The sequence below is a fragment of the Capsicum annuum genome, chromosome 10 (genome assembly GCF_002878395.1).
Source record: "Capsicum annuum cultivar UCD-10X-F1 chromosome 10, UCD10Xv1.1, whole genome shotgun sequence".
Lineage (NCBI taxonomy): Eukaryota > Viridiplantae > Streptophyta > Magnoliopsida > Solanales > Solanaceae > Capsicum > Capsicum annuum.
The window spans coordinates 38,704,980-38,849,158 of NC_061120.1; positions in this window are offsets into that span (position 1 = coordinate 38,704,980).

Genomic DNA, 144,179 nt, shown 5'->3' on the forward strand with positions numbered 1-144,179 from the left:
AGCCTGAGATTGGGCACCATGTGCCCTGATGTTGTCACCATCTTGGAAATGCCTACCACCCAATGACTTTGGGTAGGGAGAACTAGCCATCAAGTAAGACCCAAAATTGCCCTAATTCTTCTTAGGAAAATTCTCACCATCCCTGCCACTTTGTTGTTGTCAAACATCCTATTTAGAGAACCTAAACTTCTTGCCCTGACTCACTCTTATCTCTGCCTGCTTTTTTTTCTTTCTTCACCTATTATATGTACACAACCAAACTAGGGATATCCATGTCTTTATTCAAAAAGGAAACCTTATTCTCCAATGTCAAATCTCTGGACAACTCAGAAGTAAACTTCCTCATTCTAGGTCTTATAATAGAAATAAACTCTGAAGTATACCGAGACAGTTGGAGAAACTTCAAAGAATACTTCTTGACTGACATCTTACCTTGCCTTAGATCAACAAACTCTTTTGCCTTAGCTTCCCTCAACTCCTGAGGAAATAAATGTTCTAGAAAAGCATTAGAGAAATCTTTCCATAGAGCTGACTAATTACCATCACCCCTGGACTGATCCCATTCCTCATACCACTAGTAAACCATATTTTTCAACTAGTAGGTGGCAAACTCTATGCATTCCACATTAGTAGCATGTATAACACAAAATATCTTTTCCATCTCATTAAAAAAACCTTAAGGATCTACCTCTACCTTAACACCATTAAAGGTCAAAGGATTCAACCTCATGAATTGACCAACCCTTGAGGCCTCAGATGATGGAGTAATGAAAACACCATGCTCATCCTAAGAAGCTATCAATTGAGCCAACATATGGATAGACTGATAAAACTCAATATTCATCACATCAACCTAAAAGCGAAAGGAGGACTAGAGGGAACCAATGGAACTTTAAAAGGGCAATTAGAAATTGGACCCCTTGACTAGTTTTAGATCCTATAAGTGGAACAAGTCCTGTCAACATTGTCCTCAGGTAGGATAGAAGAATTTTTGTGAGCTTTAGATCATCGAGAAGGCATAATCTAAAAAAAATAAATAAATAAGAATTAGAGGAGAATTCAGTACCTTAGACTCTACAGCTTAAAAATAAAATACAAGAAAGATAAACATTCCTAAATGCCTCGTAGCCTCTCCTTTATGAGTGTGGTGCTATACACCCTTAAAATAGACTCTAGTCAACATGAATTTGTAGACTCCCAAGTGACCATGCACCTTTGGCTCTGATACTAATCTGACAAAACCCAAACTAGGGCCTAGTTATGTCTTGCATCTCAAGTCTAATCGGGATTAGAGAACTCCCCCAACACCTCACCATAACTTCTCCATGCCCTATGTTGGATGAATTTAGAATATATAACAAAATTTATTAGAAGTCATTTAAAGAAGTTCATAACCATAACCAACCAAATATCCAACCAAACATCCAACTGATGTCAACCCCAATACCAATACTAGTATGAAGGTTGACATCAATTTCGATACCGCCCATGCCTATAGTAGTCACATAAAGACTGTAACTAAAATCCAAGAATATTCAGTTGGGAAATAACCCTGACCATAGCGAAAACTAAAGTCTAAGAAATAAAAAATTATACAAAGAAGTCCACTGCATGAAATAGCATCTTTCAGAGTATAGAAGCTCTCAACTTTAGTATGATATGACTATTGTCTCTAAATCTAAGTCACTAAGTAGGAGGAGGAGTATGGTCAGTTCTTTTATTGCATAGAGATACATCATCCGAAGGTGATTAGTTGGTGAATTCTAGTATGTACTCAGGATAAGGATAAAACAATGCCATTATTTAAAACAAAGCAAATAACCATATACTATTACATATATACATATATATACCATACTGGAAAAGGGGGTTGGGTTTAGTATGCACTTAAAACTTTAATCTAGATTATGTAGCTTTACCATCATAAATCAACTAATGGGCTATATGGGTATAGTGTTACCCCCTGAACTGGCCCCAATGCCTATAGCCATTTGAACCAGAGATATCATAGGAGATGGGGATTCCCGTGTACCCTTTGTTGAAATACTTAGACTTAGAAACATTTGAAAACTTCATCTTTAGTGTCATACCCCTTATATATAAGTTGTATCTTTTTTTTCCTCCCCTCTCATATCTAAGGAAGTATGGTGAGGGTTACTAACTATTCTAGGTAGACCTCCTCTCAATAATATATAAGGGTACGATTCTTACCTAGGTAAGTTATATTGCGTGAGGTCTTAGCTTGGAGTGGACTGATTTTATTACAAGTAGAGCATATGAGTTAGGGTTGAGTTGTACCCTTTGAACATGACTCATGGTTTTATGGTTGTATACTTAATAGTATGTGTGACCTAGGATTAGACTAGGGTATGAGTCAGGGTACCACTCATACCCTAGGGTAGAACTTCTTAAGTAACTCGTATGGTGAGTCGTACTCCTAAATGGAATTTTTACCTTTTAACTAAGGGCCTTGTGGTTATTTCCTATGTCAAAAACCTAATACCTCTCATTATATAAGTGTGTTTAGCCTCATAAGCATCCATTTTGATGGATCAAACACCCAAAATACTGTCTTAAACTCATATTTAAAGAATTGGGGGATAAGGTTTCAAGAGTGGTCTTCAAGAGGTAAAGGGGAATCAATACTCTTGGTGATTCATCTTCTTTAAGGAATTTACCTTTTCCCCTTGCAAAATAAATCTAAACCATGTATTTCACACTTGGATTAGTAAGTGTACATAGTGGTTTTGAAATCAAATAAAAAGGGTTTTATTGCCTAATGAAAAATAATGATGATTCTTGATTAGACTTATATTTATACATGTTATTGATGGTATTTTGCAATCGTGAATTCTTTTTTTATATGGTATAATATGTTGGTCTTGAGTAACCTTAGTCTTGATGGTTTCTACCATAAAATTAGCCTTGGTAGAGGCATGTACACAAGGTATTTGTGAAAATATCTAAGTGAGATATATAGTTACATGGCGATAATGCTTTGAACTAGGGAAATGGCCCAATATGTAAGAATTCTTGATAAACGATATTGTGAAAGTAAAATTAGCCATGTATTGTATAAATGATGACCTTGATGTCTTGATGAATGAGAAGGGGGTTAAAATCCCAAACATGAAAATAAACTTAAATTATATGTTGAACTAAATTGTGGTATAGAATTGCTAATGAAGTGTGCATGGCTTTTAAGGGTCTTGAGGACCATAGTTTGAATTGTTTAATGAGTTAAATTAACGCATTTTCCCATTGAAATAGTTTAGTAATAAAGGCTTTTATGAATACCATGTGGTCACGTATGCTGTTGAATTTGCTAAATAGGTTAAAGTCCTTATGTGTAGAATTGATTGTATGTGGATGCATGGACAAAGGATTAGAGTCCTAATGTTGACTACTGAAATTCGTGATGTCTTGAGTTTAAAGTCCCTTTCCTAATGGAATAGCTTGTGGTTAAAGTCCCTTGTATAATGAGGTCTCATGAGGTTGAGGTACCTCTCCAAATGAATTAGCTTAAGGTTAGGGTCCCCTATCTGATATGGCATAAGGTTAGAGTCCCTTGCCTAATATATGAGCATGTGGTTAGAGTACCTTGCTTGCATGAATGTTTGTGAGTGGTTAGAGTCCCTCACCTAAATAGATATTATGTGGTTTTAATCCCTTAATTGATGATATGTGAATATGGTTAAATTCCTGTACCTAATAAGAAATTCTTAAATCTATGAGTATGGAAGGTTGGAGTCCTCTTTTCCATGCATGATAAATGGGTGCTTCCTAAATGTTGATAAGACTTGTCCCCTTGGTTAGCATGTGATATGCCTATATGCATGGATAAGGTTATGAATATGATTGAATATGATATATATTGACTTGTTATTGAATGATTATGCTATTTTATCCTTATTCTTGAGTTACCTACTAGCCTTTCAACCTTAAATTGTCTCCAGATTCTATGTCCCCGTGCGACATAGTAGACGAAGCATCATCTTCTTTTCATGCACAATGATTAAGTGATTGAAGTGTTTTATCCATTGACTATGGAGTGGTAAGCTTCCTTATTTAGGAAGACATTCCTTATTGGTCCCTTATATTTAAACTTAGTCAATTGAATTAGTTTGGCTATTGTCAGGGTCTTGTCTCTAAGTATACATTTTTAAACTTCGTTTTGTATATAGGTAATATGGATGACTGTGGACTTGGGTATATTGGCTAGTGTGTTGATATATATGAAATGGTTAGACATTGTTTAAGTTATGACTTGTAGTATTTTTTTGCTATATTATTATATGCTCGGGATTTACTCGACCAATGCGATTGATGTGATAATTATGATGGGTTATCTGGAGACTTTCTATTCATATGGGCTTAAGGTGCCCATTCGAAATGGACCATTTTCAGGTTGTGCCAAGTTGGTATTAGAGCCTAGGTTCATGGTAAGTTGGGTGTCCATAATAATATGTCGAGAAGAGTTTCTTTTATGGGTATGAAGCACGCCACACTAATAAAGGAGGAGCTATGAGACATCTTAGGAAATATTTCCTTCTTTGTGTTTCTATCTCAAGCTATAGTGTCTAAGGTCTTGGATTCCTCTGATTTCTATTTACTATCTTTTATATCATGCCTCTAAGGAGATATAAAACCCAAGCAAACCATTCTTAGGGCCCTATGGATGAATCTTATCCAACTTCTGGAGTTCAGACCTAGGGTAGGGCTGCGGTATCCAACCATGTTCATGGGGTTCCACCTATCCCCACTAACCCCAACTATGAGAATGAACCTCCTATTTTGTCACCTTAGAGCGATGCTACTAATGTCAAGTTTCATCGCTCTATCAACCTCTTGACTCAATTGGTAGCTTCTTAAGTGGAGTGTGGTGCTCCAGCTACCATTTCTTATGAGGCCACAAGAATTGGACACTTTATGAGGTTGAGCCCTTCTATGTTCTTTTGTATAAAGTTTGAGGAAGATCCTCAAGGCTTTGTTGATGAAATAAAGAAGATCTTCTAAATCATGCATGCTTTGGAGATTGAGGTCGTTGAGTTTGCTTCCTATCAATTTAAAGATGTAGCGTACCAATGGTACGATGGGTGGAAGTTGTCTAGTTGTGTTGATGATAGTCTTGCCATGGGGGAGGACTTTTTCGAGGCTTTATTATACCGTTTCTTTCCACAAAAGTTGAGGGAGGGAAAGGTACAATATTTTATGAACTTGAAGTAAGGGAGGATGTCCGTTCAAGAGTATGCCTTGAAATTCCATTACTTTTCAAGGTATGCTCCTGAGATGGTTTCTAGCATGAGGGCTAGAATGCGAAAGTTTGTCTTGGGATTGTCCTATGAGTTAGTCCTTGAGAGAAAGGCGGCCTTGTTGATTGAGAAGATGGATATTTCTAGGTTGATTGGGTATTTACAACAAGTGGAAGAAGAGAAAAAGAAGCAATTTGACTTAGCGAGAGTAAAGGAAAGAAATTTATGCCTTCTTAGTATAGTAGTAGTGATGGTGGCAAGTGGTCATGGAAGAAGTGGGGGAGTTCAAGTTCTTTCTCCAGGCTAGTGTTCGCTCTCCTTACTCAAAGTTTTCAAGTAATTGTCTGACTTAGTTTAATGGTGGTTCTCGAGCACAGAGTGCCTAATTCTAGGCTAGTGATGCCTAATCGACTCTACCTTACCTTTCTTACAAATTTTGTGGTCAGAGTCATCATGGTCAGTTTGAGAAAGCGATAAACAAATGATTCTATTATGGTCAGATTGGGCACATGTAGCATGAGTTCCCCTCCCTAGCATCATCTTAGGCCTAAATGCCCCTATTGCTACTCTATTTAACCCCACACTAAAAGGTGCTATGTTTGCATCTGCTTCTGTTTCTGGCACCGTCACTGGCTAGAACTTCTTGTATGCACTTGCTACTCACTAAGATTCTTAGGCATTTCTCGATGTTGTCATAAGTATGTTGAGACTTTTCTCCCATGATGTGTATTGTTTGCTTGATCCAGGGTATACTGTTTTTTATGTGACCCCATATTTGGTTGTGCATCTTAATTATGGTCTCGAGACTTTGTCGGTTCTTTTTTCCGTTTCTACCCTAGTTAGAGACCTTGTAGTTGGTCTATAAGGGGTGTGTGGTATCAGTTAGCGGTAGGGATACTCTTATAGACTTGATAAAGTTGGACATGGTTGATTTTAATGTTATTTTGGGGATGGATTAGTTGTACTCTTGCTATGCTTCCTTAGATTATTGGACCTGTAGTGTTATGTTTGGATTCCCTAATGAGTCAGTTATTATATGGGAAGATGGTTCCCTAGTGCCTAAGGAAAGATTCATTTCTTATCCAAAAGCCCAAAAGTTGATTTCAAAGGTTTGTTTGTATCATTTGGTCCAAGTTAAAGACTCTAAAGTGCAAAAGCCTTCTCTAGAATCCATTCCCATGGTTAATGAGTTTCTCGAGGTATTTTTGGATGATCTTCTAGATGTTCCTCCCAATAGGGAAATTGATTTTGGAATTGATCTTACTCTGGACACCCATCCAATTTCTATCCCTCCTTATATAATTTCTTTGGTAGAACTAAAAGAGCTTAAGAAGCAATTAAATGACATCTTAGATAAAGGTTTTATCTACCCTAATGTGTCTCCATAGGGTTCTCCCGTGTTATTAGTGCACAAGAAGGATAGTTCCCTTTATATGTGCATTAATTATCATCAGTTGAACAAAGTGATCGCGAAGAATGAATATCCTCTTCCTAGGATCGATGAATTGTTTGATCAACTACAGGGTGCAAAGTGTTTCTCTAAGATTGATCTTAGATTGGGTTATCATTATCTTAAGATTAGGAATTCAGATATCTTTAAGATGGCCTTTAAAACCTGGTATAGTCACTATGAGTTTCTTATCATGACTTTTGGGTTGACCAATACCCCGACGACATTTACGGTCTTGATGAATAGGGTCTTTCATCTATTGTTGGACATATTTTTCATTGTCTGTATTGATGATATCTTAGTCTATTCTAAGAGTGAGGCGGAGCATGTAGATCACCTTCGTGATATGTTGGAAACTTTAAAGGATCATCATTTGTATGACAAGTTCTCCAAGTATGAGTTTTGGTTAAAAGTCGTAGCCTTTTTTGGTCATGTCATCTCTAGTGAAGGGATCATGGTGGATCCCATAAAGTTCATGATGGTTAAGAACTGGCCTAGACTTATGACTCCATCTGATATTTGGAGCTTCTTGGGTCTAGCGGTTACTATATAAGATTTGTGGGGAGTTTCTCTACTAGAGCTGCCCCATTGACTAAATCTGCCCAAAAAAAATATCAAGTTTATGTAGTCTGATGCATGTGAGTGTAGTTTTGAAAAGTTGAAAGGTAAATTAACTTCAACTCCAATTTTAACCTTGCCCATGGGTAGTGATGGTTTTGTGTTTATTGTGATGATTCGTGGTTGTGTGTTAATGAAACATGGTAGGGTGGTGGCCTATGCTTCTAGACAATTGAAAGTTCATAAGAAGAACTACCCTACTCATGAATTAGAGTTGTTAGTCACGGTCTTTGCGTTAAAGATATGTAGACATTATCTATTTGGGTTTTACATTGATATCTTTTTTTATCATAAAAGTCTCCAATATGTTTTACTAAAAGAGAGTTGAATCTATGGCAAAGAAGGTGGCTCGTGTTACTGAAAGACTATGATACGAGTCTTCATTACCATCTCGATAAGGCAAATATAGTTGCTGATGCTCTTAGTAGATTGTCCATAAGAAGTTTGGCCTATGTAGATTAGGATAAGGGATGATTGGTAAAAGACATTCATCGTTTGGATAATCTTGGAGTTTGACTTGCAGACTAACGATGGTGGTGTACTAGTGCTTATGGTATCTTATTCATCTCTTGTTGTTGAGATAAAGGAAAAGCAAGCATTGGACTCCGACTTGATGAAGATTAAGAGTGAAGTGGTTCAACACAAGGTTACGGACTTGGTGATTTGTGGGGATGGTATTTTGAGATACTGAGGTATGTTATATGTTCCTGATGTCGATGGATTCAGGGAAAGGGTCATGGCCAAGGCTCATGGATCCCGTTATGCCATTCATCCTAGTTCCACCAAGATGTATCATGATCTTAGAGAGTTTTATTAGTAGGGTAATAGGAAATATGATGTAGCTAGTTATGTGACCAAGTGTATGGTGTGTCAACAAGTGAAAGTCCAGCACATGAGGCCCGGGGGATTGTATCAAGAAATCTCATTACCCAAGTGGAAGTGGGAGGAAATTAATATGGATTTTGTTACCAGTCTTCCTAGATCCCAGAATCAATATGATTCTATTTGGTTCATAATTGATAGAATGAGCAAGTCCGATCACTTTTTGCCGTGAGGACAAATTTCTCGGTGGAAGATTATACTAAGTTGTATCTTGCGGAGATCGTAAATTTGCATGATGGTCTAGTTTCTATCATTTTGGATCATGGTCCTCCATTTTTATATCACTTTTGGAAGTCATTCCAAAAGAGTTTGGGTACTAGAGTGTGCCTTAGTACCGCGTTCCACCTGCAAATGGATGGGCAAGCAGAAAGGACCATCCAAACATTAGAGGATATTTTGTGGGATTGTGTGATTGATTATGGTGGAAATTGGTATGACCATTTTCTTTGATTGAATTCGCCTATAATAATAATTGCCACTCTAGAACTGGCATGGCGCCTTTTGAGGCATTGTATAGTAGGAGATGTCGATCTCCTATTCGGTGGTATGAGGTTAGCGAGGGTAAGTTGTTTGGCCCCAATCTAGTTCACCAAGCCTTAGAGAAGGTGAAGGTTATTCATGATAGGTTAAAAACCGTTCAAAGTTGCCAAAAGTCTTATGCGTATATAAGGTGTAGGGACTTAGTGTAATACCCCAAAGATTTCTAGAAAATTTTGTCCCAATAATAGCTAGTATTATCTTCTAAAGTGAAGGATAATTATTCCATGAGGAATTTTCAAAATTTTCACTTTTTGTCATATGGAAAATTCAATAAGCTTTCCATCGATATATGATTCGCATAAAATCGATAACTGGGTAAGAAGTTATGACTATTTCAAGTTTCCATTGTAAAACAACCCCATATTAGTCAGTGGTACGCCGCGCCACAAGAGGAAATGGTATTTGTCAATTTCCATTAGGTGTCCGAGATTATGGCATGTTGCGCCAACACTCAAAATCAGAATTATCCTTTTCCAGTGTCTTAGCGTGATTTTCTCCGCGTCGTATCAAAGTTCCAGGTCACGAAGGAAGGGGAAATGCGATGGCTCCACATCGCGCCATCCCTCAATTTCCTAATTGTCAATTTCCAGTGACATGGCGCGATAACGCCGCGTCGCGCCAGGGGCCCAATTCAGGAAAATTTTACTGAAATTAAATGACGCATCCTGGGTTAAAAGGGTCAATTTCCTGCCCCTATTTAAACCCAATAACACGTGATTTAGCCATTATTCACCCAAAATACACTCTCTTCTCTCAAATTTCTCTTAAGAACAAGCTAGGGTTTTCAGAGAAGATCCAATTTCAAGAAAGTTTCAACATCAATCTTCAAAAAACCATGAACAAAGGTATGCATAGTGTTCATTCATGGACTCCTTTCATCCATAAAGCCCAAGAATCTCTTTTCTAAGTTTAATTTTATGGATTTCTTTATGAATTTCATGTTGGTTTATTTTTTTTTATGTTGAGAATGATCAATTGAATTTAAATCCATGTTGGGTGATCAACTTTATGTGGAATTGATTTGTATAAATGTATATTCATGTGAACCTATGAATAAACCCTAGGATGATGAAATTAGATATGAATCGTGACGATTAATCATTGTATAAAGTTGTCTACATGAGCTATGCCTACCATGTGTTTGATTAAATGCCTAGATGAAGGAACAATGCCCAACTAGCATGATATCATGAAATCCCCATGTATGTACAAGTTATGCCTATCATATGTTTTGATGGAATGCTTCTATAAATGTATTATGGATTATGATGTTAGTTATATATTAAAGAAAGTTATGCTTGGTCAGTTACCTTCCATCGAGTCCTGGGGGTACTTGTACCCAAAACATTAGCTGTGTGCTTAGAGCCATGTCATGTTTTCATGATACTCTAAGTTAAGCCATGATCCATAGACTTCAAATAGTTTTATGACTCAGGAAATCTCCATGATCTCAGGAACTCAGTCATTTGTCAGATATTAGTAATATTCCGTCAGTCAACAGAATTCAGTAACTCAGTCCATGTTTAGTTCAGTAAATCATGTTCAGTTTCCATTAATAAGGGAGTAAAAATTAGCACCGAGTGAACCCAAGGATGGGGACACACACTATCAGATAAGCACGTGATCCTTAGCAGTCATCCTTGCATTCCTTAACTTTGTAGCCAGCATAGGTTGAGACATCAACTCTATCGATGAGGGTTGATGAGGTGGATAAGCACTTTCAGATAATGGCCCCACCATTATCGTACAAGGGACACTATCAGATGAGGGTCACCCATAGCTTGTCCTTACTAGTGGCGCGGTATTGACACCCTTCCAATTACGGTTACATATTGGACCCCAACTCAGCTATAATGGCGTATTAGGGGCATGTCAATTAGATAACTACTTCCCATAGTTTCATGTTACAAAATTAGGACTGTCAGATACAGTCCACTCAGATACAGTATGGAACTCAGATAGTTCCATCAGATGTAGGATTGTCAGACACAGTCACTCATGTTATCAGTTATATTCAGATTCAGTAATTATGTTATCCCAGTATTAGTGTCAGTTATTATGTCACATACATGTATTCTCACACTCATAATAGTTAGTCAATTATTATCACTGTTCATGTATATGAACCCCATGCATTCATCCTACCTCACATGCATATCAGTACATTCAAAGTACTAACACATTTGCGATATGGTGTCTTATACTATAGGTTCAGAGAGACGAGCTTCAGATCAGCAGTAGATTTAAGTTTCAGCAGTCAGAGTTAGAAGTGAGTCCTCATCATTTGAGGACATAACTATTCCCTATTATCTCATTAATTAGTTTATTAGTTGGATTTAGTCGGGGACATGTCCCATCAGCTCCTTACTCAGGCAGTCCAGCCAGTTAGAGGCTTTCTAGACTATCATGTTTCAGACTTTAGTATTTTCAGTTTTGTTTTGGGTATTTTATTACCCCACACAGATGTTATATCATTCAGATTATGTTCATTATTTAACCTTATGTCCTTTTAGTGCATATTTCCATATTATTGTGTCATATAATGCATTGTATAGGTACAGATATCAGTCATGGGTTAGCTTGTGGTCTTTCAGGGTCATGAGCACCGTGTAGCATTCCAGTTTAGCAAATTGGGGCATTACAAACTTGGTATCATAGCCTAAAGTTCAATAGATACCTAGGAAGTCTAAAAACCGCATCTAGTAGAGTCGTGTACATGGGTGTGTTGTGCGCCACATTTATGTACAGGAGGCTATAAGATATTTTAGGAATAGTTTCCCCTCTTTCAGTATTCATGTCATGCCAGTGAGTATAATCATAAGTCAATTCCTCAGTCCAATCCATTTTTCTTTTTATTTCAGAATATGCCTCCTAAGAGAAGAAATTAGTCAGCCCCTCAGCTCATAGAACCTTTGGGAGATCATGTTTTTTATGCAGAATTTAAGACCGTATTTACCACTCTTGCTCAGTCAGTAGCTGCCCATAATGACCGACCAGCTATTGTTCTGGCCAACCCAGTGGCCAACTCAGCTACAGCTAGGATTCAGGACTTCACCCGAATGAATCCTCCGTCCTTTCATGGGTCTAAAGTAGATGAAGACCCTTAATAATTCATTGATCAAGTTCAGAAAGTGATAAACCTCATGGGGGTGACTACTATTGAGATTTTTAAGTTAGCCGCATATCAATTGCAGGATGTGGCTCATAATTGGTTCAAACAGTGAAAGTCAAAAAGGTCAGATGATGCAGGTCCTATTGAGTGGGAGGAGTTTGTCACTGCATTCTTAGACAGATTATTTTCCCAAGATCTTAGAGAGGCTAAGGTGCTAGAATTTATTACCCTCAGGCAGGGCAATATGATGGTGAAAGAGTATTCTCTAAAGTTTACTTATTTAGCCAGATATACCTTTCATATGGTTGCAAACGACAGAGCCAAGATGAATAAGTTTGCTTCAGAGGTAAATGATAGTGTGGTTAATAAAGGCAGATCTGCCATGCTAAATAGTGACACAACTTTAGCCATACTTATGACCCATGCTCAGCAGATAGAGGAGCAGAAGATTAAGCATAATGGAAAGCAGAATAAGAAATCTAGGATAGGTAGCTTCAATTTTAGCCAGCCTAAATCAGAAGAAGGAAACCATTCTTAATTTCCTCCTAAGTCATCAGTTCCAACTCCTTCTTTAGCCAGTGCTTTAGTTCCTATGTTCTGAGATAGAGTGCCAGGCTTTAAGTTTCAGGGCAGTGTCAACAATGCCCAAACTAATCCCCTTTGTTAGACTTGTGGTAAGAATCACAAGGGTGCTTGCAGACCTGGCAGTAATGTCTGTTTCGGTTGTGGCAAGTCAGGAAATAGAGTCATAGACTGCCCTCAGTCAGGTTACCAGAGTCATCTCTGCTCCTCAGCTCAGTCTGGTCACCTGAATCAATAGGGTGCCACCACCAGTGCTACTAGCGGGCAACGCCCAAATAGGTTATATGCTCTTCAGACCCAACAAGATCAGGAAAATTCTCTTAATGTAGTTCTGATGCGTTACAAATCATTCATGTGCATCTTTATGCTTTACTAGATCCAGAAGCTTCTTTTTCTTTTGTAACTCCCTATATAGCAGTTAATTTCAAAATCAGTCCCAAAATTCTACTAGAGCCCTTCTCAGTCTCAACCCAGTGGGAAAAACCATCATAGCCCGGTAGGTATACAGGAACTGCCCGGTTATGATGTTTCAGAAAGTCACTTCAACAGACTTAGTTAAATTAGAGATGACTAATTTTGATGTCATTATCGACATGGATTGGATTCATTCTTGCTATGCCACAGTCAACTGCAAAAACAGAATAGTCCAGTTTCAATTTCCAAATAAACCCATCCTTGAGTGGAAAGGTAGTATATCCTCTTTCAGGGGTCAGTTTGTTTCCTACCTTCGGGCAAGGAAAATGATATCTAAAGGATGTGCCTATCATTTTGTTCGAGTTAAGGACACTAGTTTTGAAACTCCCAGCCTTGAATCAGTCCTAGTAGTGAATGAATATTTAGATGTCTTTCCTGAAGATCTTCCAGGAATTCCTTACAAAAGGGAAATAGACTTTATCATTGACATTCTTCTAGATACTCAACCTATATCTATTCCACCATATAGAATGGCACCAACAGAACTCAGAGAATTAAAAGAACAATAAAATTATCTCTTAGATAAGGGATTCATCAGACCCAACATTTCTCGTGGGGTGCACCAATATTATTCGTGCATAAGAAAGATGGCTCTCTCAAAATGTGTATTGATTACTGTCAACTCAATAAGGTCAAGTTCAAGAACAAGTATCCTCTTTCCAGAATCGATGACTTGTTTGACCAAATTCAGGGTGCCTGCTATTTCTCTAAGATAGACTTTAGATCTGGCTATCATCAGCTTAGATTTAAAGAAAGTGAAATTCCAAAAATAGCTTTCCATACTTGGTATGGTCACTTTGAATTCTTAGTCATGTCATTTGGCCTTACTAATGCCCTAGGAACTTTCATGTACTTGATGAGCCGCGTGTTCAAGAAGTACTTAGACTTGTTCGTCATAGTCTTCATAGATGATATTATGGTCTATTCCCACACTGAGCATGATCATGCAGACCATCTCAGAATAGCACTTTAGAATCTCAGAGATCATCAGCTATTCTCCAAATTCAGTAAGTATGAATTTTGGCTAAGGTCAATAGCACTTATTTGTCACATTGTTTTTGGTGATGGCATTAGAGTTGATCCTTAAAAGATTGAAGAAGTAAAAAACTAGCCAAGACCTGTCTTTCCATCTGATATTAAGAGTTTCTTGGGTTTGGCTGGCTATTTCAGATGGTTTGTTGAAATATTTTTATCTATTGCATCCCCTATGTCCAGATTGACTCAGAAGAAAGTCAAGTTTCAGTGGTCAGACCCTTGTGAGAAGAGTTTTTAGGAGTTGAAGACTTAACTTACCTCAGCCCCAGTCTTAGATCTTCCAGATGGTTTAGATGGGTTCATGGTATATTGTGATGCATCCAGAGTAGGTTTGGGTTGTGTCCTCATGCCGCAAGGTAAGGTTATAGCCTACGCCTCCAGACAGCTTAAACCCCATGAGAGGAATTATCCTAGTCATGATCTTGAGTTAGCATTTGTAATCTTTGCCTTAAAGATTTAGAGGCATTATCTCTATGGAGTTCATGTAGATGTTTTCACAGATCACAAGAGTCTTCAGTATGTCTTTTCTAAAAAATATCTTAATCTTCATTAGAGAAGGTGGTTAGAGCTCTTAAAAGACTATGACATGAGTGTTCTCTATCATCTGGGCAAGGCCAACATAGTGGCCGACTCTCTCAATAGGCTATCCATGGGTAGTGTTTCTCATGTGGAGGATAGTAATAAGAAGTTATCTCAAGATGTCCATCAACTTGATAGACAAGGCATTCACTTAGTTGATTCTTCAGATGGTGGTGTATGTGTTCAAAGTAGTTCAAAATCATCTCTAGTTTCCAAGGTGAAATAAAAGCAAGATAGAGATCCCAGCCTTGTCAAGTTGAAAGAGTCAGTCTAGGATCAGAAAGTAGAGGTTTTCTCCCAAGGAGGATATGGTGTTTTGCGTTGTCATGGTCATCTATGTGTTCTGTATGTAGATGACTTAAGGCAGCAAATTCTTGTAGAAGCGCATGGTGCGTGCTACTCTATTCATCTAGGGGCCACAAAGATGTACTGCAACTTACGGGAAATATATTGGTGGAGTGGGATGAAAAGAGATATTGCAGAGCTTGTGGCTAAGTTCTCTACATGTCAGCAAGTTAAGATAGAGCACCAGAAGCCTAGTGCGTCCATAAAGGAGTTAGTATTCCTACTTGGAAGTGGGAAGTTGTGAACATGAACTTCGTGACGGGTTTGCCTCGAACTCGTCATCAGTATGATTTGGTTTGGGTCATTGTAGATAGAATGACCAAATCAGCTCATTTCCTTCTAGTTCATATGTCTTATTCAGCCGAGGATTATACCAAACTCTATATCAAGGAGTTGGTCAGATTACATGGTGTTTAATTGTCCATTATCTCAGACAGAGGTACACAGTTCACCTCTCATTTCTGGAAAGCATTCAAAAAGAGTCTTGGTACCTAAGTTTATCTCAGTATAGCCTTTCATCCTCAGATAGATGGTCAAGCAGAAAGGATTATTCAGATATTGAAAGATATGCTAAGGGCGTGTGCAATCAATTTAAAGGGAAGTTGGGATGACCACTTGCCTTTGATTGAATATGTACACAATAATAGCTATCATTCTAGTATTCTAATGGCTCCATTCGAATCTCTCTATGGTAGGAGATGTAGATCTCTAATTGGTTGGTTCGCAGTTAGTGAGGCCTCAGTCATAGGTCCTGACTTAGTATTCGACACCGTAGAAAAAGTCCAGTTAATAATAGAAAGACTCCGGGCTGCTTAGAGCCGACAGAAGTCTTATGTAGATGTTCATTGAAAAGATCTCAAGTTTAAGGTTAGTGATCATGTCTATCTAAATATCTCTCCTATGAAGGGAGTGAAGAGATTCGACAAGAAGGGCAAGCTCAGTCCTCGATATGTTGGTTCCTTCAAGATTCTCGGTCATTTCGACAAGATAGTTTATGAGCTTGAATTGCCTTCAGATCTAGCCTCAGTTCATCTAGTTTTCTATGTCTCTTTGCTCAAGAAGTGTATAGTTGAACCACCAGTCATAGTCCCTATTTAGAGCATTGATGTTTAGAATGCTCTCTCTTATGAAGAGATTCCAGTCAAAATCTTAGACTATCAGACTTATAGATTGAGGAACAAAGAAGTCCCTCTAGTTAAACTTCTTTGGTAAAATCAGTGTATCGAAGGAGATGCTCGGGAAGCAGAAGCAGACATGCGTACCAAGTATCCTCACCTCTTCTACGTCAACTCAGATCAAGCTCAAGGTAATAGTTCTCCTTAAGCTTACTCAGTTTCATGATCAGTATGCATCACAAACTTGGTATTCAGTTTCATGTTAATGTTCCCAGTATAAACTTGGTATCAAGTACCATTACATATTAAGTCATGTATTCATGAATCAGTTATACATGCATTAGATATGCATGTTCAGTATGTTATGTTCAGCTTCTCAGTCATAAGATCATGTTCCAGTTATTCATGTTCCGTTCATGTTCAGCTTATTATTTCCCCTCTCAGTCAGTCTCATTCGAGGATGAATGTTCTCAAGGGGGAGATATTGTAATACCCCAAAGATTTCAAGCAAATTCATCTTAAGAATGCCTATTATTATCTTCTAAAGTGAAGGATAATTATTCCATAAGGAATTTTCAAGATTTTTACTTTTTGTCATGTAAAAAATTCAATAAGCTTTCCATTGATATAAGATTCGCTTAAACCCGATAACCGAGTAAGAAATTATGACTATTTCAAGTTCCCACTGTAAAACAGCATCATATTAGTCAGTGGCGTGCTGCGCCACAAGAGGAAATGGTATTTGAAAATTTCCAATAGGTGTCTGCGATTATGGCGTATCGCGCGCACTCAAATTCAGAATTGTCCTTTTCTAGTGTCTTAGCACGATTTCCTCCTCATCGCGCCAAATTTCCAGGTCACAAAGGAAGGGGTAACTCGATGGATCTGCATCGTGCCATCTCTCAATTTTTCAATTGTCAATTTCCAATGACACGGCGTGATAACACTGCGTCGCACCAGAGGCCCAGTTTAGGAATATTTTAATGAAATTAAATCACGTCCAGGGTTAAAAGGGTCAATTTCCTAATCCTATTTAAAACCAATACCACATGATTTAGCCACTATTCACCCAAAATTCACTCTCTTCTCTCAAATTTCTCTCAAGAACGAAGCTAGGGTTTTCATAAAAGATCAATTTCAAGAAAGTTTCACCGTTAATATTCATGAAACCACAAACTAAGGTATGTGTAGTGTTCATTCATAGACTCCTTTCATCCATGAAGACCAAGAGACTCTTTTCTAAATTTAAGTTTATGGATTTCTTTATGAATTTCATGTTAGGTTAGTTTTGTTTATGTTGAGAATGATCTATTGAATTTAAATCCATGTTGGGTGATCAATTTTATGTGGAATTGATTTGTATAGATGTATATTCATGTAAACCTATGAATAAACCCAACGATGATGAAATTAGAGATGGATCATGATGATTAATTGTTGAATAATGTTGTCTACATGTGCTATGCCTACGATGTGTTTGATTAAATGCCTAGATGAAGGAACAATGTCCATCTAGTATGATATCATGAAATCCTTATGTATGTACACATGCCTATCACATGTTTTGATGGAATGCTTCTATAAATATATTATGGATTTTGATGTTAATTATATGTTCAAGTAAGTTATGCTTGGTCAGTTACCTTTCATCGAGTCCTGAGGGTACTTGTACCCAAATTATTAGTTGTGTGCTTAGATCCATGTCATGTTTTTACGATACTCTCAGTTAAGCCATGATCTTAGACTTCAGACAGTCTTATGACTCAGGAAATCTCCATGATCTCATGAACTCAGTCAATTGTCAGACATCAATAGTATTTCATCAGTCAATGAAATTCAGTAACTCAGTCCATGTTCAATTTAGTAAATCATGTTCAGTTTCTATTTAGATGGGAGTAGAAATTAGCTCTGAGTTAACTCGAGGATGGGGACACACACTATCAAATAAGGTTGTGATCCTTAGCTGTTATCCTTCCATTCCAGAACTATGTAGCTAGCATAGGTTGAGATATAAATACTGCCGATGAGGGTTAATGTGATAGATAAACACAGTCAGATAAGGGCCCCACCATTCTTGTACAAGGGACACTATCAAATGAGGGTCGCCCACTGCTTGTCCTTACCAGTGGCGCAGTATTGATACCCTTTTAATTAGGGTTACAGATTGGACCCCAACTCAACCATAATGGTGTATCAGGGACATGTCGGTTAGATAACTATTTCCTACAGTTTTATGTTATAGAATTAGGACTGTTAGATATAGTTAACTCAGATACAATATGGAACTTAGATAGTTCTATCAAATACAGGACTGTCAGATACGGTCACTCATGTTATCAGTTATATTCAGATTTAGTAATCATGTTATCATAGTATTAGTATCAGTTGTTATGTTTCATGCATGTATTCTCATGCTCATGATAGTTAGTCAGTTGTTATCATTGTTCATGCATATGAACCCCATGCATTGAGCCTACCTCACATGCATACCAGTGCATTCGAAGTACTGACACATTTGTGATATGGTGTCTTATACCATAGGTTCAGAGACACGAGCTCCAGATCAACAGTAGATTCCAGTTTCAGCCGTCAGATTTAGAAATTATTCCTCATCATTTGAGGAAATAATTATTCCCTATTATATCATTAATTAGTTTATTAGTTTGAGTTAGTTGGGGACATGTCCCATCAGCTCCTTACTCAGACAGTTCAGTCAATTAGAGGCTTTCTAGACTATCATGTTTCAGACTTTAGTATTTTTAGTTTTGTTTTGGGTATTCTATTACCCCACACAAATATTATATCTTTCATATTAGGTTCACTATTAAACCTTATGGACTTTTAGTGCATGTTTCCGCATTATTATTTCATATTATGCAGTGTACAGGTACAGATATCAGTCATGGGTTAGCTTGTGATCCTTCATGGTCATAAGCACCATATAGTATTCCGGTTCAGCAAATTAGGGTGTTACACTTAGAGTTTAGTGTTGGTGACTAGATATTCTTGAAAGTGTCTCCTATGAAGGAAGTGATGCAGTTTTGTAAAAAGGGGAAGCTTAGTCCCCGGTATGTTGGTCCCTACTTAATTATGAAGAGGGTTTGCAATGTTGCCTATGATTTAGAGTTGCCTTCTAGTATGAACTCCATTCACTTTGTTTTCCATGTCTCTATTTTGCAGAAATGTGTGGGTGATCCTTCATTGGTTGTTTCCTTGAGGGATGTTGATATTTCTGACTCTTTTTCTTATGAGGAGTTCCCGATGAGGATCTTGGATCGGCAAGTTCACCGGTCGCAAATGATAGAGTTGGCTTCGGTAAAGGTTCTATGGAGGAACCAAAAGTTTGTGGAAGCTACTTTGGAAGAAGAAGAGGATATAAAGTCCAAGTATCCATTTTTTTTTCTCGTTCCAGAAACTTAGGATGGAGGTATGTATTGATCTCCTTGCTTTAATTTATGTCTTTGACACACAATGGGTTAAAGCCCCTAATGTGTTGAGTGATTTGTGTCATGTTAGATCATGGGTCCAAGTCCCTAATGTTTTAAAATTATGTGTTTTTATTGTAATGGGTTTATGTCCCTAATATCTTGAGTTGATTTATGTCGTTAGTAGATGATGGGTTTGAGTCCCTAATCCTTGAGTTGAGTAAGTATCCTTGATTAGTTGATGGGTTAAAGTCCCTAAGCTGTGAAATGAGTAAGTGTTGATAAGAAAGGATTTAAGTCCCTAAGCTTTTAAATGAACAAGTGTCTTGATAAATAATGGGTTTGAGTCCCAAAGATGATGACGTGAATAATTGGTCGATAATGAGCAAGATGTGTGTTATATCCCTGTTGTACACTTGTTCTAACTTGTTTAAAGGACATTTTGATATGTGATAATGTGTTGTCTTTTTTTATTGCTTGCCTTACCCCTTATTTGAGGACGAATGATCCAAGTGGGGGAGAATTAAAACATCTAGACTTAGAACCATTGAAAAAATTCATCTCTTGGTGTCACTAGGGTGGTATGACTAGGGGCTTAAGTCATACCCCTTGATATGAGCTGGATCCTTCTTATCCTCCTCTCTCGTATCCTAGGCAATGTGGTGAGGGACACTCACTATCTTAGGTATGAGTGACCCTCCCCTCAATCGTACCTAAAGGTATGAGTTGTACCTAGATGAGTCATATGGGGTGAGGTCTTAGCTTGGAATGTACTAATTTTTTTACGAGTGGAACATACGAGTTAAGGGTGAGTTGTACCCTTTGGATATAACTCATGGGTGTATGTACATATCCTTAATAGTTTGTGTGACCTAGGAGAAGTCTAGGGTACGAGTGAAGGTACCACTCGTATCCTAGGGTATGACTACTTAAGTAAGTCGTATGGTGATTCGTACCGCTGCACAAAAATTTTAGCTTTTAACTAAGGGTCTTGTGGTCATTTCACATGTCTAAAACCCTAAACTCTAACATTATATAAGTGTGTGTAGCCTCCTAAGCATCCATTTTGATGGATCAAACACCCTAAATACTTTCTCAAACTCTTTTTTGAAGAATTGGAGGCTAGGGTTTCAAGAGTGGACTTCAAGAGGCAAAGGGGAGTCAATATTCTTAGTGATTTGTCTTGTTTAAGGCATGTACCTCTTCCCATTCATAACTAACTCTAAACCCATGTATTTCACACTTGGCTTAGTAAGTGTACATGGTGGTTTTGAAATCAAATGAAAAGGGTTTTGTTGCTTATTAATGAATAATGATGATTCTTTCTTAGACTTATGTTTATACATGTTATTGATGGTAGTTTTCAGTTGTGAATGCCTATTATATGTGTTCTAATATGTGGGACTTGCGTAACCCTATTCTTGATGGTTTTTACCATGAAATTGTCCTTAGTAAAGGTACGTATACAAGGTGTTTGTGAAAATGTCTAAGTGAGATGTCAAGTTACATGACGATGATGCTTTAAACTAGGGAAATGGTCCAATATGTAAGAATGCTTGATAAATGATATTGTGAAGGTAAAATGATCCATGTATTATGTAATTGATCACCTTGATGGCTTGATGAATGAGAAGGGGGTTAATGTCCCAAACATGAAAATAAACTTGAATTGTGTGTTGAACTAAATTATGGTATAGAATTGCTAATGAAGTGTGCATGGCTTGTAAGGGCCTTAAGGAACATAATTTTAATTGTATTATTAGTTGTATTAAGGCATTGTCCTATTGAAATGGTTGAGTGATGAAGGCTCCCATGAAGACCATGTGGTCATGTATAGTGTTGAATTGTATAAATGGGTTAAAGTCCTAATATGTAGAATTGAATGTATGTGGATGCATGGACAAAAGTTTAGAGTCCCAATGTTAACTAATTAGAGTCGTTATGTCTTGAGTTTAAAGTCCCTTGCCTAATGGAATCGCTTGTGGTTAAAGTCCCTTACATAATCAGAACTCATGAGGTTTAAGTGCTTCTCCAAATGAATTGGCTTGGGGTTAGGGTCCCTTATCTAATGTGGCATAAGGTTAGAGTCCCTTGCCTAATATGTGAGCATGTAGTTAGAGTCCCTTGCTTAAATGAATGTGTATGAGTGGTTAGAGTCACTCACTTAAATAGATGTGTATGTGTTTAGAATACCTTACTTGATGATAAATGAATATGGTTGAAGTCCTATGACTAATAAGAAATGCTTGAATCTATGAGTGTAGAAGGTTGGAGTCCTCTATTGCATGCATGATGAATGAGTGCTTCCTAAGTGTTGATAAGATTTGTCTCCTTGGTTAGCATGTGATATTCCTATATGTATGGATAAGGTTATGAGTGTGATTGAATATAATATATATTGAATTGTTATTGAATGATGATGTTATTTTATCCTTATTCTTGAGTTATATGCTAGCGTTCCAACCACTAACCATCTTCGAACGCTATGTCCCCACACGATATAGGGTCCAGAGCATCATCTTCTCTTCCTGCACAGTGATTAGGTAATCGAAGAGGTTCATGTATTGACTACAGAGTGGTGAGCTTTCTTATTTCGGAACACATTCCTTATTGGTCCCCTATCTTTAGACTTAGTAATTTGACTTGGTTTGGCTATTGTCTGGGGCTTTTCCTGACATTTACATTTCTAAATTTCGGTTTGTATAGAGGCATTGTGGATGACTATGGACTTGGGTATATTGGCTAGTATGTTGATATTTATGAAATGATTGAAATTATTTAAGTTATGACTTGTAGTATTTTTTTGCTATCTAATTATATGGTCGGGATTCACCTGACCCATGTGATTGATGTGATGGGTTATAAGTGACCACCAATTCATTTGAGCTTGAGGTGCCCATACGACGACCCATTTTTAGGTCATGTCATTCACTCTCCATGATACGTATATACGAGTATAGACTTGGGGGATTCCCTGTACCCTACAAGCATATGGTCACCATGACCACCCCCTACGTTGGCAAACATGAGTTTCCAATTTTGTCCATCGGACTCACACCTTCTCGGTTAGCTATTACAACCCACTATTATTTCCCATTTTAAAAATTTAGCTTATAACCAAACCATCAATTCCAAGAGTCAATTATCAAGGCATTATAAAGTGGTATCATCATACTGACTATAGCTTGCAAGCAATGTCATTGGCCAAGTCTAAGGGGATTCTCACAAAGGGTACCAACAGGCTTCTTTACTATTCTATCAGCCATCACTAGCCTCATGGTGGTTGGTTTGGGAGTTCCCAATACTAACTGTTTGAATACAGCCAAGGGAATCATATTGATGCTAGTCCCCAAATCACATAGCACTCGAGGTTAATGTGGCATGGAAACACGATACTTTCGATGCTTAAAACTTTAAATTTATGCATAAACTTAGGGTGTTTTGTTAGATATGATGCACTTTGGTGTGAATTATGGGTAAAACAGGTTTAAAACATAATCTGAGCAAAAAAAGGAGAAAAAGACCTGAAAAGGACCAACTCCGATCAGTATATAAGTCTACCCTCTAGTTGTAATCATTCAATACGACTGGTATGCTGAATCATATGAGGAACATATTCAAAATCCAAATCAAGAAACCAAGTATGAAGAAGATACGATTCACGTATCCTAGTCGTAATCCATGGTATGAGTCGTATGCTGAAGTCATAAGCATAACAGAATCCAAGCTACTATTCAGGAATTGAAGTGTCAGAAGGATACGAGTTGGTAGTTTGAGTATGACTCTTATAGGAATTGTTTAGTGCTGAAAAAGACTAACATGTCATAATGTCATAATGAGACTTGTACATAGTGATAACATGAAAATCTGACAAGTTCAAAGTTCTGGAATAGATACTACTCAACCTTACGATTCGTATCCAGACCTTATGACTCGTACATGTATATCGTACCCACCTCGAAAGAAAATAAATTTAATAAAAGTTTCTTACTAGCTTACGACTGTTGGTCACAAGTCATAACTAGCTAGTACGACTGGTGAGGAGGAGTCGTAAGCTGGCCAGTAAACAATGATCATGTACTATCTATTTTACGACTTGTGTATACGAGTCATACCTAGTGGATACGACTAATACCCACCACTCGTAACCAACTGAAATCAAGGCACATTGAACTTTAAGCTTGAATTTTTGATTTTCTTTTTCTTTTCTTAGTTACTAACTTTAGTATATATACAGGAAAAATGCCTCCAAAGAATGCGTCTTTATCCAAAACTATGACAAAGAAAGGACATAAACAAAAGCCAGTAGAAAGTGAAAAAACCAGTACATCCCTAAGCTAGACTAAAAGTAGCAGAGAAGAGTATACTAGGACATCTTTCTAGAAAACTCCACAAAAGGCAAAAGTAACAGCTAAAACTAAGGGGAAGAAAGTTGTTCCCCAAGATTCTGATACTCTATAACCAAAAGGACCAAGAAGAAAGACTATGACTTTCTCCCCTCCACATACACCAGTACCAAGTAACGATGATAATGATAAGGCTGAGTCTAGTTCAGCTGAGGACACTATAGAGAAAAACCATAGTCCAAAGGTAGAGAATTCCCCAATAGCACTAGCCCCTGCTCTAGTGCCTATTGTAGAATGATGGGGTTACCCCAACATACAAGAGACGTTTAACACAGGGTTGTCTCATATACCAAGTGGAAAGATTAAGAGAGTCTTATATGAGGAGAGAAATATGACTGCTATGGGTATGGAGAAAGTGCCCAAATTTGCAGAATATTTTTGATAGTATAGTTTTGATTAGATGATGAGAAATCCAGGACAGTATAGTGAGGTATTGGTCTGCGAGTTCTATTCTTCCTATCAAGACAAGTTAATGAGGTAGTACCCACAGGGCATATTATGGAAGAGAGGTTACCCTATTTCTTCCCTGATGATTCGCGGAGTTTGGGTTGATATATCACCCGAATGATAGGAAGATTTATGTATGGACTGACATATCAGGTCCTAGAAAACATAGAAGAAATACAGAAGATCACCAATAGGACTATAGAATTGCAAAAATACAGAAGATCACCAATAGGACTTTAGGTACCTAGGACAAAATGGTGATGTTCCGATGGATAGTTGAAAGGATAACTGTACTTGGTGGACAAGCCACTTGGGTTTTTGGTGGTATTAGGTAGTTGCAGTAGATAAAGAAAGGTACCCTCAAATTTAAGGAAAAGGCTTGGTGGACCATAGCCCATCACAGGCTATGTCCAACTACAGGGGATGATGTGTTAAGCCCATTCTGGGCTGCAATGATAGAATGGTTTACATTTCGGATATGACTTTGATATTGGTGAGTTTTTATCCTTAGAATTGAGAGATAAGGTTGTGGAAGAGCAGAAGGCATCACTCGTATACCCCTGCATGATCACGTAGATATGTTTATCTGTAGGGGTATTATAGATTTTGGGTATTGATATCATGAGAGAGGCCCATCGTACTTTTGATATTGGACTAATTGGCCAGGCCTATAAAGCAGGCAACAAATGCTATCGAGAGAGACTTCCCTCAAGATGATACGACTGATGCTACTGCCACTACTGAGGCCATTAAGGCAAGTGTATAGACTGAGCCTACACCTACAAATGCAGTGGGTACTTTGAGTGCCCCCACCTTCAGTCCAGTCTGTGCCACCTAGGCCATAATTTATGCCTCCCATTGTGATGATGATTTCTCAAGCTACATGGACAGAGTTGGTAACTCAGTTGGCTACAAACACTGCCAAGGTTAACAATATAAAAGGTGGAGTACAAAGTTGGATAAAATGGCAATTGGAGATACAATTTAGGCACGTGCAAAGGAACCAATATAAATTTGAGTCGAGTATCACTCGACAGATAGGTAGTGGGCAGGCGCCTAATATTGCTGATATTTAGCTAAGATTTCTAAAATAAAGGTAATAGTAGCTAAGTTATCTGAGAGGTCGATAGTTGGTAATCCTATTATAGAGATTGTGATTCCCATAGTGGAGGTGGTACTAGAAGATGAGCAGGATGAGCGGATCGAGGAATAAAAAAGACAGAAGAAGAGAAAGAGAAAAGATTTTAAAGATGCAAAGAAAAAGGCCAAACAGGATAGCACCCAGGATAGGCAGGACTGGCAGACACGGGTCCAAGAGATGTCTATGGGAGCTGGTAGTTTGGGTGCTCCAGTTTTGGATACTGAGGTAGTTGATATTGTACCCCCTTCCTGTTGATTATCTAGTCCTATTTGGGATAGTTTCTTAGGACAGTAGGACCCGACCTGAGGGCCCATATGTTGATATTGATGCTACGACCCCTTGAGCTGCCTAGGTATGATTTTGATCCCTACTTTCTTTTTTATAGCACTGAGGACAGTGCAATATTCTTAATTTGGGGGTGGGGTACCAAAAATTTAGGAATAATTTGAAAATTTTCAAATGTAGCTAAAACTGAAAGTCTGTTATGACTTGCAGGTTTGAGGCAGGCAGTTGAATAGGGAGTAGATCAGTGCGCCTATGGCAGAAGATGTTTTTGAGTTGGATAGTGATTTTTATGGATTTTTGAAATTTTGGGTTGTCCTTAAAAAAATTGATTTCTTTTTGTGATTGATTAAACACTACTGATGATTGTGTATTTTTGAACTTATCTTGTGAAAAGTAGTGTTAACTGTGCTAAAGAGTTGAAAAAGTTGAGCTCCCTCAAAATTTTGTTTAAATAATTATGTGATTTGTATATTGTGTTGGAACTGTTGAGTATCTGATAATGGCATTAGGATTAGGAATAGTATATTTAGGGATAAAACAAGTACAAAGTTGGATATCTGGTACTTAGTAATGCAGCCCTGTTCAAGTGTGCGTAAAGTTTATGCAATTCCCGGCCGTGTTGGAATCTAGAACTTGCCCGGTTGTTTTTACCAAAGTCTAGGATGGTTATGTATGAGGTGATCATAGGCCATTTTTGTATAAGTACACTTAAGCCTAAAATGCCTGAACCAAATGAACAAATCCCTTTGATCTAAATATTTGAGCTTTAATGGAACCAAATTTTCTTGTTACATCTATCACCTTCCCTTTCACCTTAAAATAAATTTGTTTTGACCCTGGTCCTCCTATGGATACTAAGCACCTTAAGTCAGGCAAAAATCCTAAGTTGAGGGTGGCTATTATAAAGAGTGTGAGAGTAAAATATGTATGAATAAAGGGGATGTGATGTTGGGTGAATTTATTCATTCTAGCGCTACTATTCTATCTAATTTAGCCTTTTTTTAGGATGATTATTATGCTATATGTGTTAATAATGATATAAATGAGCAATTATGTGTCCAAGTATGTTTTTACAATGTTTAATGGTGTTTCTAAAAAATTTTTGATTTAATTCGATCATTTAGAGTTCAATCGAGAAAACTAGTGAGGCTAGCTTGAGCTAGGTGTTTCTTTAGTCTATTTGTGTTGAGTTCTAATGTGTTTTAATGAGTTACTAAGGTTTTTGTTACATTTTTATATGTGAAAAAACTTATTTATAATGTTGAAGGGTCAATTGGATCAAGAAAAGAGTGAAAACAATGAATTAAAGCTCAATATGAATTTAGCCTATGCTTAGCTCGTGTTTCTAGTTCATCGGTGAGGATGTTGTGCTGTTTTGAGCTCTTAATTGATGTTTTTAATTAATTAGGATGCTTGGTACATGGATTATGATGATATATTAAGGATATACAAGCTTCAAATCAAGTGGAAACATCTCAATAAGGCTCGGAATGCTCAACAAAAGCACAAGAGGAAAGTTGGATGAAAGTTGGACCCCTGAAAATTATTGGGAGAGTGTAGACTATATAGGTGGCCAATGGAGTATTTCAAAATTCCAATGGATTTAGAATAGGCCCAATATTATGGAAATATGGCGCGTGTAGCTTAATTTGGAGTTTAAGGAGGCCCCGCGATGCGTTGAATTTGCGAACAGCTACTGGAATTTGACAGATTTTTGACAATTGTGAATTTGCATGTCACTGCATCGCGCCGATGCCCAAATGGGGGATAATTCTATCCTGATAAAGTAAAATAGCATGGAAACCCAATCCAAGTCAGTTTATGACTTGTATACTATAAATATAATGTCCCAAACTTCATTTTGATCATATTGGGGCCTCATGGAAACCCTAGATCATCTTGGAACATCATTGGAGGATACCAAAACTTATTTTTAGGTTTTTTAATTCTTTAATTTAGTTTTTTCATTGTTTTTATCATCATTCCAAGGGATTGGATGATGAATATTTCCATTAAAGGCTACAACCCTCTTTCCGGGGTTGAGGCCAAGAACATGTATACTTTTTAATATTCTTTATTGTAGTTTAATTTTGGATTATCAATTGGGTTGTTCTTAATTTCTTGAGCCTACTATTTTAATGATTAGGTACCATTAGAATAAATCTATATTTCTATGTGAATTCGGGAGGATAATCATATGATAGAACAAAGAATTTGGGGAGCAAGGTTCTTATTCTTTTATAAAATAAGGGATTTGAATTAGTATCTAGGATAGGGATATACCTAGAAGTGTTTCTTGGTTCACTTGCAAGAAGAAAACTTCATGAATCTAGAAGAATTTTTGTATCTCTACGGGAGTTGTAGGTACAATGTTTACAAGATAGAAGATTTGAGGTCGGGAGATTAAAATCTTAGCATAAACCTTGCGAATCAACAATTCGATAACCAACTAAACTGCGATAGGAATAGAGATTTGTATGATTTTTTGAAAGGCCTCAACCCTGGGTTTTTTTCAATTGATTGTCCCAAGTATTTTATTTTTATGCATAATTTAGTTTATTTTTAATTTGCAAAATTACAAACTCTCTCCTTGTTTACTTTTTCTCAATTAGTTAAACTAGAATTAGATAGGCGGCCAACGTAGGTCCCTGAGAGATCGATACTTGGGCTTCCTTGATGCCACTATATTACTCGATAATACCACGTATACTTGTGTGTGTGCTTGGGCGCTGTCAAATTTTTGGCTCCGTTGCCAAGGACTTGTTATTAGGAAACTTATCTTATTTTTAGTTTTTCTATATTAACTTGTACATAGTTTTTGTTTAGTTTCTTTTTATTATCCTTTATTTCTAATTTATTTCTCACATTCTTCTTGAGATGTCAGCCAGGGATAGATGGTTTTCGAGTGATACAAATTCTTGTTGTCTTTGTGGGGAACCACAACATGAGGCTTATTGTCCTAATGCAAGTTGGTGTTTGCCTTATGGTCAAAGTGATCATTTAGAAGATATGTGTGCTAGAAATCTCGATTCAGTAATATTTTTTGGTTTATGATCAATTGCAAAATTATAAAAACTACTGCAATCGAACGGGGTTGACTCAGTCATAAATTCAATCACAAACCGACCAACAGTAGTTTTAGCAACAACAACTAAACATACAGGCCACAACTCAAATGAGCCATTTGGAAGAGATGTTTAAACAATTTTTAGTGTCTCAAACACAGTTGTTCGTAGATCTGAATAACCATTGGGAAGATATAGATCAAGAGTATATCCAACAGATTGTAGAGAAAGTTATTGATAATTCGAGGAAGCCTGAGTACTCAAAAACTGAAATTATTGAATGTCTTAAGGAGTTACCACTGCCACCATGTATACAGGGGCTAAGGAAAGAAGACTATGAGAAGGACATTAGCCAACTTGTGGAACAAACACAAGAATCACAGCCACTCAATTGTCATCTTGATCGTGAGACTAAAATTGAGAAGGTGAATAAGAGTGAGAGTGTTGAGAATAGTATAAATTTTGAAGTAGGATTTGTTGGGCCACACTCCAAGCACTTTCCAATATTATGTTTAGATGATATTTTGTCTGTGTAATCACTTAAAATAGTGGAAGAGTGTGAAGATAAGTATCAAGAATATTATATTCTTGATTTTACACCAGATAAGCAATATAAAAATACACGTCACCTCAAGGCCAAGTAGTTTATCATGCATCATCCAATACTCGATTCATTAATCTCTATACCACCTCCATATGATTGAGGCAAAAAGATGGATGTAATGTTGGAGGTGAAATTCATATCCTCAAGGTGGAGGAAAAAAGTTGATTGGGTCATGCCACGACACTAAACTAGGCAGTTCTTTGGAGGTAACCCAAGGTAAGTAGGTTTTATTTTCAATTTTTAGTTTTTATTTTACGTATTTTTTTGTTTTTGGTTGAGTCACAGGTTAATGGGAAGTCTGAGTACCATAAAATTAAGCTTGAAGCATGGCAAATATGGAGTATGGGGTTCCATAGATCCCCACTTTATGTGAAGATGCTACTAGCTAGTCCTAGAGGCCTCAGGGAGTATTTCTATTTCTTACTTTTAAAATTCACTGTGGGGACAAAGTAGATTTTTAAGTGTGGGGTGGGAAAATTCTCAAATTTTGACACAATTTACCAAAAAAAATTAGGTTAGGAATAAGTTAGATATTCTTGTTGGTTCTATTTTTTGATTACATAGTGCAAGTGTTTTGTTTGGTAAAAGCATGTTGATTGTGTTAATTACTATTTTTGAGACTCTTAGGTTCAAGTTTGTGACTCCAGTTTTTGGCTTAATTTTGAATTTATGTTATTGTTTGGTTAAGAGTCTATGATGATCCTATTGAGTTCAGCATGTGCCATGCGCCTGTGAGATATTTTGTATATTCCTTGTTTCGTGTGATGTCTAGAACTTGCTCGGTGTGTGTGTGTAGCGAAATAAAGAATCTGGGTTTAGGAGATGATTTAGGCATTTCTTTGATAGCCTTGTTTTATACCTTCTTTTTACCAACCTTTATGCATTATCCTAATTAACCCCCCCCCCCCTATTGAGCCTTTAGATTATTTTCTTCAGTAACCACATAAGTAGACTAATCCCTTCTTTGATAGACCATAATTTGATCCAAAAAGATTCTAAGTGCTTTAATTGAAAAAAAAATAAATTTGAGAAAGGAGTTTGAGAAATTGAAGAAGAAAAAGGTGAAATTGATGCCCTAAGGTAATAGTTATTGGTGTATGATTGATGTGTGGTGGATGGTTGTAATATAATTTATTCTAAAAATATTGCCATGATTGTGAAAAAAAGAGAAAAATTGATTCTTGTGGTAGTAAACTATGTGTCCACCAAGTGTTTGTGAAAATGCTTAAAAGAGATGGGGCGAAAATAAAAGATATGGGTTAACAAAAGTGATATAATTTGGTGGTTGTTGATTGGTTTTAAATGTGTAATGTAGTGTATTAAAGTGCTTAGAGAGGCCAGTCACTATTCTAGGCCAAAATAGTTCCTACCTGTCCCTTAGCCTACATTACAACCCAGAAAAGTCCTAATTGATCCTAAGCTTTACATTCGACTATTAGTGGAACACTACACTAAGGGAAATCCTATGGTTCATTATGTGTAACTTGTGAGTTCTTTGTGAGAGTGAGCGTATTTTGATTCTTGTACCCATTACATTATAAATTGCATTATTTTGAGTTATTGTGGGTAACTCTCTTGTTGTGAGGGGCATATGTTTGATGAATATGGGAGATTTGTGTAAGATGTCTTTAACTGAATTATGTGCATAAGTTTTCTACTTGTGGAGTCCATTCTTGAGGCTAGGATGTTTTGGAAGTAGGATTCTTGAGCTTTGAATTGTGTATAACATGCTTAGCGTTGTAAACTTGCATTCATGTAGTCATTGTAGTGCTAGCTTGAGTGTCTTGTATGTAGTATAAGTGTGGAGTCTCTTCAGCTCATGGGGTTTATAGTTAATAATTGTTCTAGGACGAACAAGGCTTTAAGTGTGGGGTGGTGATGTTGGGTGAATTTATGCATTCTAGCGCTACTATTCTATCTTATTTAGCCTTTTTGTAGGATGATTATTATGATATATGTGTTAATAATGATATAAATGAGAAATTATGTGTCCAAGTATGTGTTTACAATGTTTAATGTTGTTTCCACACAAGTTTTGATTCAATTCAACCATTTAGAGTTCAACCGAGAAAACTAGTGTAACTAGCTTGAGCTAGGTGTTTTTCTAGTCTATTTGTGTTGAGTTCTAATGTGTTTTAATGAGTTACAAAGGTTTTTATTAAGTATTTATATGCTAAAAAACTTAGTTATAATGTTCAATTGTCAATTGGATCAATAAAAGAGTGAAAACAATGAGTTAAAGCTCAATATGAATTTAGCCTATGCTTAGCTCGTGTTTCTAGTTCATCGGTGAGGATGTTGTGTTGTTTTGAGCTCTTAATTGATGTGTTTATTTATTTAGGATGATTTGTGCATGGATTATTATTATATATTAAGGATATACAAGCTTCAAATAAAGTGGAACCAACTCAACAAGGCTCGGAATGCTCAACAAAAGCACAAGACGCAAGTTGGATGCAAGTTGGACCCCTGAAAATTATTGGGCGAGTGTAGACTGTACAGGTGGCCAATGGAGATTTTCAAAATATCACTGGATTCATAAGAGGCCCAAGTTTATGTAAATATTGAATGTGTAGCATAAGGAGTTTAAGGAGGCCCCGCGACGCATTGAAATCGCGAACAGCTACTGTAATTTGACAGATTTTTAACAATTGTGAATTTGCATGTCTCCGCGTCGCGCCGATGCCCAAAATCGGGACAATTTTTCCCAGCTGAAGTAAAATATCATGGAAAGCCAATTCAAATAGGTTTATGACTTGTATACTATAAATATAATGTCCCAAACTCCATTTTGGTCATCTTGGGACCTCTTGGAAACCCTAGATCAACTTGGAACATCATTGGAGGATACCACAACTTATTTTTAGGTTTTGTCAATCTTTAATTTCATTTTTTTATGGTTTGTATCATTATTCCAAGGGATTGGATGATGAATATTTCCAATAAAGGGTAAAACTCTTTTTCCGAGGTTGAGACCAAGAACATGAATACTTTTTAATATTCTTTATTGTAGTTTAATTTTGGATTATCAATTGGGTTGTTCTTAATTTATTGAGCCTACTATTTTAATGATTACTACCATTAGAAGCCTTTCTTGGTTCACTTTCAAGAAGACAACTTCACGAATCTAGAAGAATTTTTGTATCTCTGTGGGAGTAGTAGGTACAATGTTTACTCGATAGAAGATTTGAGGCCGAGAGACTAAAATCGTAGAATAAACCTTGCGAATCAACAAATCGATAACCAACTAAACTGCAATAGGAATAGAGATTTGTATGATTGTTCGAAATGCCTCAACCCTGGGTTTTCTTCCATTGATTGTCCCAAGTTTTTTATTTTTACGCATTATTTATTTTATTTTTAATTTGTAAAATTACAAAATCTCTCCTCGTTTATTTTTTCTCAATTAGTTAAACTAGAATTAGATAGGTGGAGAACGTAAGTCCCTGAGAGATCGATACTTGGGCTTCCTTGAAGTCACTATATTACTTGATAAGACCACGTACACTTACGTGTGCACTGTCAGGATGTAAGAAAAAAAGTTGAATCATGGGCAAGTTTGATGAAGAGCAAGGTAAGAAAAATGCAAAGTACAAAAAAAGAATTATAAAAATAAGAACTAGAAAAAGCCAAGCCTGGCCAAATTAGAATATGCTTAAAAGAAAAAAAAGACGCAAAGGAGGAAATTAATGAAAAAAGTGGAAAATGTGTGAACCCCAAGAAAATCTAGTATCCGGGAGGCTTAGTCACTAAGAAAATCCCAAAAAGGATATCCGATCAGCCCTTGTTCTACATTACAAGCCAAATAAAGTCCTATAATGATCTTACCACAACTATCTGATAACTTAGGGAAAGATCATAAGGGCAAGCATATGGCATTCTATACACACCGATGATACTTATTTGTGAGAGAGAGTTAGTTGATATATCCAGGAATAGATTGATACATATGAGGGGAGAATGGGATTTCTTTAACTGTGAATGCACATGGATTATGATTCTAAGTTGCTAGATTATTTGATGGATGTAAAATAGGTCTATGCCAGGGTAGCTATTGCTAATGTAATGCCATCATTGTATTCCTTCGTGTTTTGACATGTGTTGAGTTGTTATACGCAAGGTTGAGTTGAAAAATTTAAAATTAAGAGGGGAACATCTATTCAAGATTCACTACTACACCAAAGACTCGCTTTAACCAATGCTCATTTCTAATCATCACATCTCACTAGTCACCATCTAGCAAAAGGCCACTAATCATTATTTGAACACTTATTTATCTATCAACTAACATCTCTAATTATCTAGCACCATTAATCTACAAATCCTCATTTAACAACTAATCGACATCATAACTTAGTCATCAATATAGCTAATCATCGCCAATGCTAAAGCTATATCATCTTTAACCACGTAACAACCATAATTCCTGGTTACCACATTTCATCTAAACAAGGTTCATTAACTATCCATCTAGACTTCTAGCCATCAAGTAATATAGTCATTTAATAGACAACTAGTTACCACATAGCTCATTCTAATAGGAAATATTCCTTGATTAAACCATTTATTCAAGGCAAAATTTACCCACTAGGTGAATCCTTAATTCCACATAAGATTCCACTTTCCAACTAGCCTTAACTAATTGTTCGGCCTATTCTACTTTTTCTCACTATTTAGCACTAACATGAGCTACGCTGCTTAGCAAGTGATTAGCATTAAAGGACTATAACTGACATCCCAAGAATAATATCATACCCTCAAGTACATATAGATGTAATCATAATGAGGAAATCCACACATAAACATATATATATATATATGCATACCATATGTAACATTATTATATCCTCCAGACTTGTCGGGCATCATCATATCATCAATATATACTCTGGACATACCGGGTATTGTTATAACATCAGTATATCCTTTGGAATTTTTGGGCATCATCATATCATTAATATATCCTCCAGACTTACCTGATATCATCGTTACATCAATATATCCTTCGGACTTGTTGGGCATCATCATATCATCAATATATCCTCCTGACTTATCGAGTATCATCATAACATCAATATATCCTCCATACTTTGCAGACATCATTATAACATTAATATATATATATATATATATATATATGCAATAAAATCAATAATAGATGCAAACCCTGGGAGGGATAAAGTGAAACAAAAATAAGGAAAGACATACCACCATACCTCATCATTCATTATCATCACAATATATTAATAGGTGTATGAACATATATATTCATATGGTATGAACACCCAATGCATTACCAGGCTTAACATAATCATGAGCATGGTTAAATTCTCCTAAAACAGTGTTTCCCAAGCTTTATAAAGGTGCAAATGGAGTCAAATTGCAAAAAAAGGGTTTAAATATTTTTCAAATGAATAGTATTGTTATGGTCTAGAATCTGAGGTCAAATACCAAAAAAGATATGAAATATGAAGAAAAGATAAATAATACTCAAACACAAGACTTTAGGATAAAATTATGCTATATATATAATGTTAAACTAAAATAAATACAACTCAAATCCGAAAATCTAGTGTCACGAGTAAAGAGTACCCTTAAAATTGATAAAGTGTATGAAAATGCATAAAACCTTATCTCTGAATAAAGACATCATGGAGATAAGAGGAGGCCTGGAATAGTGCTCCAGATGAGGATCTCACCAATACTAAAACAATCTTAAATCAGTGTGAACTCAAGCTCCATAAGTTAACTTGAATTAGGATCAGAATCAAAAGGTTACAAAAAGCAGGAGTGAGTACGGTCCACTTGTACAAAATAGGTATCATAGGCCCATTGAGCAATGTAGAAAATTAAAATATATATATTATGAGCACACTTTCACTTTTATACAGAAAAGTTTCCAATGGCGACTTAAGTCGTACAGCTCCTTACAGTATAAATAATACAACTATAATAACAAAATATAAGTAACTACACACACATATACACACAAATATATACACACACATATATATATATAAATGAAAGAGTATATTACATGGTAAAAAACACATAAGTGAAATGCACATGATACAATGCAACAATATGATAAGGATGTAATATCACAATATCACCTCGTATTAACACAACCCGACCTTGGGACTTTTCATAATGGGCATCCCAAGTCCAACCAGTATCGGGGGTCTCCCCCTGTTACCTAACCCAACCACCTATATCTAGCCTTAGATGGGCTAAATTTCAAATAGATAATAAGATACCATTATTGTTTTCATAAGACTCTAGGATAGGGTCACGACTGTGACCGACCTAACCGAGTCCAATAGTACCAAACCAAACTTCCAACCATACCTAACCAAAGCATAAACCAAAGGGAATACCAAAACATAATATGATTAATCCCAAAATATAGTAGGATGGAACAACCAACAATATTGTCCAATAACGTCAGTCCATTGGCTTATTCCAATGCCAAGGTCGACACAAATACCGATCCTACCCATATCAACCTGCAAAAGTACCACAAATACTCTATCCAAAAGAGTAAACAAATTTAGTTGGGACATGCCCCCACCCATGGCCAAAACTAATATCCAAAATAAAAGAAAAATGTCAAAAGAAATCTAAAACATGAAATGATGTCTTCCAAAAGAATGAAAGCTCACCACTTTAATCAAAATATTGATACCGAATTTGGATTCTAAATAGGAGTAGAATGGTTGGTTCCTACATAGCGTGGGTATACAACCGCCAGTAGACGGGGTTAGCGAGTGATTGTTAGCATGAATCTCAGGATATGGATAAAATAATACCAGTCATAAAACTAAGTAAAACCATCCATAATACATACAACCATACATATATAAGTTCCGGTAAAAGGGGATCGGGTTTAGCATGTACTTAAAACCTTTATCTGCGCTATATAGCTTTGTCGTCCTAACCACCCACGAGCCATATAGGTTCTGCTCCCTTGCTGAAAGGGGGGCCCTACTGCATATAACTACATGACCAAGTAATATCCCATGAAATGACTAGTACATCCCCCAATATAAAATATGATACACTCACATGGTCATCAAGACCCCTCATATCAGAAAATATGAGTTTTTGGTTTTGGTCCCCCCCGGGACCGCCACCTTTCACAGCTTAGATACACACCCCACCATTAATGCCAAATTAAAACCATGTCCAAACAATCCATTTACCATTTATTAACCAAGGACAATATTGATGGTATTGTCATACCACCCCCAACTTGCAAGTAATATCCATAGCCAAACCATTTAGGTTAAGGGAACCTTAGGTGATCTTCCAATTACAATATTAAATCCACTTGGGAAAATTCCATGTTCTCTATAAGCATAATCATTTATCCTTTAGCCTTTTCCAACCATTTAAACCATGCATAAATCCTTTATCCAGTTTAAAATACGCAAGAGTTCAACTTAAAGAAGTCAATACAATGAACATATCTTTATAAGCATTTTATCAAACACCTTGAGGGATAATATAACCATAACCAATTCCAAAGGCCATTAATCCATTACAATGCAATCCAATTTTTAAAAAACACCATTAATGCATATAAAAGAATAATTAAAATCATAGGAAACTATAACCAAGCATTCAATATCAAAACCCCCTAATAATAGTTGAAAATCATGATCATGAAAATAATAGTAAAACCATGAAATCAATTAGATAAACCATGCCTTTAGTTGAAGTTACAATTAGGGAAGAGAACCATGCCTCATACCGACGAATTAATGGAAAGAAATAACAAAGACAAGCCCCAAAGAAATCTGGAAGATAAAACCCTAGCATTTTTGCCCCAAAAGCTTTTGAAAGAATTATGGAGTGTTTTGGAATATTTTCTAAGTGGTAATGAATAGAATAACAGGGTAAATAACCTCCTAAGTATATTAGAAGTTGTGGGTCCTAGTTAGGATAAGTAGGGAAATATCCAAAATAGCCCCACTTAAATCCCTTAAAAACCCATCACTGGGATACGATTGACCTATACGAGTCATACATTCCTATACAATTTGTATCTACCACTTATATCCAAGACTCAAACCTCGGATCAAATACTGTCTAGTATATGACTCATCTAACTAAGTCATAACCACAACATACTATCCATACCTATAACCCATATCCCTGGTAGAATAAAATACCAAGAGGATCAAACACTGCCCACCCTATGAGTCTCTATTACGACTCATACCAAAACCTTACGACTCAGACCTCTAAGTCGTACCCATTCTAGTGACTAAAACCATATCACTAATTAACATCGGTCAACATATGATAGGACCACACCACTCGTACCCAGTATACGGCTCGCACCTATGAATCACATTGGGTCCAGAGAATAGATTTCCAAGAAATTTTCTAAGGGTAAAAACCCAGGATGTTTCACGTATAGAGCTTCCGAGCATAATCTTCAAGGATAAGACTCATGGGTGGTTTTCAAAACCCATACTATCATAATCTTATTAATCAACCTTAGAGGAACATCCCTTTATTTAGGTATTTTATAAAGTATCTCATTTTCTTTAAAAATATGTGTTTCTTATTGGTACCAATTCTATGAATATGGATAAATGAAATGACATGCTCATAACCAAATCAATATCTGGCAATGAATAAACTCAATAATAGTACAAATAAGCTCAATCATGATATAGGTTATTGCATGATAACACAGTAGTAAAGAGTCATGTAAGACATCAATAATATCAATCCAAGCCCCCACTCGATCATCACATTAATAATAATGGTTAATACTCAAACAAAATTAATACTAGCTCCCACATAAGCATCACAATGATAATAAAGGAAAATAGTAGTTAAACAAGACCAATATCAGCACCCACATAGGAATCACAGTAATACGAAACTCTTAAGTCAATAATAAGGCTCACATAATCCCCACACATACAACATAATAAAATAATAATATCAAAAGATGAATCTTATGATAAAATCTCTAACCCATAGCATACTTTACATAAATGGTTAACTACTTAGCCCGATCTAAAGAAATTTAAGTCATAACCTACCTCGAAAGTTGAAATATGACTCTGGACCCTTCAATAAGTAGATTTTCCTTAACATGCAGTCTCAAAACAAATCTATTCTATTAAAACTGTAATCCACACATCAAAAGAAGTCTAATGATATCCATATTTACTGTTTTCATTTTGAGTTAAAAAATGCTTCAAAAATTTATCCTGAAATAAATAGTGTAAAACTAAAAATTTTATCAAATAATAATGTTCCCTATACTTTAAGTGTTTTGAATATGAAAATCCATTGAAAAATTGCAAAATTCCAAGTTCAAAATCTAAGTTTGACGTTGTTTTTTAGATAATATCAATGGATAATGATAGAAATAAGGTTCAGAAATTTACCCAAGCAAGTTTGAAAAAGAACCCTTTTGAAATAATCCAAAATTAAGGTTTCGCGGTCCAATAACAATGAAAAAGGGAAAAAATGAAAAAAGGAGGTGGACAAAACCAATTTTATTTCCTAATCATGGAAAGTACTTTAGAGTTCTATATTGCAATCATATCAAGTGTACTTGATGAAGTGTTTCCTTATCCCACGACTATGACCTAAAGGATCGAAGTACCCGTCCCTTTGGAAGAAAGAAGCAAGAACGAGAACCTAGCCAACAAATATTTTTATTGATAGAGAGAAACTTTACAAGAGAGATTTTTAGGTGAAGAATTTGATGATCTCTAACTAAAGTCCTATGCTTTATTTTATAAGAGAAGGAAGCTCTAGATAGCTTGACATATCGATAAACTTGAAATAAAATATCACACGTGGCCCACTATTCTAAAAATATAAAGCTCTATCCTATCTTATAAATAGATAAGCCTTGTCTATGCACACAATTCTATGAGATACTTATAACTAATTTGGTATCAGAGCCATCCCCACGGGAAGAGGAAGCAAGTATTCGTACAAGATCTACTACTATAATGAACCTTCAGGTCATTTCTCATATTTCTACTTATATTTTCCATTAATACTTCTCCATAGCTTCCCTAAGTTATTTATGACTTCCTGGGACTAACACTTCAGTTATCGGGTAGTTCATTTGATTTTAAAACCATTCCCTATTTAGATGTCTTTGCTGGTTCCAAATAGCCATCGAGCAAAACATTTAGTAAGACATTCTTGGATGCAAATACTAACTATGCTAGCAAATTCAGAATATTTATTTTAGGCTAGGTATACCTTTGGTTTGAGTCCCAATGCACCTGAGCTTATTTTGACCTATTGGTCAAAAAGTGGAAAAGTAAAAAAATATGAGTGTGGGGCCCATAATTTGTCTAAAAGACCTTGGATGGAAAATCTTACTTCACCAACACATTAGGAATGTCAAATTTAGTAGGGTTACATAATTTATTTGGAAAAATCAAAGTCCAAATGAGTTTCGAGGGTTAAAAATAAGTTTTTGACTTTACTAGTGCTGGTGCATGTGCGACTATAGCAATTTAAATAGTGCAATCGTGGTTTCTAGGATAGAGATAGCGATACCTCTATGCCTAAAGGGGCTATAAATGGATCCCAATGTTACAATTTTAGTCATTAAATTTCTCAAATGAAATTTCAATAGTGGTATATACTTTTGAAAGGCACATTTACACACGCTGATACATTGTTCACAAAACCTTCATTTGTATCCATATTGAAGAACATGCTAGTAGTTTAGAATTGAGAGAAAGTTGAACATGCAGAACTAACACGGAGCCAGCCTCAGGTGTCGTGATCGCGATCATAAACCATAAATGTGGTAGCATAGATGTGGTTCTAATCTGCGGCCGGGGTAACATGGATGCAGTTTTGATCTACGATTGCGGTAACTAAGGATAGGTTTATGTCAGCTAAACAAATCTTGTACTTCCAATTTTTAGTCAGGCAACCCCATCACCTAGTCCTATGAACTTTAATGATCAATCTAGCATAGCTTGCATGATTCAAATGATGTTGAAAGATATAATGTATGTTTAGTACTTTCAAGACAATCTCGTGGATAAGTTTGATCATATTGAATTCATGGAACTTGAGTTCTACACTCAGTACTATAGTGATATTTTAAGGAAAATTTTTTTTGGAAAGAGGAATTTATTTGGAGAATGTACCAGAGAAGCTACCAGATTTTCACAACAAATTTGAAGCTACAGGGTAAAGTTTCTTTGCCCCGGATCCATGCGTTGCAAATGGACAATGGGTCCATGAATTTTACACCAATATCAGTGAAGTATCTTTCTCAGACCCACTTAATATAATTATAAAAATATGGGGAAAGCTGGTGAAAGTTGGGCCTAAGAAAATCAATGATGTTTAAGGGCTCAAGTAGGCAGACATAGGTGACTTTAAAGTAAAGGGGTGTAAATTGAGAAATTGGTTGGCACAATAGCTATGCCTCGGAAAGAAAGTCTTGTGGACCAAAACTAAAAGCAATATCTCCATGAATGACTTCACTTACGAGGCTTGGATATGGTTGCACATTATTTTTAGTCGAGTCTTCCCTTTCACCCACATAACATCAGTCCTAGAATTATGTGCTCGAATGGTTGCCTGTATTTTAGACAGCATCCCTTTGGATGTCGGTCAACTCGTGGTCAATAAAATAGATTATTTTAAAAACCAAGCTGGTACAAATTTCTTTTACCCCTCTCTAATTACTAAGCTCTGCAAAAAAGCAGGGGTAGAAGAGTATGCTAGTGATACATGGGTGTATCCTAATGCCCCTATCTACCTATTGATTATTTAAGGAGAGGGAACATTGAGAAAAATCAATAAAATAAAGATCAACTTGGAAGAGCCAACATGTAGCGAACTTGATCCTTATAGGCCAACCACCATGGGACCTCATAAAGAGATTAAAGTTAATATTGCAACCATTAAAGAGCTTGTGGCTATCTTGCCTCAAGGGCTAGGAGAAACCTCCACCACACATCACTCATATGTGTCATATGATAATTATGATGAGTACAAGGAGGACCAAATGAAGCAAAAGGCTACTATTGATCGGCTTGAGAAATCCTAATCCCCTTTCGCAGAATCGCACTGAGACCTCCAGAGCGTACATGAATAAATGATCACTAGGGAGAAAAAGTGGGATGAGTTCTTCACCAAGATGTGGAAAAGGTTGAAGGGTCTATGAAAGGTTCTAAAACCCTAAAGCTGGATTCTTACTTCTTGGGGGGACAACAATAATGTAGCCTAGGTAGAGTGAGCAGATCTTGAGGAGGATGGTGATGATGGAGGGTTCGAGAGTGATATCTATCCTTGATGAGGATTTAGGGAGCATCCTTATCTCTTTTATCCTTAATTATTTATACAGTGGGGACACTGCTACCTTGTCAGTTAGAGGTGTCTCCTTATTTATTTGATTTAGGTATGTATTATTGGTATTCTGCATACTTTTCTGCTCTTTTGGATAATTCTTACTTTTTATTTGGGTTGTAATATTCGGGCACTCTGATTCTTCTCGCTCTTTCATAGAGAAGATTTTGTTCTTGTTTTGTTAATTTGTGATTTTAGTTTCTAACTATATATGCAAGAGAAGTCTGAGTACCTGTGGCATCGATGATTGGGATTCACATTCACACTCAGTGGTGAAATCTTAGTAACCACATGGAAGTTTTCCCATACTATAGTTTGCAATGTAAGATGATATCTTGGGTTGTTTTCATGACTAGAAAATTATGCATGGTTTGGGTACAAAATCAAACACCCGCCTCCATTCGAAAATTTTTGTAAAAATCAAAGGGATGGACGTGAGCAACTTCGTGATAAAATTCGCTTTCTTTGACTCTGATTGTTGATTGCAAAAAATAGGGGATAATCCACCATTTTCTTGAGCGAGGAGAATAATTGAGCTCCCTTGACAACATTCATATGCCATGTGTGTGAGAGTTATTGTCTACATCTCATGTGTACTTGTACCATTTAGAACTTGCTCCATTAGTCTTTCAAAACTAAATTTTGGTTGCGCAAGGTGGGTAAAATTATCTTAGGCCATCTTGTGATTTTGGAAACCTATTTTAGCCTAAAATGTCTACCAATACATATGAGTAAACCCTAGTCACCCTCTTTGAGCCTTTGGGCTTTTCTTTGCTTACCACATTATAAGCCGTGACCCTTCTATTAATCCTCTCTTGAACCTTATCCTCCTTGTACTTAAGAATAGAAATTGAGGCTAAAAGTCTAAGTTGGGGGTGATGGAAAGAGTAATAAAGTGTAGTTGAGCCATGAAATAATAAAAATTAAAAGAAGCTATGAGCCTAGCATGTAAGCATTTTTCTTTGAAGGAAAAAATAGTGTGCCAAAAGAATGATGGCTTGAAGCTTGATGCATACGTAAAAATTGAAGAAAAGAGGTGAAAAGAATTTTGGTAAAGCAATAGAGATAAAGTAGGTAAAGCAACAAAATAAAAAAAAGTGGCCCAATAAGAAAAAAGTGATGAGAATTTGATGTGGAAGTTCAAGGAGGGTATAGCCTTTTGTCCGAAATTGTTATCCTACCCTACCCTAGCCCTACATTACAAGCTCAAAAATCCTTTTGTAATTTCCAACCAAGCGTGGTATTATAGTGGTGATTGAAAATAGGGGCAAGCCTATGACATGGTACTTGTAACATAGATAATTTCTTAAGAGAGCGAGTGTTTGCACCTAATTTTCCTTGTTGCATAAGTGGTAGCTAGGTATGTGAAACTTTCTTTTTTCTAAGGGGGCATGTGAGTTAATTAAGGAGGGTGTTTTTTCATCTTCCGCATAATGGTATGATTGGATGTATGAAATGATTAAATCCGGCATGTGAGTCACTTCTAGTATGTTAGTAATTGTCATATAGTCGCTCCCCAAGATCCATTACATCCTTCGCCACTCCATTTTATGATGAGGGGCATTGTTAATACTTTCTTATCTATGAGTTAAAAGATTTTTGTGATAGCAACAAAGTTGGAGTCTTCATGGTCATTGGGAACATAAGTAATGACGCAAATGATAAAGGTCTCATAGTAAGATGTAGTGTTGCTAGAGGAAAAACAAATGTCTAAGTTGGGGGTGTTGATGATTGGTAATCCTACCACTCATTCATATAAATTACACACACACTAATATGTTTGTATTACAAAATGAGGCATTATCCAGATTTAAGTGCACTAATAACCACATTTTGTAGATATAAAGTGAAGAAGGTAAGCATATGTCGAATGAACCTAAAAAAAGAGCAAATGAGAGTAAAAGAAGTGCAGTTGGAAACCTAAAGTAGTCAGCCTCGATTGCTATGACTATGGTCGTTGACGGTCTAGTTGGCCAGCAAACCACAGTCGTAGAACCTAACTACGGTCCGTAGCGGTAGTTGCGATTAAACACATGCAATCACGGATCAGTGGGAACTGGCCTAAGGACAAAATTGTAAAATGTCATGGATGAATCCGAAATCATATATAAATGAAAACCCTTTCTTCTTTGGGTATTGCTTATCTCATAAGATAGTTTTGAATTCTAAGCTTAAAACCCTAATTGGGAAAGTGTGTAGTCAACTTTCAAGGCTTAAATTTCTTAGTTTCTTATTGAAGAATGATTGATTTAGTTGAACCGCATGGTATATCTCTCTTTGTTTTCTTTATGAGTAGCTAAATAATTTAGTCTTGGGATTATGTTAAACTAGAGTGAGATTGTGTATTGGTATTATTGAGTTTGTATAAATTTTAGTTGTTAAGTATGGATTTCACCATTGCTTGAGCTTATGTCTAAGAATTTGATGGGTGAAAAATCCAAATATCCAAATGGGTTTGATGGTTGAAAGCACCAAGATCTAGAAACCCTTTTTTATCCTCGACAGAGGGATTTAGGTGAATATTAGGTAACCCATAACATCCCCGAAAGAGGGTTATTGAGGGACATAAAAATGGTGAAAAACTAAGTCCATCGGTTACTACCCTTTACAATCTTAGATATAAGTATTTATGAAATATAAATCATTTCAAGAGCATCATCCTAGAAATAGGGATGCTTGGTTGAGGTCTTGGGTGGCTATATAAACTCCACACTTGTTAGGTGCTTGAAAGGGCTAATGGGTGAAATCATTGGGTTTTGTCAAAAAATTGACCCCAATGATCTTTCAGCTAACCTATACATTAATGAACAACTAAATCCTATGATAAACCAACATTGTCCCACATGCTTCACCTCTAAGGATATATAATCCCAAGATTTCTCCAAATCTTGAATTCAAACCGAAGCTAGCATTCACGTCACACTTGTTGAAGGTTGTGTGATGAATATTTAAACAAATCATATCCCCTTATTTATTTATACATGTTGCTTTCATTAGCATTCTGGGTAATCTTATAGTAACTTTAGTACCCATAAGTTGGAAGTCTATAGCATTCACTCCTTGAGAATCGACCCTAATTTACATTGGGTTACTTGACAACGACCTCCTCACCCCAAAATCATGGGAGTGAGTTGAGTGTTATCACCTGCCAGTTGAGGGTGACATATATCTCATTAGAGCACATTCCAGTTGAGGGTGACCCATTAGTCCCTTGAGATACCAGTTTAGTGGATTGACATAGCTAGTGTTATTTCCCATGGCACGGTACTGACACCCTTCTAACTGGGGTTATAGGTTGGACCCCAATTAGCTCATATTGGGGCATGTCGGTTAGATTATACCTCCCAAAGTCTCAGTACAGTATTCAATAGTGTTTTTGTTCAGGTTTGATTGACTAAGTGTATAGACTTTCTGTTATGTAGTTCACAGTCTTTCAAATTTCTGACTTATTTCAGTTTACAGATTTATGCTTGGTTTTGCATTCTCAGATGTTATAGTTTTTATGCATTCATGTTTAGTTATCTCATGCTATTCAGTTAGTCCTTATTTTATATACACAGTACCCCATGTATATCAGCCTAACCTTATTTCATATACCAGTATAGTCAAAGTACTAGCCGCATACTCTTCTTTGAGCTATGACTTCTTATATCATAGGTTTGAACGCACAGTTTCTCGACCGCAGTTAGATAGCTCAGCGTAATCCACCAATCGTAATGGTAAGTCCTCATCCATCTAGGACATATTATGTTTATTCAGTCATTTCAATATTTTATATTATTCGGTCAGTTGGAGTTAGTTAGGGGTCCATCCCATCATCTTCTCAGTTAGTTTAAAGGCTTTTAGACATTCAGACATTCAGACAGTTAGTTAATCACTTTCAGTTTTTATCAGATGTTTCAGACTTATGATTGATTTGGTATTTTAGTATTCAGATTTATATTTCCTTCTTAGTTTATCTTCCGCACCGGTGTTATGTTCATAATTATTCAGTGCTAATAGTAGGTACCAACTCATGGGCTAGCTTGTGATCACTTGTGACTGTAAGCAACATTGTCGCGATTAGGGGCTATCCCCAAGTCATAACACGTAGATAGCTAAGATGTGCGTCATGGCAGTAAGGATTTGAGACCTCAAGCCTATAGTCAAGGCACCTATTAGTGGTTGACATAGACCTAGAGGTTAAGGCTGGGCTAAAGTTACAGCCCCTGGTTGAGATTAGGGTCAGGAGGCTTTATGTAATGCCCCAAGATCCCATCTCAAGATGTCACACGATACTTATGACTCTGAAGGACCCCAAGCTAATCCTATACTAACATGTGTACCTGTCTACTGCATAATATCTGGAATAAATATGGAAACTAACCATAAGGTTCAACACATCTAAGAATACACGAAACTTAATACTAAATATTAATACATCCGTCTGAAAAGCCTCTGAACTATCTGAACTGTGGAGTTGATAGGACATATCCCCAACTAACTCCATCTACTAAAAATATACATAAAGTCTGATGCCATAATAGTAAACTGAGATTCATCATCAAAAGAAGAGAACTCACTACTATGACTACTGCTGCTGACTGGGACTGAACTGCTGAGAAAACTATGGGTCCTGTGCCTGTAAACCTATGGTGCCAAATAAAACACCATAGTGCAAATGTGTCTGTATAGGAATGTACTGAGTATGTAGACGGGGTAAGGCTAAATGCAACGCTCATGGATGCACAATATCTAAATTGAATAATCATGAAAATGTTGCACGATAACACATATATGAATGCACAGACCATAATCACAATCATCACAACTCTAAATACTAAAACTCGAATACCACTTTACTGTATACTGAACTCATTACTGATAATGAAATACTGAATGACTGACTCATCTGATACTGATAACTGAGGATCTAGATGCACTTATATCAAGGAATAAATTCTGAGCTTTACTGCTTTCGACCGACAGGATTAGAGATCAACCTCTCTAACGGTTGATTTCAAAAACTATTATTAATGATAAGAAATATGAATATATCTGAATCGGACAACAAGGATACTCAATAGAATCTGAGACTGTGAATTAAGCCTGTCTGGCGGCACATCTTTGAATATGATGTCAAATAACTGTATATAATACCAAGCCTATCTGACGGGATGGTCCACGAATCGATGGAACTATTTAAATTCCTCAAAAAGATAGAAGAACATATCTGGCAGCCCTGATTTCTGAAGATTGATACTGTAACTGAAACTATGGGAAGTAGTTACTTAACCGACATGCCCCAACCTGCCACAGGTGGGGTCCAACCTGTAACCCCAGTTGGAAGGGTGTCAATACCGTGCTATAGGTAAAGACCTCTCTCTAGTCAATTCTCTCTAGTGGATGACCCTTACTAGGTAGTCAACCTAAGGCAATATAATAGTTAAATACTCTCTCTAAAGGTGACAACCTTTTCCTGATGGAGACTCTTGTATCGTTCACTGGCTATGCATTTATAGAGGTCAGGGATTGCTACTAACGACTTCAGCCTCTCTCACAGATAAGAGAAACCGCCATTCCTTCCCTCTCTTGGTGCTTGTTTCTAATCCCAACTGGAAGACTTTGATTGAATTCTTAACTAAACACAACTGAACTAAATCTAATACTGATCATGTTTATCAAAAGATTTGATTGAGCTACGATAAGATCACTTAGTTTCATATATGACAGAAATGGTATTGAATCACGGTATGTGACTGATGATACAGAGCTTGAATAGATTATTCGGTCACTTCTGATATTAGAACTGAACACTTTCATACTGTTAGATCTAAGATGAGTATAGGGGTGATGCTATATTACTAGAGATATGGAGATTACTCGGTTTACTAATTTTTTTTGAGTTTTATAACAGTCTGAGGATATAGTGTTCTATAATTCACTGAATCCTGAGAGTCATGCATCGACTAGATTTATCATGAAATTAACACTGGCTCTAGACAGCAGCTAAATTATCGAGAATAAATACCCCAGGACTCGATAACATAAAATAAAGTATATTCATTCCTCCATCATCACAACCACTCATTCATTATTGCAGTCATTCATTCATCATCATAGTCATTCATTCATCATTATTATCATTAAAGCATCTCTCCAAGTATTTAGGAAACATAACATACCTTTACCTTTGATACCCCTTAAAAATTTTATTGTGAACAGTGTGATGTGTTTATATGTGTGACCACTATGAATCTTGTTATGGCATTAAGAGTCACGAAAAAAATAATCACAGTTAATATTTGCATGAAATGAATAGGTAGTAGATGGTAATATAACCTTGTACTATGTGTGTGTGAGATTTTCTACCTAGTTCTCTTTGTGCATTTAATCCAGAACTTGCCCGGTTTATCTTGCTTATGTTATAGGGTAGTCATTTAGGAAAGAAGCATAGGTCATTCTTGATTTAGTCCACTCTTATCCTAAATGAACTTGAAAATGAAATAGAGTATCCTTTGTCCCTGTTTTGAGCCTGGATAGACATATTTTCTTATTTTCACCATTTACCTTCCTAGTTTAGTTATAATAAATCTATTTTGTCCTTGGTCTCTCCTTGGACATTGTGTACCTCCACTCAGGAAAATCATCTAAGTTGAGGGTGGTATCATAGGGGTGCGTAGTTAAAAATTGGGTAGAATAAGTGTTTGAAATAGGGGAAAAGAAAGTAGGGTTGGCATTGGTAAAAATAAAAAAAATGGAAAAAAGAACAAAAAGAAATAAAAAGTGAAAAATAAAAAGAATGAAAGAAACTGCACTTGAACTGAATATACAATAAAAGAGAAAAAAATGATAAATGAGGGTGAAAGAAAAGAAATGTTGTGGTTGAGATATAGACCCCAAACGTAAGTATCAAGGAGGATTTGTCACTAATTCCCAAATGTACCTTACCAAACCCTAAGCCTACGTTACAAGCCGAATAAAGTTCTATAGGATCCTTGTCCGACGGTTTGAAATCTAAGGTAAAGAAAATAAAGGCAAGCCTATGGTATTAAATCCACATTGATTGGAAATTCTATTTTTAGTGTTAGTGCCTTGTAATCGTACCTGCATTAACTAAGAGAGTGGGGATTCTTTGTTATGAAGGTATATGGGTTGTATTGCTAGTTGATTATCTGTTATAGTAGTTTAACTTGCAGATCCACTTGGTTGTTTGTTTCTAATGTAATTCTATTACTTGATTCCTTTAGGTTGATTTATTGGGCTACCTAGAGCTAGACAGTTGGTTTTGGAAAGTTAAAAAAAGGAGGGGCGATGTTTTGAGTTGCAATTGAATTGAGTTTCATAAGTACCTTAGTTTTCTCTTTGTTAAGGATTGTCGTGTTTTTTTTATTATTGTTTTTTGCCTAAGGACATGCAAACATTCTATGTTGAGGGTATTTATGTTCCATTATTTCATGGCACTTTTGATGCTTAAAACCGAAAAATATGCAAGTACTTAGGTCTGTTTTGTAAGATATGATGTGTTTTTGTGTTTACGCTATAGGAAACAAGTTTTTGAATCTTAAAAGAAGAAAAAAAGTTAAAAGGAAGAAATCCCAACTTATGATACCACCTGTGGGCCATAAATTCCACTTATGGCCACCGCTAGTACCACTTACGACCTTCGTAAGTGGACTCATAAGTCTCTGAGCTGGCAAGATCTGGGATGCTGAAACTTGAGTTCAGATATTATATTGATGAAGTGTTACTTTCGGCACATAAGTACCACTTACATAACCATAAGTGCCAATGTAGGCATCCGAGGTTGTAGATTATTGGCTATGAAGTATAAAGTCTTCTCTGACAGTTACGAGGAGATCACTTATGGGGCGTAAGTACCACTTACTCCATCATAAGTGAAATTGTGGGTAGTAGCTTGAATACTGAAGATTTTCTAATACTAAAGACTTACTGAGGGCCGTAAGTGGGTCCATAAGTGACCACCAACCCAGTTTTCCTTGTTTATTTTGGTTAGGTTCTTTAGGGTTTTGATGTAAGCTATTAATACCCCTTTGATGTTATTATATTAGTTTACACACTCTTTACATTCACAAACATATACTGTTTCTATGATTTGACTTTTGGTCATGGAATCCTTTATTCATAATTACTTGGTTCATTATTAATTCGAGAATTTTAGGTTTTGTTCTTTGATTATTATGTGATTTATCTTATGTTTTCCTTTATGAATTCCATGTATATTCTTGTAAAACTGATAGGCTAAACCACCTAACTAGGGTTATGGGAACCCTGCCAGAATAACAAAGTATAGAAAGTATGAGATCCTTTAAAATAATTTTTATGCATATATTGTGATCTTCTTCAATTTGCATGGTTTCTTTACTACTGCAGAAGTTAAGAAATTTCCTGTATTTAAGATTAGCTTTATAAGAGAGGTTGACATTAGGAAAAGAAGTTTACGATGGAAACTCAAGGCTACCAACCCTTGTCTAATAAACTTGACACCAAAAAGAGACAGTTGAATTGGGATTAAAGACAAGGGTTAGTATGGAGACACTCTGAGACCCACAAAGTGAAGAGTGAAATTTACTAAAGGAGTTCACAAGACGGCTGATGATACCTAGCTTGTCAAATTCTGCTTGGGGAGCATTGAGACAATCGAATTTAGAACAATAAGTCAACAAAGTTAGGACTCCAGGGAGAACGCAATCCCAATATTCATCTTAGATTATTTCAACTAAGGCAATCAATTCTTGTTCCTTGTTTACTATTTTCATAGAAAAACCTCCCTATACATTTTCACATTTTTTTGGTTACTTCAACAAATTTGTGAGAGATATTGGGCCTATTCCCTGTGGGTTCAATTCTAACCTTTTTTAGGTTACTATATTTGACCTCGACCACATTATTCTTCTTGGAGGTATAGTTTTGGCCGATAGCAACTGCAACGTCTCAATAATATATAAAGATTTTAATTATCTTTATTAATTTAATTAACTCTTCAATATCATTAGGCATTCTAATTTCACCGTGATAAGATTACTAACGACAGACACACTTAGTCATATTAATCACACAAGATCGTGTGTATAGTATTTATATTATTCTTAGGAGAGCATAGAACAGATTAATAATTTAACCTACCATTAAAAATAGTAACCACATAACTCAAACTATTTCAATATCATAAGGAATAAAATAATCCATAAAAACTATAATATCCTACAAATTAGATAAGACAATTGAACAGATACTCAATACGTATTCAATAATAAGATCAACCAGATAGATCACTTAATTTTCAAAAAGATCACCACCACCAACATAACGATATATAAGTCATAATTCACCATATTAAATTATATGAAACAATGAAAATATAGTAGTTAAAGAAAATGGATCTTGTCCATACCAAAACCACATCTGTATAATTATTGTATCTCATCAATACTCTTAACACTTGCTTATCAATACACACATGCCTAAGGGTTTTATTTCTATGAAATATTCATGACCTGTAGGGAATACACAAAGATCCATGTACCATACAAATATGGTACCCTATCCACAATAAAAATACCACACTAGTGTGGTACTTGATACGCCCAAATTACAGCTATTATTAGAAAGTGTAAACGGTCGTTTTCAAATATAGAACCCAACAAGGTTGGGTATGAATCCCACAAGGAATATTGTGCAAACTAAGTGTTATGTCTGTTAACATACTGTTGATCGAAGGCTCTGGGGTAAAGGGGGTTTTGACTTGTCAACAGTATCCAAATGTTTGTAGCAAAATGTGTTCCAACTAGAGAGTGTTATTGCAAATGTTAATTTAATGAGAGTAGACAAACTAGGATTATGTTCATCAATATGTTCAAGCAGTCGGGGTTGTGAATAATCTTAGGTTTCCAATTTATAATTTCAATTGTAAAGGTTGTTGAATTCAAAATTTTACGTATTTGTTTCTCAACCTAAATGAATAGTTTACCCTTCAATTCTTTCGAACTTAAAGAACACGTTGGATCCAAAGGTTAAAGCCTTTAGATTTCATGTAAACCTCTTCTTTTCCTAACATACACTTTTATACTCAAACAAGTGATGTTCTTGGGCTCACAATTCACGTTTCATACCAAGAAAGGTCATTAACATGAAGAAGGGTTTAAACAACCTCAATTAAGTATGGAAATTAAATATTTTCATATCCCCGATCAGTTATTGACATCAAGGCTCGCATAACCCTAGTTCTAGGTGATTATCCATACATCTCAAGAGAAGAAGAAATAGTCATTGTGTTATTCATAAATAAATTCAGAGAATTACTTACAAAAGTTCCAATAATAGTTCTTGAATCTTTTGTTAATTATGAATAAAATAGCTTGATCCATAATGGTAGCTTGAATCTTAGAGAATAATACATTACACTAAGTTTTTGATGATCGAAATATGATAAAAGATACCTCAATTAAACCTAAACTGGGTATTTATAAGATATCAGAGACTGGGTTTCAAAATATGAAACTCAGATTTTTGCGTCAAGGTTGACGAATGAGTTGATGGTCTGTCAAGTCCCTGACCGTCCGTCGCTGGGTTAGTCATAACACTTCCAGTGATGTTTTTTATTTCAGCTCTGATGGCCAGGTTTATGGCCCATCAAGGGACTGATGATCCATCACCTAGACCTTCGCTTCATTCCTTAATATGATGCATGTTATTTCTGATCTGACAGCCAAGTTGAAGGCCCATCAAGGGACTGGCGGTCCGTCGCTTGGACCCTCGTAAGGATCTTGAACTATGGCTTCTACTTATCATAGATGGACACCCTGATGGTCTTTCACATGGTTGATAGTCCATCAGTTTGACCATCAACGCCCTTTTCTCTTGCCTTTCCAATTTATTTCTCCAGTTAAATCCTTGACCTGAAAACACTAAAATCTAGCGTCAAATACAACAATAGTTGCTTAAAAATGCCAAATTATCCCTTGTAAAAGGTATAAAAATTTCCTTCAAAATCCAAAATATCAACACCCTCAACTTAAGACAATTGCTTGTCCTCAAACAACTCAACACCAAATCGTATACATGAACAAACATAGTTACAGGAATTCAAATGTTAAACAAAGCTTCATACAACCATTCAACTATCATCGTACTTATGTCATCTTAACATATCAAGATCTATAACTCGCATTATGTACAATTCAACAAAAAAACAACTATAGACATAACATCCTAAAGAAATCAACAAAACTAAGTATAACTCATTAGGCCCTCACAGTCAAAAAACTCCACCACACTTTAGTCATTTAATCTGTGGAAGAAACTAAGACTCACTCTCATAAATGAAGTTGAAAACATAGTATACATACCCATAGGATTGCCTTTATCATCTAATTCTCGCTTACGGTTGATTTACAAAGATCAAGCAGGTTTTTCTAAGGCTTGTAATGAGGTTCCAGGGCTAGGTGAGGACAAGTATTAGGAAAAGTGACTTTAAAGTTTAGACTTCACTCTCTTTTCCCTTGGTTGCTTTTCACCAAGATTACTACTTTTCTATCTTACTTAGAATCTCTATTATTCATCCACGCTTTCACCCTAAATCGAATATTTCTTTTAGAGTTAGCATCAGCAACGCTCAACTTATGTTGATGTAGTCAGTTGAGGTGCACAATATCTAACTAGATTATGGCCAGATGCGACATTTCATTTCTACTCTAGACAACCCTCATCAAACTGCTAGCGTCCTGATAGTAGCCACCCTCAACTTAGGCGTTTTGCTTAAGTTAAGGAGAATAATGTACAATATTAGACTAGGGCCAAAATTATGTTCTAACATCCTAAATCAAGTTACTAAGAGTCATTAGGAGTGAATAAAAGTAACCTAATCTCAAAAGGGGTTCAAAAATGGAAAAATCTTTTTGGCGGGTCATTCTTTTCTTCTAAGTAGACTAAAAGTAGAATAAGGCCTGATATCCTATCTTATTGAATCAATCACCAAAAACATCAAAGAATCGGTAAGTTTTTGGGTATAACAATATGCTAGAACTATAACAAACACTCGCACACACAGGCAATGAGTTAGCACTTATTATACTAACTCTTAGAATTTGCATCACATGGTCATGCTCACTTTACATCCTAATACCAATTACAGAATCACATCTGGTTGTTCAACATATTTACCAAGTGACAAAAAAAATTGTCATACAATCATGTTCAAAGGACTTTGCCATAGTCATTTTTCATTCATACATACAAAGTGGTGCTAAAAGAGAGGAAAATAAAATAAATAACGTACTTATAATTATGAAACGATATGTACATAACAAGAAAAATAAATATGAAACCTAAATATGCCGGTTCTGCTAGATAGCACATGGGAGGAAAATAACGTATGCAAAAAAAAACCCCGCCGTACAAATATACCCACCCACACTAAAAATGAATGTTTTTTCCTCAAATATTTTGGTGAATCACTTCTCATCTTCTTCTTTTGGCGGCTTTCCAGTCTGCACTTTCATCCACTTGCTTGACTTTATCTTTCAACAAGTTTCCTATAAGGTCAACAAGACCCTCGTCTTCATCCCTAATAACCAAAGATGTATCAGATGTGGACTGCATTGGTTGTCTTTTAAGCTCAGCTATATCAGCCTATGCCTGCTTAAACTCTGTCATAAATTTTGCAAAATCCAGTAACGATAGTCCAGCCTCTTATTTATGCGTATCTCCAAATCATCCATTCCAGCCAAAATCTTCTTATACAACTTTAAAGCTTCATTAACAATGTGATCAACAAGGGGATTAAACTATTTTGCCTCAGTGTTTAACTGTTTCTCAAAATTTTTTTATTGTCTAACAGACTTGGAAAAATTTTCTTGGGATAACTTGTACTCCAAATATTAAGGTGGGATAGATATAGTGTCTGAATTCCCACCCATTGGCGGCATTGATGTTGATCCTGAAGAAGTATTAGGCAGCACATAATCAGGTGCCACATAAGTGGTGATAGACAACAGAATACCTGTGGAAATCTTAGAAGCATCAGGGGTTGTTACTGACTGCGTCTATTAAGCAGGAGGTTTGTTGACTCGCATTTCATATTTTGAGTCATCCTTTATTTTTTCAATATCCATCCTGTGAGTTTTCCGCACCTCATTGTCAAATCCTTGAAATAAAGGCACATTGGCTTGCCTGCATAATTCCTTGATCAAATGCAGAAATGGTAATGCACTGGCCACTTTGTGTGCCTGAACAAATATTTCATCTGGAATAATCTGGCCAAAATTAATCTTCAAGCTAGCAATTAGGCTAGCCACCAACACTGCCCTTTAACTTTCCAAATCAACATCTCCCCCTATCGACATCAACCTTAAGATAATAATGGCCTACTAAAACATAGCTCGGAAGCTGAGAAATGATTTAGCAATGCACTATCACCTCTTAAGTAACCAAGATGGGTTGCCATCATCAGCAAGTAGCTTAGATAACCAAGGCCTTAAAGTGGATGCTGTGGTCATACGATACTCAAGTTCTAGAGCCACAGTCAGTGCTTTATAGTCAGCCACAACTAATATCCTGTTCAGCATATGGGCCGATATATTAATGGTAACTCCTTTAACAGAAACCGATTCCCTATTGGATAAGTTTGAGATTTTTGAGCCCTTGGGATAGTCTTTCTCTGCCAACGCCAAATAATAGGTAAAAAACTCACGTACAATATTTGGTTGGTATACCTTGGGACGTTTGATCATTCAAGCTAACTCATGTTCTTGATTGGCTTGTTCACTATTGGTTCCAATCCATCAAGGTATTTATCCTTTACTCCTTCAACTTTCTACCTTATTGCTTCTATTTTTTTAGGGTCTTTGCCCTTTACCATATTGGCATATTCAGTTTTGATTTCCTCAACTAGGTTAGAGTTTTATTTATTGACTTCTTCCTCATTGTGGCTCAAACTTATACAACCGGTGCTGCTCTCACTCTTCTCTTAAGACTAGGAGTGTGCTTGATTCATCCTATCCCATTATCGAGTGTTGAAATCCAAAGCCTCCTTACTAAATGCCAACTCGGCTCTTCCCTGTTGTGTTCTTCCGCTGCCTTTAGTTAAGGGAAGTTTTCATGCCATATTACCTAAAAAAGGAATAAATAATCAGTTTGCAATTTACAACCAGATAAAAATAGTGAAAACTTGACTTGATGGAAGGTCTGATGGTCTGTCAAGACTGAAACATCCGTCACCACATTGTTAAGCCTTGATCCAGTAAGTCATTTATCAAACGGCCTTGAGACTGTCAACCCAATATTCTGTCAGGGGTCCGACGGCCTATCAAGTTATCCATCACGGCTGAACCAGTAAGCATTAGACACAGTAGTATTATGATGGTCTATTCGACGGTCTGTCAGGGGTCCGACGGTCCGTCAAGTTGGCCGTCAGCCTCATTTTTCAACTTTACATTTCACTTTGGCATTTTGTCGAACACCTGATGTACTTTAAGTTATTATACACTCAACAATGGCATTAATTTAGTATTTAAACACAAATCTTGCCACTTTTGGTCCATGGGTTACTCAGACTTCACCCAAAAAAGTGTACACTAGAGCTCGACTTTGAATCAGAATCACAACAAAGAAAAACAAAATAACGTGTCTTTCAACGATTAATAACTTACAGATTCATGTTTACCAATTTGAAAAGGTGAGTAAGTTTATGATCATACATTGTTTCTACAGTACGCTTCATTACTTTGACTTTGCCAACTTAGAACAAAAGAATACTTGAAGCGTTTATCAATGATTGCTACACTGAGTTCTAACGTGAAGAAAAGAAAGAAAGAGTTGTTTAAATATGAGAGAAAAGGGAAGAGGGAAAGTCCCAAAAGTATATGAATACTTACAGATGCTTTGAATTTAGGGGAATTTAAATTGGATCAGCATTTGAAAATTTAGTAACGTACTCAACATTTCTTTTTATCACTTTTAAAGTGGTTTGGGTCGGACAAGGATAGCTTATTCAGCATTAAATTGACCTGACCCGACCCATCAAATATTAGGGTTAAGTTGACGGTCGACCTGACAGTCCATCAAGAGTCTGACCGTCTCTCAGGTTAGCCGTTGTGACTTACCAGAACTAAATTCAATCTATGTTGGTGCGATGGTCTACCCGATGACCCATCAGGAGTGCGACGGTTCATCGAGTTGTCTGTCGGTCTTGTTCCAGTAGCTTAGGTTTCTGGTTTCCTTTTGACGACTCTAGGAACAGTCTGTCAACCCTTTGATGGCCAGTCAATCCTCCCGTCAGACATCCCCCAACTTGTTCAGCCTCTATTTTCTTGTATTTATCTTCCTGCACACTTACACAATGTATAAAATTTCACAAAAGCAACAAATAAACTCTAACTACGATTACAACAACACTTTGTGGGTTGTTTCCCACTAGTTTCTAATTTATTGTCACGACATGACTTATTTATCTAGATTACTCAAACTTCATCGAGATTGATGGTAGCTAAGCAATTTACTAAGTCCCTTGGATCGATATATGACTTCACTCATTTCCCTTTAACTTTGAAGACACTTCCATCCTCATTTTCATATTCTACTACTCCAGATGAGTAGACATGGTTAACTTTAAATGGGCCAGACCACTTTGACTTAAGTTTACCTGGAAAGAGCTTTAGTCTAGAATTGAAGAGGAGTACCCAATGACCCTTCTGGAAGTATCGCTTTCCAAATCCTCAGGTTATGGTACTTCTTTATTTTTTTATACAAGTATGCTCTTTAATAAGCCCTAAGATGGAACTAGTCCATCTCATTTAGCTACCCCAGTCGAAACTCTGCTTCCTTATTCCAATTTAAATTTAGCCTATTGAGTTCCCACAGTGCGTTGTTCTCTAGTTCAATCAGCAAGTGACATTCCTTGCCATAGACCAATTGTACGGTGACATGCCAATGGGTGTCTTAATAGCCGTTTTGTATGACCACAAGGCCCCATCCAACTTCTTAGACAAATCTTGTCTATGGTGACAGGCCAATAGGTGTCTTAAAAGCTATCCTATATGACCCTAAGGCATTATTAAGCTTCCTACACCAATCTCGTCTACTTGCATTCACCATCGTGGAAAGAATAACTTTTATCTCCCTATTTTAAATCTCCACTTTCATACTAGTCTATGGGTGATTTGGAGTTGTCACCTTGTGCTACTTAACCCCATGTTTTTCAAGGCAGTCCAAACACTCTGTTGTAAAAATGTGATCCACCGTCGCTTATGATAGTATGTGGTACCCCAAAGCAAGAGAAGATATTTTTCTTAAGGAATGCAACTACTATCTTTCCTACATTATCAGCCAAGTAAATATCTCAACCCATTTAGATACATAATTAACGGAAACCAAGATATATTTAAACCCATAAGAGCTCATAGCCCTATGAAGTCAATGCCCCTGATGTCGAACAACTCAAATTCCAACATTTTTGTCATGGGCATCTCATGGTGCTTTGAGATTGACCCTTATCTCAGGAATTGGTCATATCTCCCCACTAACTCATATGCGTCTTTGAATAAGGCCGGCCAATAATAGCCTCTCTACAACACTTTTCTTATAATACGGTCACCTGCATGGTGACCTCCGACTGGGGAAGCATGACAATCCTTCAGGATACTCAGCATGTCCACCTCTAGGATACACCTTCTTATAATCTTATCCGCACAATGCCAAAATAAATATGACTCATCATAAAAGTAGTATGTAATATAATGGAGAACTTTTTTCTTTAGTGAAAATAAAGATTCTCCAAGATAATCTCCCTTACCATATAATTTACAAAATCTTCGTACCAAGGTACTCTTTCAAGCATAATAGCCAGAATTTTCTCATTAGGAAATCTATCATTAATTTTTAGCTCATCTTTGATTGCTTGATCTCCGTCAAGTCAGGACAGGTAATCTGCAACTTGATTCTCGCGTCCTTTTTGATCTTTCACTTCAAAGTAAAACTCTTGAAGAAGCAGTACCCATCTAATTAACCTTGGCTTAGCATCCTTTTATGCCATCAAATATCTTAAGGTGGCATGATTTGTATCAACCAACATATTGGTTCCGAGCAACTAAGCCTAAAACTTCTAAAAAGCATAGACGATAGCGAGAAGTTCTTTCTCAGTAATACTGTAAAGATGTGTAAGCATATGCTAATACATTTGAGGCTTTTAACTAAGAATAATTGGAAAATCTTAAGCAAATTTTATGATTTTTATTGTTTTCCCTTTGATATTGCAGTAAAAGTAGAGATACAAGACAATCAACAATTATGGGTGTAAAATAGTTGATTTATGAGCAAGTAGAGAATGAAGAATAGCTGATGACTTATCTGATAAGTCGTTAGTCTTTTGATAAGATATCAAAGTTGCCTTCCAGCTTAGATAGAGAATAGACTTTAGCTGGAATGTGTGATGACATATATGATAAGATGTTAGATGTCTGATAAGCCATCAGGCTTATCATCAGGCTTAGGCAGGGAATGGATTTTTAAGTGAAGAAGTGATGACATCTCTGATAATTCATCAAATGTTTGACAATATGTCAAGCCTCATTGTCAGCCCAAGGAAGAGATTATCAAAGTGAAGAGGAGATGACGACATTCCGGATAAGCTATCAAACTCCTGATAAGCTGTCGCATATGTCATCACCCATCTGAGAAAATACTATGATCTATGAGTTTGTTTCAATAATTAGACTGAATTATTTAAAGAATACGTTAGGGTTTTAATTCATCATCTTGGACATCTGGAACTCACCTTTCGAGCACTTTTCTCTCTATCTTCTGGCTTTAATTCTTTAGAAAGATTATTACAATTGTTTTGGAATTTTCTACTGGATCAAATCTAAGAAACACTTGTTGCTATTCATCTTGTTGGAAGATCATCTATCTAAGTATGAATTCAACTTGTTTTCTTCCTTATTTTATTATGAGTAGCTAAATTTCCTTAACCCAAGTTGTGGGATCTATGGGTTTCTGTTTGTAACGTAAATAAGCGTTCAAGATTCTAACGGTGGTAGGAACTTATTGTTAATTCCATTATTTTTCATGATGAATAGTTGTTGCAAACAATAGAATTTAATTACGGATGATTTTCTTGAGGTAAGAAATCAACCCTAGTAAGAAGTGAATATTCAACAGGTACTTGGAAGCATTAAACTTCTGTTTAATAATTAATGCTGTAACAGGATTAATTAACTTGAGATAACTTTCTGTTATGAAATATAAATTCCCTAAGTTCTAGAGAATTAGGTAATTAAATGTCTAAATAGGTTGAGAAACATTTAGACATAACTTCGACAAGGATAGTCTGTTGTTCCTATATACCATAAGAATCTTGAACCATTACAAGAGCCTGTTAAATCCTAATACCCATAGTGAACATAACTCTAGTTTTCTTTATCATATTGATTTCAAACACTGAAATGAGAAGTAACTATTTGTTACACTTCCAAAAACCCACACTCATAGGAAACTGGTAACTATTGGTTAATTAACCCACAGATAACTCAAATTCATACCATATTCCCTATGGGATTCAACCCCAACCTAGTTGGGTTATATATTGAAAACGATCGCTTACATTTTTTTAAGAGTGATGTAGTTTGAGCGTTATAAAAAATGGCGCCGTTGCCGAGAAATATGGTTGTAAATTGAAGTTTGTGTGCGCTAATTGACTGATAGTCAAGTTTCCTAGTTTTTACGTTTAGTTTTTATTTTTTTTTTCTGTAGGACTTTTGTGGTGTATGCCAAGAACTAGAAGTTTTAGAGGACCATTATTACCATTTAATCAAGAACCACAACCAATCGGCAGAATGGCAAACCAGAAGGAGGCTAAGAGGTTAGCATCCTTAGCAAGAGCTTAACTAATCGGCAGAATGGCTGACCAGTAGGAGGCTAAGAGGTTAGTAGCCTTAGCTAGAGCTCAAGTGAATATGCAGAATATCGGTCAACAAGTACAACATCCAAATCTTGAGGATGAAGATTTGGGAGACGAGGAGTTACTGAACCCTGGTAACTCAAGGCGTGCAGAGAAAATAATTTCATAAGTACTGCATAATGCTAATAGAAACCGTCCGTTCCGAGGAAGGCATGATCACCAGTCAGTCTAGTATAACCTCAATGATGATGATGATGGAATATATGGAGCAGGAGACATAGGCGCAATTATTTCTCCACCATTAGCACCTTGTGAAAAATTCAACATTACGAGTACTATAATTCAAATCCTTAATTTGAAGGGGTTGTTTGGTGGCCTTCCTAGGGATGATCTAAAATTGTATCTGGTGAACAATGTCACTATCTATAAATATTTTCATAATGTAAGAATAGGTTTTAATGCTATCCATTTGAGATTATTTCCATTGTCTCTGTCTGGGGAGGCAACATTGTGGCTTAATGAGCTGATACCCGGTTCTACCACCAACCGAAGGCAGTTGAAATGAGCTTTCCTAGAAAGGTTCTTTCCACCTTCTTGGTGGGTACAATTGAGGGATGAGATCAGTAACTTTAGATAGCTACCAACTAAAGCCTTTCAAATATGTGGAATGGTGATGGTGGATAGGTCTGTAAAACAACAATAGGAATACTATATAATGTATTGGTAAAGGTGGCCGACTTTATACTTCCTAATAATTTTGTAGTGCTTGACTGTGATGTGGTTTTTGAAGTAACCATTATTTTGGGTAGACCATTCCTCACTACTGGGAGAGTGATAGTAGACATGGAGTTGAATGAGCTGAAGTTCAGACTAAATGACAAAGAAGCAAGATTCGCAATGCACTCACCCATGACACAAAAAAAGGAGATGAGTGTTTTCTCAATAGTGGATGTATGCTATGAAGTTGGTAAAATTGTATCATCAGGTTATCTTAATGAAGTCTGAGTAGTCAAGACAACCGAGTCATGCCGCGACACTAAATCAGGAGCTATTAGGAAGCAACACAAAATTTTTATGTTTTCAAGCAAAGTGTTTTTATTTTTGTAGTTAGGTTCTAGTAGAAGGAAGGTGAAACTGATGTAGTCAGCTCAAGAAATTGGAGACGCGTTCTGAAAAAGCTAACAACGTTTCTGACAAGCTATCACACCTGTGATAAGCCGTCAGAAAATTCAAAATAAGGCAACATACCGCCTTAAGCTAATGACATCATGGATGACTTATCAGACATCTGATAAGCTGTCAGGTGAAATTTGAGTCCAGAATTAAAAAAAAAGATCCAACCCTTCCCAGTCGACCTATTCACCTTCTCGCATACTCCTTTTTCTCTCCTTTAAGTTTTACTTCTTTCCATAGTTAGTTTATTACCTTTGTTTTTCGAAAATATTTCCAAGTAAAATAAGAAAAATATTCTTTCTTGTGAGAGTTGGTTTGAATTCCAAAAATCAAGGACCCTCTTTCATTTGCGAACTCTTCTTCACTTGAGTAACCAAGTGAAAGTCATTCATCAGGTATTCTTAACACTTAACTCTTCTTTTCATTTGGTAGGTGATGTAACTAATGGAAATATTAGTTTTAAATATATTGAGGTAAACATAACTTGCCATTGTGTGAAAAATAGTATCTAAGGTTTATAACGCTGCATTGTGCGAAAGAACCCAGGGCTTAGCTCAAGAACACAACTCCATATGATTCTAAAAAGAAAATGGTTTGATAATCAAGACTAAAACTGACCTTGAGGTTGTATTTTGAGCAAATGACATTTTTGATAAGTCATCACGCATGTGATGGTTTACTAAACTATGTCGTCACAAGATGGGAAAAATAGGCCTGTTCTGTTTACGACGGACGATATGCCTAAACAGCTATCATGAATATGACGGCTTATCAGACTATGTCACCCCAAGTTAGGAAAAATAAGCCTATTCGATTAAAGGCTGACGATACGCCAGATAAGCTATTACATTTGTGATGACTTATCACAATATGTCATCTCAACTTTGCTCTGATATAATTATGAACCACTTTTGAGGGATCTGGAATTATAACGACTGAACTTCTTGAGTTGTATGATCATGAGTGCTAAATGATTGATTTCTTTTGCAACATGTCTTATAATGGAATTCAAAGGAAAGAGCACCAAACCTACAAAGAAAGTGACAAAGGGGAGTGTAACTCAGAGAATCTTCGATGAGGGATCCGATTACGAGGAGGAGGAGCCACTATTTAGGAAGAAAAGGAAAGCGAATATCCTGAAAGAGAATTTGCCACCTCCTCCAATTTAGGTGGAGGAGAGTGAAAAGAGTGACAGTACGGCTTATGAGTAGCCTTAGTGTAATGCCCCAAGATCCCATCTCGAGACGACACATGGTTCTTAAGGCCACAAGTGGCCTCAAGCTAACTCTCTAAACCTGCCATCATTTCTAGAACTCACTTTGACAATAGTCGTGCTAATATAAGAGAGAATAACATATCAAAAATATACTAGAATAAGATAAGAAACTAGCTTGTATAATCTAAAATACTAAAATTTTGTACATACCAACCCTTTAGTCTGACAAAGCCTCTATACATCAAAATCAAGGAGACATTAGGACAAACCCCCAACTGACTCAAACAGTACTGAAAGCGATAATAACGAAACGACATCACAAAATATAAACACAATCCTCAAACCATGAGGACTCACCTTTGAGCAGACGAAAAGAGGCACCCGAATATTGCTAACGCAACTGAGTACCTGAACCTACATTACTAGAAAATGTATCCCATAGGAAATTATGTAGATCAGTACTTTTGAATGTACTGAGTATGTGGGGGTGCATGTAACAATGTAAATATCATCATCAATTTCATGAAAATATGCATAGGTACAATGATGGCTCACTTGGCTTGAGTTAGATTGAAACAAACATTTCATGATATCATCGTAAATAAATAATATAATAAAACCTCATAAATCATCATAAACAACTTAACTCTTCAACTAAAGACTCGGAGTGAGTCTGTAATTCAAGAAACTCGACTCTTTTACTTGGGTGATAATAAAGACTTATGTCATAATACTCAAGTAACTCAAGCCATCTCTTTTGCCTAAGATTCAACTCTATCAGGGTGAACACATACTGCAAGCTCTTATGGTTTGAATATATGTCCATATGGATTCCACACAAGTAATGCTGCCATATTCCAAAGGAAAAACCATAGCCAAAATCTCCAAATCATGAGTCGGATAATTATTCTCATGCACCTTAAGCCACATATATTGATATAGCACAACGTTAACATACTACATCAGCACACAACCATGTCCCATACGGGACATATTACAATAAATAATAAAAAAATTAGTACAATCGGGTAGGATCGACACTAGAGCTAAAGTCAACTTATTCTTTAACTTTTCAAAGCTTCCCTCACAAGCTTCGTACTATAGAAACTTCACCTTCTACTCAGTCAACCAAGTCAATAGAGCAATGATTGAAGAAAAACTCTTCATAAACCTCCTATAATACCCCGCTTGTAATACCCCGCATGTTTCTAAGCTAGGAAGTGAATAAGTATTCCTACGTATGTAATCTCCTATCCTATGATTCATACTTGAGTACATGACTTACAATGAATATCCTAATGATAGGATAGCTTATGATGCATTAAGCATGTTCATATGAGTCATTTAAGGTAATACAAGCTAAGAGTTTTTGAATCCATCAAGTTTTAATGTTTGATTTTACAAGGGTTATATTTGAATGAGTATAAATCAATGTTAATATGGTATTTTGGCTGATTTATACCTACTAAATTGTAGAGAATCAAATTATCTTTCCAACGATACCAATTTTGCTTTAATCTAATACTCGAACAAAAATGTATGCCCATTTTTGTGAGAGACAGTAAGGATAGGTGATTGGTTAGGCGCCACCCAACCTAGCTTAGGCAATCACTTGGGCGCCGCCTAAGTCAGTTCCAGGTGCCAAAACACTCCATTTTGAGTTATTTTACGGGTAATTAAGTCTTTTAATACTCCTTACACGTCCCTAAACTTAACCCTATGAAATATATAGCTTCTAAACATATTACAACCCTATTATCATCTCAAAGCTCATCATCCAAGAGAACTTAAAGAGAAAAACAACTAGGGTTTTGTAACTAAGCTTGAAGATCCAATTTCAAGGAAGTTCCTCCGTCAATATCAAGAATCTTTCTTCTAAGGTATGCGTGAGTGGATTTATGGATCCCTTTCGTCCATAAAGCTTAAAAACCCTCTTTTTCATTATAAAGTATGATTTCTATATTTTTAGGTGTTGATGATCATGTTGTTGATATTGGGTGATTCCCAAGATGGAATCTTTATATGTTTTTTTTGAATTTCATGATATCATATAAGTTGGAAACATGTAAATTTGGTTGTTCATGATGTGTAATTTGATGATTTCACCTATGCTTAAGATGTGCATGTAAGGTGTTTGATAAAATGCCTAAGAAACTAGAAATCATACAATATAGCTAAATTGTGACTAAGTGAAGGTTCATGATATGCCCTTACGTTCCAATGACTTCTATGTTGATAATGTGCCTTGTAAATGTTGTTGGAATACTCATGAACTATTTGTATGAGATTATGCTATGTTTACTTGAGAATCCTACTTATGAACAAGATGTATGATAACCATGCAATCCACATGAACTTCCATGCTATTGTTATGTGTTGCCAATATGATTATGTAATGAACATGATATTAAGATTTTGCAAGTACTTACATGTGATATGAAATCTTTTCCATGCAATACATTGTTGATAACCACGCTTAGTATGAGATCCCTACTTATGATATTATAAATTATGGGCTCTACTCTTATGATCAAGTCAGTCATGTGTGTCAGTTTCCTTCCATCGAGTCCTGGGGGTACTTGTACCCCAAAACTATAGTTCTGTTCCTACAGAGATGTCATGTTTCACAATATCCAAACTCAAGCTATGACTCCATAGACTTCAGTCATTCATGCGACTCAAGAAAACCTCATGATCTTAGTCAGTTGTCAGATATCAGTAACATTCCGCCAGTCAATGGAATTCAGTAAGATTAAGTCATGCATAGTCAGTTATTCATGTACAGTCCCTCCAGATGGGAGTAGAGGTTAGCACCGAGTGAACACAAGGATAGAAACTCACCCACCAGTTCAGGGTGTGATTCTTAGTAGACATCCTTGTGTTCCAGAACTACGTAGCCAGCGTAGGTTGAGACATCTTAACCCGTCAGATTAGGGTTGATGAGGTGGCTTAACTCGTCAGTTTAGGGTTCCCATCGTTCTCATTGAGTACCCACCAAATAAGGGTCACTCACAGACTATCCTTACCCGAGGCACGGTATTGACACCCCTCCAGTTGGGGCAGAGATTGGACCCTAACTTTGCCATAATGGCATACATGGGGCATGTCGGTTAAACACTACTTTCCACAATTTCAATATCTGTCTCTGTAAAAGAACTCAGGGCATTCTTCAGATTTCAGTATATACAAGACTGTCAGATACAGTCATCCATGTTATCAGTAAACCATGTATTAGCTTACAGGTCATGCTATCACGTATTCACGGTCCCAGTTTCTATATATGTGTGATTGCACTCCCACGTTCATATTAGTCAGTCTGTGTTGTTCATGCAGGAAACCCTTTATATTTATCCTACCTTCCTCGTATACTCAGTACTCTAGTTGTACTGACGCATTTGTGCTATGGTGCTTTCTTTTCATGTGTAACACCATAGGTTCCGAGACACGAGCTCCATCCCAGCAGTAGCGGTAGCATTCCAGTCGCAGAGACACAGTGAGTCCGCATTGATTCGAGGAAAATATAATTTGATTCAATTATTGATTTCTTCAATTTAGTTTTATGAAGTTATTTGGAGACATGTTCCTTCAACTTTTTATTCAGATAGTTTAGAAACTCAAAGATTTATGTTAATATTTACATTCAGATTGAGTTGTTTTGGATATTTTCACCCATATGGTTTTATTCAGTTGAAACTTATGGCCTTACAGTTCTATGTATTTCACATTATTATATCATGATTTGCAGTATATAGGTACAGATATCAGTCATGGGTTAGCTAAACCAAATATGCTCCAAATATCAATTTGAGCTAGGCCTATGCCACTTCTTAATCTCTTCAAGTTTCTATTGATCCCTCATGATCCACTCATTAGAAATAACATAACCCATAAAAGTAACAACACTCAACCAAAACTCAAACTTCAAAAACATAGCATACAACTGTTAATCCTTTAGTGTCTACAACACAATATAGAGGTTATTTGCATGATCCTCATCACTCTTTGAGAATACCAATATGTCATTAATAAAATCAATAATGAATAAGTCATGAAATTGATGGAATACCCGATTTTTAATTTCCACAAGCATCATCGAAGCACTAGTCAATAGAAAAGAGATGACAAAGAACTAGTAGTCGCCATATTCGGTTCGAAAAGAAGTCTTCGGAATATCCAACTACCTAATATTTAACTGATAATAAGTCGAGCGAAGATTAATCTTACAAAAGTACTTAGAACCTTGAAACAGGTCAAATAGCTCATCAATCCTAGAGAGATGATACTTTTTCCTCATAGTTACCTTATTAAACTTTCGATCATCTATACACATCTGAAGGGAACCATCTATCTTACACATAAAAAAATAGAAGCACACCATAGAGAAAAACTTAAACTTCTCCTTGAGTTTTTTCAACTCAACTAGAGCCATTTTGTAAGGAGGGATAGAGATGGGATGGGTATTCAAAAGAGGATCAATCCAAAAGTCCATTTCACCATCATGAGGAATACAAGGATAATTATAGGGAAACACTTTAGGAAATTCATTGACAATAGGAATGGATTGCAAAGAAAGGCCCTCAAAATTAGAATCCTTAACACAAACAAGTTGATATAAAAACCTCTTGGAAATTACTTTCTGGTATCTTAGATAAGAATTATACTTTACCTTAGGAACTAGGGGATTTTCTTTCTATATAATCACCAATTCTTTCGAGAACTGGAAACTGGCCCTTTGTGTTCTACAATTAAGAGATGCATCGCACAAATTGATCCAATCCATCCCTAATATAACATAAAATCTAACATGTCTAACTGTATCAGATCCGCCAACATCTCCCTACCACAAATAGATACAAGAAAACCCCAATACACCCTTATAGAAATAACATAGTCACCCAAAAGGGTAGAGACTGAAAAAAGATCAAAATACATTTGGGACTAAATCAAAATGAATATCCATATAAGGGGTCACATAAGAAATAGTAAACCCTAATCAAACAATAAATTCACATCAAGAATGAACAAATGTAATGTTCCAGTAAAAACATCATGAGAAGCCTCATATTTCTGATAGGTGGCAAAAGCAATCAAATGATCCCTACCTATGTCGGTACCTAAAGTAGCAGTTTTAGTGTTGGAGCTAAAGATATAGCAATTGGAACAGTATTTTCTCTAGTAGAAACATCATCAGTAGGGATGTTGCTATGAATATGGTTAGGCTGGCCATATCTGAAGCAAATTTTACCTTATTACAAAAACTATGGTACAACTGTCAATAACAATTTCAACAAGAATATAATAGAGTTGACTGGGCACCACTTGACTAAGATTAGGCACCTTGTGCCTTAAACCAGTTGTTTCTTGATAAATAACTAACACCAAATGGCATAGGATATGGAGCACTAGCCATAAAATAAGAACAAAATTTTCTTTAGTTCTTCTTAGACCACTGCCTGACATCTTTACCACTATTCTACCAGCTTCCACCTTACTCAGAGTACATGAATTTCTTATACTTATACACCTTAAGCCTCAACATATCCATATCATTATTTAGTAAAGCAGCCTTACAAACCAACATTAAGTCTTATGACAAGACTGAAGTAAAATTCCCCATGTTATCTCTCAAAGAAGATGCCAATTATGGGCATACCATGGCAACTGATAGAATTTCAAGGCGTACTACTTCACAACCATTCTTCTTTACTTTGAGTTCATAAATATCTCAGTCATTACTTCCCGTTAGCTCCTAATGAAAGAAGGGAACAAGAAAACCACCAAAGGTGTTATCCCACACAGTTGGTTCAAAATCAAATCCTTTCAGTTGTTCCAAATCCTCAAACCTCTAATATGCCATATTCTTCAACTAATATAAGAAAAACTACATACCCACAGAGTCAGATGCACATATCTCAAAAAAATCATTTCTATCTCATCTATAAACCCTTGAGGATCCTATGCAACTATACAACCAGTAAAATCAGAGGACTCAACCTCATGAATTGACCAATACTTTTGGCCTTAGATGAAGATGTGATAGGAGAAACACGCTCAGACTAGCTTCACTAGGAGGCCATTAACTGAAAAAGGAAAATGAATAAACTGGCAAACCAAGTATAAAAAACATCCCCATGAGGCATTAGGGAAAAAATACCTTTATCCCAAGCAGGAATAGTAGGGAATTGTAGAAAATCAGAAGAAAGGACCTTAGACCAAGTTTGTACCCCATAAACAGGATGAGCTCCATCAATGTTCTCCTTAGGTGGGACAAAGGAGTTCCCACGAGTATCAGATCTTTGCGGAGGCATGAGTTGAAGTGCTAACTAATGGAATTAGATAAGATTTCAACATTGTAGACTCTACAACACAAAATTTCAACATAAGAAATAGAAATATTTCTAAATGCCTCATAGTCTCTCTTTTATAAGCGTGGAGCACTGCACACCCATAAAATATACTGTACTGTACATGACTTTGTGGATACCCAATTGACCTTGATACTGGCTTTGATACATACTTTGGCATGTTGCAAACCAATGACTAGACGTGATGGGGATCTAAAGTCCATTGAGGAATGGAGACCACTAGTTTACCTAGCCAAAAACAAAACAATATAGCAGCAACTAATGAATTCCAAACATATAACAAGATAGGAAACTTAGAAAAAAGAAAACTTTAAAATTTTAACAGTATCTTAATCTATAGTATTCCATAAAACCGCTACTATCAAAAAATAATCTAAGTCGAGACATGCCCCTGATGACAAAAAAAAAGAAACTTTATGAATATAATCTATGAAATGAAATAAACCAACAAGTAACATATTTTAAAAATAAGGATGCTCATAACTTAAAGCTAACTCATGACCGACCCAAGATCACCTATCACTGCAAGAACGGTAGAAGTATCTCCAGTTCCTACTTTGCATGCAGATATATCGACTGGAGATAATTAAAGGGGTGAGAACTACCATGTAAAAAAGATAAGGATAATATAATTCCAATTAAAATTTTAGTCCAACTTAATATACATGTTTATATACATGCATGCCTACATATATATATATATATCTATAATTTGCAAGGATAGAGAACAAGTCTTATTATATAAGTAAAGCATTAGCCTAGACTATGTAGCTTAACCATTATAGAAACACCAACGGGCTATATGAGTCCATCTCCCCCTTTTAAAAGAACCTAGTATGTGTTAGTCACATGAACTGGAGGTATAAAAGAGGTTTAGGAAATGCCCCGACCATATGTCAATCCAAGTTACAAATAGATATAAAGTGTGTCATATGTACACAGTCAAAAATAGTAAAACTCACACCAACAAAAAAGAATCTTTAGTATTAGTCCCCCCATGGCATCCATATTTACGTCTTAGGTATAGAACCCTCTTTAAGCCCATGTCAAAAAAAGTTTCACATAACCCTCCCATTTAACAAAGGAATTATCTATTAAAGAGCACCATAGGTATTACTATACCATTATTCTTGCAAGCTTATAATTATGTCGTTAATATTCCATTAACTTGGGGTTATGCCTCGACCCCCATTGTTAATTAAATCAATATGGGTATGCCTCGATCCCTTTTGTTAATTAAATAAAATTTGAGGAATGCCTCCACTTATTATAATTATCAAATTACTCGAAGTGATAACTCATCCCATTTTAATTATTAAATTAACTTTGGGGAATTCCTCAACCCCTGATCTTTTCACTTAATATCAAAACATGGCCAACAACGCTTCCAAAACCATTTTTTATTCGTTTAACCATTTATTCTTTGCAATAATATAGATGAGTAAGTCAAACTATGTGACAAATCATATTCAAAGCTAATTACACTAGTCGATTGAGTAAACACAATTTATAAAATAAATTTCCAAACTAAAATTATCAAATTGGGGGAATGCCTCGACCTCCTTTCCAATTTCCATACACATGCGGCCAATTAGTTAAAACATAATTTATAAAGCATGAATAATGCATATAAAATCATTGTAATCAAATTCAAATAACATTGATTCAAACACCATCAACCATATCTAAATCCGTGTTAAAATCGAAATGAACAACCCTTAAAATACATGATTTAAATAAAACAAGTTTTAGGGAGAGAGTAACTTGCCAGAAATATCGAAAATTATGGAGATAACTCAATCCTTATACGCTCTAATCGCCACTTTCTTGGGTAACGCTAGTGTTCTTGACTTAGGGATTTGAGAGAGGAAAAATATGTTTTTCTTTATTAAAGTGATGAAAAAAATGTTCTTTAGGTGTTTTATGGACATGGGTCCTAAGTGGGGATTGAATAAAATGGCAAGATTATCGCTACTTAAAAGTGCAAAAAAAATAAAGTCACCTAATATTAATGGGTCCCCTTGTGAATCGTGATGTTTGGCTACGAGTTGTGTCCATGATTTATTGATTGAGCATTAACTCAAGGACCGGTCACTGTTAACCGTATGAGTGAAATACTATAACTCATGAGGTGTCTCTTGGACACGTAAAGTCCTAGTTATGTGCAAGTTAGAAACACCAGGAACCTTTACTGGTTTGTCTAGGTGTAGAACTATATCACTTATTTTGAGTCTTGACAACTCGTTGAGTCTAGTCATACTCAGAACAAATACCTTGGGAAACCTCACTAGTTACCCTATGATTGGGGTCCTATGACTCGTATGGTTACTTTACAACTCATAAGGTAAGTTGTAGTCACAATAGTGAAATCTTAAACTATGGAGTTTTCCACGACCAAAAATCTAGGCATTACACTAAAATTACACCTTCCCAAAAATACAAACCAATTTTTAATAAATAATAGAACCCAAAATATATTGTGCCAATCCTATAAGGAATAAGGTAAAATCCTATCAAGCATTTCGCAAGGCAACTAGAAAATAAGTAAAAGTGGGGGGATTTCCTAAAACAAAAGAGCAATAGATATAATTGTTAGTTGCTGGTGTTATAATAAATATGAGTCTGTATTAGGATTGTGATCTATATGACTTCATAAATACATGGGTTTCTTGTGCTAGAAAACTATTCTCTTGTGTTTCATGCAACATCAATAAAGATAGGATAAAAGTCTCTCGACCTTGGGTAGATGTATTACACTATTTTCATCTCTAATTTCTAATGTCACACTACTAGCCATTAATCTTGTTCTCATATTTCCTATCCTTGTTATGGATTATGTTGGTAGATTAAGGTTGATTGCTTCAAATATCTATCATTATTTAATTTTCTAAACATCATCTCTCTCTCATAAAGTTTGAATTAAAAGTGAGTTCCAAACATTTGAACCATTACATGAAAAATCATAGTATTGGAAATGCAAATACATACAAGCACACTATAGTCTAGAATTACATCATACTTAACCCATCTTATTAATTCATCATGATTCCTGCAACCCCAGTTGTAGTGTTGAGCTTCCAATGATTGTGAGAATAGAAGAAGAATTCATAGATGAAAAAATGTTTATGAACATACAATAAGAATAAAATGCTAGAATCTAACCTAGAATTAAAAATTTATAAATGATATTTGTAATTGTATAACCAAAAATATTTCTTGAAAGTAGCAAATAAATATAAACTAAACAAATAGACCCACATTGGCTATTCATAGAAAAAAATCTATCCTAAATAAAAAAGGAATAAAAATTTAGGATGGTGAGGCCTCTACTAATGTGTTGTCCAGTTTGGGGTGACCCATCATTATTCTTCTTCCATGTGTTGCCTTCTTTTATTCTTCATTGATGATTACTTATCTAGTCACCTATGATTTTTATGGTGACTCATATCCACTGGGACTATCATGCACTCTTTTAGGGCTTTTCATGCCTTACTTAGGATAACTAATCATAATTATTTGTTGTGGGATGTAATGGGTTATAGTCTCCCCTCATTCTATGCTTGGACTTAAATTACAGTGTATTTTACAATTTTTTAGGAATCATAACATATTCCTATAATGTTTGTTATGTGTGATAAAAAGTCATAGTAGGATTACGTAGTCAATGTCCTCAAATTCAAACTGTAGTTTATTCTAGTGATGACTGGGACTCTGAGTCGTACCATAACGACTCATTATCTAGTGCCTTTATCAAATACATGTGTAATTTTCTTTATTTTATTTATTTATTTACTTCTGACCCATGTTTTCCTGCCAAACAACATAAACCACATCATGTAACCAGCCCTTTGCATTAGCAATTTTTCTTATTTTAAGAATGAAATGTTCCGTGCAACCATGGATTATCCATATCCTCCAAGAATTAGGTAAATGGATTCATTTTGTAGAGTCTCATAAAATTTCAATATGTACAACCATGCCATAAGTTAGCTTGGGGTCACTTTTAACTGTAAACACCGTGTTATATTTAGGGACTAGGTTTATGACATACTTGGTTTGAAACATTAGATTTAAAATTTCTTAGGGTATTTAAATGTTACATTAAGTAATGTCTCTTTCATGAGTGTAAAGCACACCACACTTATGAAAGGAATGTTGAGATATGTTTTTGTTAAACTTCGCATCATTCATGCTCATATTGTGTGATAGAGTGTAAACTCGATTTGTCCTTATAATATATTCTCTACACATTTAAAAAAATTGTCACATGTAACATCAAATGGAAGAAGTAATGAAAACTATCAGCTACACCAATAATGAAAGATCCCCTGACTAAACCAATGACATGCAGAATTCAGGCTTGCTTTTTAGAAACTTGCCTAATCCCTAAAAAACAAAGTAAATCAGTGAATTATTTCACCTATGAATCCGAATGCCAATGCAACACTAGTTAGAGTAAGAAACTTTACCTAGATTAACCATCAAGAGTTTTATTATACAATAGTGAATGTGGATCCATGAGAATTTATTGATAAGGATAAAAAATTCACTTGGATCATGGGTATTACATGCCAGTTGATAGTGAAGACTTTGCCTCCTATCCGCTGAAAGAGGTAGCTCCACTATTTCTTAAGCAATGGAAAGATATCCAATGTATGGATGCATGCCAAGATGATTGGGATGATTTTATGACTATTTTCTGAATAAATTCTTTCCCCATGAGTTGAGGAGTTTGTTAACTTGGTAAAGGGTTATATTTCAAAGAAGGAACATTCTCTAATGTTTAGCCTATCTCTCAAGGTATGCCTTATAGAGAGTTGTTGAGTTGAGTCTGGAATGAGGAAATTTGTTTCTTGCATTTATTAATTGATGGTCAAGGATGGGAGGACTGCAATGACAAAAATTATATTGTACATGAACAATATTTATTAAGACAAAAAATGATAACAGAGATAATCATATGATAATCTTATACTGTGATCGATCTATTCAAGACATTAAATAATACCAATACACGACAAACCAAACATTTCAAACATAACACTGTTACTACTAGCACAAAAACAAAATCAAAGCACTTTCACCAACTATATCAAGTATGGACTCTTTTTTTCACCTTTTACCCTATTCACATCCTCGACACCTTCATAAATAGGGTCATGTCTATGTTAAGCAATAATTTCCGCATGTCATGTCTACTTACCTGCCTTAAATATTTCTTCTACCACACCAGATTCTATCTTTAGCCAATGTCAAACACCTCAGCACTGTGGAATCCATGTACCTCCTAATTACATGCTTAAAAAATCTAAACCTTTTTCCTATATCTAGACATCCACTAAATTTACTCCTACATTATCTCAAATAACCCTATTTCTAATCTTCCATGTTCGATCTTTTGGATGTGAGAGTTTTAATTGGCCAATACTATGCCAGTACAACATATCAGTTCTATTAACTACTCCATAAAATTTACATTTAAGTTTAGGAGGAACCTTCCTATCATACAAGAGTTAGGTTGTGAGCCTCCATTTCATCCACCATGCTACACTATTGTGAATAACATCCTCAGCAATCACTCTATTTCCCTAGATTAGACCAATAAGAAATATTTTTTTTTATAAAACCACTAACGAAAGTGCATCTCATTTATTTATATTTGATTTTACTTTTATCTATATTGTATGCAGAATAACATTGTGTCTTGTCACACATGGCTATAATTTTTGCCCAAAAAATAAAAAAACTATTTAATAATTAATGCGAGATAATTATATGTTAGACATGTACATATAACTATAAAATGGTTTATGTTATGTAACCTTATATCTTTTACACATAAAAGATTATTCTCTTTAATATTTTAATAATATTTAATTATCTTAAATTTAAATATTAGGTGACCACATCGAAGTATACTTTAATATTTTAGTATAAATTATATAATAATTGATAACAAATACCATTATGGCCAAACCAACCAGATCATACGGGTACATACCAAACTCTACCCTAGATAGAAGAACCCTTTTTCCCAACCTATAATCAATTATGGAACGTATCTCTAAGGACATAAGAATTAGAAAATAACTAAACCTTCCTATACCACAAAACAATGTTTCAAAAAAACATTTACCTCTAATTTATACTAAAACATTTTACACCAATAAATGTAGAATTCAACTAAATAACTTCTCAGAACATAGCGTAAAAACCTACACAAGCTCAAAATAAATGAATAAAGAATCTAGATGCAATTTCAATATAAGAGTAGGATAAATAAGTTGATGTATCATTAAAAGGATGTATAGTAAGTGATGCATCATTACAGATACATGTACTAGTATGTATCATCACCAAGATAACATTAGAAACATTTAACAATATACATCAATTAAGAAGAGATCATGCCATTAATCACTTAAGTAACTTCACAGACATTAAAATCTCAACGTTTCTACTGTTCCTTAGTTATAACATTATTGATTTATTCCTAGAGCATGACTAAATAATACAATACCATGGAACCACAATGCCCATACTGATTAAACACTCATCTTAATATTATTTTTTAGAATTCTCTCTGATTAATTGTCTTATATGAAAACCATGCTCACTATTTAATTCCACTACACACTAACTATATAAACACCAGGACAGTTAATAATTGAAATAACAAATTTAGATAACAAGAAACAATAATACACTGCATATATTTACACACACATAATATGACAATATTAATTTACAATTCTCGCATCTCTTCTATCACATCTTCTTGAATTAAATAATCACGTCCAAACCATTAATTATTCTCTTATTATCAATCCGTCTCACATTACTCATATTAAATCACTAAACTTAATACTTCCAAACATCAACGAATAACTTAAAAAATAATAATACACAACAATGACAGAACAATAATGCATGCCTAAAATAGTTTATATATATAATAGGCTCGATAAAGACCCTTAGTCATGAACAGTATAAGATGAGCTTTATTCATGTATTTAATAATCTCTAATACATTTTATTTTTTTGCATGTTTTCTATATTTTTGCTATTCTATTGCACTTATAGATCATTTATGACTTGCTAGGACCATTGGTTTAGTTCAACCAATAGTTTGTTTGTGTTTTAAACCTATTTAATTATTGGTGAAATTTTGTAGTAACGAAATTTTTCATTGGCCAAAACATTAGGTAAAAAAACATGAATGATAATCTAAAGTTTTTGCTAGATCTAATTTTCTTATTTCAGGCTAAGGGGATTCTTATTTTTTGTTTGAGTCTTTTAGACTCGTTTAGGGATATTAGGTGGATTTTATAATAATAAATCCTTAGGTGTGGGACCCACATTCTATAAAAATACCTTAGATTAAAGTTTTTATAGTCTTATTGAGTTTAAATATTGAATTTCATGCGGTATTATAGTTTAAATATATGCACGGGGTTTCAAAAATAATCCCCAATACTCGATCGAAGTCCATTAGTACAACCAAAATTACTGTTGCCAAATGTTGGTGTAGCTACTTAAATGGTCAGGGGATAACATTAGCAACCCAAGATCTCTTTACGAATGTGAGAATTATTTACCAGCTAATAATTGATTTAATGGTGGATGACCAACTAAGAAAAGGTCGGTTGAGCACCATTGTTAATGCTTTAGAGGTGACTATATTAGCTGCTACTACTTAGTTTTATATATGTTATATTTAACAAATTGTGTCTCCATTCCTAAAAGTTTTTCTGCTTTTCTTGAATATATGAGATTTGAAAATTTGTGTGAATTGACAAATTAGAGTTTTAAAATGAAAGTGATCTTTTTCTCATCAATATCCCATAAGTTTCCAGCCTAAACATATATTTAATTCCCTAATTAATTATTGATTTTCATTACTTTTGGTGTTATTTTGCACTTTAATTTGAGCTCCCGTTGTGTTCAAATTTCAAAAATATGGTTCTTATCCTTTGAGGGACCGCATAATGGAAATAATTTTTGAATTTATATAGTATATAGGCATATTTTTTGCCTAATTTTTTGCTTGAAGTGTAACTATCCAAAAAAATAAATTTCTTGAGACACTTAAATATCATAATATTTCAAAGTATAAGTGTACTTAGGTGTGGATATAATGATTTTTTTAAGGTTTGCAGGTCAAATAGATTTAGAAGAATGGAGTGTTAGATTTTGGATAAATAACACATTAAATGACTTCATATCACGACTGTGGAACCTAACCACACTTATACATAAGTATCACTTGAAGAAGAAAATGATAATTCATAGGTGATGGTGATATGAAAGTTTTTGGTAATTATACTTTGATCATATGATCATATATTCTGATCATGGGAAGATTTTTGGATATAGTGATTAGAGGTGTTAAGTCAAAGAGAGATCAGATGATGACCTGCCATGACCATATAGTGAAGTCATGATCATAACAAGTTTTCATGTGAAAGAAGCCCAAATTCATTGATTTCAAAAGTTTGAAGTGTAGGTAGATCAAACAGGATCCAAGTTTATTTGTAGGTACATCATACTAACCATACTATAGTTCATGCTATAAAAGACCTGTAGATGACCATGTACATAAGAAAACCACGTTCACAAGGATGATTATGGAATTAAGCTACGATCGTGTATTGTATTTTTTCAAGCCAACCTACACAAGAATATTGTTATGTTTATGATAGTTTTTAGTTTATGTATAAATGGTCTAACTGGTTCTTTTTTATCACTCTATCTTCTATTGCATTCCAGTAAGGTTCTAAGGAATCCTTTTGTCTTTGTAATATCAAGAATACTAATATTAGGATTTTAATTCCAATTTAGATATGGGAGATTTTCTTATTATTCTTGTAAGTCATAATTATGCTTTAATATCAAATTTATTCTTGTCTTCTTGCAATTATGAGTAGCTAACCACCACAACTAGAGTTGTAGAAAGTATGACGAATTAACGAAGTAGGATTTACAAGTGTTCACATGTATTAGTTTTTTCCTTGGGCATTTTTAACTATGTTCAAAATTATAACTCGCCTAATCTATATTCTTTACAAAAGGATGAGTACTAATGAAAATAAAGGATAAGCAATAGATATTTAGAACTATCAACCTCTACTTAATTGCATGATCCTATAATAGGATATAGCTATCTAGGATCTAGGATAGGAGCTAGTAAAGCAGGATTAGGAGAAGAGAAAACCTATATGAGGATATTACTTTGACAAGACTATAAATTTTCTATAGGTATGCATAACCTATCAATTTAAAAGTTAAAAATAGGCGAGATTGGGAAGTATAGGAACACAGTCCTAATGATTTACTCATATTGATTACAAGTCAAACAAATCAAGAAGTTATTCCTACTAAAGTAATTATTTATAAATCCCCTTATTTTATTTAACATTGTTGTTATTGCATTGACATCTTTATTAGTTGAGATTTAGACCTATTATATTTGGGTTTGAGGTGTATTTTAGGCAGCATAAAATTTTTGTGTCATCATCGAGAAATATGAGTTCGAAGTTGATTTGAGTATGTTTGTCGGGGTTATTAGTAGCTATTTCTTGATTTCACTTTCTTGTATTTTTAACAAGCACACTAGTGTATGCCTAGTACTAGAAGTCAATGCAACACCTTGATTTCCCATTAGATGGAGCTTACCAGAACTTACAAAAAATATTAAAATATGATTAAAAAAGGTGTCCATAATCCATCAGCCTTGTTAAAAGGTGTTATGGTGGCAGTGAAATTCATGATCTGCTAGCACTTTTCCTCGTTGTCTAGAAAATTATGTAATAGACCACTGCTAGATTAATGTCTACAGATAACACTAGTTAAGAAGCTTCCAAGAAAGAAGTTAGGGATGAAAGAGAAAGGTAAAAACAAGAAAATTATGTTACCACACTTGATGATTGAGCGAGATAAATAAGGAATAGAGGAAAATCATCAAAAGTAGTATATTCCTTAGTATGAATATCCTCAAGAGGATTTAGATTATTTGGAATTATTAAAATAGATACAATCATTTCACCAAAATTTTCTTCAGAAACTATGTTTGGAATTACGAGTATAATTATCCATTTGGTGAATTTAATAGGTTATTTCCTAGCCTTTCTATTGAGCATGTGAATATGCATGTGATGAACTTTCTGGGGATCTATACAATATATAATCTACCTTGATTGAGTTAGGAGGTGATTAGATTTAGGATATTTCTATTCTCTGTTATGGGAGAAGCTACTTTATGGTTTGCTTAATTACCACGTAGATCTATTACTACTTGGAACGAGTTTAGGACTTAGTTCTTGGACTATGTTTTCTTACCCTTTAGACTACTGCAATTGAAAGATGAGAGATATAAATCCAAAAATTTTATTTAGAGGCATGATATGAGACTTAATAGTAGTTTAAGAAGAAGTTGCAGAGTGATCCCAAACATAGGAATATCGGTAGAAACTTTCTACAAATCCACTATATAGCCTTGAATGGTAACACTAAGTCTATAGCATACACTATCATAGGTAGGTCATTCATGACTATTTATTAGGAGTATGCTTCTAAGATCCTAGATTGGATATGAAAAGTAACCAGGGTTTGAATACTCTTGAGGAAGATATACCTACACTTACTTTTGAATTTGGAGCATCCAAAGAACAGTGAGCACTATCTGAGATAGTCGCTCAAGAGGTAGCACGGCTAAGGACTGAGAAATGACTACTTAAAAAATAATTTACAATAGTTGGACAAAAAAGAAGAATGCGGTGGGTGGACAAGGTAGGGAACCTAGGTCTGAAGATTTGTACTCTAATAAGGAGTCAATATTTCTTGATTAAGAGGTGGAAGGTTTCTGATCCAAGGTACAAGGGTATAACCAAGAAAATTAGAACTCGTGGAATGGGAAACAAATTCAAAACTATAAGAAATCTAGGTAAAATGAAAGGAAAGGGGATCCTAATAGTTAATCGAGGAGATAATATGACTAAAAATATATGTCATTTACATTCCACCTAGGAAATCTAATTTGGGTTTGAAAATTTGACAATTGAGGACACACTTGCAAAAGTTACAAATGGAGTAGAGAAAATATAGTACTTCCTTAGATATTAAGTGAGATATTTTTTGTATGAGTTAAAAAGTGGAATAATATTGTAGTGCCATCAACTTAGCTGAGCGATAGTGCTACTCCCCAGGTGTTGGCCACTGAAATTTTTGAGCTTTTAAACTTACTATCATGACTACAATTCACATTATAAGTCCTAACGTGTCATTGAGGATCCTAGTCTCCCAATCATAGGATTTCAATTAAAGGTTTACCAAGTCATTATCTTGACTACTAGTGGCTTCAAACAAGTTGTAAATACTTTAAATAAATTATATGGTCCCATCAGTATCTAAACCAGTATGTGCCCTAAGTTATTTTGTCATGACTACAACTTGGACACTACGAGTCGTAGGGTTACATAGTGAGACATATGGTTTCAATCATAGGGTTACCATCGAAGGAACCTTAAACTACTTTCTTGACTATGACATATGGTGATGAGCCATAAAAAGTCCTTACGAGTCGTATAAAGACTCGTAGTTACTGGCGACAATTTTTAAGCTTTTAATTAAGTGCACATTGAATATTTCCCCTTTTCCCCAAATCATGACCCACAACTTTTGTCCCTTTTAGGGTGTCATTATAACCCTAAAAAATTTGAAACAACTTAATCTCACACAAATTCTCTTAAGCAAGATGCTTAGGGTTTTACAAAAGTTGATAAATTATAGATCATAAGGGAAAATTCTCTTCATAATTCTTGATATTTTGGCATGTTACTCTACCCCAACTATTACTTTGTGAAAGCATATGTTTTAAATAATCTCTATTTGGTTTTGATATTGGGTTTCTAACATGGGTTGAGATTTTTGAATAAATATTGTTTATGTGATGTTTTTTGTTTACATATGCCTTCTATATGTTTAATTGGTAGTTTTTAAATCAATTTGATGCATGGGTATGGTGAATAAACAAAAGGATTGCAATTTCCTCAAATTTTGTCAATTTTGATAATTAAATGGATAATAACCCTAACCTAAATTTGTGAAAGTAGTTTTGAGTATGAGTAAAATTACATTGATCTATTTTTAAAATAATTTCATGATATAAATAAGTTATTGAAACATGATGCTTTGATTTAATGAAGAAAAAGAGTTGGTTTCCCCCATATTATATGAATGAACAAAGGGAGTTGTTTTTCCAAGTTAATAGAATTCTAATGGCATATTGATGTTACCTTACAAGTTTAGCTAAATAACAAAACCAATAATGTATACCTAAATATGTATTATATTTTAATGAATGGAAATATGTGAAAAATATTTTAATGGATCTTAAAAGAGAGTTGTGTAGCTGGGTTATGAGTGTGGCGGTCATGAGGGATCAGTACTAGAAATTACCTATATGAATATGAGGTTCTAACGACTCGGGGTTCAAGTCCCCTTGCTTATGACCTGATAGTTTGAGTCTACCTTATTATATAATTGGGAGGTTTTAGTGCCCCATTATATATTATATAATCTGGTGTTTAAGTCACCTTAGTATATGGTTGGGAGGTTTGAGCTCCCCACACTTATATATAAGATTATTCTGTGGTTCATACAGCTACAGGTAGTGGGTTTGACCAGGGTGAGAGTTGGGGACCATATATCCGATGGGCACTGATATATGATGGTTGAGCTATAGAATTTAGGTTAATATTTTAAAGTGCATGTTAAATCTTTTTTCCTATCCCAATATTTTATATAAGTATATATGTATGCACATATACACATTGATTTGAACTAGATTTTTGAATTGTAATTACATTCTCGTTATCCCTAGGTTACATGATAGTGCTAAACCTACTAATCATCTTTGAATTGTATCCCCATATGATACAATGTCCAAAAGCAATACTACTTTTTTTGTGTAGTTCTAGGTGAATTAATTCAGTTTGTCAGTCGTTTGCAGTGAAATAGTGAGCTTCTATTTTTTGAAAGACTTGATTATTCAATTGGTTTCCTTTCATAAAAATAATTAAATAATTCAATTTAATATTATCATTTCCCAACCTAGACTATTTTTTGATTTTTAGGGGTCTTATCGATGTTATTTTATATTAGGTATTGATATTGACATACTTAGATTTCTTTGAAATTGTTATTCTTATTATATTTTAAAATTTTTAGATTTCAGCAACTGTTAGAAGTGTTATATCCTTTTTTGGCTAAGGAAAAATGGGTAGTCTCCAATCCACAATAGAGTTAAGATACTCGTCACGGCGAAGCCCTGCTTTGAGTTATGACAATTATGGTATCAGGGCCTAGGTTTTGTATTATTTTGTATCTATAAAGTTGTGTTATGTAGAGTCTCTTATATGGGTTTGTAGTGTACCACAATAATAAGGAATAGGCTCCAAGATATTCAAAATGTTTTCCTTTCATCTTTTTATATTTTTGGCTATAGAGTCGACGGTATTGAATCTCCTGTAATCCCATTTTGTTTGCATTATAGATCATGCCACCAAGAAGATTCAATGCACGTGGAAACACTTCTATTCCACCTAAGGAAAATATAGATGGAGATCATTCTACTTATAAAGTTTAGACCTGGTCTAGGTCTCTAGCTCTTGATTGCTATTGTGGAGTTCCACCAGTTCCTACCAGTCCTACTCTGGCTCCTCGAGTTGATGATTATGACGCCCTACCTTCTCGGGAAGATATTTCTAATGTTAAGTTTCATTGATCTATTTAGTTGTTGACCTAGTTAGTCACATCTCAGTCATACCAGTTATGTCCTGTCGGTGCTGCTTTGAGTTTTTCTAAGGAATCTCCAGTCAAAATATTTATAAGGCTTAATCCTCTAACCTTTATGGACTCTAATGTTGAGAAGGAGCCACAAGGCTTTATAGATGATATGGAGAAAATCTTCTAAGTCATAAATGCTTCTGACTCTTAGGTTATGGAATTTGCCATATACCAGCTGAAGGATGAGGCATATTAGTGGTATTAGAGTGCGATCTGTTTAGGGGTAATGATGTAGAGTTGGCACTATAGGATAAGTTCTCGGGTTTTTTTCAGGATCATTTCTTTCCTAAGGAGTTAAGAGAGGCTAGGGATGAGAAATTTGTGAATTTGAGGATAGGTTAGATGACTGTGAAAGAATATACCCTAAATTTTCACCAGCTATCCCATTATACTCTTGAGCTAGTGTGGTCCTTAAAAACTAGAATGAGGAAATTTCTATATGGTTTATCCCACGATATGATTTTGTAGGGAAAGCCCACTATGTGCAATAAGAATATAGACATATCTCAAATTTTGGTGTATATATGGTTGGTTGAGAAGTAAAAAAGAAGCGAGCAAAAATTAGGAAGAGGTAGAGTAAGAAGTTTCTATATTTAGATTCAGGTGGAGGTCTATAGGAGTGTGGTATAGATGCTAGAAAATGGACTAAGAAGAAGTATGGAAATTATGACTGTTATTATAAAGCTAATGCTCTATATCCTAAGTCATTTAACAACCTTCACTTTTAGAGCAATAGTGGATTAACGACATAGGGTACCCAGGCTCAGGCTAGTAGAGCTTAGTTAACCCCGTTTTATCTCTCTTATTGATTCAGTGGGAAGTTGCATCATGGATTTTGTATGGAGGTTAAGAATATGAGAGTTAAATGTGGTTTGTTGGGATACCTACAATGGTATTATGCATTAGTTAGGGTTGCTACTATGGCTAATATGTTTCCAGTTGTCACGTATTTAGCTTCTGCACCGAAGGGTACTACTTCTAGCTCTGGGGCTAGTAAAAATTGCCTTTATGCTATTGCCACTTGGAAAGAATTTAAGGCATCTCTAGCTGTTATCACTAGTACCTAACAACTCTTTTCCATGATGTGTACTGTCTATTTGATCTGGGGTCTACCCCTTTTGATATGACCCATTATGTGGTTATTAATTTTGGTTTTCGTCTCGAATGTATTCAGAACTACTTTTTTGTGGCTACTCCAGTGGGTGACTCTTTTGTGGATAAAAAAGTTTATAGGGGTTGTGTGCTATCTATTTGTTGTAGGAAGATGTTAGTGGCTTTGATAGAGTCCAACATGTTAGACTTTGATATAATTTTAGGGGTGGATTAGTTGCACTCGTGCAATGCATCACTTGACTTTACGACCCTAAGGGTCAATTTTCAATTCCCGAATAAAGTGATGATTATGTGAGAAGGTAATTCCTTAGTGACTGGGGGAAGGTTCAATTATTATATTAGAGCCCAGAAGTTAAGCTCCAAGTTCTGTCTATACCATTTGGTACATATTAAAGATTATAGTTCCAATGGTCCTTCATTATAATCTGACTCCGTGGTCTATGAATTTCTCAAAGGGTTCTTCAAAAATCTTTCTAGTGTTCCTCAAAATAGGGTGATTGATTTTAGGATTGATAATTTTCTGTACATTCATCCTATTTCCAAACCTCCCTATATAATGGCTCTAGCTGAGTTGAAATAACTTAAGGAGTAGTTGAAAGACCTTCTTTATAACAATTTTATTCGTCCTAATATTTCCCCATAGGTTGCTCTTGTGCTATTCATATGTAAGAAGGACGGGTCCCTCCGAATGTGTAATGATTACCGCAAGGTGAATAAGGTGACAGTGTAGAATAAGTATCTTCTTCCTTAGATTGAAGACTTTTTTGACCATCTTTAGGGTGCCAAGTACTTCTTTAAGATTTATCTTCGGTCTGATTATTATCAACTAAAATAAAGGAGGTGGATATACCTAAGAATACTTTTCCTGCCTGATATAGCAATTATAAGTTCTTGGTTATTTTTTTTGGTTTGACTATACCCATCGACATTTATGGATCTTATGAACGAAGTCGTTAATTAGTTTCTGGACTTATTCATCATAATATTTATTGATGACATTATGGTTTATTCTAAATGCTAGGCAGATCATGCTGATCATCTCTATATAATGTTGAAGACCCTCAAGGTCCAGTACTTGTATGCTAAATTCTCTAACTGTGACTTCAGGTTGAATGTTGTGACCTATCTAGGTTATGTTGTATCTAGTGGGGGCATAATCATGGATCGACAAAAGGTTGAGTCGATTAAAAAAGTGCGTAGACCCACGATTGCAATTGACATTTGTAGATTCTTAGGTTTAGCAGCATATTATAGAAGGTTTATGGAAAACTTCTCTTCTATAGTTGTATAATTGACTAAGTTGACTCAAAAAATGTAAAGTTTTAGTTCTATGATGCTTGTAATGGTAGTTTGAGAAGTAGAAGAATAAGTTGACTTTGGCTTCAGTTTTCACTCTACTAGAGGGTAGTGATGGTTTTGTGGTTTTTTGTGATGCATCTTGTGTGGGACTAGACTATGTGTTGATGCATCATGGTAGGGTTTGTTGATTGTGGTCTTCACTTTAATAATTTTGCACCATTATTTGTATAGAGTTTACGTCAACATATATTAAGATTATTAAATCTTACAATATGTGATTACCTAGAAGGAGTTGAATCTTAGGCAAAGGAAATGGCTTGATTTGCTTCCTAACTATGATAAGGGACTTCACTATCATAAAGGTAAAGCTAATCTGATTGTTCATGCTCTTAGTAGGTTGTCTGTAGGCATCTTATCACATGTGGATGAGGAGAAGAACAAGTTGGTGAAGTGTATTCATCGGTTGTCTAATCTATGAGTTTATCTCTTGGACTCTAAGGATAGAGGTGTGATGGTGCGAGATATGGTAAAGTCATATCTTGGTGTTAAAAAAACAAGTTTTGGGTTTGATCTTGATATAAATTAAGGAGGATGTAGGCCAGCAGAAAGTGAAAGTTTTGGACATTGGTGGTGATGGTACCTTGACATACCAAGGCAGGTTGTATGTACCCGATATTTATTGGTGGCGTGAAAGGATCTTGGCTGAGGCTCATGAATCGAGGCACACTGTTCATCCTTGTTCGATGAAAATGTACCATGGTTTGAAATAGATTTATTGGTGGAATAAGATAAAGTGGGATGTGGCAAATTTTGTGGCCTAGTGTTTTGTTTGTTAATAAGTAAAGGTGGAGCACCTGAAACCTAGTGGGTCATCTCAAGAGATTGAGTTGTTCGAATGGAAGTGGGAAGTTATCAGTATGAATTTTTTTACTGGTCTTCTGTAGTCTCGACAGAAGTTTTAATCGATTTTGGTCATCATGGATAGGATGACTAAGTGTGCTCATTTCTTACCTAGGAGGACTAATTGTACTGCTGAAGATTATTAAGGATGTTTATTAAGGAATCATCAAGATGAAAGGTGTACCAATTTTATTATTTCTTATTGCGGTACTCAGTTCTCCTCATATTTTTGGTGTTCTTTACAGAGAGGTTTAGGAAATAAAGTGAACCTTAGCACCACTTTCAACCCTAAGATGGATGGGCAAGCAGAGAAGACTATTATTTTCTTGAAGTATATGCTAAGTCTTTTCCCCTCAAAAAGTTTTCATATAATAATAGCTACAACACAATCATTAGGTTTGCTTTGTTTGAGGTTTAATATTGTAGGAGATATTATTCTCCCATTGGATAGTTCGAGGTTATCCAGACTGGGTATTCAGTCCTGCTTTGGTTCATCTGGCTATGGGAATGGTGTAGGTGATTTGGGATAGGTTTAAGACAGCCCAAAGTTGTGAAAAGTCATATGCAAACATGAGAGAAAGAGAGCTGGAGTTTGACGTTGGTCATTAGGTGTTCTTAAAGGTGTCACCTATGAAGGGAGGGAGTGACCTTTTTTTGACAAAAGGAAAATATTATTACCTGTTATGTGGGCTTTAATTTAATTTTTAAAATAGTGGGTAATATGGCTTATGAGTTAGAGTTGCCTCCCTTTACGTATTCCGTTCACCCAGTTTTCCATGTTTCATTGTTGAGGAAGTGCATGGGTGATCCTTCATTTGTTGTCCCATAGGAAAGTGTTGGTGTTTTGGAACCCTTGCCGTATGAGGATATCCCGATTGATATCTTGCATCCATAAGTCTGTGGGTTGCCGACAAAGGCTCTGTCTTTGGTGATGGTTCTAAGAAGGAACCAAAAGTTTTAAGAAGCTACTTGGGATGCTGAAAAGGACATAAAATCCTAATAGTAATTTTTGTTCTCCATTCCTCATACTCGTTCTTAAGGTATGTTTTAATTTTATCATTTTTGTATTTTGCTATGCTAAAGGCAAGTGTAAGTGTATTTCTGTGAAAAATCATACTAATGGATGTCATGAACCATCATATGAGGATAACTGATAAAATGGTGGATAATGTGACACCGCAGCTGTTGGCCACGGAAAATTCTGTGTCTTTAAATTCACTATGTTGACTATGACTCACCCTACGAGTTGTAACGTGTCATTGTGGGTCTTAGGACCAAAATCATAGGGTGTCTAGTGAAGGTTACCGAATTCACTATCTTGACTACGAGTGTCTCCTATAGAGTCATAACGACATTAAATTAGTCTTATGGCTTCATCTGTATCCTACCAATGTCTGCTCCAAGTTATTCTGTCTTGTCTACAATTTAGAACCAATGAGTCAAAGGGTCACATAACAAGTTGTATGGTGTGAATCGTAGGGTAACCAGAGAAGGGCCCTTCAGCTACTATCTTGACTGCAACTTGTGGTGGCGATCCGTAACGTGTCCTTACGAGTCGTATAGTCACTCATAGTCACTGGCGACTACTTTTCAGATTTTAATTAAGGGAACTTTGGACATTTTTCCTTTTACCCAAATCATGACCAATGACTCTTACCCCCTTTAGGTGTCATTATCACTCAAAAAAGTTAAAATAACTTCTCAATTTCCTACAAATTCTCTCAAGCAATATACTTAGGGTTTTACAATAGTTGATCAGTTAGAGCTCCTAAGGGAAAATTCTCTCCATTACTCTTGATAGTTCAGGCATGTCACTCTTCCCCAACTATTCCTTTGTGAAAGCATGTGTTTTAAATAGTTAGCTATGTGGTTTTAATGTTGGTTTGGAAAAATGGTTTGAGGGCTTTGAATGATTTTTGTTTATGTAATGTTTCATGTATACATATGTATTGTTAATGTTTAAATAGTAGGTTTTAAATCAATTTGATGCATGTACATGGTGAATAAAATAAGGGATTGTGATTTCCCCAAATTTTGTGAATATTAAAAATTTAATTGGTAATAACCCCAACACAATTTTTTATAGAGGTTTTGAGTATGAGTAAAAATTCCATTGAACTATTTCCGAGATAATTGCATAATATATAGAGGTTACTGAAACAAGATAATTTGATTTAATGAAAAAGGTAGTTTGTTTTCCCCATCTTGTTTTAATGAACAATGAGAGTTGTTTTCCTAAGTTAATCGAATTTTAATGGTATGTTGATGTTATGTTGCAAGTATAGTTTGTATTACGATACCAACAGTGTATGCCTCAATGTGTATTATGTTTCAAAGGATAGGATTGTGTGATAAATACTTTAATGGGGCTTAAAAGAGGGTTGTGTAGCTGGGCATGAAAGTTGCAATTTTGAGGGACCAATATTGGAAACCGTATTTGCCGGTGTGAGGGTCTAAAGATAAAGGGGTTCGAGTCCACCTTATTATATGATTGGGATGTTTCAGTGCCCCATAATACATAATATAATTGGGTGCTTAAGTCACCTTAGTCTATGGTTGGGAGGTTCGAGTCCCTCATTCATATATATAAAATTATTCAATGGTTCGTGCGGCTATATGCACTGGGCCCACTATGGGTTGAGAACTGAAGATTATATAGACTGTAGTTACTGATATATGATGGTTGACCTATACAATCTAGGTTAATATTATAAAGTGCATGTTAAGCCTTGTTTCCTATCCCAGAATTTTATATAAGTATATGTGTATGCACACATATACTTTGAGTTGAATTGGATTACATTTTAGTTTTCAACCCAATAACAATCTCCGGACGCTATATCCCCTTGCACCACTGGGTCAAAAGGGAATCCTACTTTTCTTATGCAGTGATAAGTTAATTGAGTTAATTTTTCGGTCATTTGTGGTAAAGTGGCTAACTTTTATTTTCTGAAAGACTTTCTCACTTCATCAGTTTCCTTTGATTAACTAGAATTAAAGAGTTCGCATTAACATTATCATTTTCATTATGTTTGTCATTGTCAGGGTTAGCAGCATAGCCCGACTTAGATTATTTTTAAATTCTTATAGGTGTTATGGATGTTGCAATTGATTAGGTATTAATAGTGACATACTTAGATGTCTTTGAGTTTGTTACTCTTATTATCTTGTTATATGTTCTGATTTTAGCCGCTTCTAGAAGTGTTATATCTTATTTGACTTGACAAAAAAAGGGTGTCTCTGATCCTCGATAGACTTGAGATACCCGTCACTGCCAGGCCCTGGTTTTGATTATGACAAAGAGTTTGGTCATATTTTTACAGCATTGAATAAGCATTAACAAGGTGCACACCCATGTAAAACTATTCAAAACCCAAATAATAATGGTCATTGCTTGGCTATTGCTACTCGGAGTAGTAACATGACCATTGATACTTCTATGCATCTGATTTTCGATGACTTGGTAGATTTAGTGACTTACGTTTATAAGAAATAGTCAACTCTTAAGAAATAATGGTTAATGAGAATACAATTGAAAAGTCTCATGTTGATGATCATAAGGCCAACTCAAGAAAGGGGAGGTGTACCACAAGTATTGACTTATGTTCAATGACATCCTCATCTTTTTCGATAACAGTTAAAAAAGAAGGTTGAAGATAGAAAGTATCACAAGTTTATTACCATGCTGAAGGAGTTGATGTTGAATATCCCTCTAGTTGAGGTGCTTAAACAAACACCATGTTACTCAAAGATTATAAAGGATTCATTGACAAGAAGAACATGGTGAGTTTTGATCTCATAGCCTCTAGATATTTTTTATAGAAAAATACAAGGTCATTAATGATTCTAGGAAATATTGGGTTTTTCAACATTCCAAAAGCTTTGTATCATTTGGGTTCTACCATTAACTTAATGTTTGAAGGAACATTGGTTGTTGCACCACATAGTGATGGACTAGGTCCCTAAATGTCAATTATTGGCAAAAACATAGTAAAGCAGTAAGGAATGAAAAGTAGTACTGGAAAGGTAAAGAACACAGGATTTTATGTGGAAACCCCTTTGCTTAAGGAGCAAAAATCATGGCCTACCCTCATAAGCTCAAACCAGTCAAATATAATCAAACTCTTTAGAATAAGATCTACTGAGAACCTAACTCTAGGTTTCTCATGCTTGCAATACCTCTATTACTCTCAACACCTCTGCTAAGACTCCCTCAAAAACATGTTAAATCTAACCAACAACTAGCTTAGGTATGTCTACCTAAGAAATTCTCTCAATAAAATAAGACACTACTCTTATATCATTAGTATTTTGTTTAAAAATCGAAATATGACTCAAGAACTATTTAAATTTAAGATCACAAACACAATCAGTTCTTGAGCAATGTTGAGTATTGAGTTTTCTCCTATATCTCTCTTTAGCTCTTGAACTTATAAATACTATTTAATGAAAAAACATCTTTTTCCTTTTATAGATGATTTATGATTATGGATGAAATGTCATAGGACCAGGTGTCCTAATAATTACAAGAAACACCTGCTAGTTTGTTACACAAATGGATAAATCTGTGTAGACGCGTGCCAGCTATACTATTGCTTCGTACATCTAAGGACCTGATCCCTTGTAGTTATAAGACCTCACAAAATTCAAAGATTGATTCAGTCCTGTAAAAGCTAGTAAGGGGTCCCAAACTTAGAAAAATTCAGCTAAGTGTTCATACTTAGAGTTATTTTAGCTTTCGTAAGTTGGTGATCCTTTTTCATGACCCTCATGACCTTAAAGTAATGATTTTTTTGTTGAATCATGATCAATAATTTCACTAGGTGTTCTCGGACAAGTTTTAGATTTTTTGGACTTCGTTTGAAATACATTTGAAAGCTCAAACAAGTGGATCAACGCGATCTCGATGCATTGTGTCGCCCCTACCGTCGATGGGTATTTTTCCCCGCTCCCAGTGCAAATTCCAGTGAATCGACGTGGTGTTTTTGCTATTGAGTTGATGCCAACAATATAGTACATTGGTCTGCACGTCACTAGTCCAGTTCTCAGTAATGAGAAACTCATGTCCAGAGAGGTAAGTGGATCTTTTCCCATCTTATATCAGCCCCCAAAAGATGTAATTAAGTCATCCAAAAGGCAAAATTTACTCATTCACTCTATAATTTTTCAAGAAAAAATCCTTTTCCATCATATTCAATAATCCAAGTTCCAAGGAAATCCGTCAATCATTCAGAATTCAATCTTTAAGGCATTTCAAGTGTTCATCCAAGGGTCCCTTACACCCTTAGAGTTTAAGAAACTACTTTTAAAAATTCAAGTGTATTGATTTCATGAATTTTATGTTGAGTTTGATTATATTCATGATTAAAATGATTAATTGGGTTTCTAATCCATGTTTTGTTACAAGTTTCATGTGGAGTTATTTTTTATATGTATAGAATCATGTGAATCCACGCTAAACCCTTTAAATTGTAAAAATGGATTTTAGTTATGATTCCTTTATGTTGTTCAGTGTCATGTGCATGGATTATGTTCTCCAAGTGTTTGATTAATTTCTTGTAAGAACAAAGAAAAAGGGAAAACAACAATGTCATGTTAGCTTATGTGCAAGTTATATCATACAAGTGTTTGATGGAATATATCTATGAATGAGTTATATAAAGATGCATATGGTTATGCCTTTCAAGATTATGTTATGATTTATTTATCTTGCTATCAAATACAGTGGGTATTTACTACCCAAAAATTTAGCTATTTACCTAAAGCAAGTGTCGGTTACAAAATAATCTCAGTCATGTGATGATCTATAGTCATTTCAGTCAGTTACAGAACTCAGGAAAAACTCAGCAAACATAGTATCAGTCCAGTCCAGTTGGGTATTCAATTCAGACCTTAGTAAATTCAGTAAGTTAAGAGAATTTAGTAGTATTCCATCAGTCAACAAAACTCACTGAACCCAGTTTAGTTCAGTTAGGTAGTATAATCAGTAAGAGTTCAGTCAAGCCTAGTATTAACTAGGAATCAGTTCAGTGTCCATTCTGTTGGGTGTAGGATTTTACACCAAACGAACCCAGGGATAGGGGCATTCCTCCCATCAGAGTGTTTGTCCCTTAGAAGCAATCCCTATATTACAGAACTACGTCGCCAACATAAGTTGAGATATCTTCCTGCCAGACTAGGGTTGATACATCTCATATAAGTTTTTCTACCAGTGAGTGTTGAAGAAAGAGCTTTCTGTTAGAGAGGATTAACTCACAGTTGTCTTTAACCATGGTATGGTGCTAATACCTTTCAAACTGGAGTTACATGTTGGACCCCAATGTATTAAAGAAGGGGCATGTTAGTTAGATGATTACCTCCCACAATTTCAGTTTCAGTCTTCAGAAAGAACTCAGTTCAGTTCTCCATAAATTAGGAGTGTCAGACATAGTCACTCATTTCAGTAAGGAACTAAGAATAGTTCCATAGAATCAAGAATATTCTATACAGTCACCCAATTAATAGTAATACAGTATCAGTAAACTCATATATCAATAAATCAAAAATCTAGAACTCAGTATCTAGTGTTATCACGACCTTAGTTAGAGTTCACCTATTCATACATGTACTTTCATTAAGTTATACTCATGTTATTCAGTTAGTATTGTTCATGCATATGAACCCATGCATCTAAGCCTACCTCACTTTCCATACCTGTACATTCAAAGTGCTGATGCATAACTTTCTTTTGTGCTATGATATCTTATATCATAGGTTCAGATACACGATCTCTCGATCATAGTTAGTAGCCCGATCTATCCACAGCAGACTATTGGTGAGTCCTCAAAGTTTGATGACATTATTATTACTTTAGTATCTCAGTTTATAAGTTTTCAGTAGTGGGGTTTAGTTGGGGTTTTGTCCCATAAATCCCTTATTTTGACTGTAGAGGCTTATAAGACTAGAGTATTTTAGACAGATGTATCATTATTCAGTTTTCAGTACATAGTATTTATTTATAGTGTGAAACTTATGAAAAATTTCTGCCTAATTTCATCATAATATAGTAATATTATTAAGTTATTACAATATGTACCATTCATGGGTTATCTTGTGGTCCTTGAGATTATGAGCACCGTGTAGCGTCCGGGATATAGACTTGGGGCGTTATTAACTTGGTATCAGAGGCAAGTTAAATAGAGTCCTAGGAAGTATAAAAGACACGTCTAGTAGAGTCTTGTGTCACACTTATGGACATGAGGCTATTAGATATTTAGGAAATTTTTTCCTTCTTTTACTATTCATGTTGTGCGAGTGAGCATGAGCTCTAGTTAAACTCTCAGTGTATTCCCTTCTCTCCTTTTTATTTATAGAACATGCCTCCCAAAAGGAGAACTGGAAATAGTCAGCATCTCTGCCCGTCCAACCAGATCTCCAAGACGAACATATCTCTCACGCTGAATTTAGTGCAACTTTCACCACCCTAGCTCATTCTATGGCAGCCCATAATCAATGCGCAACTACCTTTCCGGCCAACCCAGTGACCAATACTACTGCAGCCAGGATTTGGGACGTCAATCAAATAAACCCTCTATCTTTTACCAAGTTAAAGTCAGATATTATGGGGGTGATAACTAGTAAAAGTGTGAAATTAACTGTATATAAGTTATAGGATATGGCTCACTCATGGTTCAAATAGTGGAAAACAGAGAGGGCCACAGATGTAAGGCCCATAGAATAGAAGGAATTTGCTATTGCTTTCTGGATAGGTTCTTCCTGCTAGAGTTAAGGGAAGCGAAGGTTTTAGAATTTATAAATTTAAAGTAGGGAAAGATGAGGTACAAGAGTATTCTCTCAAGTTTACTCAATTAGCCAGATATACTCCTTATGTGGTAGCAGATAGCAAATCTAAGATGAGTAAGTTTGTGTCTAGTTTCTCTGATAGTGTGGCCATGGAGTATATGAGCGCAATGTTAATTAAGGAGGGTCCATACTAAATAAATAGAGGAGGCTAAGAATAGGGATAAAAAGAGGGGGAACAAGAGATCGAGGACAATTTGTTTGAACTTCGTTCAGCCTAAGTCAGATGGTGGGATTCATTCTCAGTTTCTCTAAAAATCCTCAATCCAGCTCCATCCTCAGCCAATGCTCACATGCCAAAATTTAGAGATAGTAATAAAGATAGGGCATGAGGAACTTAACCCTATAGTAGTCTTAGCAGTACCCGAATAAATCCTCTTTCCTAGAAGGATGGCAGAAACCATTAGGGTGTTTGTAGACCTAGAAGTGATGTATGTTTTGGATGTAGCAAGCCAGGATACAGAGTCAGACAGTGTCCTCAGGTGGGTTCGCAAAGTCAACATAATCGTCCCTCAGCTTAGTCTGATCACCCAAATTAGCAGGGTGCCCTTTCTAGTGTCGCTAGTGGACATCGCCCAAATTGACTATATGCGCTTTAGTATCGACAGGATCAGGAAAGTTCTCCTAATGTGGTCACTGGTATGTTACAAGTTTATCATTTGTATGTTTATGCTATACTAGATCCAGGATCTTATTTGTCTTTTGTAACTCCCTATATAGATATTGACTTTGAAGTCAATCCCAAAATTCTAGCAGAGCCTTTCTTATTATCTACCCCAGTGGGTAAATCTATCATAGCCTAGTGGGTATACAGGAACTGTCCGGTTATTGTATCATAGAAAGTCACTTCAACAGACTTAGCCGAATTAGAGATGACCAATTTTGATGTCGTTCTTGGCATGGGTTGGCTTCATTCCTACTATACCTCAGTTGACTATAGAAATAGAATTGTACAATTTTAGTTTCCGAATGAACCTATCCTAGAGTGGAAGGGTAGTACTTCAGCACTTAGGAGCTAACTTATTTCATACCTTAGGGCGAGGAAAATGATATCTAAGGGATGTGTCTACAATCTCATTTGAGTTAAAGACTAGTTTAGAAACCCTACTCTTGAGTCAATATCTGTAGCATGAGAATTCTCATATATGTTTCCCAAAGATCTTCTCATATTTTATGTCTAAAGGGAAATCGACTTCTCAATAGACGTTCTTCCATATACTCAGCCCATATATATTCGGCCATATAGAATGGGTCTGGCAAAACTCAATGAATTAAAAGAAAATTTATAAGGGAATCATCAGACCCAGTGTGTCCCCGTGGGGTGCACCAGTTCTATTTGTGCATTATAAAGACAGTTCCCTCAGAATGTGTATTGACTACCATTAGTTAAATAAAGTCCTGGTCAAGAATAAGTATCCACTTCCTAGAATCGATGACTTGTTTGACAAACTTTAAGGTGCCAGTTACTTCTCTAAGATAGACCTCAGATCATGCTATCATCACCTCCAGTAAAAGAATGCAACATTCTAAAAATAGCTTTTAGAACTCGGCATGGTAACTTTATATTCTTAGTCATGTCCTTTGGTCTTACGGAATTCCCCAATAAGTTTCATGGACTTGATGAAAAGTGTGTTCAAGTAGTACTTGGACATGTTCATCATAGTCTTCATAGATTACATTCTCGTGTACTACCACAGTGAACATGATCATGTATACCATCTCAAAATCGTATTACAGACTCTCAAAAACCATAACCTATTTGAAAAATTCATTTAGTGCGAATTTTAGCTAAGGTCAATAGCTTTTATCGCCCATATCATTTTCGGTGATGGCATTAGAGTTGATCCCTAAAAGATCAAAGAAGTGAGAAACTGGCCCAGACCCATCTCTTCATCAGATATAAGGTGTTTCTTAGGCTTGACCGCCTATTACCGATGGTTTGTTGAGAGATTTTAATCTATTACATCCCCATGTATAGATTGACTCAGAAGAAAGTCAAGTTTCAATGGTCAGACTCTTGTGAGAAGAGTTTTCAGGAGTTGAAGACTCAACTCACTATAGCTCTAGTTTTCACTCTACCCAATAGTTTAGATGGCTTTGTTGTGTATTGTGATACATCCAAAGTAGGTTTGGATTATGTCCTCATGCAGAGAGGTAAGGTGATAGCCTATGCCTATGGATATCTCAAACCCCATTAAAATAACTATCAAACTCATGATCCTGAGTTAGCAGCAGTAGTTTTTGCCTTTATGATTTGAAGGCACTATTTGTATGGAATACGCGTTGATGTGTTCACTTACCACAAGGGCCTACAGTATGTATTATCTCAAAAATACCTAAACCTCCATTAGAGAAGTTTGTTGGAGTTGTTGAAGGACTACGACATGAGTACCTATATCATCCGGGTAAATCGAATAGAGTGGCTCATGCTCTAAGTAGGATAGTTATGGGTAGTGTTGCTAATGTAGATGATGGCAAGAAGAAGTTAGCTAAGTATGTTCATTAGCTTGCCTGACTAGGTGTCCCCTTAGTCGATTCAGTAGAAGGTAATGTATGGGTGCAGAGTAGTTCAGAATCATCCCTAGTTTCCAAAGTGAAGAAGAAGTAGGATAGAGATCCCAACCTAGTTAAGTTGAATGAATTAGTCAGATATCAGTAGATAGAGGTTTTCTACCAAGGATAGATGACGTATGGCATTATCATGGTCTGCTATATGTTCCAGGTATAGATGACCTGAGACTGTGGATTCTTTCAGAAGTGCATGGTATGCGTTACTCTATTTATCTAGGGGCTACTAAGATGTATTGTGATTTGATGGAGATCTATTAGTTGAGTAGGATGAAGAGAGACATTAAAGAGTTTATTGCTAAGTGCTCGACATATTAACAAGTTATGATTGAGTACCAGAAACCTAGTGGGTCTATACAGGAGTTTAGTAGTCCCACTTAGAAGTGAAAAACGGTGAAGATGGACTTTGTGATTGGTTTTCCTCAGACTCATCATCAACATAATTTAGTTTGGGTCATTATAGATAGGATGATCAAATTGGCTCATTTCCTACCAGTCCACACCTCTTATTCAGCCGAGGACTATGCCAAACACTACATCAGAGAGTTGGTCAAATTACATGGAATTCCGTTATATATAATCTCAGATAGAGGTACGTTGTTTACCTCTCATTTATGGAAGGTGTTCCAAAAGGGTCTTGGTAACCAAGTCTACATTAGTACAACTTTTCACCCTTAGACAGATGGTCAAGCAAAAAGGAACATTCAAACTTAATTAGATAAGTTGCATGCGTATGCGATAGACTTTAAAGGTAGTTGGGATGTCAACTTGCCTTTAAGTGAGTTTGCATATATCAACCATTATTATTCCAGCATTCAGATGTCTCCATTTAAGGCGCTCTATGGAAGGAGATGGAGATCTCCCATTAGTTGGTTTGAAGTGGCTGAGGCCGCGGTGGTAGGGCCTGACTTGGTATTTGATATTTAGAGAAAGTTTAGTTTATCATGGAAAGGCTTAAGAATACTAAGAGCTAAAAAAATCGTATGCAAATATGCACAAAAAGGATCTCAAGTTCTAGATTAGTGATTGTGTTTATTTGAGAATCTCTCCTACGAAAGTAGTAAAGAGGTTTGGCAAGTTAGGGAAGCTCAGTCCCCGATATGTCGGTCTTTACCAAATTCTCATCCGTTTTGAAATGGTAGCTTACAAGTTTGAGTTGCCTTTAGACGTAACTTCAGTTCATCCAGTGTTCCATGTCTCCTTGCTAAAGAAATGTGTCTCTATAGGGAGTATAGATGTTCAGAACAACCTCTTTTATGAGGAGATCCTAGTAGAAATCCTTTATTATCAGATTCACAGACTGAGGAACAAAAAGGTCTCTATAGTCAAAGTTTATTAGCAGAATCAGTCCGTTAGAGAGCTACTTGGGAAGAAGAAATAGATAGGCGGACCAAGTATCCTCACCTCATCTCTGCAAACTCAGACTCGTCCCAAGGTAATAGTTCTTCCTAGAACTTACTCAGTTCCATACTAAGAGTTTCTTCATAAAGTTGCTATCACTTACCATTGGATATCCATTCATATATTTATGAGACCATTAAGTCAGATATTGATGGATTAGATATGCATGTTCAGTATGAAATTTCAGCATATTAGTAGTGTCAGTTATGAAATCATATTGTAGTTGTTCATATATAGTATCTAAATTCAGTCTACCAGTATTCCTATCTCAGTCAGTCTCATTCGATGATGAATGATCCCAAGGAGGAGGTATTCAAAGACCCCAAAAAATCCTAACCTTGATTCAGTCTTGTAAAATCTAGTAAGGGGTCCCAAACATAGAAAAATTTTGCTAAGTGTTCATACTTAGAGGTTTTTTTGGCTTCATAAGTTGGTGATCCTTTTTCATGACCCTCATGACCTTAAATTAATGATTTTTAGGTTGAATCTTGTTTAGAAAAGTTAGTAGGCGTTCTCGGATAAGTTTCAAATTTTTTGGAGTTCTTTTGAAACACAAGTGAAAGCTCAAATCAGTGGATAGACGAGAACTCAACGCGCCGCATTGCCCATCTCTCAGAAATTCCTGTGAATTGACGTGGACTTAACACAGCACATTGGCTATCGCATTGATACCAATGATGCACCGTGTTGCTGTGTGTATTGCTACACCAATTTTCAATAATCAGAAACCCGCACTGAGAGGTGTAAATGGGTCTTTTCCCATCTTATATCAGTCCTAAAAACATATAATTAAGTCATCCAAAAGGCAAAATTTACTCATTCTCTCTAGAATTTTTCAAGAACAAACCCTAGTTCATCATATTCAAAAATCCAAGTTACAAGGAAATCCATCAATCTTTAAGATATGTCAAGTGTTCATCCAAGGGTCCCTTAATCCCTTGAAGTTCAAAAAACTACTTTTAAAACTTCAAGTGTATTGATTTTATGTATTTTATGTTGGATTGGATTATATTCATGATTAAAATGATTAATTGGGTTTCTAATCAAGGTTTTATGTTGAGTTTTTTGATATATTTATAGAATCATGTGAATCCATGCTAAACCCTTGAAATTGTAAATGGTAATTTGAATTATGATCTCTATGTATTGTTCAGTGTCATGTGCATGAATTATGTTTTCCAAGTGTTTGATAAATTACACATGAGGACAAAGAAAAAAGGAAAACAATCATGTCATGTTAGCTTATGTGCAAGTTATATCATGCAAGTGTTTGATGAAATGTCTCTATGAATGAGTTATGATCAGGTGCATATGGTTATTCCTTTCAAGTTTACGCTATAATTTATTTCTCATCCTATATAGTACTGGGGTATTTAATATCTTAAAATTTAGCTATTTATCTAGAGCCAGTGTCAGTTATAGAATATTCTCATTTATGTCAAAATCTGTAGTACTCTTAGTCAACTATAGAACTCAGCAAAAACTTAGCAAACTCAGTATTAGTCCTGTCCAGTTCAATATTCAGTTTAGACCTTAGTAAATTCAGTTAGTTAATAAAATTTAGTAGTATTTCGCCAGTCAGTTGAGTTCGGTTAGTTGGTATATTTAGTACTAATGTAGTCAAGCCTAGTATGAACTAGGAATCAGTTCAGTGTCTATTGAGTTGAGAGTAGGATTCAGCACTGATCGAACCTCAAGATGGGGCATTCCTGCTGGTAGAAGATTTAACCCTAAGTAGGAATCCCTGTGTTACAAAACTACGTATCCAGTGTAGGTTGAGATATCTTCCTGCTAGACTAGGGTTGATACATCTCATATAAATTTTCCTGCCAGTGAGTGTTGATGAAAGAGCTTCCTGTCAGAGAGGGTTAACTCATAATTGTCTTTACCCATAGATCGGTACTAACACCATTCCAAAAAGTGTTATAGGTTGGGTCCTACTCTATTAAGATATGAGCATGTCTGTTAGATGATAACCTCCCATAATTTGAGCTTCGGTCTTCAGAATAGAACTCAGTTTAGTTCTACAGAAATCAGGACTATCAGACACAGTCACTCACTTTAGTACGGAACTTACAATAGTTCCACATAATCAAGATAGTTAGATATAGTCACCTAGTTAACAGTAACACAGTATCAATAAACTCAGATATCAGTAAATTAGAAATTCATAACTCAGTATCCATTGTTATCACGATCTCAGTTATAGTTTACGTATTCATGCATATACTTTCATTCGGTTATACTTATGTTTTTCAGTCACTATTGTTTATGCATATGAACCTATGCATCTTAGACAACCTTACTTAGTATACCAGTACATTCAAAGTTCTGACACATACCTTTATTTTATGCTATGATATCTTATATCATAGATTCAGACTAACGGGATCCCAATTGTGCATAGTTCGAGGATATGATTATTACTTTAGTAACCAATTTTATTATTTTTTAGTAGTCAGGGTTAGTTGGGGGTTTGTTGTAAGACCCTACAATGTTTCTTTGTAGTTTGAGCCTTGAGCGTGTCAAGTGAAGTGTAATTCCAACCCTAAAAGTTTGAGAAGATACTTCCCAATATATTAGTGTTATAATCTTGTAGAATTTTCCTAAAAATGGATTTTTATTATAAAGAGAATTGAATTAGGTTTCCAACGATACCAATTTTGTCTAAATTCTGCATCGAGGTAGGAAGTTATGGCCATTTTGAGAGTAGTTGGAACCTCCCAGGTGCGACAGATAGGTTGACAGACCATCGAGTGTGCGACGGACCATCGCTCGGAACGTTTCAACCAAGGTAGTAACTCTTTTTTTTGCCCAAGTGCGATGGCCAAGACAATGCATTGTCAAGACTTCGACGGACCATTACTGAGACCGTTGCCGCTGAGGCAGTGTGGCCTCATCTGGCCAACGTGCGATGGTCGATCTGACAGACCGTTGAGTTTGTGATGGGCCATTGCTTAGACCATCATATCAAGGAAGTGTGTTCTTTTTGTGACCGACATGTGATGGATCACCAGGCTAGAGATGACCATCGCTTCTAGCGTTATAGCCCCCGTTTAGTATTTTAAGTTGCTTTTAAAAAGGACTTTTTACTCTTTTTCACACTTTTATCAACCAGATATATTCCAAACAAAGCAAAAGACTTTATTCTTTATCCAAAACACAAGATAGATAGGGTTTCTCCCTCATGATCTAATCTAAAACTCTTCTCCAAGAAATATAAGAACTCATCATAGATTCTACAAATTGAGTTAAGATTTAAGTTCACGAAGTTTGAGGATTGCAAGAACCATCTCTCAAGAGTAAGAAGAAGAGTTTGAAGCAAACTTGTTCATCCAATTTCATAATCTAAGGTATGTGGGATTTTAAACAAGGGTAATCCTTTCACCCTAATGCCCAAAGGCTTATTTAAACTATAATTTTCTGCAATCTATGAGATTTTACTTGATATTGAATTAGGGTTTTTCACCCTTTGTTATTGATTGCAATATCTTGATATTTCCCATGAATTGTAAGTCAAATAGCATGATTTTGCATGTTTTCTTAAGAAATTAAAGCTGGGTTTATACCTTATGTTATTAGACCTTGAGAATTTATGAGTTTCAATGTCCTAGAAATTGAAGTATATTAGTATGTTGATATTCTGAGGCAAATTTTTGTAACTTCTAGATTTGTACATGAATTATGAATTTATATGCTATCTATTATGCATTATGATAATTTTTAACTTGATATTGAACTATGGGTCTTTAGCCCTACTTGTTACTTGTAATTTTATGAACTATTATGCTATAAGTACCCATTATTTGAGTATTTTGATATTAATGATAAATCTTTTGACCTAATGGTCATAAAGTTTTGAAATCCACTCTACCAAATGAGATTACCGATTTGATTGTTGGGTTCTTATGTAGCATTAGATTGTTTTGAAAGTGGATTTCCATGAGATGAGGGAGATAAACTAAAGGGAGTAGTATTTAGCACCAAATTGGGTAAGTTCCCATGGTTTCTTAATTCAGAACTATGTTCCACCGTAGGTTTGAGATTTTAGGCCCGAGGCCGAGATAAGTGATCATTGAGTTAAGGTTATACTCTTTGGCAAGAGTATGACGCCTCTCCCCAATGTGAGTTTTCTTCCTTAGAAGGACAAGACGTTGGACTCCATGTAGCCTGCATGGTTTATGTCGGTTAAGAGAACCTCACAAAACTAAAGTATTTTCTATTGAGCTAGAATATTTTCCCTAAATCTTTTAGATGAGATATTTTCTAAATTGAGCTAATTGTTTTTGAGTATTTTCCAAAGAAGGAAGTAGTTTTCTCTACTAATAAGAGTTGATCATCAGTTTTTAAACAAAAGTCATATGATTCTGAGTTCCAAATGTTTGAGTTCAAAAGAGTTATAAGTTCTTGAGTGATAAAGATGTTTTACTCTCCATGAGACAAATGCATGAGTTGAAAGTTTTGTTGACATCTTTCTCCATTCTATGAGTAATGAGAATAAGAGGAGAGCACAGATTTTAAAGCCAAAGTATAATGACTAATGAGATTTGTGTTGCAATCTTCTTTCTACATGATTTATGAGCCTGACATTTTAGACTTATTCAATCCATATGAGACATTTCTATTTGCATGCATGATTTGATTAAAGAGTATTGATATTGTTTTATGTAAATGGATACACCCCCATATACTAAGTACATTCCCAAGTGCTTATCCACTTATACATCTATGTACTACATTGCCTAATAATGTTGCTTTAGGTGCTCAGTCCCAGGGTCATTATTATTCAAGTGGTGAGTCATTATGGTTTGAGGTCCTATCTTCAAACATTTCAGTATTCAAGTGTTAATGTTATTACTTTTAATTCAGTTTGAGTCAGTTAGGGACCTGTCCTAACATCTCTCAAGTTCATGGAGTAATAGAGGCTTTGTCAGACAAGTTATCGACTGTGGTTTTCTTTAGATTTCAAATATTATGGTTCTTTGGACCAATTATTACCTACTTAGTTCCTTTTATTTGATATGACAGTGTCAATGTTTTGTATATTTCTTCTTGAATTAGTTATTATAAGAAGTGATAGGCTCAAATGGTTAGATTGGGGATACTTGTAACCCTAAGCACCGTGTAACATCCTAGAAGGTGATTTTCGGTTGTTACAAACTTTGTATCAAAGACTAAGGTTTTAAAGGAGTCCTAGGGAGTCTGATAAGCTACGTTGAGTAGAGTCTTGATTATCGATGCGTAGCACCCCACATCTATGAGCAAGAGACTATAAGATATTTTGGGAAAAAGTTGTTTCTTTCTTTCAGATTCTATTGTTCCTATAGTTGTCCCTCTCATCCAATAATTCGCGCTCTTCTATTTTAGAAAATACCTCTTCAAAGTGTGAATGCCCGCAAAAATGATGATGAGAAACCCTCACCTGTTGATCCTTTGAATAAGAGTGTATCTCTTGCTGAGTTTCAGGTGGTTTTTTAGGTGTTATCCCATGCAGTCACTGCTAATTTTTGGGTTAATAACCAGGCCACAGTTTTAAATCCGAAGAGAGGTGATGTAGTAGCTTCTAGGATCTGTTATTTGATACAGATGAATCTGCTAGATATTATAGGTCCAAGGCAGGTGAGGACCCATAACTTATAACTGGTTTGTATCATAGAGGAAGGGTAGAGATGAGGATGCTGCTCCTATGACTTGCCAAGTATTCCAAGATGCATTCTTGGACAAGTACTTTCCGCTTAAGATGAAGGAAGTAAATATTGAGGATTTTATGAATTTAGACAGGTTCGTGATAGGTGTTTCTGGTTTGGTGCTGAAAGACTGTAGGACTGGCATGCTGCCTAAAGATATGGATTTGTCTAGGTTAATGATGCATGAACAGTAAATAAAGGTGGATGACATTAGAGAGAGAGAGTTAGAGTTAGGGCTAATAAGAGCTCTCGATTCGAGCAGCATGAGCATAGTCAGCCTAGGTTCTATAGAGAAAACTGCCCTCAGTTTCAGAGATATCTGTCTATTCCAGCACTATCATCAGCTAGTGCCCCCACGCCTAGAGGCAGACAGGATCAAGGGATCATATTTTTTATTGCTGGTTCACAGAAGAATATTGGTAATAGGCCACATTATCCTCTTTATGCTAAGTGTGGTAGGGATCATCCCGATATGTGTTTTGTAGATTTGAGGGGTTGTTTTGGTTGTGGCAAGCTGGGCCACAGACTTAGAGATTGTTCGCATACTAGGCAGGGGACCAGAGATGCCTAAACTCAGGCACAGACTACTAGTACACCAGTTTCTGTCCCTCATCACGCACTTATTCTAAGTGCTTATCTAGAACTACTGACTTTCAACTCCAGAATAGATTCTATGCCTTTCTATCCCATCAGGGAAAGCAAGACACTCCCAATATTGTTACTGGTATGTTCGCGTCTTTTATTTTAATGTTGATGTGTTGTTGGACCCCAGTCAAGTATCTTCTATGTAACCCCACTTATGGCTATGAATTTCAAAATGAGTCCCGAAAAGATTCCTAAGCCTTTCCAAGTCTCCACACCAGTAGGGGAGTCAGTTGTTGCTAAAAAAGTGTATAGAGATTGTCCTGTTACTATTGTTCATAGAGTCATGCTTGCTTATTTGATAGAGTTAGACATGGTGGATTTTTACCTTATTCTGGGTATGGATTGGCTTCATTCTTGTTATGCATCTATAGACTATCATACACGTATGGTCATGTTTTAGTTACCTGAGGAACTAGTTTTTGAGTGGTTTAGGCATTTGGTATCACCGAATATTCATTTTATCTCCTATCTCAAAGACAAAAAGCTAATATCCAACGGTTTTATCTATCAACTAGTTAGAGTCAAAGACACTATGGCCAAGGCACCAACTATTCAATCTGCTGATATTGTTAGTGAGTTGCTAGATGTTTTTTTCGAAGATCTTCGAGAGGTACCTCCCGATAGAGAGATAGAATTTGGGATTGACCTTCTTCCCAACACACATCCCATTTCTATTTTTCCATACAGTATTGTATCTGATGATCTTAAGTAGTCGAAAGAGCAACTCAAAGATCATTTAGACAAAGGTTTTATAAGACCCAATATTTCTCCTTGGGGTGCACATATTTTATTTGTGCAAAAGTAATATGGTTATTTGCGTATATGCATTGACTATCGTTAGCTTAACAAAGTCACAGTCAAAAATAAGTATCCGTCTTTGAGCATTGATAACCTATTTGATTAGTTGCAAGGTGCAAGTTATTTCTCCAAGATAGACCTTAGATCCGGCTATCATCAACTTAAAGTAAGGGAATATGATATTCCAAAGACAGCCTTGCTGAACTGGGATGCTACTGATGCTACGGAACTCGTGCTTTTAAACCTATGGTATAAGACACCATAGCGCAAATGCGTTAATAGTTTGAATATACAGGTATGTAAGTGAGGCAGGCTGAATGCAAGGGGGTTCATATGCATGAACAATACTAATTTACTGACTAACATGAATGAGAGAATACATGCATGCATACATAACTGTATCTGACATCGTGATAGGACTGAATACTGAGTTCTGACTACTGAGTTTACTGATAACATAGATTTATTGATATCTAAGTTTGCTGATAACATGAATATTGAGTAACTGAGTTTGCTGATATTGATATCTAAGTCATTTATAAGTGAGGATCTAATACTGTATTAGTTAGTACTGGGGGACTGATAGTATATTACTGACACATGAATAACTATTTCTGACAGTTCTAATTATGAAGAACTGGTCTGGTTAACTATATCTGACAGTCCTAAAGCTGAATATTGATACTATGATTTCCGATAACTAATATAACTGATAACATGAGTGACTATATCTGACAGTCCTGAATTTGATAAAACTAGCTGAGTTTCGTACTGTATCTTAGTAGACTGTATCGGACAGTCCTGAAATTTGAAAAACTACTTTAGATTGAGTGACTATATCTGAAAGTCCTGAATTCTGTAACTTAAACTAGGGGAAGTAGTTATCTAACTTACATGCCCCAAATAAAGAAATATAGCTGAGTGGGGTCCAATCTTTTCCCTGATTAGAATGGTGTCGATACCGCTCTACTGGTAAGGACAACATATGAGTATCCATCACCAAGCAAGTTACTCTAATGAGAATGGTGGGAACCCTCAACTGGCAGATTAAGCCACCTCATCTACCCTTAACTAGCAGGTATGATGTCTTAAGATATGCTAGCTACATAGTTCTGGAATGTAAGGATTTCTTCTAAGAATCACACCCTCAACTAGAAGGTGAGTTTCCATCATTGGGTTCAATCGGTGCTGAATCCTACTCCTATCTAAATAGACACTGAACATGATTAACTGAACTGAACATGGAATGAGTTACTGAATCTCGTTGACTAACAAAATACTACTGATACCTAGCGATTGGCTGAGTTCATGAGATTATTGAGATTTCCTGAGTCATAAGACTGTCTGAAGTCTTAGGATCATGGCTTAACTTAAAGTATCGAGAAAACATGACATGGCTATAGGAACACAACAAAATTGTCGGGTACAAGTACCTCCAGGATTCGATAGAACAAAATTAATAAGGCATAACTTTCTTGAATACATGACCTACCTCGACAATACATAATATGATAGTTTGGATTATTTCATGAGGCACTTAATTATCATAATCTTATAGATGGACAAGAGAGCAAATAATCATTGCTTAATTACATACTTCTAATATCATGAACACTTTATCAAGCAAGAATAATGCATAACAAATTATAGAGGAGTCATATTGAACATAAGTAAATGCCATGCATTTATCATATAAACCACAATTGAGTCATTATTCAAGATTTTAACAACACTAGGAATTTCATCAAATACCTTTCATTCACAACTTAAGGCATTGGTAAAATCATCAAATTTCATATCATAACCAACTAAATTCATGGGTTTCAACATGCATACTTACATAGTTACATGAATAACACATAAAGATTCTAACTTGGGAATTAAGCAATCATAATCTTATAAATATGATCAACCCACAGCATAAATATCATAATTCATGATTTAAAATTGGATTCTTGAGCTTCATGGATGAAAGGAATCCATGAATGAATACTATGCATACCTTAGTTGAAAGTTCCTTATAGATCTATGGTGAAATCTCTTGGACTTGGGTCTTCAAGTTGAAACCCTTGATCTTGTTCTTGAAAGAAATTGATAAAAGAGAGTATAATTTGATGTTTTGAGGGCTTAATTCCACGGTTGAGACTTAAATAGGGGTGAAAAATTGACCAAATTTCCCTTGAGAGCACGGAGGTGAAATGCTGAAAAATTGGGCACAAAGGTTGTTGAAGAGCGCCGCATTTCCCAAAGCCTTTTTTAGCTGGGCGGCTCCTTGCTAATGAGGTAGGGGGCCAAGGATCTGAGCTGGGAAGTGCCCTCTCATAACGTCTAGCTACTGGTTCGAAATCAAAACGTGCCCTTAACGGATTCCAAAAATTTTAAAACTCACCCAGAATGTGCTATTGACTTGTCCCATCATAACACAAATTTAAAATTGAAAAATAGAGGTCATAAAATAAATCTTCAAAGATCGAAGGCTAAAATGATACTAAGTTTTGAACACTTCACTAAAAATTTTTAGGTGATGGATCCCTAAAGGAGCTGAGTATAGACTTGGGATTTCATAGGGTCTTACAATATCTCCCTCTTAGGAATATTCATCCCCGAATGAGACTAACTGGGAGGGGAGAAAAGATAAGCTAAATTATGAACTGAACATGAATGACTGAAATATGGTCTCATAACTAACATGACTGAAGATCTGAATATAGAATACTGAACATGCATATCTGATATATGACTGATAAGCTGAATTCATGCATTTCTGATTCATGGATAATGGATTCATAAATTCATGACTTAAAAGTTCTAAGGAACTGAATTTCATGCCATGAGATTGTATGTCTAATGCATGATTACATGACTAAGCTGACACATGAATGCATGATTGAACGTGCAATGGTACTTAACACTAAGCCTAAAGTGGGAATCTGCTATCAAGTTTGGACTAGAAACTGATCATAGATCTATATACCAAGTTGGTAATGAAAAACAGATACCAAGTTCGTAATGGTAGTTTAAACATAGAACGTGAGTAAGTTCAATAAAAATTGTTACGTAAACTGAAAGGTACTGATGAACACTTAATTATGCTAGAAGTATACCTGAGCGAGTACATGAGAGCATAACTGAGACTAAAACATGATGCATGAACTAAATTCCTTGAACTGAACTGAGTCTTAAATACATAGAGTTCAACTAAATTTATAGCTTGAAGGTAAACTTATTAGTACCCCTTACTCCAAACTGAATTCATTACATGAGAAAAGAGAATGGAATGCTTATGCTATGAAATCTCAGAGGGTTATGGCATATATACCCCTAGGGGTACTAGGTCCCTCTATGAATTATAACTTGGCTGAGATACTGAGGGAAAACTGAGGTGATGCACAAGGCACCTACGAATAGGGTCGTAACTAATTATCTGAGATCTAAGATTGAGGCATGATACATAAATTGAGCTGAGCTTTCATCTATCTGATTGATTCATCTTAAAATGGTTACATTTTTTCATGAGATTTTGACTACCGCAAATAGAAGATAATAAGGAAACCAAACTGTATGAACTTATCTATATAAGAAAACTAGCAAGAAGGTCATAAATTTATTGATATTTGGTAAGATGAGTTGAGACCTACGAACACCATTCAAGATGAAATGACTAAGCTTCTTGCACTGCAACTGAGATTACTAAAAAGATTCATATGGATGTTGAGCACGAATGCACAAACATACTAACTTATCTTATTAACTGAAAAATTAAAAGCTGAGTACTGGGCATGTAAGACAGAACTATACTCAGTCTAAATAGCGGGACTAGCATTTTATAATATTATGCATATAAGAAAGGGACTGAATGAGTAACATGAGGTAAGTGCGCATTAATTCATAAAGACTGTATTATTTGAGAATGCAAGACCAAGCGTATAGCATAATTTGGAAATATTTCGTAGACCGAGGTACTGAAATAATAGTAACTAACTAACTGAAAACTGTACGCTATAGTCAAGCAACTCTTAAACTGAACTGAGTTTCTGATCTGATTACTGAACTTAAGTTGGCTTTATTACTAAGTCTTTAATGGGACTCATACTAAAAATAAATGTGGACCTGATAACCGAATACTGATAACTATACCTTAGACTGATTCTGAAGTACTTACTTCTAGGACTAACCACTGATTTTTGAGTGTTGAATACTAAAACTATAATTGAGATAGTGACTGAATTTTGACAGTAAGGCAATAAGGACTGACATAAGCCAAGGATCTTAATGTACACTCACACCTTGTACTTTATCAACTTCGAATTACAACCTCTTGCTAGTAATTTACTTGCTCACTAACATGACATTACAGCCTATCCTCATCACTACACCCTTATTTAAAATAAGCATGCAATGCTTTCCCTTGACATGAAACATTTTTCTCTCTCCCATCTAAGCAACTGTTCATCACTACACTATCTTTAGAATGAGAGCTAACTGAAAGGTTCAATTAGGAGGCCCTGAAGCATGAATGGATATTGAATAAACTTTATACTTGAATTGAAACCTGAGGAATTGAATATCAATAACATAGATACACCAAAAAAGTTTGAACTTAGGATATACATGACATATCTTAGTTTTGTTGCTCACTAGAAGTGGAACGTGAGTCATGTGGGCTAAGAATATTGCAAATCATGGCATGAGTATATGGGTCATGATCTACATAACTTGAGTCTTGAATTTCTGTATTCATGGGATATTATTTGTAACAATGAAGGAGCTGGAAATAGACTCCTAATGCTGGGAAATGGAAGAGCACACGATCTATGAAAAGTTCATTAAAGTAAGTTTTGTTCATGAAAGTTATTCGTACAGTGGTGTAAAATAGGACCCATTATATTAGAAACTTAAATCGCACATAATTTATGAAACAAAATGCATAAACATAATTCTTAATAATAGAGCTGACACACCAGGACTGAGTAGATTTCATGATAGCTGAAATACAAAACTCCGTACTGAGATAAGGATGGGTCGGGAATCATCTTCCCTTACAGCTTTTCTAAGTATACTGCCACTGCTACTAAAATCTAAGAGTGTAACTTAGTCACTAAATCTATCATTTCCCCCTTATCTTTAAGCAATCATCATAAGTCTGTGAATAATTTACTAAACTCTAAACTGAATTGCAATTATCATCACATACTTACACTCTGTTCGACATATGCTTGCCTTCCTAGACAGATCATCTACTTTTGTTTCTTCATAGACAACTAATATCACTTCTTCTAACTCACACCCACACCTTCATACTTAGTATCAAATCAATAAACTTAGATTTCTTGCTATCACTGTTCAAACCTACTGATTTACTTTGCTACAACTATCTCAATGAATGCATAATTTGTTCAATCAGGATAACATTATCCCGACTCTGCTATTGCTAAACTCCTAGGTTTATGTTTCTAACTATAGGTCATATGCTATTATAGGATTTTAAGAAAGGATCTAATGGCATAAATAAATTTGGGTTCACGAATGAGTTCTCATGATCAAGAATAAAATGTGTACAACTTTGGAACATAACTGAACTAATAGGATACTTTTGAGCATGTGGGCAATCCTATAGCTGTCTGTGGGGACTGTCTACGAAATCCCTACTCTAGGACTTTGATCTTCTCTATTTTTGTTACCTTGAAAGTAAGGTACAGTTAACATAAGTGAAGCATGATGATAATCTAAATGAGTTTCTTAAGGAATCTTTCTATAGCACGATCTAAAACATGAAAGAAGGAAAATTATTCCTAAAACATCTTATAGCCTCCTATACATAGGTGTGGTGCACAAGACACCATGTATAAGACACTACTAGATATGAATTTTCTGATTTCCTAGGACATTGTTAAACCTTAGGTTCTGATACCTAGTTTGTAACACCCCAAATCTGGTACTCAGAATGCTATACAGTGCTCATGACCCTAAAGGATCATAAGCTAACCCATGACTGATATTTGTAACTCAGCACTAAATAATATTGATAATATTGTAAATGCAGAAACATGAACTAAAAGGAAATAAGGTTCAATAATAATACATAACTAAAATATGGTATGACAATACCTAAACAACTGAAATTACTGACTGAACATGTTGTAGTCTGAAAGCCTTTAAATTGTCTGAATAAGGAGTTGATGGGATAGGTCCCTAACTAACTCCAAATACTAAAATAAACTAAAAAACTGAACAATAAAGTAATCATCATGTCCTCAAAGGATAAGGACTCACTGCTAACTCTAAGTGTTGAACTAGGATGCTACTAATGCTCTGGAGTTCGTGCTTCTAAACATATGGTATAAGACACCATAGATTAAATGCATCAGTACTTTGAATGTACTGGTATGCAAGTGAGGTAGGCTGAATGAAAGGGGGTTCATATGCATGAACAATACTAATTTACTGTCTAAAATGAATGTGAGAATACATGCATGCATACATAACTGTATCTGACATCGTGATAGGACTGAATACTGAGTTCTGACTACTGAGTTTACTGATACCATAGATTTACTGATATCTAAGTTTGCTGATAACATGAATATTGAGTAACTGAGTTTGTTGATATTGATATCTAAGTCATTTATAAGTGAGAATCTAATACTGTATTAGTTAGTACTGGGGGACTGATAGTATATTACTGACACATGAATAACTGTTTCTGACAGTTCTAATTATGAAGAACTGGTCTGGTTAACTATATCTGACAGTCCTAAAGCTGAATATTGATACTATGATTTTCGATAACTAATATAACTGATAACATGAGTAACTATATCTGACAGTCCTGAATTTGATAAAACTAGCTGAGTTTTGTACTGTCTCTTAGTTGACTATATCTGACAGTCCTAAAATCTGAAGAACTAACTGAGTTCTATTACAGAGACTAAGTGACTGTATCAAACTTTCTTGAAGTCTATAACTAAAACTATGGAAAGTAGTTATGTAATCGACATGCCCCAAACAAAGAAATATAACTAAGTTGGGGTCCAATCTGTGCCCTGATTGGAAAGGTGTCAATACCGCGCCACTAGTAAGGACAACATGTGGGTGACCCTGAACAAGTAAGTTTCTCTAATGAGAAATATAGGAACCCTCATCTAGTAGGTTAAGCCACCCCATCTACCCTTAACTTGCAGGTATGATGTCTCAACCTACACTAGCTATGTAGTTCTAGAATGCAAGGATTGCTTCTAATAATTGCACCCTCAACTAGTAGGTGAGTTCCCATTCGTGGGTTCACTTAGTGTTGAATCCTAATTCTATTTGAATAGAAACAATACATGATTACCTGATCTAAAGATGAACTGAGTTATTAAATCCCGTTGACTGATGGAATACTACTGAAACCTGGCGACTGACTTAGTTCATGAGATTAGTGAGATTTCCTTAGTCATAAGATTGTCTGAAGTCTAAGAATCATGGCTTGACTGAGAGTATCGTGAAAACATGACATGGATCTAGGAACATAACTAAATTATCCGGTACAAGTACCCCCAGGACTCGATAGAATGAAACTGAGAAGGCATGACTTTCTTGAATACATGACCAACCTCAACAATACATAATAAAATAGTTGGGATTATTTCATGAGGTACTTAGTTGTTGTAATCTTATATATGGACAAGGTATTAATTAATCATGGCTTAATTACATTCTTCTAATATCATGAACACTTTATCAAGCAAGCATAATGCATAATTAATTATAGGGGAATCATATTGAATATAAGTAAATGGCATGTAGACTTGGGATTTTTTGGGGTCTTTTAATTTTGTACTCCTATGGTTATTATTAGCGATGGAGGCCAAAATTTTTTTAATTGTATATTCAGAGCCTTGCTTGATAATATGGTGTTAAGCATAAGGTGGAAACACCTTAAAATCATTATACAAGCAGGAAAGTTGAGGTCTCTAATTGTAAGATCAACTCTATCTTGTTGATGATTGTGAAAGACAATATGCTAGATTGGGTGAAAGAGTTATACGATGCACTGTTGGACTACCAGGCAACATTCAAGATCTCTATTGGTACCTCTACGTTTTATCTTTTATATGGTAAATCATGGTACTTTCTCATCAAGCGTTAACACAAGCTATTATGGGCATTAAAGAATCTAAACTTTGAGTGGAACCATGTTGCCTATTTGAGACTAGAGATACTAAATGAGATAGATGAATTTTGTCTAAATGCCTACGAATGATTAGGTTTGTATAAGGAGAGGATGAAGTGATATCATCATTGGAAGACTTAGAAAAGAGAATTCACAGGCGATATGGAATTATTTTTTAAGTGTGACCTAAAGTTATTTTTGGGTAACATAAAGTCAAATAAGAGAGAACAATATAGATTAACTTCAGCATTCCCATATGAAGCACTTGAACTGGAAAATAAAGAAGGCAAAATGTGTAAGGTTGGTGTCCAAGAGATGAAACACTACCTAGAGTTCAAGGAGGAAAGTAATGTTATGTTGATTTATATGATGTTTAAGGTGCCAAGCACACTTGAGTCATGTCGCAACATTAAATTAGGTTCTCTAATGGGACGCAACCTATGTTCTTGTTAGTGAAGTTAGAGTAATCAACGTAGACATGTTGTGTTGCAATTTTATATGAAGCACTTCTTGGGAGACAACCCATGATTATTTACTTTTTAATGTTATAGGATAATGTAAGTTATTTTTGTAGGAAATATAGCAGAGAACTGGATTTAGCACTAAACCCACAAGAGGATTGCACGACGCTAGGATAATCCCATGATTATGGGTTCAGTTGTCTACATATAATCCATAAAAGTCTAGAAAGATAAAATTATGGAGTTATCCTATGATTTGTAATAATGATCATACATATATGTGATGATCGTTGTGTCACTCATCTGATAAAACTCCTAAAAATGCATATTTAGAACTTTAAACCTATGTTTAAGGAATTATTATGGTTAGGTAACATGATTATTCTAAAGTCTCATTGGTTACTTGGTATGTTTTTCTAAACTCTCTTGGTATGATAAAGGCTAACGATCATGGTTTGATACCACCATTATAAGAGGCAATCATCTTGTGTGCAAACTTAAATATATAAGATCAGATTTGAATAGACATAATTAGGATTTAAACCCTTAAACTCTATGTTCGATACCTGATTAGACATATTCATCATTGCTAATCATTTGGACCAAAAATTATTGAAACTCCATTGATCAAAAAAGAATTTCACACCCTAAATTTTTATGAAATCAAATGTCCTCAAGGGTTCCAATCCTCCTCTACTTTCTACCACTTGATTTTAAATTAATTAAAGTAAGGGTACTCACCCCATTTGAATCATGATTCTATTGGTCTAAATAAAAAAATGAATAAGTAACTATGTTAGTTTAATGGGAGTGGAAAATTAATAAGGTATACTTGTAATGTTTGGTGTGTGATTGAATAATTGAAGGCACAAGGGAAGTCTCAGCGCTCATTTTTTACGAAATTTTAGTTAATTATGGTCTATAATAGGTTAAGGGAGTAAAATCTGGAGTTCAAATCTGATAGGTATGAATTCAGTGCATGTCGCAACCTACGATTGAGGTATTTACATATGGTTGAGGGTTGAATCATTGGGTTATACTAGTGTCCCTATTGAAGGTGCTCATTGTATGAGAACATCCTATGATCGTCCTTTCAAGGTACTAGCGTAGTATATGCTCGTTAGATGTGATATACCTTGATAAATTGAGTTTGTTCTTGTCATAGGATGGTATCATCGTACCTTTATTGCCTGATCTTAGAAAGTAATCATCTTATTCGATGTTTATATAGTAATTTAAGTGTATCTTTTATATGATAAAGATGTATGACCATACCTTCACTATATGATTATATGAAGAGTCATCTGAGTCATTTCTTGCAAATATTTTCATTCTTCAAATTTGAGTCTATGTTTTTCCTATGTAGGTACTGCGACATTCAACCCACAAAACAAGTTGAAGAAGGAAATATCTAATATAAAGAAACAAAAAGATATACTATATTATAAAAGAGTGAGTTAGAAAACTCCATTGGTACCGAGGTGGAAAAATCTTCTAGCGCCACGAGTGATCAGCTCTTTTCCTAGGCCATTAGGGATATGACCAAGCAAATATTGAACGCAAAGACTACTAAATCTACCCTATTGGATGAAGCACATGGCTGTATTAGACGTGATTAACACATCTATTAATGCCACAAGTAAATCCTAGCACGTGGTCGAGTCAATACCTCCTTTAATGATTGAATTCCTGTGAAGTATCTTGTTATAGTGAACTTAAAACGAGCCTGACTCCTAGATTGTAATGTATTTTTGTTCATAAAACACATTAAATGATATATACATTAATAATCTTACCAACACATACAATTTCACTTTACTACAAAATCATAGTAAAAAATTATGGTCATTTTATTGAATCCCTATCAAAGTTGTCAGTAAAGATGAATCAAACATGATGAGTTATAAGTAGATACTACAAGTTATCATCAGGCCCTATGAATTATAGGGTAACTCTTAGTGACTGCAGAGAGAAGTGACCCAACCAATTGTAGGATAACTCGTAGTAACTAAAGAGGGATGTGAAAATCAATTCTAGACATTTAATTAGGCCACGACACATCCACATACCCTATAGATAATCACCAAATTTTGTAGGACTAATACCAATGACTTTTTAGACAATTGTAAATGGGTTTTTGATCTTTTCCTACTTATTAAACCCCAAAAATACATAGTTTCACCTATTACAAGAGTTATAAGTCTATTTATTAAGCCAATACCATATTATTTTCCAAAACATATTTAATATCTACAAATTAAGATATTCAACTCTCACGAAATCCTTAGCCTTTTTAAAATTAAATATTCAACATATATATATTATCTTATTTATGTAATGTAGATCAAGTATTCTATTTCATACTCATATGTATTGATTACTGTTAGCCTGGGTTCATGTCTCAGTTACCTGCCTATTGTATTAGTAGAGACTGCACAGATAGTTAGTTACAGTTGTCTAATTAGTGTCTCTCTCCTCTCATAATATATATGTTGTAAATAAATATTCTAACAGTAAAATGTATTGAAGTAGTTTATTCCGATATTATGTTTCCACTCAGACATTTTATTTATTATTCATGCTTATATTCAGCTTCTCAAGCATTAATCTATTATCATGGGTTATTTTGGGATAACTTGTGGTTGTAAGAATTGTGGTATTACGAGGGGTAGTCTTGGGTTGTGAAAAATTTTGTATCAGAGCACAAGGTTTATGTGTCTTAGGGTGTCTATGAAGTTGATATAGTCTTATGGAATGGTACCAATATGTCTTTACTTTTCTTCAAAAGGATACATGGCATTTAGAAAATATTTCACTTCTTTCTTACTTCATATTTTGCAGTTGAAATATTCCTAAGAAACTTATATAGATTCTAGCATAGCTTTATTTTTTTGACTATGCCTTATTTTTTAGGAAATAGAAACAGTCAATCTTAAGTTCGTACCAATAGAGATTTCTTAGATAGTCCCCATAAATTGTTATAAGAATGAACATCTACTTTAGATGAACCCATCAGTATTAAGTTTAGTAGTTTTGAAAGAGTTTACTAATATTCAAGAAAATCATACAGTGAGCCAAAGTCAAATTTACTCTAGACCTTCTGAAATCCTTGGGAAAAATGAACTATAGTAAGGAGAATGAGCTTAGGAGTGCAATAGAAATAGTTTGGGGAGAGTGTTTATCTAGTAGAATGAGCTTAGGAGTGCAATAGCAATAGTTTGGGGAGAGTGTTTATCTAGATTTTGTAGATTATATATCCATAATGCCAATAATATGTTGTATAAGTTGATAGAACTTTTAGAGATATTTTTCAATTAAGGGGTCCTCGATTACATTAATGGTTTAGCTAAGATTGAGATTAGGCAGAGACCAGAAAAATAGAGAAGCTTGTTATGTTTGAGTGTGTTCATAAAATTTAGAGTGGACTATTGTTTCGTGAATCATATCTAGTTGTAGTAACTTAGTATTATAAGTTAATGGTTTTGGGGATATCCATGCTATGTATTAGAATCTATATTTTAATTGTGGATGATAAAGCTAATATAAAGAATAATTTTTAATTCTATAAGGAAAAATTATGAACTTAGGGTATTTAGATACTTCAAAAGGTTTAAAATCAATAGGCATTGAAGTAATTGCATGAGGACTATTGAGGCTATAGAAAGAAATGAGTTGTATCTCAAATGAAAGTCCTAACAACGGGTTTTATACTTTTAGAAATAGTATTTTTTGGGGAATTTAATATTTATGTGAACTTTTATATCCTAAACTCTAGAGTAGAGTTATTGAATTTAAATTTTGAGTCTTTTGAAGGGCCCAGAAACATAAAATAATGGATTTAACCTAAGGCGAAGATAATACAATCAGGAACCAAGTTAGACTTTTATATTTTAGTAGTGATGCTAGTGAATTCTACAACCACACTAGGGGAGGAAGATACCAACCCATTATTATCTCAATATATTTTTTTGTGCATTAGTCATTACTACACTCTACTCATGCATTATGATTCAGCTCTATGATCGTAACTCATACTTAGGAACTTTGTACAGAATCATGTACACTCCAGTTCCTAGCATAAAGAGTGATAGTTCAATATATTACATAAATTGATGAATTTCAATCTCAAGTCATACAACTCATGACTCATGTAGTCATGTTTTAAAATATGCTCAATTCCTAAGATACGCTTGTTACATAACAGGGAACTTTGGACCATAGGTGTCTCATGTTCAACTCTAAGTCATTCTTATTTTTTAAGATCAGACTGACAAACCTAAATTCTCAAACCATGTTATAATCCTTATTCAGATATCTCACTCAGATCATGCCAAAAATTCATGCCTCCCTAATGTTATGAGAACTTGAGCATTGAAGGTAACAAATATTTTTTTCTCTGTGACTCTTAGAAATTTCATATCATATTCTATCACTTTACAATTATACATATATGTTCTGTCTAGGAAATCTTTGGATGACGTATAAGCTCTTATTATACAACAATTTAATCTAATGATAGGACAAACAACCTCGTATAGTATCCCATCTTTTCATCTAGTCTTACTACTCTAAGTTTCATGTATATGTCGATCCCATGAGGTTCATTATTTTTATCATTCTATGTGTAAATTTAGTTAAGTCCATAATCTCTATGTAAATCTATCCCAACTATGACAAATATCAAGATTCAAAAATTCATATCATGTTAGTTATCAACCTTCAAAAGTCTGCTAGACAGTACTAGTGAGTTCCTTAAATTGCATACTAGTACAAGTTTTAGTTTGAAATTTAGTCTTCACATCCACATTTATATCTTCAAATTCTATTTTAAATATTATGACTCATTCCCTTCCCTTCCTTCATTATTAGTTGTCATGACCCGAACCAGGAACTAGTCATGAGAGGTATCTCAAGCCCAGACTAAATCAGAGACCACCCCTTTAGCCTAACATCCCTAACACTATAAAATAATACAATGGAATCTAAAAAAATAGTAATAAGAATAAGGATAATCAAAGGTAAACTGTATGCATCAAAACCAATATCCAACCCGAAATTGTCCACAAAAGCCTCAAAATCCAAAATATTAAACTAAGTTAAGACATGCCCCCTACTATGATAAAAGTATCTAAAAAGAAATACTTAGTGAATAAAGAAGCCAGCAAAATGATAGGGACATTCGAGAGAATGGACGCTCACCACATCACAGTAGATCCACAAGAATATGAATCACCTGACATATTATAGGAGCAATACAAAATTGCCATATAACTCAAGGAAAGTGAGAAAATAATGCTAATGCCATAAACTATTAAAAACCATATGTGCAACAATTATATATACATATAAAGAATAATGGGATAGGGATAAGGGTCAAGAACATAAGAGTTTAAATATTTAACCTGAACTGTGTAGCTTGCTCAATCCTAAAAGCACCCGGGGCTATATGCTTTCTGCTTCCCATACTGAAAGGGCCCTAGTGCATGTTAGCCACTCAAATCGAGGAATATAAAGAAAGTGGTAAAGATACTAAGGCTATAAACATCCTAAAATATAATGTGTGAACCAAGCACATGGTCATATAAACCCCCACACTAGAAAACGTGGTTTCCCATGTTAATCCCCTAAGGACTACACCATCACGATGATCTGCAAGATACCCGTTAAGCAAAAATAAAAACCATTTATACATACACTTATCCATTAACCCATGAGTCATTTAATATGGCATTTACACTTGGTATCATCATACCAATTATTCTTTCAAGCTCATAGAATCATGCCTAACCAATCCACGTAACCATTAGACTCCAAAGATCTATTTAGAATCAAAACCATGGCCACCAAAGGCCTTTCAAATCTATTTTTCCCAATTACATATTAATTCAATACAATGAGTTCATAAATAAGTTGAATTATGCAATTATCAATGTTCAAAAACCAAATTTTATAAAGTGGGTTGGGGTTAATGCCATTATAATGCTAAAAAGTCATCAATTTGTGGAAACCAATGTTACCCATTCAAAATTCCCATGACAATGCACCCATTAAGTTCAAAAACCCTTAATTTAATTAGTAAATCATTAATTTAAAACATGAAAAAATTAATTCAAGTATTATTAATCAAAACCCCTCAACGTAATTTCAAATCCATCAATTTAAACCACATAGACAATGAGTAAATAAATGACACAATATAAATCTACTGACCCTTCTGATCATTTTATATATTTATGAGTATCTTCATCATTTGAGCTTCCCCATAGCTGCCCCAAGTCATTTATGCCTTGTTGGTGCTGACGGTTTGGTTACCTGACAGTTTATTTTGTTTTTAGAACCAATTCCCTATTAAAAAGTTTTTGTGGGTTCCAAATGGCCAGCAGGCAAAAACATCAACAAAAATGATCTTGGATGAAAATTTTAATGGTTCCATCAAATCCAAAATATCAATTTTAGTCTAGATAGACCTTTGGATTGGGTACTAATGCACCTGAGCTCATTTTAACAAATCGATAAAAAAGTTAAAAATTTGAAATTTTAGGTGTGGGACCCATATTTGGTTGAAATGACCTCAGATGGATATGGAAAGTAGAATTAAGTGTAGTTACATATTTTATTTGCAAAAATTGTATCCCAGATGCATCCTATCACATTGGACGAAACTTGGAATCAAATTACAAATTTTGACTATCGTCTAGTTCAGCCAAGACCGCAATCGTGGAGGCTATAATGCCATTATGGATACCACTAATGCGGCTCATATGTGTGCAATTTATAGGATTAAGGGACTAGGCTAGTTCTTTAAATATCCTTTTTTGTTCGAGAATTTGCTCTTTTCTTCCTCAATTGGGAGTTTAAAACCCTAATATAATGTGTTAATCACAAATTGGTCATGGTAGGTCAAATGGGAGCTTAATTATCATATTTTATCAAAATTAACTTTAAATTTAAGGTAAGAATCCCTTGAAAACATGCTTGAATTTTCTAATTTGGACCCAAAAACTAAATTTAGCTCAATGCATGTTTTTAGCCCAAAGTATGCTTAAGTTTTACCCATTCCTTTTAGTGTTATTATATCTTGTTCATGTGTGAACATAGGGTTGGTCTCGTAAACTCTCTTTCCATAGTTTGACCCACTTAGGATTTTAGTGTCATTTTTGGACTCGAAGCACAATAGTGCTATTGGGTATCGTTAGACTTGTATTAATGAGTAGATTATGATTTTGATCCTGTTATGGTATTTTTGGTATTTTAAAGTGGAGACGAGCATGTGGTGCATAATGTGATGTTTTGAGGTTTGGATTCTACTCTTCATATATGATGTGTGATATGTAATTCATGTGATTATGGATGTTAGGATTGATTATGCATAGAATATACTCCGCTTAATTGTTGATGCTTTGGGGGATTAGATGAGTATTTTAGACCCATAAGATTATATGTTTATAAGAATTTTGAATCCAAATGCCTTCTCTCCCTAGTTTTTATTAGTTTTAGTATGGTTGTGATGTCATACTATGTTTGGGTTATGGTTTTATATTCTATACCATGACTTGTGGATTTGACTTTTTTGGACTAGTGTTGTCGTATAGAAATCATAACTTGGGTAAAGTAGACTTGAATACCCTTTTTTATATTTGAAGATTCTATCTTAAGGTTTAATCTGGCTTATGTGACATATAGAAGTTTAACTATATACCTTAGCTTAGTTTGGGGCATGGTGTGCCTAATTATTGAAATTGAGGTTTAGAAGTAGGATAGTCTATCCCACATAGGTCTAGACTTATGTTAGTCATGTTTACTTAGTTATGGATAATAGACATAAATGGGATAGTAAACCTTAATATAAGGTTACTTCATGAATTAGAAGCTTGTATTGATTTTCCCTGAATTGTGAGCTTTGAGCTAGGGTTATGATGCTCCTTGTGGAAGTGATATTAGGCATTTAGAGATGATATCCCCATTAAATAAGTTATCTGGCCTATAGCGATGTAATCTTCTCTAAGACATGATATTTGGCCTATTGAGATGATACTTCATCTTATACTTGATGTTTGGCCGATAGAGATGTTATTTCCTCTTAGATATGATTGTCGTGCCTATAGAGATGCTATATCTCTTTTTGGATATGATTACAAATGTTCCTCTTATATATGACAATTTCCCTGGAGAGCTGATATTCTTCATAGTCATAATGTATGACCTATTGATATAAGATAGTCTATGTGAGAGATAATTACAATATTGTTCATATTATTCCTCCTAGAGGTGAGATGCCTCCTATATGAGGGATGAGTACATGTTTATTGATCTAATGTCTCTTATATGCGAGATGTTTCCTATATGTGAGATGACTCGAGATGTTCTATGCCTTATAAATATGATTATTGATATACGTTCCAAATATGTATATGGGCCTAAGGCCGTGATTATCATATTGTGATTATTCCGGACATATTATTAGGACAATGACCGTGTTATGATAATGATTGGATATCCAAGAATTGTTTATCACTATAAAGGATACGATTTTAGTTATTAATTAATATATATGTGTATATACACTTCCTTCCAATATAGGAAAGAAAAAGAGGTGGCATGTTGCTTATGACTTATTACATTGGATATTGGTGATGGCATGCTTAGATTTTGTACATTCATGATTATTGTAATGGTAACTTATGAAATTCTTAATGAAATATAATGTTATGATTGTTCTAATATATTGAATGTTAAGATATGTAATAGTTTGTTGTGTATTGGTAGACTATAGCACATGGTGTATAGGAATAAGATGTATTAGTTAATGCATCTTAGTTGAAATATGGTAGTTAGAGATGGTTGATATGTGGCTAATTATTATGTCAGGTTAAGCATAGGCAATAAGTAGTTATATTATTGCCTAAGTTTATAATCTCAATTTCTCCTTAAAATAAGAAGTTATTCATAAACGAGGCTAGTTAATAAGTGATGTTGGTAATAAGAGGTGGATAGTTAATAATAATTAATAATTCATAAATAGTTAATTAACAAATAGTTAGTCGAGGTTTAGTTGGTAAATGGTGGTTCGTAATGAATCGTGTTAGTTAATAAAAGATCGTTCGGTGGTAAGTGGTCATGTACAATGGTTAACAGATCTACGATGATTAGTTGATACTATGGAATAGTACATAAATGGTAATTATGGTCTTGTAATGAAGCATGGCTAGATGTTAAGATGTCGGCTATCTAAAAAATAATTATTAGTTTTGATCCTTTGAAAAACGTTAATATTTAAACTAATAATTTGAGGTCATGTGATGACTAGCGAACTAGTGGTTTCATCATAAATAACGTTAGTTAGCTAATAATGAGTAGTTAGAAATTATTGATTAGACGGATACTTTGTGGTAATATGATTATGTTCATGAATATTCTAGTAAACATTATTTTGTAATGGTAATTTATGATATTTTGATACTCGGCAAGGCTGGAGGATACTATGGTAATGATATTAATACTTGGAAAGTTCGGAGGATACTACGGTGATGATATTGATACTCGGCAAGTCCAGAGGATACTATTGTGATAAAATTTATACCCGATATTGTTTGAGGTTACTATTGTGATGATGTTGATACCCAAAAAACCCGGAGGATACTGTTATGATATAATGATACCCGATAAGTTCGGAGAACAAGTCTCACTTCTTAATTCTGTAATGATGGTAATTCTTTATCCTCTTTTTATAGAGGTCTGCTGTTTCATAATATCCAAGATGGAATTCATCCCTCTCATTCAACTATCCTAACCTTAAATCAATTGCTTTCTTCTGATCTATGTTAAGTTATTTAACAGCCAACAAAGCTTTGTGCTCTAGCTCAATTGGAAGGAGGCATGCTTTCCCATACACTAACAGAAAAGGTGACATCCCAACAGGTGTCTTGAAAGCAGTTTGATATGACCTCAAAGCATCATCAACCTTTTGAGACTACTCCTTTCTACTCGCATTCACCGTCTTATCAAAGATTGCTTTTATCTCTCGATTGAGACCTCGACTGGGCCACTAGTTTGTCGGTGGTATAGAGTTGCTACCTTATGCTCTTTTTCACTATTTCTCAACAACGCAGCACGAAATATTTTGTTATTGAAGAGGGATCCCCCATTGCTTATGGTTGTATGTGGTACCCAAAAGAGCGAGAAGATATTCTTCTTAAGGAAATCAACCAATCTTTTACCTTCATTGTCAGCCAAAGCAATGACCTCAACCCATTTGGACACGTCATCCATAGCCACAAAGATATACTTTATCCCGTAGGAGCTCACAAACTACCCCATGAAATCAATAGACAAGAAGTCAAATAGTTTAACTTTCAATATATTCGCCATAGGAATCTCATGATGCTTCAAGATCGAACGTTGTCTTTGGAACTAATCACATCTATTTACAAACTCATACACATTCTCAAATAGGTTTGGTTAATAATAGCCACATTGCAACACCTTTCTTGTCGTACGATCACCTGCTTGATATTGCCTAATTGGGGATTCATGACAGGCCTCCATAATAGTTTGCATATAAACATCAAGGATGCACCTTCTAATAATATTTTAAGCACAATGCTTGAATAAGTACGACTAATCCTAGAAGTATCTCTTCGAATCAAGGATAAATTTCTTTTTTTGATGTATGGAAAGATTTTCTAGGATAATATCAGTAACAACAAAGTATTCAAAGACTGCATACCAAGGCATCCTTTCAAGTGCAACAGCTAGAATCTATTCATCTAGAAAAGAATCATCAATATCAAACTTTTCTGTAGTGAGCTGATTTTCCTCTATCCTAGATAGGTGGTGTGTGACTTGGTTTACACACCTTTTGCAATATTTGACATCAAATTAAATTCCTGCAAAAACAATACCCATCTAATTAGCCTTTGTTTGGCGTCCTTCTTTGCCATTAGGTATCTCAAAATAGTGTGTTTTGTATGAACCATCACCTTGGTTCCAAACAAGTATGCACGAAACTTCTCAAAAGCATATACAAAATCTAGAAGCTCCTGCTCAGTGATAGTATAATTTTTATGCACCCCATTCAATGCCTTGCTTGCATAATAAATGAGATAGAATAGTTTCTCTTTTTTCGGGGCATGTACAGCTCCAAATGCTACTCTACTTGCATCGCACATTATTTTGAATGGCCTAGACTAATCTGGAGCAATAATAATCAGGGCAGCAGCTATCTTCTCCTTAAGGCATTTGAATGCCTTCATACAATCATCATTGAACAAAAACTTGGTCTCCCTCTCTAACAAATTTCATAGTAGGTTTGCAATCTTGGAGAAGTCTTTAATGAATCGATGGTAGAATCTAGAATGACCCAACAAACTACGAACTCCCTTCAGTGAGAAAGGAGGGGCTAGTTTCTCAATCAATTCTACCTTGGCCCGATAAACCTCAATCCCTTTTGCTGAAATTCGATGTCCAAGCACTATGCCTTCTTTCACCATGAAGTGACATTTCTATCAGTTTAGCACGAGATTGATTTTTACCTATCTCTAAAGTGCTCTACTCAAGTTCACCAAACGTAAATCAAATGAATCACCCACTATAGAAAAATCATCTATGAACACTTCTAAAGTATCCTCCTCCATGTCGGAGAAAATCAACATCATGCATCTTTGGAATGTGGCCGGTGCATTACATAAACCGAACAACATTCGCTTGAATGCAAAAATTCCATATGGGCATGTAAATTTTTTATTCTCCTAATCTTTTAGGGTAGTAAAAATCTAGTTGTATACCGAATATCCTTCCAAAAAGAAATACCAACCCCGTTACTACCAAGCAATCAAGCATTTTATCCATGAAAGGCATTAGAAATTGATCTTTCAATGTCCACGAGTTTAGCTTTTAGTAGTCCATGCAAACTCGACATCGAGTAACTGTCCTTATAGAAATTAACTCATTTTTTCATTAGAAACCATAGTTATGCCCTCATTCTTTTGTACACACTGTACTAGACTCACCCTCTTACTATTCGAGATTGGGTACACTACCCCTGTATCAAGACAATTTATAATCTATTTTGTCACCACTTCTTAAATAAGTTTGTTTAGTCTGCACTAATGCTCAATTATCAGTGTGCATTCTTCCTCTAGTTAGTTTTATATGCGTAGATGCCCAGTGGAATACAAATTATATCTACTATCGTCCATCCGATAACCCTCTTAAATATCCTAAGCACGAAAATAAGGGCCTCAACCTGCTGGTATACCAAGTCTGCTATGATAATAACTGGTAAGGTGTTTTCATTTCCCAGAACATACTACAAATGGCTCAGTAAATCTTTAAGTTTCAACACCGGTGGCTACTCAATAGATGTTTTAGTCGGTGGTGTTGGACAATTTTTAAGGTCCAAATCTATCTTCTTGGAGTCATAAGAGTATGACCCTATTCCAATTAGTGCGCATACAGATTCATCATATTCTATGATCTCCTCTCTATCAAAGTTCATCAATATCGCGACCAATGTCTCCATAGAATTAGTCCTCAATCGGTACCTCTTGCCTATCTTCATAGAATATATCAATGATTGAGAACACACTCATCACCCTGTGTTGCTTCATCGATTAACAAACATTAAAATTTACCACTTTATCATTGACCCTAAATTTCAGCTCGTTTGTCTGTAAATTAATCATTACAATCCTGATAGCTAAGAATGTTCTACCCAAGATGATGGGTACATCGAAATCCACTTTTCAATGTAAGATTACAAAGGCCGTCATAAAGATGAAACTAGCCACTTTTACAAGTACATCATTAAGAATCTCAACTGGCCTTTTCATAGATCTATTCACCTTAAAAAGCCACATGTTGGTGGGTGTAGGATCCCCCAACCCCAAATTTTTGAACACCACCAATGTCATTAAATTAATACTTTCCCCAGATTGCAAACGGGCTTTGAAAAATTAAGTGTTCCAATAGTACATAGGATAGTTAATGATCTCGAATTGGCTTTCTTTTACACTAAAGATCTTGTATAAATAGCACTACAATGGTGAAGATTGTCCACCAGATCATAGCTAATTGTCCACTTCTTAGTCACAAGATCCTTCATGAACTTAGTGTAGCCCAACATTTGTTTTAGTGCCTCAACCAAAGGCAGATTTATAGTCAATTGCTTTAGCATTGCCATAAACTTGCTAAATTTTATGTCATATGCCTTATTCTAAAATCTATGAGGGAATAGAGGAGGTATTTTTTGCATTTTTTTTAACTATTGTCTCTCCTTCCTTTCCCTTGCCTTTCTCTAACTCATCAACCTGCTTCTAATTAAATAGAACCTCATCAATCTCTAGTTTTTTTACTCCACTAGATATTCTTGTTCTGCTTCTGCATATAATTCCACCATATCATTCATAATATCTTTTCCCACATATGGGCAAGGTAATAATTTACCACTTCTAGTAGTAACAACCATGCAAGAATTATCATTTTATGAATTTTGCACCGTGTCACTTAGAAATGTTCTGCTCTTTCACTGGTTGAAAGCCGCAGAGACTGATTTATCTACTGCTCCAGTTGGTTAATAGAAGTTGAATTTGAGTAACCTAATTTACTCATTTATGATAAGTCACTCTTCATTTATGTCACTTCAGAGTTAGTTGACTCTACCCCTTTAAACAACATGACCATCATATCCTCCATTGACATTTTACCAGAACTAGTAGAAGAATTGTCCCAATTTTCAGCAGGTACATACAATCTACTCCAGTCATTCCTTTTTTTTTGACCACTTTGATCGCGATCCCTATAACTATAATAATAATTCTGGCCTTGATTTCCTACGCTATTGCCTCAAAAACCACCCTGATTATTCAAGTAGTCTCCTATTCCTCAGAATCTAATTCAGCTCCTCTACTTCAAGACCCAATAACTTTCACCTTTTCTGTAGTGTCGTAGGGTAAATACTTTGTGATAAAATCCATATAGGTCTTTATATATGCCATATCCTGGTCACATTTCTCTTCTCTCCTACATTGTTCAGCTTTCATCCCACTAGACATAATATTACTTACTACAACAGAATCCCTGGTATGCCAAGCTCTACTTGTCTTAGTAATTCATTCCAACATCTCTGCAACCTCAATTAAAGTAAGATCCATGAATTCTTCCTTTACGATATTGTCCACAGGTGGTTTAGTGATAGAGTTCAAAGCCCTTTAGAATGTTCACATTAAATGCTCGTGATTTATCTCGTGATTAGGGTACTACACCAGCTTCTTCTTAAATCTCACCAATTTCTAATAAAGAACTTTATTCTATAACTTCCTGAAGTTACTAATCTCATTCCTCAACTATCATATCCTGGAAGGCTAAAAGAACCTTTCTAGAAAATTCTTTTCAATTGCCTCTAGTTTATTATAGAATCCAGAGCTAACTCATTAAACTAAAGTATTTCCTCCCCAGACAGTCAAAATGGAAATAACCTCAGATGATTTGCATTCTACTCAACTCCATGGTTGTCAAAAGATTTGTAGATGTTGATAAAATTCATCAAATGCGTATTTGGGTCATCCTCTGTAATTCCACCAAATAACACTTTGAGATTTAATAGCTGTATCATAGTGCTTGTGAAGTTGAACTTCATACCTAGTGCTAATGGTGGTGGAATAATCCTCTTATAGCACCAGCTTTATCAAAATCAGTATCATGTTTTTCATCAAATACAAACTGCACAGCAGGTTGGCGGTTTGCCCTTCCTCTAACCGATCGATTTTGATTCACTAGTTCATCTATATTCGCAGTACTCCTCCTATTTGCAGGAAAAATCAAATCATTATTCTCTAGGTTATCATTATTTGTATTTGCCACCCGACCTGGGTTATCTGCATTTGTTGATTGAGTTATGCATTAGCCAAAGTGGCGAATCTCTCAGTTTCTTGTTAGTTAGCCATTCTACCAATCAGGTAAGGTTCTTGATAGAAAGGTAATAGTGGTTCTCCCAACCTTATGGTTCGTGGCATATACAGAAAAAATCAAAAACAACGAATAAAAGTAAAATTAGGAAACTCAACTATAAGTCAATTAACATAGATATGCATAATTAACAATCCTATTCCCCGAGAATGGCACCAAAATTTGATACGCCCAAATTACACATCACTTATGAAAGAGTAAGCAGTCGCCATAAAATGTATAACCCAACTAGGTTGGGGTCGAATCCCACTGGGAAAATGGTGTTAATCAAGTCTATTTGTGCTTTAAGCGACTAATAACGAGTAATGTCCTGTAAATGAGGTTTTTAGAATTCAAACAAATATTACTGCTCACTTCATTTTAGTAACCCAAAGTTAAGGTTTTGATATTTCAAAATTATTATAAAGTAAAACAAGAGTTGTGTTCACTATGAATATTGCAATATATTGATCAATAGTTCCAGCAGAAGATTCTCATGAGATGTAGGTAACAATAGATTATCACTATCCATGATTGATCTAAATGTCTTTCGACCTATTTAGATTCTTAAGTACCTAATTCTCTCAAACATAGGAAGACCTTATGTTTAAATTGATTTCCTCTCGAGTTCAATAATTTTGTTAAAGCATTAAAAATTGGATAAAAGTTTAACACTTCCAAATCCCCATTGATAATTCCCTTCCTTTAACTGATTTCTTAGTACAAGCAAATCAATGTAAGGCTAACATTCAAATTTCATTACAAAAGAATTATCCAGATGTTCCTACAGTCATACAAATCTTAACGAACTATAGAATTCATAAAGCAAAACTTAAAGATCCCACAACTCCGATCATGGGATTTAGTTCCTCATGAGGTAGAAGGAAATAACATACATCAGATCCATAATTCAAAAGTAATTAACTTACAAAAGATGAACATTGAAGATTTTTCTTCCTTCATGTTCAAACAAGGATCCCAAAAACCATAATAACGATTCAAAGATAATTTGAAAACTACACTTTTGAAAACATAAATGTAAAAACTATTCTTGTCAATTTCAAGATGCCACAGAAAAGCTATGAATTTTTTTATTTATATTTATGATCTTCAAATTTTAAATTTCAAATTCTATATTGTTCGTACTATAGCTGAAGACCAACTCTAAAGGCTTATTAGATAGTTGACAACTTATCAGACTAATCGTCAACAACTCTTTCAAATAAGTGCTCACTACCTATAATTGACGACCTCAATTGACAACTTATTAGACAAGTCATCAACATTTATTTCCAATTCTTGTACAATGTCTATAGCTGACGCCCTCTATTGATGGCTTATCACACAGTTGACGGCTTATAAGAAAACTCATTAATTACAATCTTCACATCTACTTTAATAAAAAAATTATCTTTCTTGATGGGGTTATCAAAGGTTTTCATGCATCTCGACCTCCCTGCAATATCATGTGGAACATAATCAAAATCAACAAAAGTTACTCAATAACTTACAATTATTTGGAGTTAAAAGTTCTAAATATGCTAGAACAATGTTAGCACATCATGTAGTGATATTGATACCTAAGTTTATAATGTATATTAGTCATTAAAATGGGAATTTGTGTATCAACAAGGCGTGATTATAAGTGATAGTTATAATTAGAGGTGGCTAGTTAATAACTATCAGTATTTGATAAATAGTTAATTAACAAATATTTAAACAAGGATTAGTTGGTAAACAATGGAGAGTAATGAATGGTTTTATTTAATAAAAGATGGTTAGATGATAAGTGGTCATGTATTGTAAAATAATGGCTTAAGTATGTATGATGACTAGTTGATAATATGGAATAGATGGTAAATGTCAATTGATGTCTAGTGATGAACCATGGCTAAAGGTTAAGATGTCGGCTATCTAATAAATAATGGTTAGTTGAGATCATTTGAATAAGGTTAATGTTAAGACTAATAACTAGAGGTTATGTGATGACTAGCGAATGAGTGGTTTCAGCATAAATAGCATTGGTAAGCTAATAAAGAGTAGCTAGAATGTATTATCTAGATGGATAGTTTGTGTTTTTATGATAATGTTTAGGAGTATAGTAATATATGTTATTTTGTAATGGTAATGTGTGATATATTGATACTCAGCAAGGTCGAAGGATATTGTGGTGATGAAATTGATTCCCGTTAAGGCTGAAAGATACCATGGTGATGATATTGATACCTGAAAAGTCAGAGGATACTATTGTAATTATATTGATACTCGACAAGACCAAAAGATGCTATTGTGATGATGTTGATACTTAGAAAGGATGAAGAATACTATGATGATATAATGATACATGGCAAGGCTGGAGATTTAATAATATGATGATAATCATGATTATGATATTTATGGTGAGTTGTGATATTGATTGTGTAACTTGCATTCATTCCTTCATGTGCATTGCCTTTCACTAGTATGTACCTATGTCTATCAATCAGTATGGGATAGTTGGATAAACATGGGTGAAGAGTATGCCTTGTGTTGTTTGGTGTTGATTGAACCTTCCAACTCTGGGAAGGTGGGGGTACACATAGGTTCAGTTAAGTATATGGTTGTATTTAGTATCCGGTTATTCAAACTGTTATTCATATAGTTATTATTATTGTTATGATCATTATTATGCCTAGCTTATGACTGATTATTCATTGATTTGGTATCGATATTTGAGTTATGTTTTTGGTCTCTTTTATCTTATCACTACATTGTGATGCACAATTATATCATGTCTAGTCATGTAGAATATAAAACCAGAGCATGATAGACATCGATCCTAATATTGTAATACTAGTTTTGTGACCTTAGATATTGTTATATATCTTTCTTCCACTCTTTGTTCATATATTTCCCTTGGGATATACGGTATAGCATGAATGTATATTGATATTCGATGTAATTGAATTGTTCATCCTAATACTTTCTTGGAATTATTATATTAGATTTTTGGACTTGAATAGGATTGTTGTTACCTATTATCTCATTGACATGTTATATGATTTTTGAACTGTTGGGTGTAGTTTCGATTCTTCTTATATGTTGTCTATATATTATTTATCTTTGGAGCTGAGTTGGGAGTTGCCTACTGAGTACCATTTGTTTGGTCCTCATACTAAACTTATGTAGACTACAGATCATAGTGTGGTTTATTGTTGTTGATGTGTGTATCATGAAGAGTAGTGGTTCTTTGGAGACTCGGTGTGAGCTCTTGACAGTCAGAGTATTATTTATCACCTGCTAATGTATTAGACTAGTGTCCATGTTGTATTCAGATATAAGTTGTATCAGAGAATTTCTCCTTAACATTTTACTTTTGTACTATAAATATATTAGAAGCTCTTATACTAATACCAACAGTTTTTGAGATGTTCTTATGTATTAATCTTTACATTATATATTCCGCATTATTTTCCTTATATTGATTGAGTAGTCCATTACTAGCCGTTTCAGACTACGAGTTGGATTGAATAATGATGGAATATTGTAGGCACCATCATGACCTGATAAATTGGGTCGTGATAGTAAAATTTTGTTGGGGAATGAGATACATGCCTGAACTACACAAGGAATTGATGACAATTTAATATTTGGAACCCGGAGTAGTGATTTCTTGCAAACCCGTTGAGTTTTCTTGGGTTTTGTGATTAAGAGAGAATGAATGGTGTTTTGATCTTTAGAAAATGAAAGAAATGAGTTAATTAATATTTATAAGTCGTACAACGGGTAAAAAGACAAAAAAACCCTAACCCTATGTAAAAAAATGAAAAGCTAGGTATTTTTAACACAACAATTTGGCACTACAATATTGCGGAGGCTTGCCTCCATGCCACGCTACTATAACGGAGGTTATCCTCTGTGGCATGGTAATATCACGGAGTGTCCCTGCCTCAGGGTCCTAAAATTTCCTCGAAACCCTTACAAAAATTCCAATACTTTCTAAAAATATCCCTTAAACATCCTTAAAAATAACTCAAGAAAAAAATCGACATTACTAATGTTGTAGGGTAAAAAATAAAATCATCGAAATTTTATGCGGTCTCACATTATCCCCCCTTAGGATCATTAGACCCTGAATGATGAGTTAGGCCATTTTTAGCACCATAATAGAAAAAATACATCAGAATCAAGTGAAAATTTTTAAAGGGAACAAAACTCATACCATAAGAACTTCCATCCAACATGGGGAACAAGAATGGGTACTTGGGCTTCATATCTTACTCGGCTTCCCATTTAACTTCTATATTTCAGTTTCACCAAAAAACATTTACTGAAGGTGTATCCATAGTCCCCAATCTATGAACTTGCCTATCAAAAATCTCAATCAAACTTCCTCATAAGACAAAGAATTCTTAACATCGAAATCCAAAATAGGCACTATCAAAGAGGTGTCACCCACACACTTTTCCAGCATAGACATGTGAAAAATATGATCAATTTAAGACAAACTTGTAGGTAAATAAAACTCATAAGTGACATTCCTAACTCTTCCTACAATATTGTGTGGACCAATATAATGTTGACTGAGCATCCCTTTCTTCCCAAACATCATGACTCTTTTCGTAAGAGACACGTTCAAGAATACCGAATAACCTGCCTCATATTCATAATCCCTTTGCCTCACATCTCCATAAGACTTATGGTGACTTTGGGAAGTATTAAGTTGTTCTCTAATCACCTTCACCTTCTCCATGTCTTAATGAAACAAGTGAGGACCAAATAACCTAGTTTCATAAGACTCAAACCACCTGATAGGACACCTATGCCTTCTACTATAAAGAGCCTCGAAATGAGATATTGTAATAATAGAATGACAATTACTATTATACAAAAACTCAATAAGAGGCAAATGGTCAACCCAACTACCCTTAAAGTCAATCACACATTCCCTTAGCATATCCTCCAAGGTCTGAATAGTCTGTTTAGTTTGTCCATCTATTTGAGCGTAGAAAATGCTATTAAGGTTCACCTGAGTACCCAAACCTTTCTTAAATAAATGCTAAATATGGGCAGAAAAGTGCATACCTTAATTTGAAATGATTGAAATAGGTGCTCCATGAAACTTGACTATTTCTTGAATGAACAACTTCGCTTATCCTCTCTTGAGTAGTTAGTCCTCACAGACCAGTAGTGAGCAGACTTTGTTATTCTATCCATAATCACCCAAATTGAACCATATTAACTTTGAGACCGTGAAAGACTTTTAACAATGTCCATATTGATCATCTCCCACTTCCATATAGGCAACTCTATCTCTTGAGACATGCCACCAGTCCTTATCTATTAAACCATGTCTTGCTGACAAACCAGGAACCTAGCCATAAAATTTTCTATATCCCTGTTCATATTATTCCACCTGAAGATTTTCTTCAAGATATGATACATCTTGGTCGAACCTGGATAAACTATGTATATGGACTGATGAGCCTCAGTTAAAATTCGCTACCACAGCCTATTGACTTCAGGTACACACAACCTTTCTTTATACTTCAGAATGCCATCTCCTAAAATCTCAAAAGCCATAACCTTGCTAACCAACATAATCCTTCATCTACAAAATTATTGGATCCAAGTCCTTTTCCTCCTTCACATCTGCACCAAGAAATGATTTAACAACCTCTTGAACAATTACTACCACATCTGTAAAGTCCAAAACATGGACCCCCAAGTTAGATAACATTGTGAATATCCTTCACCAAACCTCTCTACTCTTCATCAACGTGGGATAACTCCTCATAGACAACTTGCAAAGATCATCAACAACCATATTAGCTTTCCCAGGATGGTAGTGTAAACTCATTTTGTGATCCTTGCCCTATTCAAGTCACTGCCTCTATTAGAGGTTTAATTAAATCTATGTAAACATATACTACATGCTCTTAATATCTGAGTAAATATCAACTTTCACAACATACAAATAATGGCACCAAATTTTTTTATATCAAACACCAACGTTGAAAATTCTAGATTATTAGTCAACTAATTCTTCACATGAACACTAAGTTTCCTAGATGCATAAGCAACATTCTTTAAATATTGCATGAAAACACATTCGATGCCTACATGGAATATATTACAATGCATAACAAAACCATCAGTACCCTCGTGTAGGGTCAACATAGTCATTGAAGTTAACTTATTCTTCAAGTTCTTAAAACTACCTTCACAGGCATCGGACCATAAAAACATACTCTTTATGCGAGTAAACTTTGTCAGTGAAGTAGTAATAGAAGAGAAACTATCTATGAACCTATAGTAATAACCATCCAAGCCCAAGAATCTCGTAATGTCGGTTGGAGTCATAGGTCCAGGCCTTATCTTAAATGTCTCAATGTTTTGTGGATCCACCTTGATCACCACACTAGAAAAACCATGGCCAATAAAGTTCACAATACTTAAGCAAATCTCACACTTAGAAAATTTTACATATAATTTTTGGTTCTTAAGTGTCTACAACATAATTTCAAGGTGAATGGCATGATTATCCTCACTCCTAGAGTAATTATTATGTCATCAATATAAACTATAACAAATAAGTCCAAGAACATCCTGAACATCCAATTTATTAGATCCATAAAAGTTGTCTATGCATTAGTCAACTCAAATGACATAACAAAAAACATATAATGGTTATAATGGGTTTAGAAAGCTGCCAAAAAATACCAGCATCTAAGATTTTTAACTGATGATATCCCACACAAAGATTAAATTTAGAGAAACACCAAGAACCCTAAAACTAATAGAAAAGATAATCAATCCTATGAATATGATACTTATTTTTAAATATAACTTTATTAAGCTGATGATAGTCTATACATATCTGGAGAGACCTATTCTTATTTTGAACAAAAAGTATAAGTTCACCCTATGGAAAAATAATAGTTTGAATAAAGCCCTTATCAAGAAGATCTTTTAACTACACCTTTATCTCCTTTAACTTAGCCAAAGACATACTTTAAGGAGAAATAGAAATAGGCTGGATATCCGGTAAAGGATCAATGCAAAAATCTATCTCCATATATGGAGAAATCCCAAGAAGATCGTCTGGAAATATTTCAAGAAATTCATAAACCAAAGGGATAAATTGTAAACAAAAACTTAGAAAATTAGAATTCTAAACCTGAACTAGACAATACAAACAAACATTGGAAATCAACTTCAAAGATTTAAGATAGGTAATAAAACTCCCTTTGCGTAATATGGAAATTCTTTCCCATTCGATCATCAATCCATTAGGAATTTGAAACAATCTAGTAAGTATAACACGAATGGAGCCAATCCATGCTCGTTATTACATCAAAATCCACCATATAAAGTTTTATCGAATCTATTAGTGTCTCTCTATGAAAGATGCACCCCACACAACCCCCATAGATTTTTCTTACAATTATAGAATCACCCACTAGAATAGAAATAGGAAATGGGGCTAAAATATTTTCAGACCAAAACTAAATTGCAAAACTATTTGAGGGGTGACATAATATAGGGTGGAGCACAAATCAAGTAAATAATAATAATCATGAGAGAAGAGCTATAACAATGCCACTACCAACATCTAGAGATGCCTCAAACTCCTGATGAATAATAAGTACATAGAGACAATTTTGGCTAGTTTTGGTACTAGAAACGGTTCCCTTAGGAGCAAGAGACGAAGAAGAAGTGACCAAAAAATTATTAGCTTCTATGGCAACCTTAGCTATATGACAATTCCTCTACAGACTACAAGGCTGATTACAATAGAAATACAAGCTCCACCCTTCCTCATAATAACCACGGTGAAGCTTTACAAAGAATTAAATAGAGGATAAAATAGGTCTTATTGACCTCTACTATCCTAAAAATAGGTACCCTATGCGTTAGGACTACTTCTAGTTTTAAAGCAGTGATCATTAGAAGTCTTATGATACGGAGAACTAGTTGTAGAATAAGAAATCCTTCAATTCATCTTCTTACTCCACAATCTACCATCTCTCGCTCTATTCTAGTGACCTTCACCTTGCTCTGAATAGCTTAACATCTTGTTCTGCCTCTCTCACATCTCTACTTACTGTAGTTTTTATCCTCTACCTATACCATATAAACAACTAACCTGGAGATGTCCATATAATTATTTAACATCATCAATTTACACTAAAATATAAAATCATAGGAAAACCGAAAGAAAAATTCCTCATCTATGATCTCATGTTATCCACTAAACTAGAGCATAATAGGACTATTGCAAAAATTTTAGTGCTTACTCTTTCATACTTATCTTCCCTTGCTTCAAGTTTATAAACTCTTCAACCATAGCTTTGCTCAACCCTTAAGGAAAGAAGTGACTAAGAAAGTCACTTTAAAACACATCCCACAATATCATTTTCACTTCATCACCCCTCTTTCTTCTGATTCATTATACTACTGATAAGCTACATCTTTAAATTGATACGCAAAAAAAATCTACACCTTCAAAATTTGTACCATACATCACCCTAAAAATTATTTCCATCTGACCAATAAACCCTGAGCGTGCTCCTAAACATTAGAGCCTGTAAGGATAGCGGGACTTAATATCACAAAACTTCCAACCCTACTTACCTCATATAAATGAGAAATAGAACCAAAATGATTACAGTGATAAGACTGAAATTCTACTAATTGAGAAAGCATATGAATAGACTGTTGGAACTATGAATTTAAGATATCTCCCTGAGTAGACAGAGCATAACATCACCATCTCAAAATTTCTGAGGAGTACTAGTAGTGACAAAAGAAACACCACATGGAGTAATATAATTTGAAGCAAGGACGCTAGACTTAGTACACTAGACCAGGCTTGTACTCCATAAATGGGGGGATTTTCTTTAATATTTACCTTAGGTAGGATAGATGGTCCAGATAAATTTCTAGGACTGTTAGATCAATGAGAAGAAACGATCTGAAACTCAAGTAAGCCACGAGTTAAAGAATTTTCATAAAACCTAAACTCAATCCAGGATCACTACTTCTGACTGCCTATGTGGATCCCCACCAATTGCTACATGGCCTCATTAGGATTCTTGGGTAGATGATTTAAACATCTAACCTCCCTAAGGAGGTATTTCAATTATTTAGATCTACCTTTTTATTTATTTGTTGACCCAGATAGTAGTTTCTTTGTAATTCTAGTCGTGTTATTGGTAGGAGAAGGAATTAAACATTGATGAAGGAGGGTAGAATAAGGAATTTAGATATTCAGATAAAGGTAGGGGTCATCATAATAGCATTAGACATGGGAGACAATGGACGAAAGAAGGCAGTTGGGAAAAATATGGTTTATATCCATTGGCTAGAGCTCCTTGCCCTAAGACATTCAACTATCATTTTTTCAAAATAGTGGTGGTCCTAGGGAAAAAGGTGCCTATTATCAGCCAAGTGGTTCCTATTTATTCCCCCCATACTTCTTTCCAGTTATTAGATCAACTGCATTTTGGGTTTTGTTGTGAGAGGAGGAATCAGTGTTTTAGTTATTGTTATATCAATCAAATGTAGTTGGATTGTCCTTATAGGGTTGATTTTAGGGATAATAATGTTCCATTTTCCATTTCATTATCTCCCACACCAAAGGGTGCTATATTTTCTAGAAGAACGGCTTGGAACCATCTTCATGCTCTCACTAACTACCAGGAGTATGAGACATCTCCTGATTTGTTAATTGGTATGTCACAACTCTTTTCTTGTCATATTTATTATCTATATAAGTCCTCACAAAGCTCCCTTATATTTTTACCCATAGGGCGTGTCGAGTGAGGCATGATTCTGGCCTTAGAGGATTGAGAAGTTGCTTTCTAAGTGAGTAATGTGTTAACCATATAGAATTTCCATAATTTCTACTTTTTTCATGTGAGAAATATGATAAGATTTCTATCGATATAATATTTTCCCAAATCCAACGCTTGGGTAAGAAGTGATGGCTAATTTAAGCCTTTGTCGTAAAACTATATCATTTAATTGCCTAGCGCATCCCGAAGAGGGTTGATTTGGCAATTGTCAATTTCCAGTGGAACCCTGCATTAGTGGAACGTCATAGAGGAGTCCTAGGTCTAAACCAATAGGAAAAAATAATGGCTCCGCATCGTGGAGGTTGCCAATTTCCCAATTGTGAAATTCCAGTGAGCCACCGCGACAAGTGGTGCGTTGTCTAGGCCAATGAAATCGTATTCTAGTTCAATTTTTTCAGTTTCTCACAGATGTTTAAAAGGGCACTTTGGACCTTTTCGAAGCCTATAAAATCATTGAAACACTAAATCAATGCTATTTACAAGCATCTTGTGGGGTTTTCCTCAAGTTTTCTTTCAACATAAACCCTAAGTATCCAAAACCTCTTTGAACAATCTCAGGAATCCACCATGTATTTCCTAAATTAAGTCAATATTCATGGTTCCCATGTCAAGGATCTCAAGACCCTCATTCTAGAGCATGAAAAGAGTTTCAAAAGAGAGAGTTCATCAAAATCTTCTAATTCAAGGTATGTGGAGTTATTGAACAAGGGTGACCCTTTCACCCTTGTGCCTAAAGGGCTATTTACATCATGAAATTCTTAAAATATATATGAGGTCTTATTTTTTACATCAATTTGAATTGGGTTTTTCACCCATTATTATTGAATGCATTATATTGATATTTCCCATGAAATAAGAGTCAAATGTCATGATTTCTACGTGTTTTCTTGTGTATTTATAGCTGGGTATAAACCCCATGATTTTATTCCTTGATAAGCTAATATTTGCATTGTTGAGATATTGAAGCATATTGCTATATTAATATATTGAGGTAACTTTCTGAAATTCCCAGATTTCCACATGATTTATGAATCTATATGCTATATATTATGATTTTGATAAGCTTTAACTTAAGATTGAATAATGGTTTAGTAAGACCTATCCGAGACTTGTGAAATTATGAAATCTTGTCCTATGAGCACCCATGTTTTAAGAATTTTGAGATCATTGAGAATAGAATTGACCTAATGGTCCTTGAGCTTTGAAATATACTTCACTATATGAGATTATCAATTTGATTATTAGGTTCGTGGTGAACCATGTGATTATTCCAAAAGTGTATTTTTTTAGATGAGCGCAGATAATCTGAAGGGAGTAGTATTTAGCACTGAGTGGGTAAGTTACTATGGTTTCTTACCCCAAAACTATATGCCACTGTAGGTTGGGCCTGAGGCCAAGTTTATGATGATTATGAATGCCTCGAGGCCGAGTTTTATTTAGTTATCACTAGACCTAGGTTATACTCCCTGGCAAGTGTATGACACTCCTCGCTAATGTAGGATCTCTTTCTTAGGAGGACAAAATGTTGGACTCTATGTAGCTCACATTATTTATGTCGGTTATGAGAACCTCCCTTGATATTTAGACTTTGAGTATATAGAAATTGCCCTGCTACTGTGCTTCATAGAGTCATACTTGCAGATTTGATAAAGTTAGACATAATAGATTTTGACCTTTATTCTGGGTATGGATTGGCTTCATTTTTGTTATGCCTCAATAGATTTCCGTACCAGTGTGGTCAAGATTTAGTTTGCTGATGAACCAGTGTTTGAGTGGTCTGGGAGATCGGTATCTCCTAAGAGTCATTTTATCTCCTATATTAAAGCCAGAAAGCTTATATCCAATGGTTGCATCTACCACCTAGTTAGGGTCAAGGACACTAAGTTTGATACTCCAACCATCCAGTCGGTTGATTTTGTTAATGAGTTCCCTGATGTCTTTTTGGAAGATCTCCTAAGGGTACCTCTCGATAGAGAGATGAGTTCAGAATTAACCTTCTACCCGCCACTCGGCCTATTCCCATTCTGCCATATTGTATGGCACCTGCCGAGCTTAAGGAGTTAAAGAAGTAACTAAAATATATCTTAGACAAAGGTTTCATTAGACCCAGTATTTCTCTTTAGGGCTCACCTATTTTGTTCATGCAAAAAAAAAGATAGATCTTTGCATATGTGCATTAACTACCATCAGCTAAACAAGGTAACAGTCCAAAATAAGCTTCCTCTTTCGATAATTGATGACCTATTTTATCAGTTGCAGGGTGCAAGTTATTTTTTCAAGATAGACCTTAGATCTGGCTATCATCAAGTTAAACTGAGGGAGTATGATATTCCAAAGATAGACTTCCAAACCCATTATGGTCACTTTGAGCTTCTAGTCATGTCTTTTAGGCTAACCAATGCCCTAGTAGCCTGCATGGACCTCATGAATTAAGTGTTCAAGCAATACCTTGATATGTTTATCATTGTCTTCATAGATGACATCCTTGTGTACTCCCCGAATGAGAATGACCATACAGCTCATCTTAAAATTTTCTTGCAAGCTCTTAGAGATCACCTGTTGTTTTCTAAATTCAATAAGTATTAATTTTGGCTAAGGTCTGTAGCTTTCCTTGGTCATGTTGTTTTAGCCTAGGGTATTAGAGTTGATCCCCACTATCCTAGACTTATCTCCCAATATGACATTAGGAGTTTCTTAGGTCTAGCAGGCTATTACCATTATTTTGTAGAGGGTTTCTCTTCCATTATGTCTTCTATTACCCGATTGACCCAAAAAAAGGTTAAATTACAGTTGTCCAATTCCTGTGAGAAGAGTTTTCAGGAGTTGAAGACTCAACTCTCTTCAGCCCCTGTGTTGACTTTGCCTGATGGTACTGATGGTTTTATGGTGTATTGTGATGCCTGTAAAGTTGGTTTGGATTATGTGTTGATGCAAAAGGGGTAAGGTTATAGCCTATGCCTCTAGACAGTTGAAGCCACATAAAAACAACTACCCGACCCATGATCTTGAGTTAGTCGTTATAGTTTTTGCCTTGAAAATTTGGAGACACTTTGTTTATGGTATCTATGTTGATGTGTTTAATGATCATAAAATCCTACATTATGTCTTTACCCAGAAGGAGTTGAATCTTAGGCTGAGGAGGTGGTAAGAGTTGTTGAAAAATTATGATATGAGTGTGTTGTATCACCCAAGTAAGGCCAATATGGTGGCGGATGCCCTTAGCATATTATCCATGAGTAGTACTGCGCATATTGAGGAAGGTTAGAGAGACTTAGCTCATGATATTCATTGTCTGGCTAGCTTAGGTATTAGATTGCTTGATTCAGCGGAGGGGACTATGTTGGTGAAGAGTAGTTTTGAATCTTCTTTATTTTTGGAAGTGAATGAAAAGCAGGATAGGGATCCTAGTTTGGTCGAACTAAAGAAGTAAATTAAGGACCAAAAGGTCCAGGAATTACTCCCAAGGGGGAGATGGTGTGTTGAGAGTGCATGGTAGGTTGTGTGTTCCATGTGTTTATGATTTGAGGCGGAGGATTATGGGTAAAGTGCATGGCGCGCATTATTATATTCATCCCGGTACTACCAAGATGTATTACGACTTGCGGGAAATCAACTGCTGGAACGGCATGAAGAAAGACATCGCAGAATTTTTAGCAAAGTATGCGATGTGTGAGCAGGTAAAGGTAGAGAACCAAAGACCGGGTGGTGTGATGCAAGAGTTTAGTATACCCACTTATAAGTGGGAGATGGTGAATATGGACTTTGTGATTGGTTTGCCTCTTTTGCGTTGTCATCATGATTTTATTTGGGTTGTTGTAGATACGTTGACTAAGTCCGCACATTTCTTGCCCGTGCATATATCATATACGGCTGAGCATTATTCTAGATTTTATGTTTGGGAGTAGGTCAGACTCTATGGAGTTCCCTTGTCTAACATTTTGGATAGTGGTACTCAATTTACTTCTTAGTATTGGAGGGCGTTTCAGCAGGGTCTTGGCACCCAAGTTCTTTTGAGTTTACCTTTTCACCCGCGAATAGATGGTCAGGCTGAGAGGACCATTCAGACCCTAGAAGATATGTTGAGGGCGTACGCTCCTGATATCAAAGAAAGTTGGGATGAGTATTTACCATATATAGAGTTCTCCTATAATAATAGCTTCTATGCTAGCGTTGAGATGGCACCATTTGATGATTTTTATGGTAGGTTGTGTAGATCACCCATCGGTTGGTTTGAAGTTGGCGAAGCTGCCGCGTGTATGCCTGATGCAGTGTTTGAAGCTATGGAGAAAGTTAAGTTGATAAGAGAAATATAAATAAACTACTCAGAGTCGTCAAAAGTCTTACGATGATATGGGGATAAGAGATCTTGAGTTTAAGGTAGGTGATTTGGTGTACTTGAAGATTTCACCCATAAAAGGGGTGAAAAGGTTTGGTAGGAAAGGAAAGCTCAGTCCCCATTATGTTGGCTCATATAGAGTCTTGAGTCGTGTTGGTAAAGTGTCTTATGAGGTTGAGTTTCCCTTGGAGTTGTCCACCGTTCATCCTATCTTTCATGTCTCCATGTTTAAGAAGCATATTGGTGATTCCATTGTGGTTGATCCTTCAGAGAGTGTTTATATTTAGGATAGCCTTTCCTTTTATGAGATTCCCGTGGAGATCCTAGATTTACAGATCCGTAGACTAAGGAACAAAGAAGTTACCTAGGTTAAAGTATTATGGCAGAACCAATCTGTTGAGGGTGCTACTTGGGAGGCAGAAGCAGACATGCAAGCCAAATACCCTCACCTCTTTTTATCAAGTTCAGGTCAATTCGAAGGTACCATATTTCCTTGATTCATCTTTTCTAATCTAGAGTTTAGCTATGCATCTATCTTTGTATGAGTTCTTGCGATATTCGGAGTGGTCATGAGTTTAGGAACATGTTGAACCATTTAGTAATTGTTTGGGCTGTTTGTACTAAGTTTTTCTTGTAATCCAATCCTAACTTGTGACATCCCGGCCCTAAAAGATTAAGAAGTTGCTTCCTAAGTGAGTAACGTGTTAACCATATAGAATTTCCCTAATTTTTTTTTCACATGGGAAATCTGATAAGCTTTCCATCGATATAAGATTTGCCCAAATCCAACACTCGAGTAAGAAGTTATGGCTAATTTAATACGTAGTCATAAAACTGCATCATTTAACTACCTAGCGCATTGCGGAGAGAGTTGAATTGGCAATTGTCAATTCCCAGTGAAATCCCATGATAGTGGCGCATCATGGAGGAGTGCCAGGTCCCAACCTGTGGGAAAACATGATGGCTCTGCATCGCGGAGGC